Source organism: Xenopus tropicalis, chromosome 4 (genome assembly GCF_000004195.4).
Source record: "Xenopus tropicalis strain Nigerian chromosome 4, UCB_Xtro_10.0, whole genome shotgun sequence".
NCBI lineage: Eukaryota > Metazoa > Chordata > Amphibia > Anura > Pipidae > Xenopus > Xenopus tropicalis.
Window position 1 is genome coordinate 101467313 of NC_030680.2, and position 143754 is coordinate 101611066.

At 39.8% G+C, this 143754-nt stretch overlaps 3 protein-coding genes and 1 long non-coding RNA gene across 6 annotated transcripts; 2 read left to right on the forward strand and 2 right to left on the reverse strand.

Moving 5' to 3' along the window:
* Nucleotides 1-8311: 8311 nt before the first annotated feature.
* On the forward strand, nt 8312-32613 carry frrs1 (ferric-chelate reductase 1). 2 transcript variants are annotated; one of them, XM_002936961.5, is made up of 17 exons: nt 8312-8432; nt 10845-11037; nt 11371-11507; nt 12297-12391; nt 14407-14545; nt 17797-17979; nt 18542-18640; nt 19585-19732; nt 20285-20398; nt 20796-20911; nt 23695-23781; nt 24239-24336; nt 25521-25579; nt 27197-27340; nt 28051-28191; nt 29016-29074; nt 32037-32613. In XM_002936961.5, exons 1-17 carry the CDS (start codon nt 8418-8420, stop codon nt 32127-32129), a joined length of 1920 nt encoding a protein of 639 aa, XP_002937007.1. In that variant the 5' UTR covers nt 8312-8417; the 3' UTR covers nt 32130-32613. The 2 variants fall into 2 exon arrangements, with proteins under 2 accessions (XP_002937007.1, XP_004913757.1); XM_004913700.4 differs by lacking the exon at nt 28051-28191 and having other exon boundaries at nt 8313-8432.
* Nucleotides 32614-37419: 4806 nt separating this feature from the next.
* On the reverse strand, nt 37420-63939 carry palmd (palmdelphin). The gene is made up of 8 exons (XM_002936969.5): nt 63692-63939; nt 52870-52950; nt 50384-50514; nt 43780-43894; nt 42076-42100; nt 41870-41983; nt 39960-40994; nt 37420-39642 (listed from the first exon to the last, which is right to left on the reverse strand). Exons 1-8 carry the CDS (start codon nt 63734-63736, stop codon nt 39599-39601), a joined length of 1590 nt encoding a protein of 529 aa, XP_002937015.3. The 5' UTR covers nt 63737-63939; the 3' UTR covers nt 37420-39598.
* Nucleotides 63940-89922: 25983 nt separating this feature from the next.
* Nucleotides 89923-92101, reverse strand: LOC105947284. Its single transcript, XR_001170713.3, has 2 exons — nt 91786-92101; nt 89923-90992 (listed from the first exon to the last, which is right to left on the reverse strand). It is a non-coding gene; the product is annotated as an uncharacterized LOC105947284 (long non-coding RNA).
* Nucleotides 92102-100975: 8874 nt separating this feature from the next.
* On the forward strand, nt 100976-138518 carry slc44a3 (solute carrier family 44 member 3). 2 transcript variants are annotated; one of them, XM_018093614.2, is made up of 16 exons: nt 100976-101438; nt 101707-101810; nt 106997-107098; nt 108283-108425; nt 111372-111508; nt 112179-112272; nt 114095-114264; nt 116991-117080; nt 120452-120576; nt 122856-123042; nt 123524-123689; nt 124328-124484; nt 127096-127179; nt 135988-136125; nt 136200-136436; nt 137823-138518. In XM_018093614.2, exons 2-16 carry the CDS (start codon nt 101787-101789, stop codon nt 137925-137927), a joined length of 1959 nt encoding a protein of 652 aa, XP_017949103.1. In that variant the 5' UTR covers nt 100976-101438; nt 101707-101786; the 3' UTR covers nt 137928-138518. The 2 variants fall into 2 exon arrangements, with proteins under 2 accessions (XP_017949103.1, XP_017949102.1); XM_018093613.2 differs by having other exon boundaries at nt 100976-101810.
* The last annotated feature ends 5236 nt before the right edge of the window (nt 138519-143754 follow it).

Sequence of the window (143754 nt, forward strand, 5' to 3'; positions counted from 1 at the left end):
TAAGTAAAGACAACTGAATTTTAGTGTGTTCAATAAATGTTTATCCTGTTCAGCCCGCAACCTAAAGTATGTTTTGGATTTTGGCCCCCTGTGCAATTGAGTTTGACACCCCTGCTTTATTCCATGCATTTTAGAGTAAAATGATCACATTCAGGATGATCGTGTAAAGATAAGTTTGCTGTTATTATTCTTCATTGTTATATTATGAATTATTATGTGATTGTTCTGATGCAGTGTTAATATCCTGCTTGCAGTATTAGAATCCTGTTACACCTGGGTCAAATTTTCTTGGATTTCTTTCCACATTGTCTTTGAATCAGCTGCACAACAGGATGTTTGTCATTACATTTATATAATATTAGCATTGGCAAGTTAGAGAAACAGAAGCTTAAAATGTGTGCTTGCATTTAATTATATAAATTTAAAGACACAATAATTGTTCAAGAAGCAATCCTTGTGAAATGTTTTATAATAGAAGTATGCTGAAATTAAAATATTACATGTGTAATACAGGGAGCAATTAAAGGGAAACCTTAAGTAACTATAGCAGGTTATAGTTGCAATCAATTAATTTAGGCTGCTACCCCGCCGCTAGCTTATATACATATAGTGGGGTACTAGCAATAACACTAAAAGGATATGATGGCACCATGTAAAGACCACATTTATGGACCCCAGCTGTCTTATCATTTGTGGAAACCCTTTGTCCCTTCACCAAATATACAAAATCTAAATACTTTGTCTAAGTATTCTATTCCTGCATTTCCTATAAGCACTGTAAATGTCAGGTTAACAGATGGTGCAGTTAAATAGAAGATTTAGGGTTCACATTTTTATTGTATTACTATTATTGTTTTATGTACTTCTTGCAGAAATATTGTGTTCCGCAATGGGAGTCAATTGGCCACTAATGTTCTTGTAGATAGAAGAAATACAGGGCCCTAATACATAGCAAGTCTTTTCTGCGAGGAGGCTAAAAGATACAGCCCTTGGTCTCTTACAAATTGGACAATACTTTTAATCTTATAAGTTGGTCAGTCACTTATATTGGAGGTTCCCAAGAAATTCACTATTAAATAATTCACCATTCAAGCATCTCTGGTTGGGTTTGTGTGATTACACATATGCCCATAAGGTTTATGCATAATATGCATGCTGGGCTCAATCGTAAGGCAGTCACTGGACACTGGGGTACCTAGGTACATACATTGAGTTAAAGTGAGGTAGCTGTACCCTACAGATGGTGTAGCCTTTTAACTTTTTTTTGTTAAGGTTTCAGGAGAGATTGTTTCTTTTTTAAGTTTTGTTTCTATTTCTTTTCTGTGCTGTCTTGTTAATCCCCACATAATTAGATATAATAACATTTGGTGTGTTGCTATTAAAAAATCATGTGTCCACACATATGGAAAGGAATATAGAATAGAACAGTAATGCTCTTCCCTCTACTGGAAAAGAGTGGTATTGTGTTAGTACTATTTTTAAGCCTGGATTTCTGGCATTTCAGGTACCTCCAACTAAAACCACACCTAGCACATCTTAAATTCATCCACGCATGCCATCTAGCCAGTCACCAAAATGTCAGGCTGTTTGACTGCATATTAATAGTGATGAGCGAATCTGTCAGCCGGAAAATTGCTAAACTTTTAAAAGATCAGCAAAACAGTGAAAAAAAAATTGGCGAAACACGGAAAATGATGTGCATCAAAAAAAAATTGTCAAAAATTTTTGCACACATCAAAAAAATGACACACACAACATTATTTTGATGCACATGACTTTTTTTTTGTCGAGCACGAAATTTTTTTTGCCGTGTGCAACTTTTTTTTGTTGCACGGCTAAGTTTGCCAGAGAGAGAATTTTGTGCAAATCCATGCCTGGCGAAAAATGTTGCTTATCACTATATATAAAGCCAAATACATCCCATCATTTCCTACAAACCTGAGCAACACAATGAAAGAATCATGCATTAAAATTTTTTAATGATGTATAAATTATTAAAACAGATGTCTACTCACAAAGTTGATAAAAGTGCAAGCAGTAAAAATATCAAAAGAGGAGATGCTGACTGCTCCTGGCTGACCACCCCCCGTGTGTGCATGCGCAGGAGTCAAACGTGTCAAGCCTCTGTTTCAATTCACATAAGCGCAAAACACATAGGAGTTCTTGGGAAAATTGCGACTTCTCTTCTGGTTTGTCCTTCTATGCAAACTGAATCTTAGGCACCATCTTGGACATACGAAGTAGCTATCAGGACAAACAGTGAGCAACATATGCTCTTGAGCAGTGATCACCAACCAGTGGCTTGTAAGCAACATGTTACTCACCAACTGCTTTGATGTTGCTCCCAGTGGCCTCAAAGTAGGTGCCCATTCTTAATTTTGGAAGCAAGTTTTGGAGGTATGAAGACAACGTGTGCTGCCAAACAGAGCCTCCTATATTCTGCCAGTCCACATGAGACTACCAAATAACCAATCACAGCCCTTATTTGTCACCCCCTAGGAACTTTTTTCATGCCCCTAACTTTTTTTTATTTAAATGTTGCTCATGGGTAAAAAAGGTTGGAGATGCCTTCTCCTGAGTGGCCAGGGTAAAAGAAATGTATTTGTTTTATGTTTTAAAGAAGAAGGAAAGGTACAATCACTGGGGGTGCTGAGAGAGATCAATCCTCTTCCTTCTTCTGTCTTTGCTCCACTTGTGCTGTTAATAGTACATCTTGGGAAAGACTAATTTTAAAATGGCATCAGGTACCAAAGCTGTGTGTTGTGCCTGCATTTCACAGATTCCTGCTATTCAGCCAGTTGAGGTGACTGTATTTTAAACATAACCTAAACCTTATAGATACCTTTAATTTAGTCATTGCTAAAAGGTTTCTTTGTGTTCCTTACCTATTAATTTCAGCAAGCAGTGGTTAGATAATAACGTGTTCCAGGTAATGGTCAGTAAATGAAATTCCTGCTTGTGAAATTAACAACAATGGGACTCTGATAAAGTATTTGTCCATATCATTATAAACATAACATATATTAAAACAATTAATATAGTAAAAAATATGGCAACAACTCATCTAGATCAACCCTTTGCTCAAATAATTTAGTGTTTTGCTGATCAATGGGAGGGCAAAAAACACCAGACAGAGACCTCAGTTTGCCTCCAGTCTCAGTTGTTAGCACTTTCCACCCAAAACATCCATGTAAATAATGAAATAGGTTATATGTTTATGTTATTTATTATGTGGTGAGGTTCAGGTTTGGGTGATGCTAAATAAATGCTTATTTTCTGACAATTGTGTTTTAAAAAAAAAAAAAACCACAATGGAAAAAGAATTCCTGCTTGAGGTTAAAAAAAAGCTACTGAAGCAAATAATTAAAGCTTTTTTTCCCCACCACCCATACTAACATAATAAGTCAACCTCCCAGACTAGATTCTATATTTTGCTGTAGGTGTATATACAATATATAAATGAATAACAGTGTCTTTCTGACTTTTTTGGTTCCAATACTCCTTTAAGGTTCAAAATTTGTTCATCCCCTTCCCCTCCACTTAAATGGGTTGTATAACTTGGAGTTAACTTTAAGTATGATGTAGAGGGTAATATACTGAGAAAATGTGCAATTGGTCTGAATTTTTTATTATCATTATTATTATTTAACTTTTTGTTCCAGCAACTCTCCAGTTTGGAATTTCAGCACTTATCTGGTTGCTGGGGTTCAAATTACCTTAGTAAGCAGTCAGTGGTTTACATAAGAGACTGATATATTTATAGGAGAGGACTGGAATAGAATAAGCTATTTACAATTACAATTACAATAAACAATAATAATATAAAGTAAATTGCTGGTAGGAAACCATACACGGCACTTCATTTTCCGAAGTTGTACAAAGTTTCCTTGCAAAACCCTAAAAGAGGGTTCTTTGAGCGTAAACCTATGTTTAGTATGAAGCCAGTGTTCCATATCTCTATTTCCATGCCTTAAAGAGAAGCACTTATCAGCAAAAACATGTTAGGTTTTGTGGTATCAGGAAAACTGAGCTGTACAAACTGAGAGAACAGACAAATAGCTTTGGTGTTCAGTATCTAAAAGCTGATAACACATGTAGACTTGTTTTTATCAATGGGTAGATCAGTTATATCACCTTTTAAAACAATTCCTTGCTAATATTCATCATACAAAACACTACTACTACTACTAGATTATGTTGTGTGTTACCAAATGTGAAATTGCTGGTATATTAACTTAAGGTGACCATACATGGGTTATAGGGCCAATTGTTCAGTAGACCAAAGGCTAAATAAAATTCATACAATAATTTGGCAAATGTGCTACAGATATGATTCCTCAGACTACCTGCCCTATGCCCCCTGTGTGTGCCATACTCTGCCTGCCCTATGTTGCATGTGTGTTCCATGCTCTGCCTGCCCTATGCCCTCTGTGTGTGCCATACTCTGCCTGTCCTATGCAGGGCCGGGCCAAGGTATTTTGGCACCCTAGGCAAGGACTTCAATTAGCGCCCCCCCCATTACAATTTCCCACCTGATAATGGTATCAGTTTTTTAAATCTCTTTTTCTTGCATTTTAAAGTATTATATTTTATAATTTTTTTATAATAAATCACACAAAACAGTCACAGGCAGCACATCAGCCCAAAATTAAAACCTAATAATCACAGCACACATAACCCTAATCAGTTCCAGCACAGCAGAAACCACCCCCACCCCCCAGTCACAGCAAAGTTAAATGTATTGCCCCACAGAGAACCTTAGACCCTAGGCCCCCTCTCCAAACTATTTTGCCTCCTTTCCTCACCCAACCTCTTTATTCTCCCACTCTCTTTTATTTACATGCTAGCATCTATTCTTCCATCTATTTCTCCTCTTTGTTCCCATTCAGAAATAGGGAATGACCATGAAACAGGCCAAATAGTCAGGAGCAGGAGGGCCCACTGACACCTGGGCCCACCGGGAGTTTTCCTGGTATCCTGGCCAGTCCGACACTGGCTGCCATCATCATGCCACATAAAATAAGCCCCCCAATTGCTCCCATGTACCAGTGCCAGCAGCCATCATATTGCCACCCAACATATTGCCCCCATCTGTACCTGTGCCAGCAGCACCCAACATATTGCCCCCCATCTGTACCAGCAGCACCCAACATATTTCCCCCATCTGTACCTGTGCCAGCAGCACCCAACATATTGCCCCCCATCTGTACCTGTGCCAGCAGCCCAGCCACCCCTCATATTGCCCCCATCTATACCTGTGTCAGCAGCCCAGCCCCTCATATTGCCCCCATCTGTACCTGTGGCAGCAGCCCAGCCACCCCTCATATTGCCCCCAATCTGTACCTGTGGCAGCAGCCCAGCCACCCCTCATATTGCCCCCAATCTGTACTTGTGGCAGCAGCCCAGCCACCCCTCATATTGCCCCCATCTGTACCTGTGCCAGCAGCCCAGCCCCTCATATTGCCCCCATCTGTACCTGTGCCAGCAGCCCAGCCCCTCATATTGCCCCCATCTGTACCTGTGCCAGCAGCCCAGCCCCTCATATTGCCCCCATCTGTACCTGTGCCAGCAGCCCAGCCCCTCATATTGCCCCCATCTGTACTGTGCCAGCAGCCCAGCCCCTCATATTGCCCCCCATCTGTACCTGTGCCAGCAGCCCAGCCCCTCATATTGCCCCCCATCTGTACCTGTGCCAGCAGCCCAGCCCCTCATATTGCCCCCCATCTGTACCTGTGCCAGCAGCCCAGCCACCCCTCATATTGCCCCCCATCTGTACCTGTGCCAGCAGCCCAGTCACCCCTCATATTGCCCCCATCTGTACCTGTGCCAGCAGCCCAGCCCCTCATATTGCCCCCCATCTGTACCTGTGCCAGCAGCCCAGCCACCCCTCATATTGCCCCCATCTGTACTGTGCCAGCAGCCCAGCCCCTCATATTGCCCCCCATCTGTACCTGTGCCAGCAGCCCAGCCCCTCATATTGCCCCCATCTGTACCTGTGCCAGCAGCCCAGCCCCTCATATTGCCCCCATCTGTACCTGTGCCAGCATCCCAGCCCCTCATATTGCCCCCCATCTGTACCTGTGCCAGCAGCCCAGCCCCTCATATTGCCCCCCATCTGTACCTGTGCCAGCAGCCCAGCCCCTCATATTGCCCCCCATCTGTACCTGTGCCAGCAGCCCAGCCACCCCTCATATTGCCCCCCATCTGTACCTGTGCCAGCAGCCCAGCCACCCCTCATATTGCCCCCCATCTGTACCTGTGCCAGCATCCCAGCCCCTCATATTGCCCCCCATCTGTACCTGTGCCAGCAGCCCAGCCCCTCATATTGCCCCCCATCTGTACCTGTGCCAGCAGCCCAGCCACCCCTCATATTGCCCCCCATCTGTACCTGTGCCAGCAGCCCAGCCACCCCTCATATTGCCCCCCATCTGTACCTGTGCCAGCAGCAGCAGTGTCTCAGCGAAATCCAGTCCCAGGTCCCAGTCAGCCAAGGCCAGCAGTCCTGCTAACTCAGCCAGCCCAGGTCTCGACGGCACAAGCGAACGCCGCCGCACCCCAGCGCCTTCTGTTCTTCTGGCGCCTTGTGAATGACACGCATGCGTAGGGGGGCGTGCGCGCCACTTCCCAATACGCATGCGCAGGCGGCGCAGTGGTAAGCATAGGGAAGGGTGGGGTGGCGGTGCGCTCAGTTCCTGGGAGTCTGGGACAATTGAAGAAAAGCTAATCATGCCAGAGGGGGGTTTGGGTAGCGCCCAGCTACAACTACAAAAAAAAAAAAATTCATTTCCCCTTTAATGTGCGCGGACTGCGCCCCCAAGCGATTGCGCCCTAGGCAGGCGCCTACTCTGCCTACCCCTAGTTCCGGCCCTGGTCCTATGCTGCCTGTGTGTGCTATACTTTGCCTACCCTATGCTGCCTACGTGTGCCATACTCTGCCTGCCCTGCTGTACCCTGCCTGTGTGTGCTATACTCTGCTTGCCCTGTGTGTGCCAGGGGAGAAGAAGCCATATGGATTTAAGTGTATGGTTTAATTTGACAATTAATTTTTTTCACATATGAGTGGTGGGTGATATCCCTGCAGTGAGAACCAACCATTTGTCTTTTTTGTGTTTTACCACCATTAATGTGGATATGGTGCCACAGAAGTTGGACAGCACTTACAGTATTCTAAAAGGAGATGTCCACCAAAAAACAAATTTTTGCATAATGAAAGAAAATGTCATTCTAAGCAACATTCTAATATTACATTAATTAAATGACATTGTAACTGAAAGCACTGTGTATGTATCCTTTTCTGTTGTGACTGTTGAAACAGTGCAGCAGTAGTCAATTTTCCTCCTAGTCTGTTTAACAGCTACCTTCTGCTATATCATTTCAGTAGTCAAAACCAGCAGAGCAGAGAATATAACTGTCCAGACCAATTAACCAATGTATTGAAATATTAGATTGTAGGCAGAGGGAGGCAGACTGAGTTTTTACACCTGGACCAACTGTTTTATTGGGCGAGCTACCGTTTTTGAAGTTTAAGAAAGGGTTCTTCTTGTGATGAGCCCGGGGTTTATTCAGCCGGGCTCTGATTAATTCACAGTTACTGTGAATAAAAAACTTTATATAACAGAGCCACTCTTCGTGGTTGTTTGCGTACAGACCAATAAACTGCCATCAATAGCAATTACATTTGCAAATAACTTTTTTATGCATTCGGCATGCGTTTGAGATGCATGTTTGAGCGCAACTAAATGCATTCGCTGATTGATTCCATTGCGCTTTACTCCATTGCTTTTTTTTGTTATACACACCTGCTGCATTTCTAGTGCTTGACGTGCATTCAGAATTCAGTAAAATAGAGAGCATTGTATTTTGAACTGACAAAAACGCACTCAGCTGCATTTAAAAAAAATACATATAAATGCCATTTATGTGGTTTTTTTGCACTCAGCCAGCATATGAAAAAGCATTGCGAGCACAAGCCCTAAAACCACTGAAATTTTTTTAATGAAGGTATAATTTAAAGTTGATTAGAATAACATTTTCTTCCATTATGCAAAAACATAGCATTTGCTTGGGGTGAAGGCAATGTTGTGTTCTTATTTAACTATCAATATGATGCATTTCAACTTTGCCAGAATAACAGCTATCCCTAAACGCCTGGAAAAAAATAAAGCGTAATACCACCGTCTAAGGTAAAAAAAAAAAACAAAACACAGGCACGACGCCTCAGTTGCTACTCCACCGTAGCCAAACAGATCCCAACCTATGCCTGTGCTTGTTAGCCACGCCCTCGGTGCGTAGGACCAATCAGTGATGAGCTAATGACTTTGGCTCCAGTTCCCTGAGATTAGTTTGCCTACCAGCGGCGAGGTGTTGGGTAATGAGCTGAATAGGGCAAGGTAGAAATCGCTGTCTTTGAATTCTTCATGCAGGATAGTAAGGTATGTGCTGTGGATTATGGGTGACGAAGTGGGAACATGTGTTAACAGTACTGGGCTCTTGTATAACTTAAATGAACAAATGAATCGTCCCTAATGTTGCGTTCAGTGAGTAGCAGAACAGGCTTATACTGGTGAAACAGGCATGACAGCTTCCTGATAATGAAGGTGTGGGTGGGGTTGCTCGTTACCCAGGCATATGTCAGTGTCTTTGCTCCGAGGTCCGCACGAAGAATGAAAATGTCTGCTAGCTCATGCCTCACTGATTATGGGTCGGTGTGTGGTGCCGCCAGAACTTCTCTTTGCTGGCAGGGGTTATCTGCTGAATCTGCCATATGTACTGCTACAAAATAATGTGCGACTAAGTAGCACCGACACTCGCCTACACCTGTCAGACGGGTATGTGCGGTCTGCTGAGGAATAAAAGCTTTCTTGTCACAGGTGACCTTCACAGTAGCCTATCCGGGCCTGGGTGCAGCTGTAGTACTAAGCTATTGGCACCCATAGGTGCTGAGGTACACAACTGGCTGTGCCAGGTTTCTCTGTTGTAAAGAAAGGTGAAACTTCCATAAGCATAGAACTCCCACTGCCTGTGAGAAGTAAAATAGAATTAACCAAATGATTATACTTTCATACCTTACCTCTTACCTTCCAGTTTGTACCTGTATGTTACCCAACCACTTAGATTGTAAGCTCTACGGGGCAGGGACCTCCTTCCTACTGTGTCTCATACCACATGGCACTTATATATATACATATATATATATTTATTGTATTTATTTATTATATCACTTGTCCTCCCTGTGTGTAATTGTGTATATTGTAAGATTGTACAGCACTGCGTACGCTTGTGGCGCTTTATAAATGAAGTTATACATACATACAAGTGAGTTTTTCAATGTTCAAATAGCCCCCCTCCCCCCAAAGAGGCTTGTGTGAAAAGTCAAAATTGGTAACTCAGAATTTAAATGTGCTGTAAATGAAACCTGGAACAACACATTCAACACTCGGGTCTCACTGCTCGCCCAAAAGCCCATGTGTGGACTTTTCACAGTCTGGGGGAGGTAAAGGAGAGAGCAGTTTTGCATGAATCTGTCCTGAACAGAGAGAGGAGCGTTTCAAGTCACTGCGCTACCGATGTTGGACTGTACCGCTAGTGTTGGAGAGGGGGTGGGCCAGGAGAGAGCCCGGAGTTTAGCGTTATCTGTCAGGAACAGAGAACTGAGGTACCTATGCTGGCCGTTGGAGGTTCTATGTGAAGATGTCAGGGAACAGAGCTGCACTTGCTGGGGGGGTGTTTGTGTAAAAAAAAAAAACCCCACAATAGACAAACTGTCTGTTCAGCCTCACATAGGAAAAATAATCTATATTTTGTAAGATTTGCCTAAGAAAAACTTCAGATTTTTAGATTTTGTTAATCAGTGCAGAATTAAATGAAGTCAAGTTATTGCTATGGCTCTGAAAGCCCATATTGATTACTATTCGGTATGCTACAGGGTGGCTCAAGTGTAATATATAGGGGCATATTTATTATAGTGTGTAAGCCCATATGATGATGCCCATAGAAAGCAGTCAGAAAACAAAAGCAAAGATCTGATTGGTTGCTATGAGCAGTATCAACGGTGATATTGTCTTACACACTATAATAATTATGCCTCTAAGGCTTATGCCACGTGGGCTGAATCTTGGCTCTCAGAAAAATGCAGGCTGAGAATCAGCCTCTACGCTGGCATCAGCAAGTCAAGATTAAGCCTGGGGCCCGGTGCAGGCACACACGGTGGTTTTCGGCTCTAAAATGTGTGAATATGTACAGTGGCATAATGTTATGGTGCTGGCCCTCCTGTAACACCACAAAAATAATCTTTGGAGATGCTCAGCTTCCATTTATATTACAGTCTGTCTAAACTGAAGAAATAGGGGGAGTTGATAGCTATAGTTAAACTGAAGTCTGCTTAGCAGTATAAAGCTGTCAAAAACTCAAAAATTAACTATAGAAAATGTTGATATGTCCTTTAAAGAGCTCAGCATGATTAAGTCCTGATGGACTAATCTTTACTGAGAGGCTTGTAGGTAGGCACCTTCTGGTAAAGTTAAATTATGAGCCTAGACCCTATACCCAAATCTGGTGAGGATTTTTCCAAAGAAAGCTAAAAACAGCATGACCCTGTGGCTGTGCCTTTCATTTACTAGTGCCTGTAGTGTAGGGTAAATGCCTGTTGTGCTTTGGAATGCAGACCATAGCCTCTGTGTCAGCCACTGTGACAGTGATGGTGTATGTCTGCTTGAAGTTGAAGTGCAGTGTAGGTTTAGACTTTTGCTAAACACACTTTTTTAACCCTTAACCATTAATCTGTTTATAAATGTAGGGAAAGTTTAAACAGGAAAATAATAATTGTCCATGTTTTCTTTCTATAGATGATTCCTTTGGTTATTTTTCTCATTTTCCTTTGCACTTGTGCATTGACCCCAGTGACTGGGTATCCCAGTGGTAAAGTGACTTCTGCCTGCAGATCTATGCGCCCTGACCATGGTCATGCCCCACAAGCTGAGCCCATTCACAGTATTAATGTGGACAAAACCATTTTTAACCCAGGCGATCGCATCAAAGGTAAAAGGAGACATATAAACTGTTGGGTGGCTGTAAAAGAACACAATGTGTAGTTTGTCATGTACAGGCCTTTACTGATCTAAGTGGTCAGATCATTATGCTAAAGCCTGTGCAGTTCTTCTACTGTCACTGCTCCAAAACCTGTGCAGGAGTTAGATCATTTGTCAGCCCATTTTTCAGTTTGGCCATACAAAGAGAAGAGTACTTATTTGGGCTACTTTGTGGGGGTGGTGATGGGGTTGTTAAATGGCATTACAGTTAAAACATTTATACAGTAAAATGGACTAGAACTGCATGTTATTGATTGCGGTTTTTATCTAATTCATTTTTCAGTCACCTTGTCAGGATCTCGCTTCAATGGATTTTTGGTTCAAGCTCGTGATGTGGAGAACCTGGATGGCAGTGCTGTGGGGTCATTTGCTTTAATTGATGAGAGGGTTTCCCAGCTTTTGACTTGTGGTGGCATCCAGGTATCATGTTAAAACAGCTGTAATATTTGTATACATATGTGGAAAAGTTCTGCATAATTTTAAAGATATCAAAATCCCTGAAAAACACACAAGCAGTTGGCCATACACAAATTGATATTCCCAGTGCATTATTTTGTACAATTTGAATATCCACCATGGGCATGCATGGTATATTTGCAGATGAGAATATGAAGAGGAGCCACAGCTGTTAGTCCAAATGCAAAAGACATGTGGCTGACCCTTGTATGGCCCTTTATACCATACCTGTTGGATACCATGCACCTTTGTCCAGTGTATGGCTGCTTTAAGGCAGATGTCGGACTTGGCGTTTTCTCCTCCTGCCCTATACTGTGCATGTTCTGTTTGAAATCCATGCCTTGTGCACAGTGACTGGAGGATGCCCTTGAAATTAATTGTAACATGATTGGGCAGTAATGGTATTACTGAATAGCATAAGGACTGACTTGCCTAAAAAAGCAGAGATGACACTCATAATACTTCTCTGTGTCTGAGGTCTGGACAGACATTTGGCTGTCACCTCACATACCAGCAGGTTGTGGCCCAAAATGCTTGTGTATATTGTGAAGGCAAAATGTGTACAGAAACAGGCCTTTAAATAACACCTGTACAGATGGTTCGGAGTGGTGGGACACACCAGCAGTAAAGTAACAGTGTATGACACATGCTTCAGTGGCACAGGATCTATTTAATTGATAAAGAAAGTGAGATTCAGTGCATTGGTTGTGGAATTTTGCTATCACACAACTAAATGTTTTTTTTTCTTTCCAGAATTCAGCTGTCAGTCACACCAGCAAGGAGAGAAAGCTCCAAGTGGAGTTCTTTTGGATTGCTCCGGCCAACAGCCCAAAGCATGTTCAGTTTCTGTAAGTAATAATCATGCGCACTTACAACTGATGACTAGGTCAAAAATGTGTTGAAAAAAGCTGAAAGAACTTTTGTTCCCATGATCCTCTTGCTTTTTAATTTTTCCGTTGCACATGGTTGGTGCTTTGTTACAGCAGTGAGTAGGATATTCCTGTGATTGTGTGGGTCAAGAGAGAATAGTGAGAGTAAGGAGGGACTATAATTGAAGAGCATAGTTTAGGAAGAAACACCCTTGGATTGCCTATATTTTAAAGTAGCAGAAACACTTTGCTGGTATATGGAAAACCCAAGTATATGGTATTATTTTTGTCCTGTCTAAGGTATGATTTTATACTAGTTTGGAAAAATTTACCATTTCTTGTACATGTTTATGTTCCCCAGAGAATAAAATGATCTTGGCATGAATATTTAATCTTATGAGACTTAGAAAATGTGCCTAATGCAGGATTTCATTTCTACGTATTCCTGACAGAATGTACCTTTACACGTAGAAGATTGCTACAATGTATGGATAATTCAAGTTTTCCAAATCATCCAAGAATTATTATAAAATCCAAATGCAGCATGGCTAATTCGCAGGGAATGTAGATTTGTGCTGCAGTCAGTACTGGTTACTATAATTTGTTAAAAACATGTGTATATGATGTTTAAAACATTTTAATTTTTGTATGTGTATTTAAAATATATAATGTCTGGCCCTCCGAGTGACTTATGGCTCCCAGACTGTCCAAAGACTTCAAAGAATTCACTGCATGACATTGTCATTTTAATTTAATTAGGCCTTTGAACAGGCTATAGAAGAAATTATCAGCCCCCTACTAGTTATTAGTTGGACAGTACTGAGCTACAGTAGTGAGCTAGTAGTGTTCTTGAAGCAAAAAACAAAACTTTTACCAGTGCAGGGCAACAGTACACTATATTTTAATTACTTATATACACTATATATATATAATATATATATATATTACCTTTTCAGTCAAATACACATTTGTCATAGGTAAATCATTTATTTTGTGTTATTAAAACAACCCTGCTGACCCAAAAAACAATATCAAGGTAAACTAGACAGGGTCAGAAATATTCTATATTGTTAAACAGTCTTCAGAATAATGTATAACACAGAACTGTATTGCCACACACTGTGTATATTAAATAGCAGAGAAAGCCAACAGTGTTAAATTAGAGAACCGTCCTTGGTAATGTATAAGGATGAGAAAGAAAAACATCAGTATACCAACAGTCCAGGGCCCCTCCTGCCATGAGGCAAGTTGATAACCTTTTTGCAGGTGGCAGTGAGCGGTCAGTTAGCAGGGGCGGCAAAAAGCCCCCAGGTGAGAGGCAGAGGCACCCCTGCAATAGTCCCTTTGCCTTATATAGTATATTCAGTTGCTTTAGAGTACAGGTATATTATGACCTGGATGGGAAAAAAACCTTTACAGAGATATTGCATCCATATGCAGCAAAGCCCTCTTATCGTGTTCGCTCACTTTTCAAGCAGCAGGACAGAAGGCTGCTGGTACATGAGGAGATTAGTTGCGTATGATAAATATTCTTTACTGCAGCCGAATAATATCCTACAAATGCTTTTTCCCCTACAAAAAAGTAAATCGCCGATGGGAAAACATAAACGCAGATTCATTTTTTCAAGGTAGCTTCACAAGGAAACTTTATGCAACCAGAAAAATAAAGCACTGCGTATGTTTACTCATACTTGTTGTCTAAAAGGCTCATTAGCTTTTAAAGTAAATTGCCAGTGGGAAAACATACGCAGTGCTTTATTTTTTGGTCACCCGGACTTTCCTTGCGAGGCAACTTTGAAACCTGGATTGGCATGTATGTTTACTTTATTGTGGGTGAGAAAGCATTTGCATTTCATTACAATACTTTCCATTTCAATGCAATTTAAGTGTTTTTTAATGTGTATGAGGTTTACAGTGGCCTGTTGCCAGATACATTTGGTCCATACTTTACTCTCACTTTTTTGCTCAAAATAATTCTTGCTAATTGCATTTAGGGCTACAGTAGTCGAAAAATATAAAATCTATTGGGTGAAGATTGCCGGCCCTATTATATCACAGCCCAACACACCACCTATCCCATCTAAAAATCATAGTAGCATGATACCAGTGGTACCACCATCCCTTCATAAACGTGTAAGTATGAAATTTCTTGCCAAAAATTCTTTATTTCTTTTCCTACCAATGTTAAATGTTTTACTTGCTATCCTTTCCATATGATTAACTGTTACTGGCTTTGGACTCCTATATAGCATGCTGGATTAAAATCCATCCAGCTACGTGATGTTCCCATTCATCAATTATGAAGGTTTCAAACATGTATAAAATATTGATTTTTCACTCATAAGTGGGCATCTGAAATGGACATTAGAGATGGAGATACATAGGCAGTAGTAGAGGGTTAAAGCTATTTGTCCATACTTTTTTTTTTTTTTTTCCCCTCATCCCATGAGGTTCATACCCCCTTTTTAACATGAATTCACTAAACAGGGCTTGGACTTTTTGCTGACACTGTCTTGGTTCACAGATAAGCAGGAGCCCATTATGGCTATGACACATGGTGCTACTTGTAGCCAGCTGCTTGTCTCGGTCAGGGCCACCATCAGGGGGGAAGATAGGAGGCACAGTTGTGCCGATCCCCATGAAATCTTCTTCCATAAGGGGGCTCGGATGTGTTGCAAATGTTACGCAAATTGTCTAATCTACATATATATTTACTTATGCAATATACGTAATTTCCGCAAAAAATGCCTAGAAAACCACGTAACTTGCCTAGAAACTTAAGTTACTTCTGTATCTAGCAAAAGACAATGCAGAAAAGCCTTGCAGGGACAAACTCCACTGACAATCAATGAATTAAAAAACTTTAGGTAAATTCCACTGCCCCCAACGAACTGACTGACTTATATATTAACATAAGCTGTTTATATTGGCATATATTTACGGAATTATATCAGCGTCTTATACATAAACTTTCCAGCAGTGAAATGACTAGTTATTTGGCCCCACAGCAATATAATTGGGGCGTCTATGCTTATGAAATTTACGTAACTTATGCAAAAACTAAAAAAACTTAAGGGGACCTGTCATGTAAACCACACACAAATTTAATCAGTGAACAGCCTCTTTGAAATCTTTCAATACCTGCCACACTGGTTGTCCAGAGGTTAATAGTAAGGCTGCAGCGTCCCCTTTGCATCCCCTTTATCACTTAGATTTCCTTCTCCTCCTGATACCCACTTGGCCCCCTCCCTCGGGAATTTGCTTAGACTTCTGGCTTGTGGGCATGCTCAGTTGTTCTAAATTTAGATTACTAAACCCGCCCTCCAGTTTAGCAGCCAATGAAGAGATGGCATTGCTGGCTCCCATAGAAACTCTAGCGGTCTGCTTCAAATTTTTTTCTCCTAACCTCCTCTCCTTAGCTCAGCTCAAACAAAGCAGAACTTTTGTCAGAGACAGTTGTGCCTGTGTGAGCCTGCATTCTTGATAAAATGTATGCTGAATAAGGGTCTGTGTATGTGTATGCTGTTTGCAGATTTAAATGTATCTGATTATGTATCAGAGGAAAAATGGCCACCAGGTGAAAACTGCTATTTGCTTTAGGAAAATGTGATGGTGCTGGCAAACGGAGGGGATATATGCAGTACAAATAATGCCATTTGGGTGGGGGAGACGTGCCCAACTGATATACATTGTTGGCAAATGTAGGCTTTACATGTCCTTTAAGATATAATTGCAAATCTCTTTTCATCATGTTAGTTAAGCAAAATTAACTGCACTTAAACAACATAATTTATATAAACCTTGTTTCCCTTTCAAGTACACAGCAAGCAGACAGCTGGACATTTGTAAACACTGTTATTAAAACTAACTTTGCATCATCACAAGATATTGTTTATGCTCCACAATCTGGCACCTGATGCCCATGTACAGGATACATAAATGCAATGACATCTAGAAAGTGCTAAAGGAAAGTGAAAAGTAATTGCCCGCCTGATTGACAGCTCTAATTTTTAAATACATTTGTAACCGGTATGGATGTATTAATTAAAAAATATTTGGGTTTCATGTTTAATTTGCAATGGACTTTTTTTTTATACAGATTTTTATGTGTGGGTAACAGGTCCCCTTTAAGTTACTTTTAAAGAAATTTATGTAACTTACAAATAAACTCAACTGACCCCCCCCCCCCCCAATCAAAATACTGACATATTAGCATATTCCTTATTTTTACTATGTTTGTGAACTGCTACCGACTAGTTATTGGGCCCCACAGCAAGATCATTGGGCCCCTTAACTTACGCAGAGTACTTAATTTATACAAAAACATATGTAAATTTCATATAAAGCAATGACAGCACATAGCAGGGGCAAACAGGTGGGAAATGGGTTAACTTAGAGCAAACTCCACTGACCCCCAACAAACTGAATGACATTAATCAATGGAACTCATTATATGAACTGCTTATTATAGAGCAACATCAGCTGTTACATTTGGAGGACACACCACAATTAATAAAAAAAAAAAAAAAAAAAAAAGATTTATTTTTAAGAAATAGAGTGCAATGGAAATTATCTGTTTCCCCCAGGCAAATCGGGCAAACAGAATATAATCATACAGTAATATCGTTAATCCATGCACACCTTATAATAGACCAGTTAAAAGGCCATATCATATGTTTGCATCCATGTCATATGTTTGCATATGTTCTTAAATTTATGTGCAACAAACATTGGTATCGCAATTCAGTGTATATTATACATACCAACAAACAGCCAATGTTTGTTGTACATAAATTGATATATAAAGAGTTTCTTTTGCAAATATATCAGATGGCCTTTTGACTTGTCTGTTATAAGGTGTGCATGGATTAGCTATTTATATTACTTTGGATTTTGTACCCAGAAATTTGGCTCTTCTTGCTGCAGAGATAGCAGTTGCACTGTCAGCACTAGCGATACAGATCTCCCTCACGCAGAACACACAAAAGATAAGTGACAGGGTGAGGAGGGTATAGGGAAGGCCTCTTCAAGTGGTGTTTAATACCTGTGCAAGATGCCTGTCTCTGATAGGCTAGGCCTTATTTGGAGGTGCAACCCTTGTCACACAAATGCATGCAAATTTCTACACGCTAAAACCGCATACAACTTTACAGCATCTTGACTATGTTGCACTGGCACTGCTGTTGCAACTATTACATATAGGTGCAAGGATACCCAGCATAAACATGGCAGTACTGCATATATAAAGAATAATAATGAAAAAGGAAGTCTTTCACCTAGCCATATTTTGTTATTTGCATGGTACAGTTGTTTAAATTGGTACAAGGATGATGTTCTATGAGCTTTAACAGCCATGTGTTTTGACCTTCATTTTGTCTTTTTAGTTTAGCCCAGCAGGCTGTGGAAGCACCAAGTTCTGCATCAGAAATCCAGTCTCCTGTGACCCAGAGCATAATCCTAAGTGCTTCTTCCTGTCCTTCAGAAAAGATGGCCAGTCTGTACTGGTTGAGATGAGTGGACCAGGGCAAGGCTACATCTCTTTTGCCTTATCATATGATCATTGGATGGTGCGTCTGCTTTCCTTTCGTTATTCCTCTCTGAACAACTCCACACAGGCGGACAATATGTCTGTCAATGGAGCTACTGTACAGTAGGGGGGGTGCATGAAATGTATTTTTTAAGCAACTTTTCATTATACATTAAAACATTTCAGTGATTTTAAAGTTGTTTGTAAATAAAAGTGCATTTAAGAGCAGTATTTATGTATCCTTTTTGTTTTCTAGCTCTGGCTGTTCAAGCTATGTTACAACTATGTAGCAAAATTCAGTTTTTGCTTAGGCCTATTTGTTTAAGATTTAGTAAATGAGAGATATTATCAGATAAATCATTTTTATAGTACAGCCATGCTGTCTAAACTTTAACATCTTGGCCAAACTGTTCTAACTTATCTGACAAATAGAACATTGATTAGTTATACTATCTGATGGGCATTACGTCTATGGGTGCACTTCCAGAAAACCTTAAAAATAGTAATAAATGACTCCATAATTCAGTTGTTTTTTTTTTTTTTTTTGAGATTCAGGCACTACATGTTGGAAAGTGTTACAGATATTTAACTTTCTGTTTTAGGGGGATGATGATGCCTACTTGTGTGTCAAAGAAGACCAAGGAGTTCAAATAAATCCAGCTTACATCAGGGGGCGATCTCACCCTGAAGTGTCATCTCCGGTATCTTCATAATTCTTAATTACTACGGAAATTACTCAGGAAAACAAAATGTGTAAACCAAGGACATCTAAACTGCATCGCTCGAGCTGCTGTACAAATTTCAGCACTGCTATATAACGTTCAGCTAAAGGTTTAATTCAACAGCTGGAGAGGTATAGGTTGAACATAGGCCAAATTATACATACAGAAAATAACAGTAGCAAGTCAAGTGCACATTACCAAGGTCATTTGTAGCCAAAAGTCCACATATGCCATCCCACCGGCAATGTACATCTTCCCCGCTGGGATGGTATTTCGGGAGATTTGTTGCGAGCGACTACTCTCCCCGTCTGACACAGCCCTAATGCAATAATATCTCTTTTTAGCAATGGAGATCAAAAATGCACAGCATATTTTAGATGCTTAATTGAGAACTGCACAAGTTTCTCTCTAGTCTCATATTTGCAGACAGAAAGCAGAAAGAAGTGTTCAATCACCCTGTTTTTGTTATGGTAGTTATTATTGTAAACTTCCAGTGCCCAGCAAAGAATTGGTAGGGTGCGCCACCTACTGATGACAGCCAGTAGCACCAGGTGATTTGGGAACTTACATTGAGGTACCAATATTTGGCTCTCTTTTGGTATAACAACAAAGCAGTACTTATAAAAGAATGGCTTTAAGCAAAAATCCTTGCAGTACCCACAATCTGTAGTGTAGATTGGAAAATGCCCATTCAAATTTGGAAGCAGGGAGACCGTTGCATTAGTACATAAACTGCTGCGAACAATAATATTGCAGAATATCTCTTAAATTACTCCTGCCTACACTTTCCAAAGTTTTTTGTTGTGGTTTTTTCTAACTACCCACTTTTTTAAAGGTTATTATTGGGGAATTAATTCAATGGTATTAGCCTTTTCAGTCGGCTCAGTTAATTTTTTTTTTTTTTTTTTGCTTTTTGGAACCAGGATGTTCTAAGGGATGTGGCATGGCGGCTGGAAGATGGAGTCATTCAGTGCTCCTTTAAGAGAAACATCCAAATTCCCGCGTCCAAAGAGCGGTTTGACCTGGGTGGCAGTTACTACATCTTTCTTGCTGATGGTGATGCAAAGGATGGTAAGTTTTGTAAGGTTACCATAATCAATAGGAAGGAATGCCTATACAGCTCTGTAGATAAATTCAGTAAACAATTGATTCAGGTTGGCAACACCCAAATGATTTGCTACATGCTCTCCTGTTGAATTTGATGGTCAGAATTATCAGCTCATACAGGATATGGACCCCTCTAACAAATTAACTGCCCAATCAAACTCTGCTGTGAACATATCAGTATTGATCTACATGAGCAATAAAAGCTGACCAGGATCATTCTTGATTGGCCTGCACATCACTAAATATAACAATGCAATATGTCACATCTATATGTGTGAACAAATTACACAGTACAAAAAGCAGTAAAAAGAAAACCTTACACAGCCAGTATGGAAAAAGCATCTTACCCTATTTTATTCAGGCTTAACACCAGTGCATTGTTTACACACTCCCCTTTTTTTTAGTCAAAAAAGGATTCTGGTGTGAGAATTTATATTACAGTTGGTGTCCAAATATTTTTTTAAAATAATGTTATGGTATTTATGATTTGTATTATGATTTTATTTCTCCTCAAAGGTCTCCTTCTCCGACACCAGCGACAACCGCTTATGACAAACAGAATGTATAATATATCTGGCTTTCCTGAAGATGTGGGGGGCTCACGGTCCCCACTCATAATAAAATTTCACGGTATGGAAGAATTTTGTAATGGATGCTTTTTATTAGTATAGCCTGAACATACTTTCTTTAAGTCAAACCTATACATTATATCTACAGGATAGGCCAGGATTGATATAATCATTGCACTACATAGTTACTGGTATACTTTAGGTGTCAGCTATTACAAAACATTTTAAATATTTAATTTTGGATGTAAAATGCCACTCCTTCTTTGAACACCTACTGATTTGCATTCATCCAACCAATGTGTAAAAGGATCCCATGGCATCTGATATCTGCTGATATCTTGGCCAAGCTTAAGGTACTCAAGTGGATCTAAGTGTATGGTCACCTTAAGGCATTCTAGTAGCAACTTTTAGATCATTTGTTGAAAACTCACTTTAAAGACCTGCAATATTTTTAACAGGTGCTATGATGTTCGTTGCATGGATGACTACTGTGAGCATTGGGGTTATTATTGCCCGATTCTTCAAACCAGTGTGGCCTACTTCATCTTTGTTTGGTGAAAAAATTTGGTTCCAGGTATGGAAATACACTGAATACCCATTTATTTATTTATTTATTTTTAATTTGCAGTTTTATTTATTTTCTTAAAACAAACAACATAGATTAAAGAGTAGTCAATAGATAGTACATTGGAGTAATAACAGTTTTGGCAAATGGTTGTCCGAGAACAAGTAACCCTAGGTACAATTTGGCTTGTTGTATAGCTGGTCCATGGATACCACTGCAGTTCACCTTCGTAGCTTCTCTCTAGGAGCTTATTTGTAATAGATTCCATCGCCCTGATCCAATTTACCTTTGTGATTAATGTTTGCAATCCTGGAATGTTCGGTTGTTTCCAGTTTGCTGCTAATAGAGATCTTGCTGCTGTGAGAATATGTGTGGCTAGTTTGTGGGGTTATTTAGTAGGTAGGGCTCTCATTTTCATGTCTTATAGGAAGGTGTGTGGTGCTGCTTGTATTGTACAGCCTAGAACTTCAAGAGAAGTTCTGTGTTGCCACTTAGTCTGTTTATGCATGTGGGGTTATAGTACCATCCAAAGATTATTTTATATGTTTTTTCACTCAAGACTGCACATATAGATATAGATCTGGCCGTCTTGCATATATTTAGCCATGTCTTTTCAGTTATTGTGTGTCCCATTTTGTCATGTAGGGTTGGTGAGGCAGACATATAGAAGTGAGATCAGGTGTGTCGGGTATGAGCATTTGTGGCACATAATCTCAAAATAGGTAAGGGGGGGGGGGATTTGTTTGATTTCCAGTTCCATTTGAAGCAGTGTAGGTGCTTTTTCACGGTGAGGTTGGGGAATGCCCTTCCTAGTGATGTGGTAATGGCAGATTCTGTTAATGCCTTTAAGAGGGGCCTGGATGAGTTCTTGAACAAGCATAGTATCCAAGGCCATTGTGATACTAATATTTACAGTTACTATTAATGTTTGTATATATAGTTATGTATGTGTTGGTATAGATTGGTAAGATTGGTCTTTTTTCAACTCTATGTAACTAGTCTTGGATTCTACATAGTGTCTGATCTGTAAATATCGGAAAAGTTGTGTGGAGGGGATTTCATAGGTCCCCTTGCATTTTTGGAATGTTAAAGATTTTTAACACCAATGCACACCAATGAACTTTAAGCCATTGATAGAAGCAAATATGCTCACCATACATACATTTACATTAGATCAAAATATTATGTTACAGAATATGGTTCTGTATCTAGTGTTTGGGGTGCTTAGTTTCATTTTGGTTGTTATTGTGTCCCACAGATCCAAAGCTTGCTGTGATGTAGGTAGTAGTTTCCGTGGTGTATCTCTGGATGTTTTAGGTATCCAAAATAAGTGTGCTAGTTGTAGTGTAGTGTAAAGTGGTTCTCAGTATCTTTCCAAGGTTCCCTTGACAGGGTATGTATATGGACCATTACTTCTAGTATACTTGCTAGATAGTATCTGTATAAATGAGGTACTCCAAGTCCTCCCATTGACTTTGGTTAAGTCATGATTGCTGCTTTGATCCTTGTTTTTTTCCCCTTCCTATACTTACACTGATATAGCCTTTGGAGAGATGAGACTATTGTTTCTGTGTATTGTAAGTGTCCTGAATAAATATAAAAGACGTGGAAGTAGTGTCATTTTGATAGCAGCTATTCTACCGAACCAGCTTAAATGCTAAGTGTGCCTGAAAAGCAGGTCTTTTTTTAATTTGTCTATCAATTATGGGTAGTTTGCTAAAAATGCAGAGTAGTGCAGCAGGTTACCTGGCCGACATCTTACCAACTGAAGACTCTTCGGGTCTCACCGCTGTCACGGACCCAAAAGAGTCTTCAGTTGGTAAGAAGATGTTGGCCAGGTACGCTGCTGCACTACTCTGCAATTTTAGCTAGAGGTTAGTGATAGGGACAGAGTTTTAAAACTATGCGATAAGGGACAGGTGAGGGGGGTCTAGGCAATGATAGTTAAGGGTGCTTTTTGCGCCCGGGGGTATAGTTCTCCTTTAAAATTAAATATTGTGGCAAGGTATTGTTAGAGGGGCATAGTATGGATTTTTAAGTTAATATTTTTTAGTGTTACTTTAACTTTTCAACAAATGGTTCTCTTAGATGAATAGCATTGCTTAAAGGAATACTGTCATGGTCAAACATGTTTTTTTTTTTTTCCAAAAAGCATCAGGTAATAGAGCTTATCCAGCAGAATCCTTTAGTGAAATCTTTTTTTCAAAACACAAACAGATTTTTTAATATTTAATTTTGAAATTTCACATGGGCTTATCCATATTCATTTCCCAGGGTGCCACAGCCCAGCAGCCAATCAGCAGAACAATGGGAAGGTACAAGATAACAGCTCCCAGTAGATATCAGAATAGCACTCAATAGTAAAAGAAAAACAAGTCCAACTTGGGACTCCTCCAGTTACATGGGAGTAGGAGAAACAATAGGTTACCTGAAAATTACAGTTAAAAAAAATGCATTTGTCGATTAAGAATAAAACTTTAAAGGATAGATGGAATTATTTGCTATGTTAACAGTGTCATTTGAAATAAAAATCAGAACAGCATCCCATTAAGAGTATAGTACTGGTGGCTTACTTGTCCTTTACTCTCCTTTATACTTTAAGTTCTGTAGGAATGAGGGATTCTGCTTGTGGAGCCTCATGTATTGCAATATATTGCTTTTTAGTTTTTGTCAATCAGTAAATTAGAATTAAAATCTTCAGACACGGGTGTATTCTTGCTTTAAGATATATTTATTGTCAAAATAGATTATGCTTTATGTAACCCATGCCTTTTTATTCTACTTTTCAACAGATTCACCGCTGTCTTATGATTACTACAGTGATTCTAACAGCCATTGCTTTTGTATTGCCCTTTATATACAGAGGATACTTTAGTAAAGTAAGTAGTCACAGCTGAATAGACCTGCATAACAGTGATTTCATCAGATCAAAATGCTGTGTGTGATAATGGTCAGTTTTAAAAACACATGTAAGTAAGTTAGAGTAAGGCCCCAACAAGATGAATTGTCAGCCTGCATATAAGGACAAGCTAACAACTCGCCCGTACACTTGAAAAATCTTCTAATTGTGCCTGCACCTGAAAGCATTGAATCCACCCAGGTATCCGCACACTCAGCCGATATCCACCAACTAAAACAAACTTGGCATTTGCTGGCAGAGTGTGCCTGCACCCCGGTGGATTCAATGCTTCCAGGTGCAGGCACAATTAGAAGATTTTTCAAGGGTATGGGCACGTTGTTAGCCTGTGCTTACCCTTAAAGTGAGAGTATTTCTATTTGAGCTATGGCTGGATTTGCATATATTTGATTAACTAGACTTTCCTTTTTGTCTTTCAGCGAGCAGGTTATCATCCCCATCTGGGGGTTACTGTGATGATTTTGACTGTGCTCCAGCCTGTTTTGGCTGTTTTCAGACCTCCACCTCAAACACCCAGGTATGGAATCCAAATACTACATGTGTTGAACAGTGTGAGATAGTGTAGAAATAGTGTAGAAATAACAGTGTTAGCTCTTAAAGAATACTGAACAGGTCATGGCTATTATATGACCATGAGAAAACTACCAAGGAAACTCAGGGCTACTCAGAGCAGAAGCATTGCATATGTTTTCCCACTGCCAATTTAAACTATTAGTTACCCACGGTAGAGCAGATTTAACGCAGGCAACAAATTCCCACGTGTGCCATTAGCCTCAGGATTCAAGTAAATGCCAGCATTTTTTGTGGGATTCAGATATGGCTCAATTAAACAGAATTCAAACTCTTTGATGTTGCTCCCAGTGGCTTTAAAGCAGGCTTTCATTTTTGAATTTCTGACCTGGAGGCAAGTTTTGGAGGCATAAAGGCCATGTGTACTTCCAAACAGTCCACATTGGGCTACCAAATAGGGGGTGATGGTTCTGTTTGTGTGTCTTGAGAAAGGTCTCCAAGTGGCACTGGAGTATATACAAACTTTTTAGATCCATCACAGTTTTATTCACACACACACACACACACACACACACACACACACACTCCTTAATTATGTAATAGATTATGCTAATTTTTTGCTCCAATCTTGCTAAGATTGGAGCATGCAAGTTAGGATTTAGATCTTTTGCAGAGGTTTAGGTATTCTGCTAAAAAATGAATTTGCGCTTCTAGAGAAGTATATGAAGGCCAAGAAAATGCCCCCTATTGCAGTAGCCTAGATCTGCTTCTACACCAGTTATCTCAAAATCAGCATTGTTGTACTCAAAGAAAGTCTGCTTTGTTAATTGGTAGCAGTGGGGTAAAGCTGCATTCTGGGGGGTATTATTATTGTGTGAATTCATTTTCAAAATGGCACTACATGATTTGCATTGAACTTGTGTACAGTGGTTTTATACACAAAGGGTACATAAAAAGTAAATGTTATAATGAGGCCTTCCACAAAATGGAATTCATCTTCTGTTAACATGTAAGTTAAAATGTAAAAATTTATATTGTCTATTTCAACCCCCCATGCTGTCTATAACTCAAAATGGTGGAGAGTGTAACATACCTGGGTAATTTAATGGTCCTGTCTGAATTAGCATAAGCATTTTTTGACATGCTTGCTTTTTTTTTTCATAAATATTTGTTTCCATTCTTGCCATGTAGGAGAGGGATATTTAACTGGACTCATTGGGCTACTGGTACTGCTGCCAGGATTATAGCAGGTATGTTCTGTTTAAATTGAACACACAGTGTGTGTAGTACATACCTCTGTACTCTGAAATCAGTGTTTGTTTGCTCACTTCAACATGTAAGTGACCCAACTAAATGATAAATCCTGGTTAATATCTTTTCGATCATAATACGTGATATTCTTAGTTGTGGATACCCAACTGGAGTGCTTATTATGCTAGTTAAAATATTACTTTTACTCATATATACAGGCATATGATATATAATGCAAAATGCTTGGGACCAGGGGTTTTCTGGTTAAGAAATCTTTTTGGATCTCCATACCTTAAGTCTGCTAAAAGAAAACCATTTAAACATTAAATAAACCCAGAAGGATTGTTTTGTCACCAATTTGAATTTATTAAGCTTAGTTAGGACCAAGTGCAAAGGTAAGGTTTTATTATTATAGAGAAAAAGGAAAACATTTAAATTAGAATTATTTAATTGAAATAAAGTCTATGTTCCTGTAATTTAGAGCTTTCTGGATAAGTTTCTAGATAAGAGATCCCATACCTTTATTAAAAAAAGAGAAACAAAAATGAAACTTCATCACTTAAACACAATTAAAATGCAGAAGTATAAGTGTCATTGGGTACTTTCAAATTATTTAGGCATGCATGCATACACACCTAACTGCCATGCATTGCTATACCTTTTTAATAACATATAGATTGTAAGCTCTACGGGGCAGGGACCTCCTTCATCTTGTGTTCTGACTCTTATTGCAACTGTACCTTGTATTTATTTGTATTTATTGTTGTACTTTGTATTTATCCATTATATTTAACCCCCCTGTCTGTATTAATGAATCCTACTGTACAGCGCTGCGTACATAAGTAGCGCTTTATAAATAAAGATATACATACATACATACATACAAAAATAGGCATCTTACCAAACTGGTGAGAACGTTCACAAAATAACAAAAATGTAACAAAGGTATTTAGATTTCCTATTGGAGCTCAGGGCCTACAGATGCATATGGATCTGTGAACATTCATAGGTATATCAGAGCTATTTAGGCATGCATACGTTAACCCACTAATTTCTTGGAGAAGCTATCTAGTCCAAATCTTTATTTTGGTGTCTAGGTATACTTAAGCTTTTTATATGTTTTTCTGGCACGCTGTGTGTGTTGAAAACAAGGCATAGCAATTCATCTCAGTTAGGTGGCAAATTTTGACTAGCTAGCTTCCCATAGAATTTAGCAGGTTGATATATGCGTACTTTAGCAACTATTACATATGCTTGCCTAAACAGCACTAATATACCTATGAATGTTCCCATATCAGTATTCAACTTCTGGCTCATGAGCCAGAATTACAGACTTTACTCCTTAAAATAGCAGTTTTATATGGGATTATCCAACTGCACATTCTACTAGAAAAATATATTTTCCCTCAAATTCCTTAAAGAGAAATCTCTGGCCTGACTAATATACATAAAATTCAGTGTACAGTGTAAGTGCCATACATAATTATGAACTATGGTTCAATCAGTGCGATTGTTCAATCACTCCCCTGGTTGATCTCCTCTTTGGCCATATATTGTTGAACTGCATGTATTGAGAAGGTTCTCTCTTTTTTTGTAATCATAAACTTGCTTTGCAGTGACTGCAATGTTCATTGGAATGGATTTGCAAGCACTGGATCTTCCTGATCCATGGGACACCTACACCATGGTTGGCTTTGTACTGTGGCACGTTTTTGTAGATCTCCTGCTTGAGGCTCATGGTTTCTGTCTCTTAAAGAAAGGTTTGTGTTTTTATGGTGCCATACGTGCAAAAAGAAATGATGTGTGAGGATAAAAATGCAGTTAAGAAGAAGAAATGTATTTGATCAAGTTTAAGGTGTCTAGCTGGCCATACAGGTTAAGATTTTTAAAAGACCTTTTAGTTATCATAGGACCAAGATTATCCTAAAACAATCATTTAAAAGTATGATTTGTCCATCAATGAAAATGACCATTTTAAGCGATATTGTCTAGCTGAAGCTATGAAACCTACCTGCTTGGTCCTGCAAACAATAGGCAAATTTCATAACGACACAGATTTTCAAACCTGCCCGACTGATTTTCTGACCTATGGGAAAAATCGATAGATGTGCGATTGTTCTGTGCCCATTAATCTTACAATAATTTGACTAATTTGTCAGATTGCACAGAAATTGGTCATTGGGGAGAGTAAAATCTTAATGTGTATTGCTGCCTTCTGAGTGTGTGTTACCATACAATCTAGTTTGGATAGATGGGCCAGTGTTGCAGGTTGCTGATTGGCTATTTCTAATCAGATCTAATCTGCTCAGAAATTTCATTCGCCATCAGTGGGTGTGATTCCTGTAAATCTGAGCAGTTTTCATGTGAGCAGGACATTTTATACTTTTAGAGGTTTTACATACATCACAGTCCTAAATTGAACTTTTTATTCGAATATAAAGGACTGAAACCCCTTGCATTAATCTTGCAGAGTATATTTCAAAGCTGCCCTGTCACCTGCAAGCTCTACACCAGTATGGACTATTTATTGGTGGATCTAAACAGTCAGATCCTCAAAGTGCCAAGGTTGTTTTGGTTCCCTCTGTACTGGAGGGACATGCAGGACATTCAGGTATCGCTATGGCTATGACACGGTGAATTTGACACGATTGAAAACAGTGAACCACACACAATTTTATCATGTGCACTACGTAATAGAAATAAATATCACTAACACTGCAGTGGTGGTATCACTTCACGATGGGGTTTAGGGTTGGGAGATTAAAGAAGACTGTATCTGCGACCTGGCTCTTTGTTTTTAACTTTCTGCCTTTATATTTTGTTGTAAGCCATTTTGCTGCTATACGTAGCAATGAGATGTGTGTTGTATTTACAGCCTCCTGTAAACCTCCAACCCAGACACTTTGGCAAACCGCTCTAACTCCACCTTTTAGCCAGTTTGCAGTCCATTTGTTTTTTAGAGTTTCTGTTTTTAATGATTTTACAGTAATACAGTTCATCTTTTGCAGAGGGTAGAAAACCCCAGAATATTTCAGAAAATATGACTCTATCCTTTGCTAATTGGTTCCACAAAGGGGGGATCCTTACATTAGAATACCTCCCAACTTCAGCTAGAGTTGCTTTTTTTAGTAGCCCCAAAATGAGTGGGGAAAAGTCCAATGTTATAGAATGGGTATAATACTCATAACTACATATAATTATCCACTGACCCTCCTCTCTAGTACTTCTGAGATTTAGCACCACATTTTTCTACCCAAAATTGAGTGCAGTGATTTCTGCAGATTCCTTCCCAATGATTTCTATAAAAGCACTTTGGTGATTAAATAGTGTTTTGTCCAAATGTAGTCTGTCATACAATATAATTTACTATCTCGCATAACTGTCATTAACATGGTCTGTTTATTGTGTACAAATGTGTCTGGTTACTTGAAACAGCTAAAACAATGGAAGAGGATCAAGTAGGAATTTTGAACTCATCTCCTGATGAAGCAGAGGTAAGTCAGCCATCAGCATGCAGTCTCCATTTGTGCTTGGGTGCAGGATGGAATTGCTCAAATAATTTAACTTTGTAAATAATGATGTTTAAGCAGCCTTGATAAATGGCTTTTTTGCAAAAGTCGATGTGAAGTGTTGACTTTCAAGGCCCAAGCAAATAGATTGTCTTTGTCATGCTTTGTCTTGAAGGCTTATGGAGACAAGGTTGCTTACCAGTTTCAGGTAGGTTTGGCCTTTCAGGCAGGGAATGAAACAGGAATGTTAAACATTAAAAGCATATAAAAGTAAACCTGCCCGGAATTTGACTTCAGAGTTCTAAGGTTGCAGCTGTGACAAATGCCCAATGTTTGGTGATTGAGCATGTGACCTTGTGCATTCTATTCAGCTGTACCCCACCCAGTACAAAGGTGTGCTACACTGAGTTGTAGGCAGGAGTTCTCTTAGCAAAGTGGTTCCAATTAGAAACATTGCGACTCATTCAATTAAGTATGTAATTTGAGAGTAATATAGTTAATAATTGTACATTCTTAGGTGCTTACAATATTTAGCACATTAGTATTTTCTTCAACAATTGAATAAACTTGTGTGAACCTATCTAATTATGATTTAAAGTCAAATAAAAAAATGTTAATGGGAATTTTTTAAGTAGTAATGGGGCTCAGTAATACAGGTTTTGATATTTTTTCCTGAAAAAACTGACCAGTTCTAACTTAGGACGAGAAAAGCCAGATATACTGCAGGGAGCCAAAATGTTAGGAACCTTCAGTGACAAACTTAAGCCATGGCACCAATTTTCTTGTCCTTTCCAGAGCAGCTAATGCTGAATTACCCTAGCACATGTACAGTGGTGTGAAAAACTATTTGCCCCCTTTCTGATTTCTTATTCTTTTGCATGTTTGTCACACTTAAATGTTTCTGCTCATCAAAAACCGTTAACTATTAGTCAAAGATAACATAATTGAACACAAAATGCAGTTTTTAAATGAAGGTTCACGTTATTAAGGGAGAAAAAAAACTCCAAATCTACATGGCCCTATGTGAAAAAGTAATTGCCCCCTTGTTAAAAAATAACTTAACTGTGGTTTATCAATTTCAATTTTCAATTTCAATATCAATTTCTGTAGTCACCCCCAGGCCTGATTACTGCCACACCTGTTTCAATCAAGAAATCACTTAAATAGGAGCTACCTGACACAGAGAAGTAGACCAAAAGCACCTCAAAAGCTAGACATCATGCCAAGATCCAAAGAAATTCAGGAACAAATGAGAACAAAAGTAATTGAGATCTATCAGTCTGGTAAAGGTTATAAAGCCATTTCTAAAGCTTTGGGACTCCAGCAAACCACAGTGAGAGCCATTATCCACAAATGGCAAAAACATGGAACAGTGGTGAACCTTCCCAGGAGTGGCCGGCCGACCAAAATTACCCCAAGAGCGCAGAGACAACTCATCCGAGAGGCCACAAAAGACCCCAGGACAACATCTAAAGAACTGCAGGCCTCACTTGCCTCAATTAAGGTCAGTGTTCACGACTCCACCATAAGAAAGAGACTGGGCAAAAACGGCCTGCATGGCAGATTTCCAAGGCGCAAACCACTTTTAAGCAAAAAGAACATTATGGCTCGTCTCAATTTTGCTAAAAAACATCTCAATGATTGCCAAGACTTTTGGGAAAATACCTTGTGGACCGACGAGACAAAAGTTGAACTTTTTGGAAGGTGCGTGTCCCGTTACATCTGGCGTAAAAGTAACACAGCATTTCAGAAAAAGAACATCATACCAACAGTAAAATATGGTGGTGGTAGTGTGATGGTCTGGGGTTGTTTTGCTGCTTCAGGACCTGGAAGGCTTGCTGTGATAGATGGAACCATGAATTCTACTGTCTACCAAAAAATCCTGAAGGAGAATGTCCGGCCATCTGTTCGTCAACTCAAGCTGAAGCGATCTTGGGTGCTGCAGCAGGACAATGACCCAAAACACACCAGCAAATCCACCTCTGAATGGCTGAAGAAAAACAAAATGAAGACTTTGGAGTGGCCTAGTCAAAGTCCTGACCTGAATCCTATTGAGATGTTGTGGCATGACCTTAAAAAGGCGGTTCATGCTAGAAAACCCTCGAATAAAGCTGAATTACAACAATTCTGCAAAGATGAGTGGGCCAAAATTCCTCCAGAGCGCTGTAAAGGACTCGTTGCAAGTTATCGCAAACGCTTGATTGCAGTTATTGCTGCTAAGGGTGGCCCAACCAGTTATTAGGTTCAGGGGGCAATTACTTTTTCACACAGGGCCATGTAGGTTTGGATTTTTTTTCTCCCTAAATAATAAAAACCCTCATTTAAAAACTGCATTTTGTGTTTACTTGTGTTATCTTTGACTAATAGTTAAATGTGTTTGATGATCAGAAACATTTTGTGTGACAAACATGCAAAAGAATAAGAAATCAGGAAGGGGGCAAATAGTTTTTCACACCACTGTATAGTAGTGTAACAATGAAAATTCTATCCACTGTGCATACACAAGCCCAAGCCAGGGAGCCCTGAAAATAGAGTAAAATGGAGCCACGTCATGTTCATTTCCAAAAGGAGCACTGGCCAGGGGAACATAGTCATTTCATTCAGTGGGAGATTGCCAAACATTCAGGGCCACCAATGAACTGGACAAACTTAGATACATTTGAATATTTGTATGGCCATTATTTGGTGTAATTTACATCAAGCCTGGTGTTACAGAATGATTTATGGAAATGTAAACCCAAAAATAAGATTTGTAATTAGAAAAGAAAATGTAATCCTAAACAACTTTCCAATATGCATTCATTACACATTTCCAAAAGGTTTTAATGATGTATGTAAATTGTTATTGCAATTGAAAGCAGTATTTACATATCTTTTTCTCTACTTCTAAGTTTTATTGTACAATGTCAAACAATGGTGGGTTGATTGTTTATTGCTGTAATTTCAGGGCCACACCTTTAAGAAGATTGTTCTGACAGTGTATATATGTGGAAACCTTGCATTTCTCATAACCTTCCTAGCTGCAATCAACCAAATTTGAAATCCATGTAGGACTATGCCCTGTATTGCTGCCTTGGCCTGGCAAAGAGTCAGCCTTGAATCTCATTTTAGGTCATTCCTGCAAGGACTCCTTCTCCTGGTGGTAAAGACTGGTAACCAGTACCTTGAAATAACACCAGTGCGCCTCTGTAGGATTATTTATATCTCAAGGTGTGAAGTCTGATTGCTTAGGTAAAGGAATACCTAGTGTTAATTAATTATAGAGTCATTCTTGACTCTGTCCATTCTGCAGATGAATTTTTGACATTGCAGTGCCTTTTGGAGTCCACAGTTCAGAATACATTGGAGAACTTTATTTGTTATGCTGAGAATATAAACACTGGACCAATATATTTCTTATTAAGTAGGTGCCTGAATTATTTTTCTCATATCTTTATATAATTTATATATATAAATTGTGTATTGCGCTATTTAAACAGGACTTAAAATGTGACCTTTTATTAAAAGTTCTGCTTTGCAAAATATTCCTTTGTTTTGTATTTCTTATATGAAAACTGGCTGAATGTGATGCTTTAAACACAGTCCTTTATGTTCAGTCCATCAACTGCACAAAGAGTTTTCATTTGTTGTTTGGCTGAGAGAAATATTTAAACAATATAAAAAAACTCAGCCATTCTGTCTGACCTGGCAGGAACCTTGGCACTGATAAGCCAAGGTATATGGGCTTTTCTGAGCTTAACTGTGAGATGGGTGGGGGAGGTTTAACTGGATGGGGCAATGGAAAGCAATATTTAATAACCTTTGATAATTCCATATGGCAAGATAGACGCCTGATTGGTGGCAGTGTGTTTGTGGTGAACAAAAAAAAACATTTTTTTTTTTACCACAGAAGTCGTAATTAGAAAAAGACACAATAGTATCTAGGTCACCTATATAAAAGATTAGTGCAATTCCATGTGATAGCAATACATTGCAGTAGTTTTTTCTTGGATCAGCAATTTGAAATACATTTTGTGGGCCTCATAAAGTTACAATGACATTTCTTATGTTACTCCTTCAGTTATGTACATCCTGTAGGTCAGGACTTGTCTTAAGGTTGTTTACAGCCTATATTGTAGGGGTGATCTCTGCCATGACTGGTAGCTTGATTTACCGAATCGCTTTCCAGGACATGCTCCATTGTACTAAGTCAAGTTAGGACTAGATTGCATTCAGCTGCACTTACTGTTGCTCTATAAGATATTTAGTATTTTAGTATAAATGCTATGTTGATGTATTTATACTGCTGTTTCTCTTCCTGGAATTAAAAGACAAGACACCGCAACCATCATTAAAATTGCTGACCTGACAAAAAGGCACCCCTCAGTGATTTTCATTTTCCTTGTCCAGGCTCATTGTCTGGATTTTCAGGATCAAAAATTCATAGATTGTGATACACTGCAGCAGGATGTTAAAGGGCTATTATTTTTACATAGCCAAAACAAAGATTAGTAAAATACAGAAATGGATTGTACAGGCTTGAGTTGCATGAGAACTATAAATTACAGCAGAGAAAATGCAGAGTAGATGGGACTGTGTAAATACAATGTATGTCACTGTTAATCCAATAGGAATGCTATGGAAGGAATGGATAAAGCCAGTACCTTATTAGGTAGGCAGCTGTGCAAACTCTACATGTCATACAAGTTGTAGGTTAAACCACCACAAAAAACCACCGAGCATGCTGACGGTCCTTTTTCTCATTGTGCAACTTTGCTTGGAGAGCTTGTACTCTGTGAGTTCTGTTATGTGGCTTTCATAATGATAGGAGTTGTAACTCATCAACAGCAGGTTCCAGAGTTTTCCCCCTTCGATGCCCCCAACACAATGATTGCATATATCATATATAATAACATACTCAGGGAAAAAAACTTTGTATAGTTCATTGCCATTCGACTTATAGATGCTCTGCAATTCCCAGCATCCTTCCCTTCTCTGAGCAATAATTGCCTGCCATTCACAGACAAGAAATAGCATGAACACCCTCACTTTCCTGTGTCTTATTTGGGTGATTCTTATTTTATCTGGAAACATTACCAGGGTAAAGGATGTAAAGTTAATGGATTACAGTGTATAATACATTTTGGGGCCCATTTACTTACTCACGAACCAGCCGATTGCGTTTTTTTCATAATGATCGGTATTTGGCGATTTTTTTTCGGAAAATTATCGCGACTTTTTCGTTGCCATCCGAATGTTGCGCAAAATCTGGCGATTTTTTCGTAGCGTTAAAATTTGCGCGAAAAGTCGCACCTTTTTCGTAGCCATTCCGAAAGTTGCGCAAAATCTGGCGATTTTTTTCGTAGCGTTCGGATTCATTCAAGCTTCAGTATGGTGACTTTTCTTGGGCCACGTTGGAGCTGCAGGGTGCCATTGAGTCCTATGGGAGGCTTCCAAAATCATGCTAAGTCTGAAAGTTTCGGCCGCCGCTTACGAGCACTCAATACAAAAAAGTCGCGACAAGATACGAGCGAATCGTAATGGCTACGAAAAACTCGCGTTTTTTCACGAAAATCGTATTGGTAACGAAAAAGTTGCGACAATTTCCGTAAAAAGTCGTAAAGGCGCCGAAAAAAATCGCGAAAAAGACGCAAAATGTTCGTTTTCCAATCGGAATTTTTCCAATTCGAATTTGTGTCTTAGTAAATCAGCCCCCTTGTGTCAAAGTGGGTCTTTCAGAGCCCAAAAGAGTATCTGACACCCTGGGCCCTTTTGCAGCAAAAAGATAAAGATAGTGCCAAATAATTTAGGTTTTTATATAGTTGAAATAAAACTGGGCTGATGAGAACTGTTCTAAGCTGGAGCCCACTAGGGGAATCTCTGGTACTCTACAGGCCAAGCTGACGTACAATACAAACTTTGTAAGGCTTTTCTGGGTAAAAATATGATGCTTCATCTGAAGGTTATTGCTTGTTAAGTGTAGCAAACATTCCACCATTTTCCTAATGATTTGGCCACTGACTAAGGATAGCCTTTGGTGGGCTACCATATGGCAGATCCCCTTTTGCTAGTGTTTTGGGATGCTGCCCTTGATTCTGCTTATGTGCGCTGCAAAGTCAGCCAGCAAGCATACTAAGAAGGTTACCTGCCCAGGCAGATTGTTGCAGATGTGAAACATTACCAGGGAGTGAAAGGTACACCTTCAATTTTTGTCTTTCCTTGTCCTTTAGAATGAGAGGCCTACGTTACATTTTATTTTTTAACCAATTCAAATAAATATGAAAAGGAAAGTGGATGTGAACTCTACTTATTGATAGGGTAAACAATCCTTTTAAAGGGATCTGTCAAATTATTTTCTATTGTGTTTGTCAAGAAAAATAAACTTCACTTACAATTACACTATATAAATCATAAAAATTTCATATCCTTCAGTCTTGGAATTACACCATCACAGCAAGCAGGGAGGTGCCATTTTGTCGGCACTGTTATTAAGGCAAGCTTTAACACCTAAAAATCTTGATTATGTGCCAAAATGGAAGACCCGATGCCCATGCACTGGCTGCACAATTAGATGGTGAGGAGGGAGGGGGAAAGTGAATGATGAATAAAAAAGTGAAAGTAGTTGTCTGGCCTGACTCTATTCCTAAGGCATGGAGGCAGGGCAGGCAATATATGATTGACAGCTGGGATTTTGAAATGCCTTTATAATGATTATGGATGTGTTAATAAAAAAGCAATTTGGGTTTCATATTTAATTTGACTTTTATTATATACAACTTTTTATGTCTCTGTGACAGGTCCCCTTTAATTCTATGTGCTTGATGTTTTATTTTCATTATATGCTGCTAAGCGGCTTAGACTTTATTGTAGGAAAGATGTGCACGCTGTTAAGATCACTAATTTAGAAATGCTTTTAACATTTCCACTGCTTACTTTTATTTGGCAGTCTGGCGTTGGCAATATAATATTTTATATGTGCCAATGATAGATGGAAATTCTTGGATAATTATGATTAAGGCAGTTTGAAGGTCACCCCATCTTCCCAATCACTTGAATCGGATAGGGGACTTGTTTAATAGCAGCTACTTGCAGTTGCTGCCAGGGGCGCTTCTGCCATGAGGCGAGTTGAGAAACTCGCCTCAGGCGGCAGAAGCGCCCCAGTTACAAGGGGCGGCAAAAAGCCGCTCCTGGTAACTTTAAGAGCCGAATTTCCCGTTTAAAAACCGGAAATTCGGCTCTTCTAGTGCAGAGAGCGCAATTGCGATCAGACCGCCCCCGGACCCGCTCCTGCGCTGGAGAGGTAAGCGCTGGGGAGCGGGGGGGGCGGCATCCAGGAGCCGCCTCAGGCGGCAAGAGGGGCCCAAACGCCCCTGGTTGCTGCAGTACATTGCTTAATTCTATTTACCACTGGTCCTCCAGTTGTTCTCTAACCTAAACCCTATGGGGCACATTTACTAATCCATGAACGTCCAAAAAGCGTCTGAATGCATTTTTTTCGTAATGAGCGATATTTTGCGATTTTTTCGTAAATTGACGCGACTTTTTCGTAGCTGTTACGACTTTTTCGTAAATTGTCGCGACTTTTTCGTAGCGTTACGACTTGCGCGAATTGTCGCGACTTTTTCGTAGCCGTAGTGCCGAGTACGAAAGTTTCAGATTAATTCAAGCTTCAGTATCGTGACTTTCCTTGGGCCAGGTTGGAGCTGCAGAGTGCCATTGAGTCCTATGGGAGGCTTCCAAAATCATGCAAAGTCTAAAAGGTTTGCCCGCCGTTTACGAGCGCTCAATACGAAAAAGTCGCGACAATATACGAGCAAATCGTAATGGCATATGAAAAAGTCGCGACAATTTCGAGCAAGTCGTAACAGCTACGAAAAAGTCGCAAAATGTTCGTTTCCAATACGAATTTTTCCCATTCGGATTCGTGGATTAGTAAATGTGCCCCTATGTGTAGGGGATTCACAAAAGTGTCATTGAGTGCCCAGAGACTCGCCCATGTACATTAAACGTGGCTGCCCATACCAGAAGTTCCTCGTGGTGCAAGTGGCTAACCACTTGCAGAGGGCATTCAATTCATTGTTTCCCCCAACCAGAGTATGGGCTCTTTTAGCAAATTTATATATAATAGGCGTCCTTTAAGGCTGATGCCACACGTGGCGTAGGGCTGATATTTTCGGCAAGCGGAAAAAAAGGCGCCGAAAAAATCGCAAAAAATACGAAAAAGTCGCAAAATGTTCGTTTTCCAATCGGAATTTTTCCAATTCGGTCGGAATTCGTGTCTTAGTAAATCAGCCCCTAAGTGTGGGATTTGGGAAAATACTCGTTCTTGGAAATAAAAGAGGCATATTCTGTAAAATTTTGTGTTTTATATTTATTATCTGTGAATCATTTTACAGGCAAAAACAAATAAATAAAAGAAGAAAAGCAAGAAGACATGAAAGAAACACAATGAGACAACATAAGGCACAGAGAGCTACCGGTATAAGCACAAAGCATGCTGGGAATGGAGCTTTCTTACTAAATCCCACCATGAAGGTAGTTTCAAAACAAAGGGATAAATGTTTCTGCTAAAAGGATACTGATAGGTAATATACATTGCCTCCTATACAGTAAAAGGTTTTCCTTTTCTCTGCGTAGTCATTGGTGCAACTTTAAGCAGCATATTATAGGAAGATATGATTGTTTCCCAATTACATGGCAGTGCCATTATAGATAAATGTAAAATAGCATTCTACATGATGGTATGTGAGCCTCCCAGCTGCTGAACTGCAACTCTGCTAGAAGATTGTAGGAAGGGTAGATTAGCTGAAGCTGGATGGCTCCAGAACGGGCATCATTTATTTACAAATGTTTTCCTTCCAGTTTGTGTTTAATATTTTTCAGTGCAGACATCTCTATAGTTAAATTTCCCTCTTATGAGTCCTATAGATCCCTACTATTTCGGTATATTGTTCCTGCATCATGAGCAGAAACAGAAGCACAGCTTAAGGCATTTGTCATAAAGTATGTGCTATGCCACCAGTTATTAATTTTCTGATTTAAAAGTGTATTTCAGTAGAGAAGCATGCCTTCAGTTAACTAAATTAATACACATTCTCTGTGTGCACTGTGCACTATATTCTTCATACAATAATTAATTAATAGAAGGAGCACATTATAATTGTAAACCACATGTATTGAGCTCATTTAGAACAAAGCTGTACAGAGTCCCTTAAAACCCTGTGGCAGTAACAACGCAAGGGAAGAGCGCCACTTACAGGTAGCACAGGATAAAGTCACTGAGCACATCTAACATAGTTACCTGTATGAAGCAAATGCTGAAAGGACAATAACTGCTTACTTAGTTTTCGTTTGCTTCAAACAGAAAAATTATACACATAACAGCTATTTAAATATTTAATTTTAGAGAAAAAATGCCAGTTATATGGGTAAAGGCTAATATAAAATTATGCATTAAAATGAACAAAAACATACTGGGAAATTATTAATAGTCATCATCAGTTATAAAAGTGGCAGTAAAATTTGCACCTACAGTATTTGTGCAGAAATGAAAGCTAACATACAACAGAGATTGCTCCCTTTGGTTAAGGTAACCATTAGTCCGTATTTCAAGGGGACGGACCCTGTTTCAGATTTCCTATCCCTGTGGGAAATTGACCCTGGCAAGCGTCCCCTCCTTTTAAAGCTGTCCCCGCAGCAACAGAGCCATCCCCAGCCAAATGTTTCTATTAAACCACCACCACAACTTATATCTGTGTATTGATACCATGAAATAATCTTTGGAAATGTTGCTTGCATTATGGTTTTAGGTCTGGTAATATGTATAAAAAAATATTTTGAAGGTTTTCTAGGGAAATATAGTTATAGATTAAAATTTGTGGCTGTAATGTTGAGTAAGTGTATTGCAATGGAGGAGTGGCCAAAAAGAGGCCCGGATTTCACTTTGGAAATCTAGTAACTTTGCCTTTGAATCTTCAGTTTCCTCTAATATTGTAAAGAAGAGGTTTAACTAAGGCCAATCTCTATAGACAGTATTTGCTGTCATATTTAGGTTATATTTAGGGAGAATACCTATTTGCTCTCCAAGATACACCTTAACAGTCATCTTGAAGATCTTGATATTCTTGGGGCACATTGGGCCCTGCAAATCTTTCTCTAGAACATCCTTAGTCTGCTCTGGGCAGCATTGGAATTCAGTAGCATCTGTTGGGCTAAAGGTTTCCCTTGCCTATTTAGAATCTGGATAGCAGAGCTGTGGCCTTATAGTTGTTGTTGAACTATGAGAAGGGAGGCAGTTATAGTTAAAGTACTGGAGACTGCAAGGTAGCACTCAAGGTTTTGTGTGTACAGTGAGGCAGAGCTGACTGTGTTTTGTAATGGTATCATGTACATAGGCCACATTTACTTGCATAGCATGTCTGTCACCTAAACAAAAAGGAATATACAAAAGTACATGTAAAGACTTAGGAACAGTTCCTCACGATCTATCTTCAGCCATTTCCAACTACACTCTGTATACAAACACTTGTCTCATATCACTTTCTTTCCCAGCTTGGCCATACGAATTCTTAGTGCTGTGAAGAAATGAAAAAAATATTATAAAACCTAGGAATTCTGGTTTTCAACAGACTAATAATTCTATCTAACACATATACAACATACCTCAGTTATTTCCGGTAGCAAAATCAAAGATTTACATCTAGTTAGATATTTGAATCACCCCAAGATTAAAAACACAATAATGAAAACACTGATGTAAGGGCAACTAGCTACTGCTGAAAGCACCATCACGATCTTTTCTTTTTGCTTTATGTCTGCAGACTTATTGTATTTCGAAATATTAGATGCTACATTAGGGAACAGCAGTGGCGACTCTTTAACCTTTTCTTACCTGTGAGTGAGGGATCTTCTGTACCATCATCTGCCATATGTTTCGTTGGAATGGGAAAGCTATTTAAGCCTAAGCTAGCATCTTGTTCTTGTAAGGACATGGAGTTCTTATAGGGTAACTGGTTGTTTAAAGTTATGATTTGACTTGCTGGTTTCTTTATAGACTCTTGTGCTTTAGTGGATGTAATAACTTGGTTTTGGATCACAGGAGAAGCAGAGACATTATTCCTGGTCTTTTCTTCTCCCCTTTTATCATCTTCATCATCATCATCTATTACAACTAGTTCAGCACGGATAACCCCTTCATAATCTGAAATCGGTTTGACATCACTGTCATCTGCATGTTTATATCCCATAAAAATCATAGTAACTGGTTCAGAATCATCAGCATAGCAAGGAGTGGCATGAACAATGTTGTAGTGCATATCATCCTCCATACTTAGGGGTGAAAAATCAGTGTTGTGACCTCCTAGGCTGTTGGGGATCTCCTGATGGTGGTTCTGTGGGGTTAGTGGGTGTTCATTGTGCTCAGACATTGGTTGCTCTGCTTGTGTTTCCATACTTGGTTGGTTCTGAGACATGTTTGGCTCCTCAGGGAATGGTCCTTTAATCCGGGAGACTTCTCTAGATACTGTAGGATATGATAGTGTCTCCATGGTTACAATGCCATTTTGCGTAACACAGTTTTCAGAATGAGGTGAAGTGTGGCCATTCATTTTTGGTGAAATATAGCCTTTATGTGTGGAAGAGCCGTATTCATTAGAAAACACAGGTTCATGATATTCTGTAGGAGACTCGGAACGTTTTTCTGTTGCTTTCCTTAAGAGGTCCTCTACTTCAATTGGAGCAAGTGTGTCAACTCCATTCTGTATTCCTTTTCCCTCAGATTTCAACGCATATACCGACTTACGGCCATCATCATATACTTTCACACCGGCATCTTCAAACTCACTTGAGGGAACTGGTATAGTGGATAACACTGTGCTCTTTCCAGACTTCATGTCCTTTTCAACCTTTATTTCCATGGCAAACAATGCTATGAGGGAGAGAAAGAGAATGATGCTATACATATTAATACACACTTTTTATTTGCATGCTGGACATGGGTATACTTTATACTGTGGACAAAACTTGATCATAGAGCTAATGACTTTGATGTTAATGCCCCTCCAGATTCAACTATGTTTGCACTGTGACCTTTCAGTTCACAATATAAAATAGTATATATCCCCAGGGGTTTATTTGTCCTGTAAAGGAAAATGTTGTCCAACCTTTAAGGGCCATTACTCCCAGGTGCCTTGAAGCTATATAGAAAATGACAAGATTTTACACCCAGGAAAATTTAGGGGGTGCAAGGAATGGCACTAAATCACTATATATTTGGGACTACAGCTGATCAAAAGTACAAGCTCACCTGCTTATATGCACTATATGCAGTCACATTGCTGAGATCCCATAAAGCAGAATGGGTATGCATTGTTAGGGTACCTGGCCTGGGTATGGCATTTCAAGATTATTAAAACATTCTTATGGACCCTATCACCCCATCCAGCTTATAGTCCATGTGAATTTTATGCTATTTTTTTTTTTTTTTTATAATATTGTGTTTTCAAGACAAAAAGAAGTGAAATTCAGATGGGATCATGAGCTATAGTACACACAAATTGTATTAGGGATGCTCAGTGACAAGCCCCAGCTGTAAACTATGTCTAACTTTTGCCAGCTCTAAGAGTCATGTAGGGAGTCCCTGGTTTATATCATAATATATATATATATATATATATATATATATATATATATAGGTGTCTTTAGGAGTCCCAAATACACAACAGAGGTGTACACATCTGGGTGGAGTTGGTTGTTTTTTAAAGATTAGAGCCAAGCTTGTGTTCTCCAGCCATAGCACTGTACCTTTTCTGGGCTCTTCACCATCCTCTTGTGTTGCACTTTCCATTCGCCTTACAAAGGATGGTTTATAAGAGGCTGGGAGGTCAGGTATCCCAGCATAGATATCACGGACCGGTTCTGGAATAGGAACAGTAAGTCAATATAATAATGTATAAAACAATCCTAACTCTCATTAAAATTACAATTATAAAATATTAAATTGCACAAACCTTCATGAACTTCTGCTTTCACTGCCTGGTAAAACAAAAATGGCAAATGTTTAAGGAAGCAATGCCTTCTTAGTTCTACTGTCACTTTCCTAACCCTCTTACTCTTAGCAACCAATTGCTGATTGAAATCCCAGCAATTCAGAGATGGTGTAACTTAGTTCTAAAAATAGTAACTTGAGCCAAATCCCATTCACTTATATCTGAAAGACTTAAATATGCTTTACATGCTACAGTCTTCTACAGATCTAGAGCAAGGTGAGGTGCTCTTTATTGTAGGTAAGTTTTAGAGAGGCTCTTTGGCTAAAAACAATGGTATTCATCTGCTAACATCTGTTATATAGTACAAGATAAACAGACTAGAGTGCTTGGTGCTGCAGTATTATGGGGGCCCCACTATATACATAGACACATAGGGCCTGATTCACTAAAGGGCGATAAAAATTATCGCACGCTTTTTTGCGTTAAAAAACGCAAAATAATTTGCGCGCGTGCGAAAAATCGCCATTTTCGTATGGGTTATTTATCGCACTAGTTTTACCGCATGCGTTAATTTCTGCGCTGAAAAGAATACGATCGCATGATTCACTATAACTTTTGCGCGCTAAATATCGCATTCAGCTATGCGAAAATTAACACCTACTACAGGCAGGCGAAAAATTATACAAAAGTACAGTAAATGATTTTTTGCAATAAAATATGGACTTACAGTGTTATTTATTCAAGTATGTGTTTCCCCTAGAGTGACGCAGCCGCCAGTTTGCAGGGAAATGTTCATTTTTAATACAGTAATTTTCTGCAAGTATTGGCGTGTATGGCTAACATGGCATGCGTTCATTTGCGCGACTATTTATATTTGGCTACAAGTGATGAAATGCTTCGCCAGGCATGGATTCGCAGCAAATTTTTGGACGTGCGTTGAATTTTTTCGCGGCGGATTTTTTCATGCGTTTCGCAAAACAATCCGCCAATGGCAAAATGCATGAAAAAATTCGCCACGCAAAAATTCACCGCACATACAAAAATTGATACAAGCGTCAAAAAATAATAGTCACAGCAACAATTTTTTTGCCCGCACAACATTTTTGCCGTTTCGTGGATCTTTTGAAAGATTTGCTAATTTTTCACTAAAGATAACCAGAACACATTCGCTCATCACTAGTGGCTACTATTTATAAGCATCTACTATTTATATGATACCATTTATATGCTACCATTTATATGTGGCTAATATTTATATACACCATTTATATGCGGCGACAATTTTTATACACTCTTTCTAAGCTACCATTCATATGCGGCGACTATTCGCGGGCGTAATTTAGCGCATGTACCAGCAAATACCGCATTGAAATAGTCTTCGCGAGTTAAATAATGCATGCAATATCGCGAGTAAAAAAGCGCGAGTATGCTTATAGTGAATCGTGTGAAAAATCGCCAAAATTAAGACGCGGTAAAAATTTTAACGCACAATAAAAATAGCGCACGTTTTATCGCCCTTTAGTGAATCAGGCCCAAAGTATTTCTAAAATTCTTTTTTCCCTTTAATACTGCTGATATATCTCAAAAGCACTATTCAGTATTATTCACTGAGAATTCCTGTACACCAGTTAGCTGGATTGGCACTTGTATAGCTTATAAATGGTCCTGCAAAGCAAAGGGCTGAGGACCCTCACTGGGATGAAGATTTGCAATAAACAAAGGTACCTTTATGATATCCTCTGTAGTTCTTTCAACAGACCTCAGTCTCTGAAGCAGGCTCACTTCCTTAGTAGATATCTGAATTTCTTCTTTTTCCAGAACATCAACTTCTTGCTCAAGTCTGTAAACAGAAAATTCATTATGCCACTACTATGTCATCTGGGGCCCATGCACTTGTGCTGCTGGAAGGCACCTTTCATTTTAAAATTAATCAACTTTTTTTTTAAATAATCAAGAACTGTACAAAATGACAACAATTTTGACAGATCACTTTCAAAGAAATCAAAGCTTCCCGTAGTTATCACACCTTAAGGGGACGTTTCATACGTTGACATTTTTAATTCAGCAATACAGTCAGATGCAGTGACCATCACTCCAACCAACTCCCAAAAATGTAAATCTTCCAGCATACTTCCAGATAAGTAAATAATCATCCAGTATGAGTAAATATCTAAAATGGTTTGACTGCATATAATATACTGCATTTTAGTTATTTGTGCTAAGGAAAGTGTAGACTATTATGGGACTGAAAATCTTTGGAATGTCACCTCTCCTCTGGTTATTCGTCATGGAAATATAATCAATACATACCTGCAATAAAAAAGAATAGTACAACAGAAATAGTTCTGTAATGTATTATACCTGTTAATTACAACAATATACAGTATGTGAGCAGTGCTAATTCCAAGGTTATACACTTATCAGCCCTGGGACCAAACAGTCTGTATGATTGCTGACCTGACAAGATTCCTACTTTTACGCAGCAAAATACATTTATGACATCCTCTATGCACAGGTAAAGCACTGATCTCTCCATTACAGACCATGGCCAATCATATATTTGGATTGTTGCTGCAATTTTGTTCAGTAGCACAGCACCGCCCAATTTAATTTAATTAATAATACATACTTCCATGAGCACTTCAATTTTCATATGTTAATTTAATGCGAGGTAGTGTAGTGTTTACTAATTGTCGCCAGAATTGGTGAGGAGGAAGTTGTCCACCATGCACAGGAGGCATACTGCTGGATCCACTTTGGTGGGCAAGTCTAACACTGACAGGGTGTCTATCATTTCAGCCGATGTGGAAAAAAAAACACTCTAGGGCAGTGCTGTCCAACTTCTGTTGTACCGAGGGCCGGAATTTTTCCGACCTACGTGGTGGAGGGCCGATAATGGAAGCCAGTTTTGACCACTCCCCTTTTTGAAACCGCACCCACTTGAAACCACACCCATGTTATCATATGACCATACCCAAATTAATGGTTGTAGTACAGCAAAACCTGCCATACTCTGCCTGCCCTACCCTGCCTGTGTGTGCCATACTCTGCCTTCCCTACCCTGCCTGTGTGCCATACTTTCACTGTGTGTGCCATTCTTGGCTGGTTTGTGCCATACTTGGCCTGTGTGTGCCATACTCTGCCTGCCCTACCCTGCCTGTGTGTGCCATACTCTGCCTTCCCTACCCTGCCTGTGTGCCATACTTTCACTGTGTGTGCCATTCTTGGCTGGTTTGTGCCATACTTGGCCTGTGTGTGCCATACTCTGCCTGCCCTACCCTGCCTGTGTGTCATACTCTGCCTTCCCTACCCTGCCTGTGTGCCATACTTTCACTGTGTTTGCCATTCTTGGCTGGTTTGTGCCATACTTGGCCTGTGTGTGCCATACCCTGCCTGTGTGTGCCATACTCTGCCTGCCCTATGATGCCTGTGTGTATGGCACACACAGGCAGCCTAAAGTGACACAATGCTGGCACTGCTCCTACAGTCTGCACAATAACTATATATTAAAAAACTTTTTAATTGAAGTACCACCTCAGTATATGTTCTTTTTGTAGTGTGAAGGGATTATTTGTGGGTTTCTATTGCTCCTGAGGTGTGAACAGGGGAACAATGGGGGTGATTACAGCCTGAGCCTGAGGTGTGAACACTGCAGGGGGTGAACAATGCAGAGATTAACAGGTGTGAACAACACAGGGGATTACATATTTAAACAATACAGCCTGATTACAGCCTGAATCTGAGGTGAGAACCATGCAGGGGGGGCAGTTAATCTCATTTTTATTCATAATTTAAAGCTTACACAAGAGTAAGCCATCAAAGCAGCCAGACAGGTGGGGGGCCACACAGAGGGGGGTCGCGGGCCGCATGCGGCCCGCGGGCCGCCAGTTGGACAGCACTGCTCTAGGGGATTTACACCTTAGAGAGAAATCGTCCTGCACTCTACCAAATCTAATAAGCTTGAGAGGTGAAATGTACAGGTGATGCAGAAACTAGACAGGAGTTTCCTGGAGGTGGGTAGGTGAAGTGTTTCCTCTAGGTCTAGAGCAGCGATCCCCAACCAGTGGCTTGTGAGCAACATGTTGCTTAACAACCCCTTGGATGTTGCTCCCAGTGGCCTCAAAACTGGTGCTTATTTTTAAATTTTTGGCTTCTTGGCAAGTTGTGGTTGCATAAATAACCTTCTTTAGGATGCCAGTCCAAAATAGTCAATCACAGCACTTATTGGAACCCCAGGAACTTTTTGTTTTTGCTTGTGTTGCATTTAAATGCGGCTCATGGGTAAAAAAAAGATTGGGAACCCTGGTCGAGAGAGACCAAAGTTGGGGTAAGGGTTTGAAATTGAGCCTGAAAGGCATGTCTGAGCTGAAGGTATCTAACGAGGGGCAGGCACAGCAGGCAAGTTGTTTCTCTCTCAGCTCTTCGTGCATGGGGAATTGTGCACCTTGGACCAAGTCTGCAAATTTTTGACATCCAGTCAAGGTCAGAGAACAATCATTATCTCTATTTAAACTAACACTGCTCAATTAGCTGGGCGAGTTGTAAAGGTGAAGACACACTGTGCCACTAGTAGCAGCTGCTTGTCATGGCTACTAAAATAGACAATGCTGATCATTTACTGATAATTGTCTCTATGTGTGTTTTAGCAATTCTCAGTATTGTCTATGGCAGGGTATTTTCTGGCGTCTAGTAGCCGTGAAAAAGTAGCTGCTACTAGTTGCTCTGCGTGTCTTCGCCCTAAAGGTCCCCATACACCTTAAGATCCGCTCACTTGGCGATGTCAATTTTTTATCATTTTTACCAAGCTGATACTGTGAGGTGTGTAAAATACTACTGAAACAAAGAGAAGAATATAATGCACATCTGTCATTGGTATTCAACTGACTCCAAAATTCTGTGTCTATAATTCAGATGATCCAGACGTTCCAACTACAGAGGAGATACAGAGGAAATCCGAAAGCTTTGTAAAGCAATATATTCTAACTTTTCATGAGGCTGTGTGAAAGTATTTTGCTTGTGGGAAGGAGGATTATAATCTGCTGACAAGACCAGACATAGCACGACTATGTTCTTCATAAAGCCTCCTATCCATTTCATGAGACAACCACAATTATGTTGTAACAGTTGAGGCAACAATGTCGATTGCCTTTGGCTAATTCATTTATTAAATACAGCACAAATTATTATCTTCCATAATCACTAATAACAAAAGATGTCAGTTATCCTTGCCCATAACCATAACACACACTTTTTCTGTTCCGGCGTGTTTTAAATAACAAAGTACTAACCGGTTCTCTCTGGAAAAAGAACATCTCAAAGTCAACAAAGGATCTGTCCTTAATGTAAGGGAACAAACTGTGTAAGGAAAACAAAAATATGTGCTTCCTACTCCAGGTATGTGTATTCAGATCTAGTCCTCAAAAACCCCACTTTGTGTAGGTTTAATGAAAACTATACCCCCAGAATGAATACTTAACCAACAGATAGTTTATATCATATTAAGTGACCTATTAAAGAATCTTGCCAAACTTGAATATATACTGTATATATCAGTGAATATTGTCCTTTTACATCCTTTCCCTTGAGCCAACTGTAACAGGAAGAAGTGTGGGAGCAAAAGGCAGAACTCTGTCCATAAATTGGCCGATGTAGCCGAGCATGTATGTGTGCCTTGGCTTGTTTGTGTGCAACGTAAATCATATGATCCCAGTAGGCGGCCTTTAATTCTAAACATTTTTATTTAGGAGTACCCAATAGCACATACTGCTAATATAGTATATTTTAATAAAAAAAGGTTTATTCAAATGAAGCAGGGTTTTAGATATGAGCTGTTTTATGCAATATATTTCTTATAGAGACCTGCATGGTTCGGTGGTTTATTTTTTCTTTAAAAGCATTGTATCTGTTTGAGAGAAACTGTTACAAGGAGATACACATATGTAATTTTAACAGTTAAAGGAAAACTATACCCCAAACAATGTATGAATCATTAGTCCCTGATTTAAGTGGGCATTAACAATTCAAACATTTTGTCTAATCTCAGATTCTCAGAATAGTAAGGGAAAATACTAATGGAAAAGGAATAAGCCACAACTAATAATAATAACTCCAATGCCATGGTTAACATGGGTTTATCTTAGGAACCAATGAAGACATCTAAACTGTACATGTACCATGTGATTAACTGCTTTGCCCTTTGTAGCTGGTATAATAAAGCCCAAATGGATTGGCTCTGACTGACAGGGGTTGGTGCATTGCTCAGTCAGTGGAAAAATGAGGCTGTATGAAATGTAATAATAAAGGGCATAGCCAACCAAATGGAAAATAATTGAACTTTATCTTACAGTTATACAGATATTGTTATTGTTTCTAAAAACAAACAGACTTTTTCTTCACTCAACTTTAGTGTAATAAATCCCACATTCACTCAGCTTTAGTAGAATAATAAATGAACAAATCCCACAACAGAAATTCCAAATTCCTCTTGGTGCAGTAAGCAAAAGAGATTACTTTAATTCTCTAGCAGGCAGATTATCTGCATGGAAAACACATAATAAGGGTGACTTTTGCCAGTCACTGGTGCAAAAATAGTGGCGGACAGCTGTCAATTGCATTTTGGAAATGTCACTGGGCACTTAATTACAAGCAATAGAATAGAGACAAGCACACCAACATTTCAATGGGGAATTATATCCAGGGGTGTCTCAGGGCTCCGTGCCGTGAGTGTGGGGTTGCTAAGCCAATGCTGCGGTGTATTTTCACATTGAAGTGGGTCAAGGGGGGGGGCAGGGGCTGAATTTATAGTTCAGAGAGTACGCGATACATCCCAACTATCAAAATATCTCATTGGAAATTGTACTGTGCAAGCAATGTTTCTCCCACCTCGCTTCTTCAGGTGCAGACATTTTATATGAAGCCTGGCAGACAACCTGCAGTCCTCAGGTTAAGGTGCAACTTCCATAGCATTGATATAAAGCAATTGTTTGTACAGTGGCAATATTAAGTAAATGATCAAGTTCATTATTAAACAAATGTGACAAAAATATAAAATACCTATTACCAAACTAAAAGAATATAAATACCTATTCTCAGATTTTCTTAATGTACTGTACATATTACTAGCAAGTAAATTACTACTGGCCCAACCTTTGAAACAAATCCTTACCAACATTAAAGATGTTATTGACATAGTGAATAAAATGGAACATGTGAAAAGATGTTTCATAGCATTTCATATGAAACTCTACAAAGCATGGAAAATTTTAGATGATTTTCTGAGCTAGAAAGTCTTAAGAAAGACCAAATCCATTCTCTCTTAAATTACCTGTTTATCCCTTTTCTTTATCTTTGATTATCTTTAAATTAAACCCAAGGTAAGAGCTGAAGCAGAGTGCCACCCTGGGTTTGCTGTTATTATTTCCCTTTTCTCTGTAATAATAACTACAATATAATTAATCTTTATTGGAGGAAAAACAATCCTATTGGGCTTAATTAATGTTTAATTATTTTTTAGTAGATATAAGGCATTGAAATCTAATTTATGAAAGGACCATTTATCTGAAAAACCCCAGGGCTCAAGCATTCTGGATAAGAAATCCTATACTTGTACTAATGTATATTTGAATATTTATAACTAGCAGCAATGATCAGTGGGTTAGTAGCAGGATTCAAATAGGATTACCCCCCCCCCCCCAACAAGACCAACTGCTATATATTCATATACAGAGCTGTGGCTCAATGGAGGCACCTCAGTATAAGGCTGCTCACTCCTCACTGAGAAATAAAAATCTGTCTCTTTCCTGCAGGCCTGGACAAGTCTTCCTACCATCTAAGGTGTATTATTTTTCTAGCAACAGAACATGCCCACAAACAAAACAGAGCTAAGTAAATGTTTTATATGTATATCAAATAATGTGGTAATTAATGCTTTAATACACAGAAGCATATGAGTCACTGTTATAGAACTAAAAAAGGTTCACATTTGGCTCTGTGAGTGATTTTCCCAGCCTAGTTACGGTGAGATTGTTGTTTTATTGTTTAGGGCTTATTTATCATTTATTTAATACATATGAAACATTCAAGTACAGGAAAGCATGATTCAAACTTTGTACTTTTTTCTTATTAGAATCAAAAACAAAAAATCTGAATCATTTAAAAATGTTAGATCCAAACATTGATCAATGACCCCCTTAGTGTATATTTGTCACTGGGCTTCCCTATAAGCACTAATGCTATCTTAGTTATAAGCCTGTTTATTAGTACAATGGGAGGTTTGCTAGAATTCAGTGATGATATGGCAGTCTCTGATTATCCTTGAAGAGGATATTACCTGTCAATGCTGCACTCTAGGTGTTTAATTTGTTCCTGATCTTCACGATTCTGTCGTACCATGTCTTCTTGTTCCTCTGGTGATTGGGTACTTAATCCATCCAACAGCCATTTTTCCCGAAGAGCCTTTTTCTAAAGGATAGAAAGGTGTATTAATAATTAAAGAAGCATTACACGAAGAAGTAAAACTACTGATGGTAAGGAAATCCATTTCAATATGTATGTACTTTATCTATTATGGAGTTTTATTGTGGCCCATGAGCACAACTATACTTGTAGATTTCTGTTTTGTTTCTTTGTCTCTGTAACTTAGAACCCAAGGAGCGGTTCAGTCACCCTTGATAGAGTTTTGCTATTGCGGGCAACAAATCGCCCTGAAAATATTTTCCACTAGCAACAGTAATAAAAATGAAAAATTATTGGTGAACTTTGTATAAAGTACTTACGAAAAATGCTTTAGCTCCTAGTTGTTGCTCTGTGCTGCAACCAAATACAACTGCAAAAATCCAAAAATAGGAAAAAAAAAGCTCCAGCAGATTAACTGCAAAACATTTATTATGGGTAGTGGTAACACGACATGTTTCGGGTTAATACCCTTTATCAAGTGATAAAGGGTATTAACCCGAAACATGTCGTGTTACCACTACCCATAATAAATGTTTTGCAGTTAATCTGCTGGAGCTTTTTTTTCCTATTTTTGGATTTTTGTAGCAACAGTAATAGTTGCGGTGGAAAGCCCTTTGCATCACTGTTTTTTGCGAAGACTTCGGATTACTGAATCGATGAAAAGGGCTTCCCACCGAAGACTCCTTATTGTTGCCGGTGGAAAGCCTTTTCAGTGTGGTTTGACGCCTGCGATAGCAAGAGATCTATCGTGGGCGACTGAATCGCTCCACAGGTTCTTACTCTAAAGAGAAAAGATAGACCACATTGTTAACATAAGCTTACTCAGTTGGACTTCAGACACTATCTGAACTTTAAGATATCCAGATATAACTGTAAATGTATTTTCTTACACAAACATACCTGATTCCACAAAATGAAGGAAATCATGATAGTTACACCCAGCGATTTCCAAAGATCCTTCATGCTGATTGTGTAATTTAACCTTCATTCAAAGCCAAACAAAAGCAACAGGCTGTGCCAAGATGAACCAAGTCACTGCCAATACTGCATGGATATGGATATGCTGTATTAAAAGGGGCATAGATATGTGGAAGGAGGGGGTTTATTCCTCCTCTTTACAGAGCACTGGTAAAGCCCATCTAGAATATGCCATGCAGTATTGGTCTCCAGTGCACAAATCGGATATTATTGAGTTAGAGAGGGTCCAGAGAAGGGCAACTAAGCAGTAAAGGGTATTGAAAGTCTTAGTTATGTAGAAAAACTGGCCAAATTGGGGTTCTTTACACTGAAGAAGAGGCCCTTATGGGGGGGGGGGGTGATCATATAATAATCTCTCTAATGCTGTATTTACCAGTAGGTCCTTCCAGTATTTTCTACTGTGAGAGCTGTGAAGTTTTGGAATTCCCTCCCTGAATCAGTTGTACTGGCTGATACATTATATAGCTTCAAGAAATGGGTTGGATGGCTTTTTAGCATGTGTGGAAATACAGGGTTATAAAAGTTAGTTAATATGTTCATTTTACAAGTTGATCCAGGGACTGGTCCGATTGCCATCATGGAGTCAGGAAGGAATTTTTTCCCCTCTGCGGCAAATTAGAGAGGCTTCAGATTCGGTTTTTTTTGCCTTCCTCTGGATCAATTAGGCAGGTTATATATAGGCATAAAAGTTTGAACTTGATGGACGTGTGTGTTCTTTCAGCCTAACTTACTATGTTACTATAAGGATACTAACTATAGAAACTATAGGTCCAATCATTGGTTATATTCATATGAAGGACGTGGAATTAGCTCAACAGTGATCTTCAACTCAAATAAATCCAGTGTCTCAACCCGCATTCATTTAATTCCATAAATAAGCACCTACAGTATGTAGTAATCCTGATGGAGGCCATGAAGCAGTTCTTTGGGACCCCCTGGATCAGTTCTGGACTAGGATTCAAAATAAGCCCTGGTATCTCAGGTACACAGAAGGTACACAGAAGCTCAAACAAGCCCCACAGGGCCAATAAATAGTAACTGTTTATGACATCTTACAGTAGCCCTTCTGGCAGTTGCCAGAATCTACAGACTGCCAGTGTCTGTATACTGGGACTGTCCTGCTTAAATCTGGATCATAGGGTGTATACTATTGTACATCAGACCACTCTTGCTGCTGTACAAAATGTAGCCAATATGAGACATTTAGAAATGGAAAAACTGGAAATATTAGGCTACACCCCTGTTCTGAACAAATTACACAAGGAGCACCACCCCTCCAGTGCACACTAATCAAGTTGCTCAACCTACAATAAATTGGGATAATTTGGAACAAATTGTGTAGCCCAGGCTTTATGCCTTAGTCACTGGCAAGTGCTCAATTACCTTTAAATGATGTAGTTTCAATTTCTCTTCCTCAATTTTTATCCTCCTTTGTGCAATATCTTCTTGTACTTTTCTTTTATCCTGCAAAAAAGCAAATGGTGAGGCGCTGAGTCACTTGGGCATACATTCTGTCATTGTGTTCCTGTAAGACTGCAAAACAAATCTGTTTTTTTGTGTATGTAACATTAAACATAAAATTATCAGGAATACGCTCATAGTCTTAACCACTACATATCTATTAAGTCATTGGTTGCTGGAAAGTGAAGTAGTCAGCAAAAGCAGGAGTAATTAGCAGATGAGGCGGTATCAGTCATATACAGGAGTCTATGATTAAGAAACAAATTAAATATTTACAATTGTCAAATGCAATTATGAATTTCCCTGGAGCACTTTCCATAGATTTATGGCTTAAGAGTATATGGGTTCCCAGTACCAAGTGGCCCCATTCCAAAGACCAGGTTTTATGTCATGTTGCCCAAACAGTAAAACAATTGCAGCCTTTCAACGCCAAAGGTGTGGTGCCATCTGCACTTCTTTTCTGGGTGAGCAATATAACATATATATATTTCAACATTGATCATTAAGGTGGAAGTCACTATCTTCAGCACAGCAGAAATGAAGCCCAAAGGAGCAGGAAATTGGTGCATTATATTGTCCACAACGCATTGACTAAAGATGAAGGAATCTTTAACACTGGATATTAAGCAACTGGTAGTCAAGTTAATACTGGTAACAGCTGTTCTGAGCATTGCCAAGGCCAACAAGTCAGTTTTCCAGTGCCTCATCTATAAAGCAATATGATGTAAGTGGAGAATGTTGTTCCGTACCCTGCTACATGAGAACAGGACATAAAACCATGGCAACCACATTTCAAGTATGCGCATATGCACAGCTATATTGTGCCCTCGCTCAGTTCTGATTTGATTTCCTTTGTAGTTACAGTTCTATTATAAATAACCTAGATTTTTTTCTGATTTATTTAATCAAAAAGTCCTTGGATTCTTACATAATGCTTTACATGCTTAACTTGCTTCGTTACAGTTAATAATCAAGTATATTTCTCTGGGCTGTGTAACAGGCATTCATTGAATTTCATTAATAGCATTACTTTAGTGAAAGATATGAGGCAAGCACACCAACAAAATGAAGTATGGAGCATGATTGCATGCGTGCCAAAGTGCTGCCCTAGGCACTCACCCCCACCCCCTTCTGGTGCCTGTGCAGGAAAGTCTTTCCCTAGGCATGTGCCCTTGGGCTCCTATATAGAAAATACAGCCATAATTACGTAATGCAGAAAATACATAGGTTGGTACAACCTCCATTCCTCAGCTACAGTAAACAAAGCGATCATGTTTGCCAGCCCACCCCCCAAACAAGCTGCAGGCCCATCTTAGCTTAGTCTCAAGAAAATTGCAAAGGTGTCTCCTTTAGTAAATGAAATACAAGTATGGTGGTCACAGTTTTTTTTACACCCTAAAAGGTGTATCATTTGTTAATATTGCTGCAAAGAGATATGTCGTCAGTCACATCAGGGGAGCTTATAGTCTAAAGTCCCTGTCACACTTACTTACAAACAATACGGTCAGTTTTAGTTAACCTGCCAGTATGGTTTCTTCCCACACACCAAAAACAAAGTGACCAGAGAAAACCCTACCTATTTTAAAGGTGGCCATTCACGGTGTGATCCGCTCATTTTGCGAGGTAGCCAAATGAGCGGATCGTCTAGCAATATGCCCACCTACGGTGGACGATATTGGACTAATTCAATTGTTTGGCCTAGAGCCAAACGGTGTGTATATGGGCCATCGGACCGAGAACCATATCTATGAGCTGATGTGGTCCTCAATCAGATGGGAAAATCAAACCTGCCTGATTAAGATCTGACCAATTTTAGGCCAAATATCAGTCAGGTAGGCCTGCCAGGGGTGCCCATACACGGGCAGTCTGAAGGACCCGAATCGGCAGCTGAAATCTGCCTGTGTATTACCTTTAGTCTGCTTCCAGTAGCAGTAGAAGTGGGCTATTGAGTAAAAAACAGATATTGCGCTATTAAACTGAAGCTGTAATGGGATTGAGGGGTGCATTTGCCTGTGATCTACAAGCAGGTAACAGATTTGGTTAAGAGTAAATAAGGCTTTCAAGTCTCTAGGGGTGGGGGTACACCAGCAGCTGTGAGTGAGAGAGATGGACAAACAATGAAGCATATTCATGTTTTAGATTTTATTTAGGAAAAGGAATGTCATGGATTCCCAGTGAGTTAAGTATTTGTAGGAGTAGTAAACAGATCATAAACTGGAAGGCAACATATTTACACCTACTACATGAATTCCATCAGGATACGGCAACTGTGGTAGAGAGAGGCATACTGTATACTTCCCAGACAGCAGCTGTCTGAAGGCACAGACCATTTCTATATGCTTAACCTAACGCCTTATCTGCTTTCAAGGCAGCAGCTGCATGGAAGGCATTGGGGATAATTCACTGCATACCTACATGGCCTAGAAATTAGATATTATTTTACTAACATACATATGATGTATAATGTACTTTTACATTTTGTTAGGTTATCCTTAGCTCACTGCCTGGATTTAAAGAAAGGCCTAGATGAGCAGGGGAACGGCAAACTGCCCAATTTCTCTTCCCAGAAAATTGTACTTTTAACTTTTAGTATCAGAGGGTGCTGCTGGGGAGGGAGTTAAAATGCTAATTTATTTTAGAACTAATAGTAAAATGCTGGATTTGAAGCATTGTCAATGTACTAGTATGGTAGAGGGGGTATCAACCACAGTATATAAGGAAAATCAAATTATGTTTAAGAGATGAGGATGCATTCAGGAATAACAGACCACGTGAAATACAAGTCACCCATCCTAACCCTATGCTATGTAGCGTGTTATGTTTAGAAGAAAGCTACTAAGTATGGTAGAGATAGAGATGAATAGAAGAACAGAAAAGATATAAAAACAAAAAGCAGCAACTATATAATATGTTAGCTTTTATTGTTGTTTATGGGGTTGTTATAGAGATAACAACACCATAAACAACAATAAAAGCTAACACCATGTGTGTAGGTGGCTCTTTGTACAATATGTGAGGCAAAGTGCAATCACTAAGGTGCTTTGTGGACATTTTTTCCTTTAGCAAGTTACCTTGGCTTCATAACTCAGGCATTATATATCTTTATTTCTAAGGGACCTTCACGTTTAGGCCCAGTAAAACTGGAGTGTAATTTAAAATGAACAGATCTTTTAAACCTGGAAGAACCAATGTAGACCATAAAATGTCCTTGCCCGGACCAAAATTGATTTTAGGTTTACAGCACTACAAGGCAGACATGTTAGTTTCTATGTGACCATGCCAGTTAGTCAGCACAGACATAGAAAATTCCTATCCCAAATTACAGAATCTCTAACACACAACTAAAAACCCATTGGAAACATCCTATAAGCCTGCGAGGAAACATATTACGTGAGGCAGCAACAGAAAACAGCAGGACTGGTGGGTGTGATGTCCTTGGGATAACCAGCTAATTCCAGCATATGAATCATATGGTTGTTAGTGTGAGAAAGGACTGGAAATACGTTGTGTGAATGGTTGATGGAAAATGGATGGGATTATTTTACAGGTGCTGGGAATCTAATTCTTTCCATCTGGTACAAATGCTTTCCATGCTCTACAATTGCTATTCCTGGATTCACAAAATGCATATTCTGCTCTCCAGGGAAGTAAATACTCTAAAGCGGCACACATGGCCATATAACTGCACCAACATCTGCCCATGTGCAGGCACAGTCTGCTTGTATTGTAAAAGATTCCAGATTTGACATGCCTGTAAATCAGCTCAGCCAATGATTGCATTGACATGTGTAAGAAATGATCAATGAACCCTATAATATGGGCATTTGACCAAAGCCTAGTAGGGGCACTGTGGTGGCCCTCTGGGCATGCATAGTTTTTTACATGTAATCATTTCTATTGTTAGCTTACAGTGTTAACTTGCTGCCTCCTTACTCCAAATCTCTGATGGGGTGGCACAGGCAGAGGGCCAGGCCTGGGTTGAAGGGGGCCCATGAGGGCCCACCGGCCCAGTCCAACCTTGATCACAACTTTTGACAGTACAGAGCCATCTTGTGTTGCATTCCTTTAGTGCAACATGTTTACCTGCTAAACTGACAGCTTACTGATGTCACGATGACTAGTCACCCATATGACCCTCGTAGAAGAGGGACCTTTGCATTCCAGCTTAAGGTGGGCTGCATTACATTTTGTTTAGCCTATGATGTGAGGTTCTTCTGTTTTTACCCCCCAAAAAATATCCTTTGGATTATCATTTTTGATATCAATCCTGCAATAAAGATCAAGGAATCAAATCTCACCTGATAGCTCTTTTCCTGTGCGAGTAAGCTACTACTGAAAGGTTTTATGCAAATTCAGGTTTTCGATCTACAAAGTACAAGAGGGAGAATGATTCTCTTTACTTATCACAGATCAGCTGACAGCTAAACAGATTTTTCTTGATTGGCCAACCTAGTTCTCTGAAGTGTGGTGAATGTGTAATCTATCTCTTTCACAAACAGTGCTTGTATCATTTAGTTATGAGATGTTTAACATTATTTTGGACCCACTAGCCTTGGGCCAATGAAAATGTGCATTTTTATTGTTGGCATCCAAATAATGGATGTTTTATTGTTGGCATCTTTTAATAAATAACTAGGCATTTGTGGATCTAGTAGAAATTAGTTTATTTGTAGTTTCAAAAACTTCTAAAACCAGGCAAATCGCGAGTCTTTTTTGGCGATTTCCCGAAATCGCCCCGCCGCGTCTGCCATCCCGCCGGCGACTTACATGTTCGCCGGTGGGATGGCAGGGGGAAGGCAACTCGGGGAGATTAGTTGCCCACGAACAGGGAGTTTTGCCGCGGGCAACTAATCTCCCCGTGTGCCAGAGCCCTTAATAAGATCATTAGTTGGCACACAAACCTCTGGTGGATGTGGCACTCAACATTTTATTTAATCAAATCAGAAATGTGAAGTCGGAATAGTATTTCATGCCAGTGACCTGCACATCTGAGCCTCTGTAACCAATGACTGTACAACTTGACCAATCACAAATGATGTAAATATAAACCAGCACAGTGACATAATAGTAAAGGGACATGAGCACCCTATGCAGGGAGGATTCTAATTGGGCACCTGCATAGTGAATTAACCTGATGGGGCCTCAGCTTTAAATGATACTCAATTGACACAGAAACTGTCAGCTCTCCAGTTCTTTGATTTTTGTACAATAATCACATGATGTCAGTTTAATATCTGAAAGGCTTGAAGGGTATGGCCACCAAAAAATAAAAAGTTTTTAGAATAATGAAAAAAAAATTAATACTTGTAAGCAGTATTTAGCAACCCCTTTCTCTGGTTCTTATTATCTTATTATTGAAACAGTGGAAATGTCTATATAATCTATATGGGAAAGTTAATAAGAATTACTTTCTCTTATCTTCTCTGCAAACAGCAGTTTTATCAGTTGTAGATCACCTTTAAACAATAGCATTGCTGTATAAGTACATTGATACACATATGAAGAAGCTGCTGTGTTAACATAATATTTAACCTGTATCTCTCCACCTATTGATTAAGCACATCCGATAAAATGCTGCAGTGTCAGACTTGTTGGTGTCTGGAGCCCACCAGAGCTGACATCTCAGGGCACCACCACCCCAGTCGCTAACTCCTTCCCTTGTCAAACCTACCTCCAGCCCCGACGTGTCACATACCTTTAGCTTTCTCATCAGAGCGAGGAGCAGGCCTGGGTCCCCGGCTCACAAGTGAAGGGGGTCACTGGGTTTTTTCCCAGGCCTGGCAGTGCAGTCTGACCCTGGAATGCTGGGAATTGCAACTACAGCAATGGCTTTGGAGCCACAGGTTGAAAATCACTATTTAACATACACATTTTTCTTATTTCAGCCTGGGGAAAGGGTTCTCCTCAGCTCTCCCCACTTCCTTGTCAGCAGCCTGTTACTAGCCATGTCAATACATGGTGAACCAACCTACAGATAAGGATTTTACACGGTATCAAATGTCTTCCTATCTCTACAGCTATGGAAACATTCTCACACACACATTATTCACACACATTGAGCAAAACATGGAATAGGGAACATGCATTTCGGTATTTCTGTCCTTTTAATAATCATACTCTTTATATAATGAAGGACAGCATGTTCTTAGAAAAACTATTATTAACCTCCTACAGTGGGTGCGTGATTATCTCTAGGAGGCAAGTAAAGTAATGCTTTTTACATGCAGTGACAGAATAATGAACACTTGAATGCTGTTTCTTTTCTGTAATTTAAAAAGAGAACATGTAAGTGCAAAGGCCACTTTCAATATAACCAATTCAGACTAGAGCAGGGGGATAGGAGTCAACTTGCCCTCAAGGATTCTTGGCAGGAGGCCTCATCTAAATGTTCCCCTTATAGTGCTTTTGCATATTAAATTTTTCTGAAACTCTTGGGTCTGCAACATGTTACTCGCCACCCCCTTTCATGTTGCCCCAAGTGGCATCAAAATAGGTGCTTGTTTTTAAACATCTGGTTTGAAGGAAAGTTTTGGAAGTGCAGAGACACAGTTTTACTCCAAGCAGAGCTTCCTGCAGGCCGGCAGTCCACATTGGACTATGAAATCTGAGTGTGGCTCACAAGTGAAAGGCTGGGGATCCCTGATCTATATGAAACTTGCCTAACTGCTAGTTGATCCAGAGGAAGCCTCTTTAATTTGCCTCAGAGGGGGAAAAAATCCTTCCTGACTCCAAGATGCCAATCAGACCAGTCCCTGGATCTTGTACTAAGAGCTATTTTCAATAACCCTTGCTAAACAACCATCCAACTACTTCTTGAAACTATATAATGTATCAGCCAGTACAACTGGTTCAGGGAGAGAATTCCACAGCTTCACAGCTCTCACAGTAAAAAATCCTTTCCGAACATTTTGACAGAACCTCCTTTCTTCTAATCTGAATAGATGCTCTTGTGTCTGCTGAGACCTACTGGTAAATAAAGCATTAGATAGATTATTATATGATCCCATATATATACAGTATATATATATATATATATATATATTGATACATAGTAGTCATATCACCCCTTAAGCGCCTCTTCTCCAGCATAAACAACCCCGACTTGGCCAGTCTTTCTTAGCTGAGACCTTCCATACCCTTTATCAGCTTAGTTGCCCTTTTTGGACACCATATAATTTAATAATATCCGTTATGGGCACTGGTGACCAAAGCTGCATGGGGCCTTACCAGTGCTGTATAAAGTGGAAGAATGATTCCCTCATTCCATGAATCTATGTGCAGTTTCATTAAGGGTATAGGTGTCTTTACATCGCAGGTGCATTATCTTACATTTATCGACAGTGACTCATCTGCCACTTAGCCACCCAGATTGCCAGTTTGTCAAGATCCTGCTGCAAGAATGCCGCATCCTGGATAAAATTAATTGGGCTGCAGAGTTCTGTGTCATCTGCAAACATTGCTACATTCCTTATAGTAATAGTCATTAAGTTAAGAAAAAAAGCAGAACCCCAAGGGACCCCACTAATACCCCTATTCCAAGTAGAGAATATACTTTTGACAACCATCTTCTGTACACGATCCTGTAGGCAATATGTCTATGAAGATTTTCATTCATCCAGGTCATGGTATATCTAGTATAAATAAATTTAAAGCAACTGGACTTGTTAAGTAATCATTGAAGACGTTTCACTACTCATCCGAGCAGCTTCTTCAGTTCAACTGACTGGTATGGGAAGTCCTCAGCATATATACTCTTCCACTAATCCATACCAGTCAGTTGAACTGAAGAAGCTGCTCGGATGAGTAGTGAAACGTCTTCAATGATTACTTAACAAGTCCAGTTGCTTTAAAATTAAATTTATTTATACTAGATAGATCCTGTAGGCAGTTTTCCTAGTCTAGTTTTACTAGACCAACAGGCATTAGTTTAGAAATCATTATTCATTGCACTTAACCGAGCAAAATCTCAAATTGAAAGGAAAGTTGCATTTTACTTCCTGACTCGAGCACAAAAAAATAAACCAGCAGTCCCTTGAGAAGCTTCTGTACAAATACAACCCTCCCTTTCCCCAGCTGCAGTATGTCAGACTGTAAGCTTTTTTTACAGTGGCTTCTCAGTGAACTGCTGATTTGTTTTGATTGTGCTCTTACAAGCCAGGAAGTTGAATTTGACCTTAGTTTCAATTTAGGTCCAGTTCATATTATGCTAGGTTTAATGCAAGGAATGAAAAAAGCATTGATAAAATAGGCAAAATGTATGTTCAACACTGAATTCATGTTGGAAAAGGGTGGAATACTGCCCCTTTAATGTAAAGGTAAAGCCATTTCCCAGATGTGAATATCATCGCTTTGATCATATTCATACAAAAGTGGGTAATCATTATGCTGACTGTTTGTATATGCCATGGCTGGTATAAATAGTCAGTTTATCATGTTGTATCCATTTACTACCATGGCTTCATTATTTTTATTTGTGAAGGATCAAAAGGTGGCCATACACTGGCAGATTTAAGCTGCCAATTCAGTCCCTTTAGACTGATTCAACAGCTTTTCTGCCTGTGTATGGGGCCCTCTGACAGGCCTACCAGGCTGATATTTTGCCAGGGCAGATTTTATTTTCCCTTTAGATTGAGGACCGCATCAGCTTGTTGATGTGGTCCTTGCCCTAATGGCTTGTATCCCTGTTGTTGTGATCTGATAATTTTGACCTAGGGCCAAATGATTGTATCAGCCTGATATTGCCCACCTTGGGTGGGGAAAGATTTGCTCCTTTGGCACCCTTGCCAAATGAGTGGGCATAATGAGTGGAAACTCTAAGATCTCCAAAAGTGTTGCACTGTACCACTAGAAAGAGCAAACAAGTGATATCAGCGGTGGACAGGCTTTCATGCACGGCATAACCAGGCCAACTGCATACACCAATGCTGCCCTCCGGTAAAGAACAGTAGCAGTCAAAACACCTGCCTGTCACTGCTGATAATTCTACAGACTTGGAGAACTGTGGGACATGGAACAGTGACAGACATAGCTCGGCTAAGATTCGCTCAAGCCATTATATATTGAGTGGAGGTCTGCTGTCATATCTCCATCTCTCTGCTCATTCAGTAACATAAAAATGTTACAGGCGGGCAGGGGCATTTCACTGTTTTTCCAGGATGGCAGCAACTGTTAAAACAAGTTTTTGAACTGTTAAAATATAAATATGTGGGAAAAGGCATGTAGCACTGATCACCTTGTCTCCTGCATTTCCTTTTTTTACTCATTATGCCAGGGAAAAATTTTCTCCGTTGGTGGCATCTGAATACCAGCAAAAAATTCTGCTGCATAGAAACCATTGGAACTTTTAAAATGGCTGTCCCAAAAATCAATCTTTGTTTAATTCTAGATAACACTGTTTTTTTAAAAAAAAAAACAAAAAAACAAGCAAAATGAAAAACAGTACCCAAGTAAGATGAACAGCCAAACTGGGAAAACCTATTTAACCTGGTTATGTCACTACCTGTCTGCCAAGGAGATTACAGCCTTCTGACAAGCAAGTCAAGTCTGCAAATGAAACTTGCCAAAGGGATATAATCCAAGCCTGTTGTGAACAACACATAGCTTAAGTGATTAAGTTCTTTAAATACATTTTACATATATATATATATAGATGGAACCCTGGTTATTTCAAAGAAAAATAAATCTAGCGCTTCATGCCCCCAAGCCCATATTGTGTGTTTTGGATCCCTAAATCTGTGTCTTGGTGACAAAGCCGCTAATAGTTTTGCAGCAGGATTTAGCAGGACCCAGCAAGTGCAGAGTGGTTGCTGCTACAATGTGAGTCCTGTCCTGCCACATCCTACACATAAGAATGTGTGCCCTGCTGTTATTTGCCCAGTAGCATGGGCACAATGTTAAATTATTTGATAGAAAACAAAGCAGCCCCAATCACAGGCCTGTTATGTCACTAAGACACACTAATAACAACCACACACAGTGCTGCAAGGTAGAATAACATAATAAATGTCACATCCATAACTGAAGGCAGACTTAGGCACTTAAGCTGCTGCGGAAATACAACTCCCAGCATCTCCAGTATCTTATTATTCTCTACCTTTGCATGATGTACTGCACTTTAGAGTAAACATAATACTCTATATGTGCATATTATAGTACATAACACTATAACATATAATAGTATAACATAACTGACTCTACTAAATCCAACAAATTCAAATGTTAAATGCTTTTGTACTTCCAAAACACAATTATGTTGCTTATAAAACATCTCATAAGAGTAAAAGAATAACATACTTAGACTAGGGACCAGAAAGTACTATTTTCTTTTTACATTTGTTTTTTCTGTAAACAACACTTTGCTTGCATAGGTGAACTGAATCTCTGCACTTTGGCACCCGAGCAGAGAATGACCCTGTGCCCTTCAAACTGACACAGGGGACCTTATCTATATTATCTAATGTGTGGCTCACTCAGAACTACATGTCAGCTGGTGTATTCCTGGATTAAGCCCGGTGCTTGGGAAGCCTAATCACCTCTCTATAGACTGACAGCAATGTGCTGGACTCTACTGCATGTGCTCAGCTCCTATGAGCTCTTTATTCCCACATGTCAGCACCGCCTACAAACTCCTTGATCTCTTTCTAAAGCAAGTAACACCATCCACACAATAAAAATATATTCGCCTGTAGCCTTCAAATATCTGAAATGAATAATCCAATGAGAAGAAAAACACAGCAACACTTACAGTTATAGCCTGGAGTCTCTCCTTCAGCAGCTCAGCTTCTTCCATCTTACAGGGTTAGAGCAAAGCATTCAGGGTTAAACTAGAGATGGGAAAATGCTGTACAGAGGAGGGCAGGAATGTTGCTGCAGGTTCTGGGACAGATCCCAAACTAACGTAGAGAGGAGTGGAGAGTTTCTTAATGGGCTGAAGCAACTCTAATGGATCAGCCCAGGCAGGCACATGTACAGTAATGAGGGTGTGCTCTAGAGGCAGAAACTCAGAATGCTGGCATCTCACAAGCTTCTATATGTTAGCAGGCTGCCAGCACCGTGCTGTTAAGTACACAGGTATCACATTACCCAGTGCAGTCCCTCATAGCAACAGCCGGAAACCCTCAATGAACTATGCTCACTTTTATTAGCACAACACTGCTTGTTTCATGGAAACATAAGAGGAGTTGCAAAATAAATATTTTCATGTTGGAAAAAAAATTAAAGGAGTAAATAGAAATCAAAGAACCCCTATTATAGTGCTAGGTACCTCTGGTAAATATCTATTAGTCTTCTTGCTGAAAAAGAGGAAAATTGCTGAGTGCAGGAAAATTAAAGGAATCTGTAATAATCGTTATTTTTGTTGCCACCCCATTTTCCTGTTTGTGTTTAGCAGGGAAAGAAATGACTTTGTATAGAGTGTCAGCTCAGCAGTCTGACATGAGCGAAGCAGGTGTGACAGTCTGTGACTGAGTGATTGGTGTGGTGGGGTGAGGAGACATTGGAGGGGGATCATATTTACAAAATGAAACAGGGGCGACAATGGCTTTGTAATGTCTGTGGTTTGAGGTTACAGAGTTTGGTGCAAGAGACATCATAGGACAGAGAATAACTGACACCATCTTCAAAGCAGAGCATAGTGTTCATTCCAATACGTGGGCTGGATCACAAGGACCAAACTGATAATGATTTGGCCAGCACATTAATGTACATTTGATACTGTGCCAGGGTGACCTTAGAAATAGTGGGGGTAGGGTACTGAAGTCATGTCAAAAGGTGTTTATAAATTTCAACAGAATCTCACGGTCAGAATGAGACCTACTTTATATGTGGATGCATACATAGGCATATATGGGCCACTTGTCACCCCAGGCCTAGAAACAGTGTTGTTTTACTACTTTTTAACACTGCTTTATCTTGCCAGGCTCAATTACTGATTAGCTCCATTCTCAAATGTTGCCTGAACACCCATTTTTAGTGGTTTTTATCTAAGTGATTTCTGGACACAGAACAATAGCTCTGTCTATGACCTAAATCCTTAACTTTCCACCGGTGCCAAACATGTGATGCCAAACATTACAAGATGGGGCAGTTAGAAAAGCCATTTTTGCCTCTGCATGAGAGAGGCTAAAAACGCTGTATTGTCTTCATTAGTTTGTACCATTTTCCCTATTATCTGTGATTTCTTTCCTTATTATCTGTAACTTTTTCATTGAAAAGGTTATGCAAAATCTCACAAAGTCACACATGTTGTGTACATAGCAGGTGCCAAATAAATAACGTAACTCTGCCAGGGACATGTGATGCTATCCTTAAACAAGTCCGTTGGAGAGGAAGATGACGGATTATTAACAGGACTCTGTAACAGGATATGATTGGCAGGTGCTATAGGACACAGCAAATCATTCCCCTTTTCTGTCTGTTCGTGAATGTATCAAGGGGACCTGTTTATTTGGAAAGGTCATTGGGGTACATTTGTGCTAAAATGAAGGTGTAAAGGAGCTTGTATATGGTGTGCGACATATATGTACAACCATTTTGGAGAAGAATACAGAGAAATAACATAGAAATTATACTCATAAAATAACTGTGTACCAATAAACAGATGTTAGGCAGTGGAAATTAAATTGTGGTTGAACTAAAGTTGGTCTTTATCTAGTGATTAGAGGAGGAATTGAAACACATGAGAATCACTCCATGCAGTTAATGGCCCTGCAGGGGTAGTCTATAACACCCCGCAATCTTTTGGTGTAAATGGAAAAACTAGTGCTGTAAGCACACCTCTGAGTAGTTGGCCTTGCGACTTTTGATAATGATTGTTATCAAATGCTATTTTCATATATACCACTTTGTGGCACATTCTTACCCTTAATTTAAAGAAGGATATGAGTTTTAGAGAATATACCACTGTCTTAAGGAGCAGAATTATAAAGTTGTAATGGAGGTTTGTGCAGGTAAATTCCCTTACTCTTGTGTCCTTATATGAAACAATTTGGCTTTTGTCACTTGAAAATTGAAGCTCCATTGCCAGGGACTTTCTCTGTAATCCCACATTTGTCACGGACAACTCTGTGATTATTGTATAACTGTAGATCACGTCATGGTTTTCTTATATTAAGTACAGCATACCTTTACCAATATAAAATATTTCTTCCACTTATCCATATGCTTTAATTTTTTAATGCATATTTACAGTGTAACGTAATGTGTTACAGAGCAAGATTCATGGCACAGTCCCACAGGGTTCTGTAGAAGATATGTTAATCCTGTTATGAATTAGGTTTACGTAATCAGGAAAGAAAGGGACCAGCTGTCATTAAATCTGCCCTTAATACTGTCCTGCCAATGACAAAGCAGAAACTGAGATCACACATGGAGCACACACTCTCATGGCAGACTCCTAACAGCTGTTCTTGTGTCTGGACGGACCAGGAAAAAGACTAAACAATAGTGCACCACAGAATGGGCATATGTGCTAATATATAGTATATGTGCTAGATACAACACTTTTCTGCCTAGAAGAATAGCTCCTAATTAGCAATATTTGTAGCTTACATCTATATGTAAATAATTATACTGTGTTAAATGTACCCACTGATTGGTCCTGGGTTTATTGATCGTGACAATATATAATGACAATCTGTAGATCTGTTGACCTGTTGTGTAATTAGCTGATAAAGCTTTGCATAGGTTTATTATAGAAAGATAAAAGCAATAGACTAGTTTTTAACATCTTTTAATGTATTACATTTAAATTATATGCCACAGGTTTTGGTTTCAGCGCTTTTATTTTGCTGTTTTTCTTGAAAAAAGTCACTGACACTAAAAGAGTATGAAACACAAGAAAAAATAATGGCCACTGCGGGTGTAGATAGGAGAAGGCAGAGGGCTTTATTTACAGGGGTGTTTTAGCGATGCGGTTGGGCGATAACCTCTGACCATGTGGAGAAAGTCCCACTTGGGAAGATGTGACAGTGTAGTCTTTATTTTACACAGAAGATTTGGCTCTAAGAGATCTACAAGAATACTGAAGTGGGCTCTCCTGTAATAGACAACACAGTTTTGGTCCAATTATTGACTGGAATCTGGAAGCAAAATGTGGCGGGGTCACTAGATGCACCAAAAAAAAAACAAGTTCTGGGCCCACTGGGAGATAAGACTCAGCTGCTTTTGATGGTAGAGAGGAACAGGTCATTTACTTAGATCATTTAAGTCCACAATATACTTTCTTCCCCATTTCCCTATTTGTTTCCTAATTTTCTCGCTATCTTTTATTTTATTTCCTGTATCTCACATGGAATTAATACTCTATGTCCCCTCTCTAACTAAAAGTTAGAATGTAAAGAAAACTACAACAAAATCTAGCTGCTATCACACAGGTTACTTTTTATAAGAAAAACTGAGTGCAGCAGAAACAATACAAACACTGAAAACCAGTGCAGCAGTCTTCTGGGTATGGTAGTCTTCTGCCAGGGTCCAAACATATGATGAAGTAATATTGTTTCTAGGACTGCTGTATGTGTTTCAGAGAATTTTAAGCATGGAACAATGCATTTTTTTCTCAGCAGGGTACCCCTGGCCTCTTCCCTCTACCAGGCAGGGCAATAAATGGACCCTGGTAGAGCCCAATGACTTGGTCTCAAGGAGACAGTGGGCCTCCAACCATTTTGTTGCATGAAATTTCTGATGGTTTCCATGCCAAAACCAACAATAAAATACATCTGCTTTCCCTATAATATAATGGTATACCATAAAGCAAATGCAAGACTCACATGATTACCAGGTAATAATCTCCTGCTATATAACAGATAAAGAAGTAACAATAAAAAAAACCCTTTTTTTTTTTTTAAATGTAACTTTACAGCTGCAGGTAACACTTTGCCTTTAGATAAGTTACAACTTATGATAATGCCCATTTTAATAGATGTTTATCAGATGAAAGTTCAGTGCATGAAATGATAAGAAAATTCCAGAAAACTATAGTTTATTGTACACAGTTGAATATACAGCAGATTTATATTAACAGGGCTGTAAAGAATTCAGCTGATGTGCTGAGATAATGCTGCAACAGTTGTCTATTTCTCCAAGTGATCAAACATGCCTGATTTTTGCATTACATTTCATTTAAGAGGAGTCATTTTTGGAAGCTATATTGTTTTGTTTCCAGTGAGCAGCGCCGGCAGGGTACAAACCATGGCTGTATTTGGTGGTTTCTGACATAAAGGGGTTGTTCTCCTTTGAGTTAACTTTTAGTATGATGTAGAAACTAATATCCTGAGGCTATTTGCAATTGGTTTTCATTGTTTATTATTTGATGTGGAACGTTAAATCCTGAGACAATTTCATTATTCATTATTTTGTATTATTTTTTGATTATTTCTCTTTTTGTTCAGCAACTCTTTAGTTTGGAGTTTCAGCAGCTATTTGGTAGCTTGGTTCAAATTACCTTAGTAACCAGGAAGTGGTTTTAATGCAAACTATTACAAAAATTATAACAAAAATAAATAATACAGACCAGTTGCAAAGTTCCTTTGATCTGGCCATTCTATAACATACTAAAAGTAAACGTAATGTAACGTAATGTGAACCACCCCTTTAAGGCGTCCCAAATACAATCCCAATGCACTAGCTGGCATGGTGCATGGGCAGATAAAAAGTTCAATCCTGCCTTATTCCCAAACGGACTGAAATCAATTTTACATGGATATTTGGCATGATTACTGGACCACAATACATACAGTATACCAATGATTGTACAGAATCAGGATGAGGGATTCAAAACATTTATGTATTTTAAAAATTCAATGGATTGTTTGCTCTGCTTAAGTTTCTTACAGTATCTTTTCCACATTCAAAACTTAAAGGGGTCACTTATGAAGTATAATATTATTTGATTCATGCTTATAGTGTTGCTCATCTGATGTAATCATTTAAAAAATAGTGGTCCAACCAAAGAGAAATACTAGATTTTTTTTATTGCTAACATGATTGTTATTCCACCTGCCAGAAAAGTGTTGATATTTATTGACTGCAACATTTTCGCCAGGAATCTGACACAATCATGGCACCAGTGTCTTTAGAACATTTACATGAAGGGTAAGGTAACTGACTTTTACCCTGGAACAATGTTCACTTCTCTTCCTACAGAACAGAAAAACAGTGAGGAGTCATTGAAGAACACTCTTACAAAAGGAATTCCTCTTAAATTCCATCTCAGCACTTGTCTGGGGTGAGGTCATTGTTTCTGGACTGAGGTGGATTAGTACACAAAGCTGATAGCCCAAACCCATCCAGCCAGTTACATAAGCTGCTCCCTAGCACATATGAACATTTGTTGGCCGAGGGAGTGCTTCAAAATGGCCTCTTTCACACTTCCACATGATTACGCCAGTGTGATGCATGGTGTTTTACACTTGACGGGAAGGTATTTTCGGAAAACTTTGCTGCCTGAGGAAAAGGAGACTTCCGTCCCTGACCAAGTGCCTCTGACATCACCATAAGGGTTCCTAGAGAATTTATAATGTCCAGTACCACAAATGCCATTTAGTAGTGGCCTGATAGTATAGTGATGAAAGAGACATTTTCCAAAAGATCTGTTTTATATGTACAAATATAACTACAATGCAGCATATGGCCCCATAGTGATACATGGTACAGGGTTAAGAGTGTGTGCCATCTGTTCCAGCTAGAGAATATGGATATACAGTATTTCACAGATTGGTGTTTACCCTGACAATCTTTCAATTATATAAGGAGACTTTACTTTAGGGATGGCCAAGGTATACCCCCTAGAGCTACATCTCTGAGCACCCCCTAACCTTGGATGCTAGGCAAAGGAGTAACTACAGGGGGTGCCCTGTGGTGACAGCTTATTTATCTCCGTTTAAAGTACACGTGTCCTAGCCTCTTCCCTGTTATAGAATAATACATGTTTATAAACAAGTATAACACGAAGCATGAATTCAGGGAATGGATTAAGGTTTAGAAAACATCCAGCGTTTGCATGGTCTCTGTTCACCCCACCCCTGTTCATATCCTTTCATTCTTTGAGTACAAAAATAGGTAATGATTGCATCGGTTTCCTTTTCACTGAGCTATTGTTCTGGCTAACAAGTTACATTACTTCTAGTCGGAATACTTGTTTTTAAAGAGGCATTTAAACTATGCTAGCCATTTTAACACTTGTGTGTCCAGCTTAAAGCAGCTACAGATAATATTATTATATTCATGTACAGTATAACCCATTCATTCTTTGTTATGCACTCTGTAGAACTAGTACTATATTATTTAATCAGGTATTACTGGAATTAATATATTATTTATGGGTAGATACTTTGCCATCAAGATCATTTACCGAGAAGAACTAAAAATAATTATTAGTAAGAGGACTATTAATACAGCATGTTGTCATGTCAAACACTTTAATGCCAGAACTGCAGCCTTAGCAGCCTTTAAGGGGCCTGTAGCAAAAGGTGCCCCAAGTTTTCCTCACAATAACCAATTTAGACCAAGTGGGCACAAAGCGATCTTAGGCTGCTGGAGGGTCTGCAACACCAGAGGACACCAAAGATCAAAAACTTACATTACATACCTAGGCATAGACTAACTGAGGGACAACCCTGTCCATCTCTACTATAGAAGCATCAAAAAATGGATACCAATAAGCCAGTGTCTTCTAATTAGTTATCTCTATAGCAACCTTTACATTTAGACAGGTGGCTATAAGTTCTTGATGCAGCATATTATATTGTTTGATAAGAGATATTCAGCAAGTAAAAGGTTTGTGGCATGCAGCTGCAGACTAGCAGATTGTGGTCAGAGCAGATGCATAGCTTTTCATTTTGGAGATAATATGTTTCTTTGACTAAAATATTTTGAAGCTGAACAAGTATTTTCACTTTTTTAATCAAAGGAAAAGGGAATATTTTTTACCAGGTACCAATGTGCACTTCACTGCAAGCTACATTGGAAGATTGGAGATATCCAAATCAGAATTATGATGTATAATTATATGTGCATTTGATGGATAAATTGTTTTTTACGCAAAAATGAAGAATATCCTGTAAATGATATCCTTATAAACAGTGCTTAGTGATGTCATCAGTTATAACTGGTGCTCAGTAGTGATGTGCACACCTGACCCTAACCCGCCCGATCCCAACCTGAACCCTACCCCACCTGGCTCCCTCCCTCCATTTATAGACCCACACTCGACCCGCCCTGCAATGATGTCACAAAAGGGGTGGGGCTTTTCAGACACGTGCCTATAAATAGAGAAGCCGGAAGAGAGCTGCTGGCAGTGTAATATTGTGGGCAGGGAGGGCAATGGAAGAGCTTAGGCCAAACCCGTCCGCAACCCACATGTGATGTGCTGAGGTCGGCCTGATCCCACCCGACCCGCACATCACTAGTGCTCAGTGATTTCTGTCACATGAATCGCTGAAGCTTGTGTATTATAATAAATAATGCTCCCCCTGTTGTAATATATGAGCATATTAGAAGTCACCTAGGAGTTCCATGACCTCAGTCTTCTGCTTTGTGCTTTTAGATGGTCATGGAATTTTTAATATCCTTATTTTACAATAGGGGTTGCATTATGCACTTTATGATTATGTGCACTAACAAATAGCAATAACCGGGCTGCTCAGCTGGTTGGTGCCCAGTATTTGCATGGCAAGTCTTTTGGCAAGCCTTTTGTTCTTTGCACACACATAGATGTTATTTGAACCAGCTTCAAAATGCTCAGTATATAGTTGTTGATATTTCAACCTCTTTTCTAATGAGAATAAGGGTCTCTCTACTTTGTAATGAATTACAGTATCCCTTCCACTCATTCAGTCAGTCAGAAAAGATACGTATGTTTTTCTAGTTTCTTGTGTGTGTGTTTTTTAAATAGAACTAGTTACTGAACCATAGTTTCTGAGTAAATAAAATTAAATATATAAATCTGATGTTTAATAGTTATGACTAGTTACACCCAGCAGTGCCTACCAACAAATGTATTTTTTTAGTTGTAATATGGTGTGTAGGCAGCCATCTCAGTGCATTGTGCCTGATTCTGAGCTTTCAGAAAGAGTCAGCCAGGCCCAGATTTGTGGTGAGGCCTAGGGTGGCATGCCGCCTAGCCACAACTTAAGTGCGTCCTGACCCCAGTGCTCCATAGGTAAGCAAAAAGGATGCGCATGAGAGCGATCTTGGGGGGGTTGGAGAATAGGGCACCAATGGAAATGCTTTCACATGGCTTTGGCTTTCCAAAGTCGCACAAAGTTCCTCCCGAAGGCAACTGTCCCATGACAGTATTCCTTTAAGGTTCATTGCCTTATTGAGCTCATTTCTACTCTGGAATGCACCATTGATAGCTGTGTGGAATTTTTCAGTTGCTGTAGCCAATGGACTAAGAATAGACTTAGAGGCAGTCTTATTTGTTACCAAGAGTTCAAAAGCAAGGAAAATCTTCTTGGCATCAATTGTAAAGGTAGCCATACAGGAGTCAAATGGATTTGTCTCACCAAATCAGCCCATAAGCAAAAGATATTTTGCAATTGTTATATGATATATTCCCTTCTTTTCCTCTCACAACTGCTCATGTGAGTTTTAATTTCCCTCTTGCCTGGTTTAGTTGAAGAAATAACTTTAAAACGCCGTTTTCTGTTATACAAAAAGTATGTTCAGTGAAGGTCTTATTTAGTTAACTTATGTTTAATGAAGGGGTATACTGCCCCTTTAAAAAATGATACATTTCTTACCATGGAAATAAATTACTTGTAGACTGCAATCTCTTTCGTCTGGGAGCTGGGTTATGTCACAGCCTTGTCCCCTCCCTTCTTCTGCCACTGGTTAGCAGAATCTGCTACCTATTCGCTGTATGCCTATTGTTGTTCAATACCGTTGTGCACAACCATGTAAAATATGTAAGCACTCCATGCAAATGTAACAACAATAATAATATTTTAATGACAGCATACATTTAACTGCACCACAGCTCTAGTAGAACTACAATACCAGATGATAAAATGAATAGTTGCTGGACAGGCAAATGTTGCCTATCCTTGCTGTGATTTCCACTCTTTGCTCTCTGCCCTTTTATATGTCTACGTGGCTCTCCATGCAAGCAAATGAATAAAATTTACTTTGACTCTGTTAAAGGTTCCCTCCCCCACTTCTTTATTGTCTGGGAGTGTCCCGTCTCCAACAACATCCTTTAAAGCTGTTTTCAGGTTAGTGTTTTTGGAGACTGTGCCCAGGGCATTAGCTTCATTATGATATGGCATTGTCCATGTTATTTTTCAGGAAGCAGAAGGAACAATTTCTTCCTGTCCATCTCCTTCTGCTGCAAATTTACACAGAAAAAACATATTTAACAAGCAGAAACTGTTTGATCTAAGTCAATTTGTAATCTAAACAAATTCAGATATGCCTTAAATTCATTCTAAGAACAAGGTATTTTTAGGGTTTGTCTCTGGAACAGCCCAGGAGACTTTTCCAGGACACCATTTTCGGTATAAAGGTTTTTAACTGATGAAATAAATATACGTTTTTATTTTTAAGTTTTTATGTGCTCCGCTTCTCTATCAACTTTTGTCGGTATAAAGGTTTCCCTGAATTTCAGGACCAAGCATAGCTTGGACCGACAGTTTTAATCTAGCCCAATATATTTTTGCTACTTAGTGGTATTTTGGTACAAAAAAAGAATCCCTTTGGAAACCAAGCTGTTGCCTAAAGGTGGCCATCACAGGCAGATTTCAGCTGCCAATTCGGGTCCTTAAGACTGACTTGGCAGCTTATCTGACTGTGTATGGGGCCCTCTGACTGATATCTGGATTTTATCTGGCCAAAAATTGGGCAACCTCGCCAAATGAGCAAATCTTACCATGTAAGAGCCTTTTTATGGCTCAGAGCAAACTGGAACCACAGGAATTGTTAATAGCACTATATATAACATGTGTATGGGGGAGGAAAGAGCCTAAAGAGACAAAATATTGCCTCCCCATTCCTCCTGTAAGAAGCCATAATCGTAAGATGTGCCTAAGCCGTACACGTGTTCCCACCCCCTGAATATGCAGCTGTCAAAGTGTGTGTGGGCTGAAATTACATGCCATTCTCTCTCTCCATGGCACATTATAATACAAAACATTGTTGGCTATGTTTCAGCTTCCCACCTTCACCTACATGCTCACTTATTATTCATTATATTCTATTCAATCCAGGTGAAATCACAAACTAAATGTTGGCAATAATACAGATTTATACAGTTAGGTAATCTTTGCATGTTCCAATGATCTACCAGCTATAATAAAAGCAGTATCAGGGGAGTGGCAGTAAAACAGGTTGTATGGGCACAGGGGTGGGTTGTGGAATAGTGTTATCATGCATCACTGGCAGTATTTAAGGGGTAGCAAAAAGCAAAATATTCAGGCGTTCATGGAAGGGAGGACATGGTTTACAGGGAGAGCTGTGGAGTATTGGTTTAAGACTGAAAAGCTCGCCATACACTTAAAGATGTTCTTTCCCCAATGTCGGATTGACCCATCGTCCAAGTTTTCAGCTCAGATCAGGTCGTTGGAGAAAGGGTTGCAACAAGCCAATGCGCTTCTCACCCCGACGGGATTTTTAAACCTGCCCAATCGATTTTCGACCAGATATTGGTTGGCCAGGCCTATCTGAGGGACCAATACACTAATATAAGCTGCCAACTCTGTCTGCTGGTAGTTTTCTCAGCCGAGTTTTCTCAGCCCGTGCCACCTTAAGGGATGGAATGTGGTTCTAGCTTTTTTACCAAGGGGTTTTATAAACATTTAAAAGTTGTTTGAATAATTTTATTGGGAAATACCATCTTTTGGCTTCAGTACAAGAAGTAGTGGCGTCCTACTGAGAAGTAAATGCTGTAGCGCATGGTGCAGCCATTCTGCCCTCATGTAACAGATGTGCTTCATGCCTACTGAGCAGCCACTTTAAGCTCCGTTTCCGTTCAGTTATTTTTATATAGTACAGCAGTACAGAAATAAAGTTTTTTTTTCATTGCTTTCTCTTTTATTCTTAACTGTTTTTCTAACTGTTTTCTAATGTTAAAGTTTAAAGTTTATTTTTCACCTTTTCATGTCTCCCTGGAGCAACTTTGGTGGGGGGGGGGCACTGACTCTGTATACTTTTTTAATTTGATACCTTTTTATTAGATACCTTTTAATTAACGTTCCTAACGTCCACAGATGCTGCTGAGAAATGCACCAACTAATGCAGCAAATTGTAACAGTTTGGAATTTAGACCTTACTGGGCTGCTGCCTGGTACACCAGAGAGGAACATTAAACATTAAAAAATGTCGGTTTTTAGAAAAATACTCAACAATTACAAATAAAAAGCAGCTGAAGTAAAAGTCTTTATTTCCGGAGTACTATCTGAAAACAAGTGAAGTGAAAAAGTATTTGCAAGGTGAACAACCCCTTTAAGCTCTCCACAAAGAATACTATTGCAATGGCATAATTACCATGCTGCAGTGATTATTATTTTTCATACCCTATTACTTCCAGTATGTGTACAGTACAGTTTGTGCAATGTCTAATGGCATCGTCCCATTTTCAGCCTCCAGGTACTGGACTGCCTCCAGCCAAGCTTGGCAAGTCATGACCTGCAGATCTGTAACAGATAAAGCACAAAAGACCAACTATCTCATGGGTTGCCTGCAAACCTAATGAAAAAAATAGACAAACAAGCAAATAGTTCATTGCCTGCTCATATAGAATACGCCCTATTCCACAAAATGTAAATTATCTTTAGGAAACACAGTGTTTTAGCATTTTTGCCTGTAGCATTGGTAAATGATACTTGGTCAATGGTAATTTCTGTCGCTGTCTCTGCAGCTTACAGTTACCTCCTTGCATGTAGGATACACATGAAGCTGCATTTACATATATCCTACAGGGCTGCTTTAAGGTACCAGTGGGCCCAGGGCAATATATTTCCTATAGGACTACCCTCAAGTAGGGTGTCAGGCTTACCAGATCGCTCAGTAGTCTGGTCACTGGGCCTCACCAGCTAGGGTTAGGACAGCACGAAGTTTAGTGTCACACAAACAGCTCACACAACACAAAGCCTCCCAGGGTGAGGACAGGAGGAGTCGAGAGTGGAGAAAAGCCTGAGCGACTAACCAAGACGAGGTACCAAAGGAGAAGGCAAAGCGTCAAGGGCAGGCAGCGTAGGTTCAGATTCAGGGTCAGGCAGAGGTCAGGACGGGCGGCACAGATTCAAGGTCGACAGGCAGAAGTCAGCAGCAGAGAATCAACAGGAAATCACGGCTAGGCTTCAGGATAACCACGATAACCAGGCACCGATCGGTACGCTTTAAATAGCTTGTCTTTGGCGCCAATTCACCTGCATTTGACGCACTACTTAAAGACGCGCCACGTAATGATGCACCACGTAATGACGCACCCCGTAAAGACGCACTGCATAATGAAGCGCCGCGTAATGACGCATCATGACGTGCCGATTTCGCATCAGCATCACTCCATGCTCTGCATAAAAGAGATGATGCTTCTATAGTTATCTGCATTGGGCAACAGTACAAACTCTCAAAGCTTTTCTCTTACTTCAAGGGGAACTACTGTGAATATAAAAAATTAATATAAGCTTCATCATACTGAAATTTTATAAATATATTTAATTAAAGATTTTCTGAAATAAACAAGTTACTCTTCTCTATCGCCTATCAGCATCTGTTTCTCTTTGTTCTCTCTTCATGCAGGAGAGAGAAGTCAGATTTTGATTAAAAGTTAGGTCTAACACAGACTTTAGTGGGGGGGGGGGGGGGTGCACTTTATGCTTAGAAGATCACAGGAAAATCACCAGAAATCCTGTCTCTCTATATACAAGATTTGTGCCGGAATCAGTTATTTGAGTTAGCTATAATACATCTACTATGAAAGCAAGCCAAAAAGATATATTAGATACTAACCATCAATCAAAATCTGACTCCTGCATGAAGAGAGAATGACGAGAGACTGGTGCTGACAGGGTGACAGTGAAGAGTAACTTGATTATTTCAGGACTGGGTAGAATTTTTAATTGATTATATTTAAAAAGCTTCTTATTTTACTATAATGAAGCTTATATTAAATGAGAGTCATTTTGTGAACACTCATGCTGCCTGGGGGTAATTACAACCACAATTTTATTTGTTAAATATTAGTCACATATTCAAGACGTTACATGTCATGCAATGGTGTAGACATACTTTTCAAATTTTGGTTAATGTGTTTGTTACAAAAAAATAAGTTGAAAGTACCATATGCTTATTTTAATCATGTTAGATGCTGTCGACGATCAAATAAGAAATCATGTGATTTCTTAGTAAAGTTTGGACTTTAATTCTCAGCTGAAAATAGTTTAGCCCTTCTGCAATGCCTATGGCATTTTCAGCTGCAAATAGCTCAGTAGTGAAGTAATTCCCTCACTTCCTATTGGTGTATGTCTTATATATTCATATGCCACCTAGTTATAACATTTGGCACCTGTAAGATAAAATAGCAAGGTGTGTCACTTGTCACCTGACTGGCTGTTTCCATGTATACTCACAGCAAGAATGCATGCTGAGTTTTATTAAAACAAGATATTAACTGTACATGAAATAATTATTGCAATCTATTCTAAAAGAATCACCTTCCTAAACGCACTTGATAAATCTGATACCATATGACAAACTGGAGGCAGAAGCTTTATGTGGCCCTGCAAGGTATTTCTATGGGCCCTGAGCCTGCAAACTGGCTATATGGATTTATATGACAAAATCATCTTAATATAATCTTTCCTGTGAATATATGGTAATAATTGGCCCCATTTCTCTAAAAGAGGGATGGAACTACACTAGAACATAGTCTTTCTTTTCTCAGGAGGCCATATCTTCTACCATGTAATATAGTTTGCTAAAATGTTGCCACTCCTTGCACTTGTAATGTTTATGGGGTGTTGTGGCAACTATCAGCCACTGGCTTACATAATTTTTCATTATGCTGTAAGAAGTATCTGTGGATGGAAGTCATCATGCACTGGGAATGCAAGGAGCTTGGCCATACAGCTCCAAGAATGGGCTAAATAAGAATGCAGTCTGCAGGGTATCAAGTTTACAAGCACTGCAAAGTTTAAGGGGCAATATCGGAAAAAATGTTTTTCTTCAGTTCTTGACAATGCTCAATGTTAAGTTACTTCATGTGAATTTTTTTTAATGATTTATGTTCATTTTGAAAATGTCACAGCAGCCCTTTTAAGTTGCTCAAAGGGAATATATTTCATGTTCATTGTGGTCCTATTTAAGTCCTCATAAGGCTCTCATAGCATTTTCCAGGTTAGAGAGAAACAGAACACAAAGGCAAATAATCCAATGGTACCATAGATAGAGAGGTTAGTATTATTTGCTTGATATGTTAATGTCCATGTCTGGCTATGAATAATTGAAGGACTCAGGTGTCTGATTCTCTCCTTCTAATCTTCTTGCGTGAAAGATATACAGTAATAAAAATACCCCCACTATTTCCCGCCACAGTATGTTTACTAGGTCTTGCTTTGTTTGTTTTTGCACTTTGAAAAAGGCCTTTGTGTAAGCCGAAACATCAGCCTCCAAATAAAATTTTCTTTATCATCTCTAAGCCCTGTGATGTGCGGATCTCCATTACATTCAGTAATTAAAATATATACAAACCGGGATGAAATTCTACATGAAAATATAACATTAAGTGAATTCACTTTACTACTCAATAACAATAATTCTAATACAAGTCTAGAACTGACCCACAGTAGATTATTTACCAATGGTAAATGGCAGATTTGGTATTGGTAGGGTCAGGCAATGACTAATCTACTGCGCCTGTTCATATGTTATAGTCTGTATATGAGACTATGGGGGCGATTCACTAAAGGTCGATAAAACAAGCGCTATTTATAGAATGTGTTAAAATTTTATCACTTCTTATTTTTTGCGACTTAAAGCTCGATTCACTAAAAGGACATGTGTCATAATTAAGAAGCAATATTCTTTGCGTTATTTAACTCGCGTTGAGCGTTTTTGTTGTGTTAAATCCCACCGCTGCGCTGCATTGCGTTATTTCCCACTGCACGCGTTATATTTCGCCTCGGGCTATATTAGTGCACGGTTTTACGCACCATTACTTTCGGAAAACTACTGTTCTGAAAATTTCCCTGAAAAGTGGAGGATGCATGACTCTAGGGTCAACACGTACTTGAAAAAATCCCTCTGCAAACTCCATGTTGTGTTGCCAAAAGCTCAGGAACCGCAATTTTCTTAAGGTACTGCCTGCCCCAATTAGGTGTTAATATTCGTTAGTAATTTCTACCTGTTTGTTTGCTATGGGTTACGGGTCCTGGTCAAATGTAGTGCCTTTGTTACATATGGGGGAAAACAGCCTTAAATTGAAATCCAGCCTTCTAACTACGTAAACATGTGTTACATAAATCCTCATGGGCCTTAAGGTGAGGGGAGGTGGGAAGCAACAGTTGTTTATATATTAAATGATTTCTTTCTGGGTTATTGTGCAGCTGCAACAGATTTCACCTGCTCTGACTGGCTGATTCCAAAACTTAGGGGCTTTATTAAGGGGCTTATTTATTATGCTGTGTAAAACAAAGTTCCAAAATGTGAAAAAAATGTGTAAATAAATTTGCACTTTTTTTTACGCAGGAAAGCCTGGCAAATTTTGTGGCTGTTTTTTTCACAGAATAATAAATAGGTCTCTATGTGAAAATTGTGTAATGCAGTAGAATAAAACATTAGGATGAGGAAGCACACTGATAAAGTACAGGTATGGGACCTGTTATCCAAAATGCTCGGGACCTGGGGTTTTCTGGATCTTTCCGTAATTTGAATCTCCACAATTTACGTCTGCTAAAAATCATCTAAATACTGAATAAACCCAATAGGTTTGTTTTTCCTCCAATAAGAATTAATTATATCTTAGTTGGGATCAAGTATAAGGTGTTGTTTTATTAGAACTGAGAAAAAGGAAATAATTTTTAAAAATTTGAATTATTTGCTTATAATAGAGTCTATGGGAGATGGGCTTTATGTAATTCGGAACTTTCTGGATAACTGGTTTCCAGATAAGGGATCCCATACCTGTATTTATATATCACAAACGATAAGACAAAAAATATAGAATAATACACTGGGGAATAAATAATAAGCATCCAATACAATATAGCAGATTTTTTTTATACTAGAGATGGTTGCCCTTTAAGTTTTGAGAGCTCAGTAGTGACTCAGTTGTGTAATTTCTGGTCATGCAGCTGGAGGAGGAAGTCAATGCGTGGAATATTGCAAATATGTCAGTAGGCTGAAAGAGCAGGAAGGGTCAACAACTTTCTATGTCTCCTGGGAATGTGCACCCTCCCACAGTTCCACAACTTAATTCTCCTTTCAAATATTATGTTCTATTAAGTGAGCAAATATGTGCTCTGCTATTTCTGCTACTTTGTCAGTATGACAGAACAGTACTGGGAGAACTTCTTGTTCTGCAATAATTGTTTGCTCTACAGTGACATAGCACACAGTTTTACATCTGATAGTATCTGTTTATAATCCACAAATGAAATATTAGGCAAAGTGCATGACGCAAAAATGTATAAACATTTCTGCAAGCTATACGAATTTTCCATGCTAAAGGCTATATTTGAATTTGTCCATGGACTGTTGTTTATTTTCAATGAATTTATGGTCACACAATGTAGGAATTCTATGAGCTACATTGCATGGTATATACAACTGATTTAAAGGAGGCTGCAAGACTTAATTTTTTAAATTTTTTTTTTAAATCTTTCTTTATTAATTTTTTTCAAAAAAAGAAAAAAACAAAGGGATAGGAAGGGAAGGGCAAAGGAGAAGCACAAATATCATATTCTCTTATCCAGAAATCATGGCATACATCATCAGGGCATACATCAAGACATTTCTCATTTCTCACATCAGCTCTTTACTTTACATTTCACTTAAATCTTTCACTAACAATAACCACCTATCTCATATAAATGGTTAGACTTAATTTTAATGTCATTTTAATTTATAAAATATGTTGTAGGCTTGTGAGTTACAGGCTGGTATTATTTCCAGAGGCTAAGGGGCTGATTTACTAAAATTTGATTTTTCTGGCCTTGAAAGTCGTATAAACTTGAAATGGCATAAATTCTAATTAAACTTGATCATTGCTGTATTTATTAAATGTTACAACAATGCTTTAATCGTTTGTACAAAAATTTCAAGTTGACTTTTCGAAACTCCCACATTATTTGAGTATTGAAAAACTTTTTTTTTTTAAGTGAATGTTTGTTTCCATGAATCCTCTTTATTTTTTCCCAAACAAGAATTGCTCCAACAGCCATTTTAAGAACATTGGCGTTCATTGTTTAAGTTCCACTTAAAACTGGGTGAAATAGAAAACAATCATGGAATTAACTTCCCCTTGAAAATGTGCAAAGTAAAAAACAATGATGACACAATAAACATTCACATTTTTAACCATTTTCAAGTTAAACGCGAACATTTCTAGTATTTGAAGCTTTTTATAGGACTCAATGGTACTTGACAGATCAAACCAGTCAAATTTTTTTTTCTGAGAAAAAAGTAACCTTAATGTTAACAAATCTCGAATTATTTAAGTTATTTATTATTATAGAAAAATAGAAAAATATTATTATAGAAAAATACAAATTTTACAGGCAAAATTTCCATAAGACTCAAATTTTTTGAGAAACAATATCGGAAAAATCGAGTACTGGAAAAAAACCATTTGTAAATCTCAAAAATAGTAAAAAATTCTCAAAATTGCTTAGTAAATGTGCCCCTTAGTGTGAAATCTATCAGTTCAGTTACCCCACCATGTGCCTCTGTCACTAGCAACTCAGAAAAGTGTAAATCACTGTCCATCACTGGCTTTAGTAAGAATATTTTAGAGTTTCTGATTGACTGCAGTAACAATTACAGAGAACCCATATTGTGAGATTTGCCACGCCTTACATGCTGCCCCCGGTCACTTCAGATGCTGTTCCCAGATGCTCTCCCCTTGACTACTGTCCAGTCCACATTTTATACACCTTTCCAGCCACTGCCCCCACATACCAACTGATCAGATGATGATGATAAAAACCACACCTTGCTTTGAGAAGAGAGGGTACTACTGTACCCGGCCCAAGACAATGCTTGACATGCAGAGGCAACTCCACTGACCACCAATGAATTAAAATCTTAAGGTAAAATCTACTGCTCCAAATGAACTGACTGACTTATAAGCACATTGATTATTCCTTTTAACTATTTATATAAACTGCTTATTATAGAGTAATGACAGGTGTTTATATTGGGATCTGTTTACTAAATTATATGAGTGTATCCTACATAATTTTTTTAGCAGTAAAATGACTGGTTATTGGGCCACACAGCAGCATCATTGGGCCCCTGACCCTTATGCAATTTATGTAACTTGCAAAGATTTACATTACTTCCAAAGATCTTACAGAACTTAGGTATAAACTCTACTGACCCTAATTAAAAGACTCACTTATAAGCACATTAATTATTTTTTCTGATGGCAGCCCTACATAACAATTACAGACCCCTATAAGAGGCAGGATTTATGTATGAGTGACGATTACAGAGAAGCCCTTAAAGAAGTTGGATGTGTACCGTGTATACTCGAGTATAAGCCGATCCGAATATAAGCCGAGGTACCTCATTTTACCTAAGAAAACTGGAAAAACTTATTGACTTGAGTATAAGCCTAGGGTGGGAAATGCAGCACCTAATAAATACCAATAAAATAATATTAATTGAGGCATCAGTGGGGTATATGTTTTTCAATATTTATTTAAAAAACCACAGTAAACTAGCTGGAAGCGGAGAAGAAGATCAACAAAAACAATATGAGTACTACCCCATGCTCATTGCACATTGGCAAACTGGCAGCAGGGGAAATAAGTATTGCTTAGAGGGAGTCTAGGCCAGGGCACTGGAGGGTCTGGTTGCAGGTGGCCTAATTTGCACACAAAGGAGAGAGGGTGCTAGTCTAGAGGGACCCATGGCACCCGACTCGAGTATAAGCCGAGGGTGACTTTTTCAGCACATTTTGGGTGCTGAAAAACTAGGCTTATACTCGAGTATATACAGTATATGGACTGTATACATCTCTCTAGAGTGGCTGCTCCACACCTACCCACTTGCTGGTCACGACAGAAACAGCTTAATTGACTACACTGGTGAGATGGCCCTACCCAACTGACATTTGTTCTTTGGACATATGGATGAAGCAGACTTGCTTGTTGATGCATATGGTGCACACCATGCATTCATCACGCCATTTATTACAACAGGGGTCTGTTTTATGTGTACATGACCTAAACATGATATGTGACAAAAACTTTACAGTCAAATTTTTGTGCTTTACTTTATACATATGACACAAAAGTGTTAATAGTAATTATGGACAAATACCATTGAAGGTTTAGGAAGGTATAGCCTCCCCATGTATCTATGTAAAAAATACAAGTTTATAGCAATAAGCTCTCCTTTGGAAAGTTATCTACTGGTAGCCGTGCAAATAAAAAATGTCACCATCCAAGCTAGTTAGTAAGGAAAGTTACTTAAGAAATACCTAAAAAAAATTCTCACAAAACAAATCAAGGGGAAATCTGTGACCTCTGCAGATTTATAAGCATGGCTAAACTCCAATTCCTACTCCACCAGCACCCAAAGAAAGAAAGAAAGAAAGAAAGAAAGATTTAGCAAGTAAATGCTGAGCTACAGTCTGCTCCAGAATATTTCCTATTATTCCTATTCATACTTTATGGCTGTAGAAGAAATGGCTGTCAGCATGCTAATCCATTTATACAGCTACACAGGCTAATACACAGGCTAAAACAAGTCTAACTAAAAGGGATACAAAGTACCCTGACAATTGGGCAGATGGATTATTACTGTACATATCACTTACATGATAAAATACAAAGCAGGGAGCCAAGTTCCCAAGTGTTGCACATGCTTGCTGGGCACCTTGGAAAACATTGTATCCTATGCAGTAAATATATATCCTAAAAGGGGTCCAAAGGGAAAAAAATCACATTTTGTGTTTGATAATAAACAAAGACAAGAACAAATTTCTTTTTAAATCATATAGTACATGTTTACTGGCAAGTCTTTTCATTCAATGCCTAAAGCTAATGACAGATGGAGAAACATTGACTGGCAACTTTTATCTGGGTCTGGAGGGAAACTGGGGGATCACACTGGCCCATAGATGCTCTCTTTGACTGACTGCACCGCACAAGCCATCTGTGAGAATTTACAAAAGAATGACTGGATCAGATCAATATTCCCCCACAACCTGGATGACCAAATACAGTAGGGCATAAAAAGGCCTTATTTACCTACTTAATCCTTTCATGCATAAGTAGCTTAGTTTACCTTTCCTTCACAAAATGTACTATTTTCAAACAGAACCCACCAAAAAAATGACTTTTTTCTCTGCCTAATGGTCCCCAGTAGCAGTGCAGTAATCCACATTGCTGATATTGGAAATGATTAAGATGCTGAGGCCCCCAAGCTAGTAGATCTGTGCCAAACTTGGCTACCTGTGTGCTGGGCCAAATTGGGTTGCTCCAGTCATTGGGCCTCCGGGCCTACATATGACACTTTGTTCTCCATCTTTTAAGTTGACACTGCATTACCCCATTATGTGACTTGCCAGCTCTATGATTTATGCTACAAGGACCTTTAAAACTGGGACTATGACTAGACCATGATTAGGCACTGTACCAAGCTCTAATTTTTGACTTATGCTTCTATAACTTCCATTTTTATTGTATGGCATGATAGTGATCTCCTAGTTTATAAATCTGCATTTCAACCAGTGCCAGATTAAGGAACTCATGGCCTTCAATTGACCTTTTCTCTGTTATACTTTTTAATTTTTGATTACACTGCCAGAGAATATGCCTTGTGTGCCATAGCCTTAACTCCTTGTAGTCTATCAAAATTGCCTTTGAGGCAAGGATGGATAGAAATTGTAGTTCAACAAAAGAGGCTAAAGTTCAGACAGCCCTGTTTAATTGTTAGAATTATTTATATTAAGTTAGGTAACAGCTTTTTTGTATTGTCCCAGGGTTGACTATTTTCTTATTCCAGCCTTGTAAAGTGCCTTTGTACTAACAAAGCATAATGATTATCAGTTTGGCATCAAAGATACTACATGTCATTTTCTACTCCCATAGAATCCAAACACTCTACTTTTTTAATCTTTATCATAGCATGTCAGTAAAACTAAATACACTAATCAAAGGTTGTGGCCAGTTACTGATAGGAGCAAGGAATGCCAGACATTCCATACATTGGATATATATGGAAATCATTGACTGCTGATCTTACAGCTAGGCTGCCCTTGCACACATGACCTCCCACTTCATAAACCAGATACAAGCCACATATAGACTTAATTCATTCTAACGAGAGCATGTCTATAGTAAGATAATTCTACAGTGTGTTGCCTTACCAGATTATTTCTGCCAGTATAACAGAAATGCTTTTATTCACAGTGAATCCTACAGCAATGCTAATGGTTACTGTAGGACCTCCTAAAATATATGTTTGGACAGTACAGAATCTAATTAAAAAAGCAGCCAATTGAACATGAGTATGGCAGAAGTATATAATAAAATATAATTTAATACAGACTTGGGATCATGGAATGAAATGTCCTGAGATTGGAGCAATTCAATAAATTGTATTTTTTTCTGGTAAAAGAATGCTCCCAATTTCAGCAACACTGGAAGACCAGGCTCAGTGAATTTATGTGTTATATTTTGCCCTGGAACTGTGGTGGTCCCACATGGGATAAGTGATGGTGCAAGCTTGCCACACAAGAGCATAACAATATTATACTACTCTGATCATTTGTCCCTTTGGATGAATTATTGGGTAGCATGGCATTTGAGGGGCAGGCAGGGTACTGAGACACTTACCATGCAGAGCTAGAGAGCTAGCAGAGTAGTGCTACATATATTTTATTATTTTTATTTATTAATTCAAACAAATTTGGTGGTTGTGATATCCATTACAAGCAAGTGCAAAGTTACTAAAAGCTTGCCCTAAAGCCTCAAGTACATGTATTTAGTAAAGGATAACAAGTGCCCTAAGACGTGGAACTGCTTGGGCACATGGTGCCACATCAACTGGTCCTGTCTAAGTATATGCAACAACTGGACCCACATTTTTGTATTTATATCTAAAATCATAGTGCTTCCAATAGAACCTAAAATATGGCGTTGTTTGGTCTAGTTAGTAGGACTATAAATCCTCAAGACAGCAGAACTTTGCTTTCTACTGGGAAAAAAATAATTTATTAAATTTTCCTAATCCACCTATGTTCAAAGTCTGGAAAGATTTGGTAAATAAGGCATTGCCATATTATAAGGCTGCCATGACAAAATTATTAGTTTCAGTATTGCTTCTGTGGGTTATTAACCCAGACACCAATAGTTATTTAATTATCTAAAGAAGAAATAGACTAATCAAGGCTCCAAATATCACAGGTCAGACTTTACACATCAACTTAACTCTTCTTTTTCTACTGCTTCTTCCACCCCTTCTTATCTCTCTGTCTTTTAAATTTCTTAAAAGTTCTGTTGTGTTGCTCATTTTTGATCAATAAATATATTTAACAAAAAAGTTACCCTACGTTTCCATTAAGGTTTTTTATACCAGCTCTGCTTTAGCCTTGAGTTTGGTAACACTGTTTGCTAATGAGTTTGCTTAAAGTCAACAGAAGGGTGGGCTAGTCAAAAAGCAAAAGGTGACTGCTACAAACAGGCAGGCATTTATGGTATGAAAGCCATATATATCCTGCTATTCCTATGTAAAGACTGAAATGCTACAGTCCGTGGCTGCAAATGACAATTCTTTTCCCAAACCCGATCATGTAAAATGCATTTTGTAAATGTTTAACTAGTTTTAGAGGAAGTATTGCTAAAACAATTCAGAGTCAAGGACTTTAGGTCATTACAATACACAAAGTCTTGTTTTTTTATTTGCACAGTCCACTATGTAAACACTATTCAAATTTCCAGGCACTGGTATCCAGTATCCAAGATAGTTTATCAAAGGGATAGTTTATCAAAGTTGTCCACAGTTCCCCAAAAGTAAAAAGCCCCAGCTATCTATTTACTTGTATAGGATTTGTAAGGGCATATTTAAGAAAAGCTGACACCCTAGATATAATAAATTGCCCTGAAATTCCTATAGAAGTGAATAAAGAACTAGGGGCATTTAACTTCACCCTTACCTTTGGGCAAGTCTAATTTATTATAGGTCCATATTAAAATGTGCACCTGTATCATTGAAAACACTTTGCTGGGATATTTATGGTAAAAGCACTCTGTATCTTACACACGCCCTTATCTGCTCTGCGGATTATGAACTCACTCAGCTGACATTTTTATTGAATGTGAAAAGAGCTATAATTATCTAGTGGAATATTTCATTCTTATAATCCCATAGGTCGTCTATGTTCTATATGGATATCCTTCTGGGGCAGCCAATTATCATCCTCCCCTAAAGAGGCACAACTGTACAGCCAAATCACTGTTTACTGCTGTAATAGTCATAACACATATTTCACAACCTGCTTTAATTGCCACATAATTGGGTGGCTTCACCAAAACATTCACCAAACATTCCAAGGAGACAATTAATTGTGTTTTGTCTTTAAATCTTAAGAAAAGAGAATGAAAACAATTATCTATTTATCTCTTAATAGTTCTACAAGGCAAATACAAATGGATAATAATATTTTAAAGGAAGGTCATGCCTTTACTAAATGCCCTGCCTATCTTTGTTCCTAAAGTTCACACATATTGAGAAGTTTACATTTAGACACTTAAAATTCTGTGCTATTGCAAGATTAGACCACTTGACCTTCTTCAGTGCTTTTGGCCCACCCTGTTTCAGAGGCAGCAAAGGGCTCTGCTTCGTGAAAAAGGTCATCTGTCCTACTATTCTTCTTCATCTCCAAGCAGGTTCTGACACAATCAAGCTCCAGAAATGCAACAACTGGTTTATGCGTGATTTTTTAGTTTGTATCATGTTTAGGTGGACACACATCAAAACAGATCAGCGCTGCACATACCAGAAATTATACAGTTTAATCATAAACTAATCAATCTGTATGAATTCTGGTAAGTGTGCAGTGCTGATCTGCCAAAATGGAGCACAATTTTCTCTATACAGCAGGCCATGAGCCAACCCATAACAACACAGCCCAGCACTTCCACCAAAGTTAACTGTTTAGCTTGCAGGTTTGATTGATGTAATCTGACCAGTGATGCATGTGTAGCCAAATTGCCCTACTATTTGCAGCTCTGCTACACATGCCTTGTATCCCTCCGTGGTTCTGCCTCTGTTGTTCCAGCCCTACAATTATGATAATCTATATATTCCTTTGATGTTTTAAAGGGGTATTATTCTGCCCAGCTATGTATTTAGAAAGTAATACCTGTTTCAATAATGGAACTACTAATTCTAAAAGATACTCTGTTAATGCTTGGTAACTCAAAACAAGAACACAATGTTTTCCTGATAATTAGAGCCCTGGGGGCACTTTATATATATTTATATATATATATATACACAGTATATATATATAGATTAGGTTTCCTCAGAGCAGTCATAGTAAATACTAATCATTAATAAACACAAATATGTTCATAAGTAAGGCTCAATGTGAAGAATAAATTATACTAGTATGTTGTATTGAACATCTAAACCCTATTGCCCCTCTAACTCTTTGAGCTCACCAGATCTCTGCTGTGTAACTGAGTATATAGTTTCTCACTGAAATCTGCTCAATGTGCTGGCACCCAGGCCCATGCAATGGCTTTGGGTACAGGCACATTAGTAAGATTTTTAGAACCTAGGGGCAGAGGCCTTAGCTAATTAATATGTTTTTTGTATTGTGTTGCAAAAATGTGCATCAAGAACACTTTCTGTGCATGTTGTAAATATAAGTGTGAACCGTGGGGGCATTATAATCATTATGTAAGGTGTAAAAGTTATTCCCCTGTCAATATTATTTTCTATTTATATATACATATATTCAGTATGCACTTAATGGTACATTGACTTCTGTGAACAATAACTCCAGATCCTTAATACAGTGAGGGGTAGAAGAAGTATCACCCAAAATACATTAAATAAAGTGAGAGACTTTGGGTAGTAGCACTATATATACATTAAACACAGTGAGAAGCGGTGAGAACTATAGCCCCAAATACATTAAATACAATGAGAGACCCCCTTACCTTTCCAAATTCATTCAGAAATCATTTGCATTGCTAAACCTGCTCACAGGTTTAGTGCTAGATATGAGAATAGCACCCTAGAAGGGAAAACTCTGTATTATGCAACTTGGGTCATAAGAGAAACAATAGGTTATCTGAAAGCAGTTCTAATGTGTAGTGCTGGCTCCTTCTGAAAGCTCAGAATCAGGCACAATGCACTGAGATGGCTGCCCACACACTAATATTACAGCTAAAAAATATATTTGTTGTTCCAAGAATAACATTTTAAATGGCAGAGTGAATTATTTTCAATGTAAACAGTATAATTTAATAAATAAATGTACACTGTAATAATCTTGACAGAATCCCCTTAGGACAACATATATACCCATACCCAGGTCTGAGAAATTTTTTGTTAAGAGGATCATGCACACTGGGGAGGAACATGGATTGGCTTCCCATGTGCATGCATCTGCATTTGAGGAAGAACTACAGAGGCACAGGTGGCAGTGGGTGCAGTGCCAATGGGAGGGAGCAGGTGGGCTGTGCCCTTGAACTGTAACAAACGAAGAAGTTAATATGCTAGCCTAATTTGCTAGTCTGAGTTTAGTTCCCCGTTAAAGAAATTTATTTTTTGTTTCTTTTATAAAAAGACAATCCTGACTGAGTTTATTCAACAGACTTTTATCTTAAATTTTCCCTGATTGCAAGTCAAATCAGCTCTTGGATGTTTACATGCTTTTACAAGAATTACTGGGTTTATACTATCCTCCATTACATACATCATATTATGCCACTTTGGAATCGATCTGTAGAGCAGCACAAGTAAGGTGCATGAACAATAAACTGCTATCGCCATCTAGTGGCAAAAAAAGAAATATGCACCACCAAAAAAAGAAAATGGTGAATTTAGAAGCTTACATTTGGAAATCGGGAAACAGACAGGACATTTATCTGAAGAATATACTGTAATAAAGTAATTAAAGGAAAAATGTATTCTTTGTGCAAAAACCATTTACCATGCCAGAAAGAGAAAGCCATAATACATGTTCCAATGCTCTTGTTCATTGTGCGATAATGGAGAATATCACATTTTTAAATGCGTATTTTTATTCTTCTGTTTCACTTTTATTACATTTATACCTTTGAATACAATGGATTAGTATTTAAGTGGTGATAAATCGGTAACCAAACACCATGAAATCTTTAATAACTTCACCATTTCCATTCACCATGTGCACCAGGACCATGATTCAGAGTAATTATCCCTAAAGAGTGCAAGGAGTACAGCTTCTACAAATTGCAGGATAGGGAGTAGGACCTAGTGTGATAGCTAGGTCTTGCCAAAATAAAAATTGCATTACTTATGGCTAGTTTTCTAGACAGCTTTTACAGATGGCAGCCAGATAGACAGGCAACAACAGACAGTAGGACTTGACAGGCCCCACCAGAAAAAAAGATTGCCCACAGTGCAACAATAGCAGCAGCAACACAGATGTCAGCCACAGAAGGAATAGGCAAAACATCTGCGAGGAGAAGTCAAGGCTACTCTGTGATATTAGCAATGGGCACTTGGATATTCCCAATTATCCAGAACTCATTCATCTTAAGGAATGTCAGCATATTCAAGCTTTGGATGGGGGCTAGGACACTGCTGATTTTGAAGTCACCTCTGGCTGGTTTGTGGCAGCTTGAAAGGAGATGGTTCTGTTGGAGCAGTAGTTTCCACTGGTTCTGTTTGAAAAACAAAATAAGAATCAGTAACAAATATATCATTATAAATACTCACTAAGTAGAATGGCATTTAAAGGAGAGGGAAAGGTAAAAGTCACTGGGGGGTGCCAAATTGTAATCGCTTACCTTTTATAGTGGGCTGGGGCTCCTGTTAGGAGGAAAAAGACAGCGATCCTCTTCTTCCTGTCTTTTATTTTCGTGACCCGGCGCATGTGCAGTAGAGTGAAAAGGCTAGCTTTTTTGTTAAAGTTCAGATTTTCACTTTACTGCACATGCGCAAGTGGCACGAGGACAAAAGAAGAGGATCACTCTCTCGCAGCTACCCCGGGCTGACGCAGTTTTCTAACAGGTGCACCAGCATAGAGTAAAAGGTAAGTGATTACAATCACTGGTGTGCTTAACATATGGCACCCCCCAGTGATTTTTAACTTTACTTCTTCCTTAAGGAAAATTCCTTATTCACTGCGGATGCCAACATGTTAGGGAGTTATTTCCCCAGGCTAGTGCTCCATAAATAAAATGCACTGGGTATGGAAAAAAGTGTTGCAATTCCCCATCTTCATTTGCCTTCCCAGGCATCCCTGGTGCAAGCTTAGATTCGCTCATGTGCAGCACAGTAACATGGCAGGGAGGTGTACACTGTTTTGGTGCTGGTGGTACTGTTTTTCCTCAGGGTTGGTTCATATCATTCTTAAAAGGAGCACTGGCCCAGGGAAAAACACAGTGATTGAATTTATTGGGGGGGGGGGCTAACATATTGGTGAAAAATATAAATTTTTAATGGAGATTGTACCTTTCTCTGTAGATATTTCCTTTCTTCTTGGATGTTATTCAGGAGATAATAGTAGAAGTCCCAGCACCGTCCAAAGTGAAAAATGTAAAAAGCCTTTATTGGAAATTCATGGCTTGGATCTCCGACAACAAGCAACATTTCAGGCCTTAACACAGTCCTTCTTCAAGCTGCTGAGTTACGGATAACTACTTAACTTTTATACGCTCTCGTAGTTCGCCATCTACAGGTATACTACAGAATAACACATTTCCACAATATAAAAAAAATAAAAAGCATATACAATATTACTTATCAGCAAATTGCCTTAGTTACAATGTTTTGTCAAACAGTATCTGTAAGAATAAAAAGAATAAAGAATAAAAACAAAAGTACCAAATATTAAAAACAGGTTATTGGATTTTGGAGTGTAGGTCATATTCCCGATTAAGACCATGAGGTTCCAGAATCTGTAGCCGGCGAAGCCACATTGCTTCCTTACTAAGCAATGCTTTTGCCTGATCACCACCCCGTCGAAGTTTAGGCACACTATCCACTACTTGGAATTTAAGCTACTAAACCACATGACCCTTTCCGGCAAAATACCACAAAAGAGGACATACACATGTAATAATCCTTGATCTTAATGGGTCTGCCCTTGCATGGGTGATAAACCTTTTAAACAATTCTAACAGCAATTGCAGGACCGACATGGGAATGTCCCACTTTTTCTTGCAAAAAGCTCTGTTCACCTACCGACCCCCCTAAATCTGGCTTCACCAATAGCATTCCAATGGTTTTACTATTTTTATATGACATAAGGGGAAAGTCCTGAAAACCATCTTTCAATAGTCCCCAATGTTTACAAATAATTTGTGTCACCTCTTGGCTGATGGTACTATATTTGGAAATGAAGGGGATACGTTTCAAACCAACCCCAGGCTGATGAGGAAGGTCACCACCCTCAACACTTAACCGTTGTTGCTTAAGGAGAGTTGCTGGATATCCTCTCTGCAAAAACTTTGCCTCCATCTCGTCCAGTCGTGTTGTCGATACCCTCTTATTTGAAACAGTCCTCTTCACCCAAACAAATTGGGATTTAGGAAGTGACCTCCTTGTCTGCATGGGGTGGAATGAATCATAATGCAATAATGTGTTCCTATCAGTGGGTTTAACAAAAAGATCCTTGACCAATTCCTCCTCTCTTTTAATCACCATAGTGAACATGCCAAGCAAAGCACTGGTGGACATGCCAGAGTGAAAGACAGCTAGCACACAAGCAATAGCAATAAGCTAGCGCTGTGCTTGCAATACATGACTCTCAAGAGAACTTAAAACCTGCAATCTGCTGGGCTGGCTACCACTGTATGAGGGGGCACTGCTGGGCTGGCTACCAATGTATTAGGGGGCACTGCTGGGATTGCTACCAATGTATTAGGGGGGCACTGCTTGGCTGGCTACCAATGTATTAGGGGCACTGCTGGGCTGGCTATCAATGTATGAGGGGGGGACCGCTGGGCTGGCTACCAATGTATTGGGGCAATGCTGGGCTGGCTATCAATGTATTAGGGGGCACCGCTGGGCTGGCAAACAATGTATTAGGGGGGCACTGCTAGGCTGGCTACCAATGTATTAAGGGGGCACAGCTGAGCTGGCTACCAATGTATTAGGGGGGCACTGCTGGGCTGGCTACCAATGTATTAGGGGCACTGCTGGGCTGGCTACCAGTGTATTGGGGGGACTGCTGGGCTGGCTACCAATGTATCAGGGGGCACTGCTGGGCTGGCTACCAATGTATATGGGGGCACTGCTGGGCTGGCTACCAATGTATTAGGTTACACTGCTTGGCTGGCCACCAATGTATTAGGGGGGACTGCTGGGCTGGCTACCAATGTATTAGGGAGGACTGCTGGGCTGGCTACCAATGTATTAGGGGGTACTGCTGGGCTGGCTACCAATGTATTAGGGGGGCACTGCTGGCTACCAATGTCTCATGTCTGTGTGTCCTTTGTACTGATGGGAGGGGGCATTGGAGGAGTGGCCCTGGGGGAAGGAAAAAATGTTGTTGTAAAGGGCCATGTGATTTCTGATGGCAGCCCTGCAAACAGGTTGCAGCATTTCCCTGTATTTGGCACCATCCATCCTCCCAACCTCTGATGGGTATGCTGGTTGTAGCTAAGCAACTAGGGATGCCAAAATATAAGCAACATTAATAACTGCCTGAAGACTATATTGTAGAAAAACTGGCACACACTCCTTGATCCACTATAAAACTTGACTTTATTGTAGAGGTCTAAAACAATGATGTCAAGGACTTCAGTTACTTTAGAAGGAAGATTTGGAGGATTGGAGTTTGGTTGGATTGAAGGTGTCTTTGCTTAAATAGAAGGCAGAATTTGAATTGGGCCTTTGCCAGCCAGGTGTATGGCACTGCTTATTGCTTAGTAAGATCAGTAAGTGAAATTTTTTTTTTATGTTTAAAGTTGGTATCTTAATGGATGGGTTCATGCACAGCTGTGGGAGGCAGATTGTTAAAATACTGCCTAAACATAATATGCTGGCACTTCATAATAAAAATAATAACATTAATTTTGCTATATACAGGTTGCTGTGTACATGGATCTGGAAACCTGTAATCCAGAGAGCTCTGAATTAAATGAAGGCCATCTCCCTAGATTCCACTTTAATCAAATAATTACACTTTTTAGAAAAATGATTTTCTCTGTAGTAATAAAAGAGTATATTGGTTTATTTTATGTTTAATTGATTTTTAGTAGACTAAAATTATGGTGATCCACATTATGGAAAGGCCTCTTATCCAGAAAACACCAGGTCCCAAACATTCTGTGTTACAGGTCCCTTGCCTGGACCTGTATAAAATGGTCTGTCCCGCCTCCCAGAGATTTGATGAGGGAATCGCAGAGGCCTCACTGTTGATGAAAAACCTACCAAAGACTTGATTTGTATTTATTTCTGTAGATTTACACAGATAATTGTCTCATTCGCAGCTTCTTTCCTCACTTGTGCTCAGAAAGGATTGGTTGCTTGATATCTCTACACCTGTTTTTTTTTTTATCTGTAGAGCTGATCCATGCTCACTGCTCACCAAATGAATCATGATAATTTTGTTCCACTAATGACTTTTTTTTTGTATACTTCTCATAACATTACATATGTTTTTCTTTTTTCTTTTTGGCATAGGCCTGCATAATGAAAAATGTGCAAATAGGATAACTATGTTCCAACATGATTTACAATGTAAATAAGCCTTACACTGCATGTGACATACATCCACCCTTCCAAAAAAGGTATAAAATGTAAATAAAGAGGGAATAGGGGTCCCAAAAATGTGTTGCTGGCATGAAATTCAAAATGAGCATATATTTTTCAAAAAACAATAACATTTCTCAGTTTTAACATTTGATAAGTTGCCTATTTAATATCTGCAATTGAATATAGGCTTTAAAAGATTTGCAAATCATCCTATTCTCTTTTTATTTAAATTTTACACAGTATCCCAACTTTTTTTTGTTAACTAGATTGTGTTATGTAGAAACTCTATGTCAGAAATCCTGAGACTCTTGCAGTATCTAAAATACTTCTCCCATGATCCTTCATAAGATTTGAGACATGTGACCCTCCAGGTACTGCAAGAAACAATATCAGTAAAGGGAAGGTTACATGTAAATAAATATGTGACTTTAGTGTCAACAGCCACAAGGAGAGGTTATGCCTGTACCCATCCCTTCCTAACAGTACCCACCCACTTACTACCCATGAGGTTGTTGTTGAAGAAGTATAGAAGCTTGTATTGCACATTCCAGACAGCATTGTGTTCTTGCTTAGTATTAGGTTTGTCATTCTGCCAATAAATGAAAATAGCAAGAGTTATTCAAGTAAAATAACAAGAGCGAGTTAACCGTCACAAATAAAGAATGTTTGACAGGATCAGTGAAGGCAAAAGCATATCCTACTGACAATCTGCTGTGGCTGGTACCATAATAGAAATAACATAAATAGCAATTACATAATTGTACCAGCACAAGTGCTTTCCAAAACTGCTTTTTAAAATGTCATGCTAGCTTGTGTGCTCATGCAAAGCTAAGTAATTGGGAATTATTCATAGGATACAGAACTCACTATCCCTTACTGAGTAGCAACTGAGTAGTATGTATGCACAAAGACATGCTTGGCTAGCTGTTGAAAAACGGATACATTTTTCCAAAGTCATTCTGTTTTGGCCCTACCCCACAATTATCAGAAGTAACATGCCTAAGCTGGCTTCTATTACACGCTAGGCTGCCTGCGCAGGGAGGGAGCTCCCGAGGTGGGCAGCCATGTTGTGGCACAGACATGTGCTTAAAGGAACAGTAGCACCAAAAAATAAAAGAACTTTAAAGTAATAAAAATATAATGCACTGTTGCCCTGCACTGGTAAAACTGGTGTGTTTGCTACAGTAACACTACTATAATTTATATAATAAGCTGCTGTGTAGTCACGGGGGCAGCCATTCAAGCTGGAAAAAAGGAGAAAAGGCACAGGTTACATAGCAGATAACGGATAAGTTCTGTAGCATACAATAGTGTTTTATCTGTTATCTGCTATGTGCCTGTGCCTTTTCTCCTTTGAATGGCTGCCCCCATACTACACAGCAACTTATTTATATAAATTATAGTAGACTTTCTGAAGTAAACACACAACTTTTACCAGTTCAGGGTAGCAGCACATTATATTTTAGTTACTTTTATACACTTTCATTTTTTGGTGTTACTGTTCCTTTAAGGAGTGCCACAACGTGGCCATTATGTGTGTGATATAGGCGGGCGAGTCGCATCCATCACTCCTATGTCACAAGCATGCACATAATGAGTGATTGGAGAGCCCCACTAATTATGCGTTTGTGCGCAAAGGAACATGCGCCTGCAGGGGGCTGTTCCCCCAACCCTACCTCTGGTGGGGGAAGCAATTTCATTGACAGGTGCACTTTAATTTAGGAGTACTAAGGCTAATTACTTTTTTAACTCTTTAGTGCTACACATTTTACTTAAAAAAGCTTCCTCAGGCGCTTAACATAAAAACATTTTTTAACACTGCGTATTGCCTGAATTTAACCACCTTCTTCTAATGGGTGCATTTCTTAAAGGTGAAGCCACCACAACTCCCACATTTATGTGTGATAAACACAATTAACTGTTTACGAATGGTGCCAACTTGATGTTGTCATTCAGCCTTGAAGCATAATGTATTTAACTCATAAATAAATCTGTGCTCCCTTCCAAGCAAACAATTATTGACATAACCCCCCTATGCTCCTGTTTGCCTATTCTCCATATTACAGTAAATACACTGTACTTTTCTTAACTATACCCCCATGTTTTTTAACAAAATGTTGGTATATATATATGTATAAATATATATGTATTGAACTTTTTTGAGTTTGAGATTGCCCCCAAATAATTAGGGGTTTGCTTGAGGCAGAAGATTCAATGATAATTTATTAAATGTGGTCAATTGTACTCCAGCAAAGTAAAGCAGAATTTATGACTACTGTAAGTGTCACAAACATGCCACTCTCCGATGCATGTGACATTGGGACAAGGAGACAAGGGATTACACCCCCAAACACACCACTGCCCCAAAAAATTATTCGCTGCCACCATCTATCATTAACAGGCGATAGAAACCTAATCTGAATATCTCTACAACAGGTACTATTTCCTAATAAACAAACGTATCACACACTCTCTCTCACTGTAGTTAAGGTTAGATTCCACTAATTCAAAAAGCACTCTAGCAGCCAAAGGGTTAAATTACAGTCAAACACACTCTAATGCTAGCAGCCAACTAGTTATTTAGAATTTACACAGACAACTTTCCCTTAACACACAGACAAGAGGTTCATACATTAGGCCCAAGCATTCATACAAGCACGTGAGTTTCAGAGCCAAAGGACATAACTTATTACATTTTACATTTAATATTACAAAAGCAAACAGTGCATATAAAAAGATATTACAAAAAGAGACATACACATAACATTACAAACAGTAAATAAAATAAAAGGGAATAAAACACAGTAATTCCTTTGTGTCCTCCTGAGGCAAGAGTTTGTAAACCTGGGCACACCCCCCCAACAGAATTGGGACCTCAGGTATGAGCTGTAGTAAGAGGGTCTTTTGACCTTTTATCCCCTGCTGGGACACTTCCTCATTACCGTATGCATGAGGAGGGAGTGTCCTTTGTGACCCCCTGTAGAGGGCTGCAATTCTCAGGCCAGTTTCTTGTCATATAATATTGGCACTTGCCAGTATCCAATATTATTATGAAAATATGGGCTTGCTTTAGTCCATATGTGGGTGATCAGAATGATATCAAACATGAGGGGTGCCTCACGGTCCAGTCCCACAAAACTATCCCTCCAAACTGGTGGGTATAGGCTGTCCCTCTTTGGTATCATTAGAAAGCATGTGACCTCCTCATAACCAATATGTGATTTATGAGGATGTGAACCCTAAAGCAAAGGAGAGATATGGATACCTTTTTATAATCCATATTTTCCTCATAGCTGCACCCCCTGCAGTTCAAAGAAGCCAATTACCCCAGTTTCCCCACCCAGATGGTCTGGCTCCGAATTGTCTTCTAACCAAGATAAGTGTATCACCTTCCCACAGTCCCTTGTTGCATATTTAATTAATTAAGGGTCTCTTGTGGACCCAAAGCCAAATGTTGCCAGGTTTAACTCTGGACATGCCAGAAAAATACTGTTCTGGCATAACAGTAAGCAGTGTACTTTTTCTCTCAGGCTGCCACTTACTGTGTATTCTAAGGGCTGTGACAGACGGGGAGATTAGTCACTGCGCAACAAATCTCCCATGTCGCGGGTGACTAATCTCCCCGAAGTGCCATCCCACCGGCGAGAATGTAATTTGCCGGTGGGATGGCATATGCGGCTCTGAAATCACCAAAGTTTCCTCTCAAGGCAACTTCGACAATTTCGGCAACTCACTGTGTATGCCGTCCCACCGAGAATTTACATTCTCACCGGTGGGATGGCATTTTGGGGAGATTAGTCGCCTGCGACAAGGGAGACTTGTCGCGTATCGACTGATCTCCCCGTTTGTCACAGCCTTAATAAAGGTTTAGGAGGTTGAGTTATATGGGAGGCACTTTTGGTCTCTTTGCCCTGGACTAACTAGTCTACAGAATAGGGTTCTAAGGTGTGAAAAATAGATCCTCATGATATATAATAGGGACAGATCTTGGCTTCCTAATTCATTTTAGGCAAAGAATAATCAAGTCCAAACACATGTATAAACGCTGTTTGTAACCTGAACATGCAAATTCTCTCTTTTTCACTTTTTTGTGTATTTGACAGAAAGAAAACCCCTAAGTTCTATAGAAGTGAACAGAAAGGTGGAGTTCTCAAATGTTGTGATGAATACTTAATTCCCAATACTTACATCAGCTTGCTGCTTTCAGTTATTATGCTGAGAATACATTTAACAACCTTTGGCATGAGTAAAACATTTATCCAGAGACAGGGTCAGATTATGCGTTTGCAAATCAAGATAACTGGAAATATCCCCCTTTGAGTATTTTGTAAGAAAACATCTATGACAAAAAAATCATACTAGAACAACTATAAGATCTAGAGAAGTTAATTGCACTACATCAGTAGAACAACTCATACATGGTGGTTATTAGTCTCTAGAATGATAGAAGTACAGCAGTATGTATGTATGTATGTATATCTTTATTTATAAAGCGCTACTTATGTACGCAGCACTGTACAGTAGAATACATTAATGCAAACAGGGGGTTATTAAGATAATAATGTAGGGACTAATAGGGTTAAGTGCCCTATGGCTTCATATCCCTACTTTTGATATCTGTACTGTTACAGTTATTAAGCTACTCCTAATAGGTTTAGCCCAGGTTGACCACTCCCCTTGGGGACTATACAGTGTCTTGCAAGGAGGAGTGTCTTCCTTTTTTGACTGCATGCTGTGTACTAGGCAGAGCTCCAATTGAGCCTGGACCGGACATAGGCCCAGAAGCCATTTTTACCCTAGGGGACCTCATACCCTAGTGATAAGTCGGGGACAGGGCCTGTGAATGAGAATAAGCCAGCCCAGTCAGTCCTATGTAATAGCACCCTCTAGGAGTGGTGAGTTCAGATAGTTTAATTAGCAAGGGCAGTTAATAGCCCCATCCAGGAGTTGTAAAAGGGTTTAGCCTACCCCGGCTCTGTTGTCGTTCTTTAGGGACCGGTTTTTAGACGCCAGGTACCACGTTAGGCGCTCGCCCCTGGACCACAGTCGGCCGGAACACTCCCTACTGAAAGGTCTTCATCTCAGGTATCAGCTAATCCCCTGTGCATCCTCCAAGTGGGATATTCTGTTCCTAAAGTGTCACATCTGCTGTAATCCATTGTGACCAATTCCTATACTGCTGTGGCTGTGAGTATATACCCTGTTGCACTATTCTGTATGTGCCTTGTCCAATAATTCTGCATCTAGTTCATCTGCAAGAGCTCCTGGCGTCCTATTACTTTGATCTATTGCACAAAACCAGTGTGAGTTGTAGTTCAGCAACAATCCTATAGCCCCTGACATAGCTCCCACTTAGCAGAGGCCCATCCTGGGAAAAGGGGTTGCATGTAACACATGCTCTAATGTCCAACTAGCCTGGTATAATACCCCTATTAAGCCAAACAAGTGTTACATAACAATAAATACAAGATACAGTTGCAATGTTAAGAGACAAAGACACAAGAGGATGGAGGTCTCTGCCCCATAGAGCTTACACTCTGTATGGGCAGTGCGAGAATGTTAGCAGAGCAGGGCCAGTGTATATTACTGGAGTATTTTGGCTGAGCTGTGACACTACCTCCCTGAGTGTATATTTAGCAACAGCTCAGTGTGTTTGAGTGCCAGGAGGTCGCGCCTGTGAGGCGGGTATGTGAGGGTGCCGCCCTGCCTACCGTGGGGTGGGGGAGCCGGGTATGTGCGCCTGTGAGGGTGCCGCCCTGCCTACCGTGGGGTGGGGGAGCTGGGTATGTGAGGGTGCCGCCCTGCCTACTGTGGGGTGGGGGAGCCGGGTATGTGAGGGTGCCGCCCTGCCTACTGTGGGGTGGGGGAGCCGGGTATGTGAGGGTGCCGCCCTGCCTACCGTGGGGTGGGGGAGCCGGGTATGTGCGCCTGTGAGGGTGCCGCCCTGCCTACTGTGGGGTGGGGGAGCCGGGTATGTATGTGCTTTGCTTGAATGCATATTCGAGGCAGGAACTATTCACCTGGCGGGACGACGTTACAGTGTTTATGATTACGCCAGGACTTGATGATTTTTCCCTAGGAGCACACCTCCTTCACTCCTGGTAGTAGCTACAAGAATATCAAACAGGACACTGGGAAGGGCAGAGTTTACTTTGTGGTATTGCAGCAGCCTTTATGTACGTCTCTGTACCTGTGTACAGTGAATGGGTTAAGGAGAAATGCCCGCCTCCTCCTCTAACTTCAGTAACTGCAAAGTTGTAAGGGACGGGGGAGGAGCCGAGAGGAAAGGAGGAAAAGATAACAGTTCGCTGATTAATGAGCGCTGCTTGCCTGCTTGATGGAAGCTGTTCTGTGTTGCTGCGCTTCTGACTGAAGACTTTGTGACCAATGAGGAACTGGGAAAGGTGACAGACATTAGGGGGAAAGTCTACAGTTTGTAAATACAGACACAGTGGGCAGTGATTTGGTGGGCACTGGGCCAATGCACTTTTTAATAAAGCGGCCTTGAATACTGCCCGGGAGAGTCATAATCTAAGCCCCAGAGCTTTGGTACCTATGTCTGGCTGTGCAGGTTTAGGTGCAGTCGGAGAAACTTGCGGCGATACCGGAACTCACAAACGCACTCCCGTCACTTTGCCATTGGACTTGAGCTATTCATTAACTGCTCCCTAGGTGCCGTGTTGTATACGACCATGTTGTACCTGTGTCTGGAGGTCGGTGAGGGAATCGCGGAGGCCTGACAAGCCCTCAGGATGCGCTGCTGTGGGGAGTATCAGGTAATGTGTAGCGCCTGGCAGTCACAAGTCTGTGCCCTATGGTAGCGTTCTACTGTCAGGTAGTACAGTTTGTGCTTAACTGGAGAGTCAGTCTCTGTACCCAGGGGCGAAACAAGCTGAGCTGAGCTGTAAGCTTTTGCACCACCGTGTGGCATGCCAGCATTTGGCTGCTCCGGCGCAGCGTGGGAAAAGCTGTAAATGGCTCCCTAGTCACATGCAAACTTGTCAAAGCTGAGTGACATCCGTTTGACTAGAGAGCTTTACACCTTACCGAGGTGAGTGCCCAGAATGACATGGTTGTGCCTCTCTCAAACGTAATTGGGTGCTTAGCTTTATGTACTGGGCTGAAAGACACCTTACTGAGCCGAGGGGCATCCCTGTGACTTGAGAGCCTTGCCCCTTACTGAGCCGAGGGGCATCCCTGTGACTAGAGAGCCTTGCCCCTTACTGAGCCGAGGGGCATCCCTGTGACTAGAGAGCCTTGCCCCTTACTGAGCCGAGGGGCATCCCTGTGACTAGAGAGCCTTGCCCCTTACTGAGCCGAGGGGCATCCCTGTGACTAGAGAGCCTTGCCCCTTACTGAGCCGAGGGGCATCCCTGTGACTAGAGAGCCTTGCCCCTTACTGAGCCGAGGGGCATCCCTGTGACTAGAGAGCCTTGCCCCTTACTGAGCCGAGGGGCATCCCTGTGACTAGAGAGCCTTGCCCCTTACTGAGCCGAGGGACATCCCTGTGACTAGAGAGCCTTGCCCCTTACTGAGCCGAGGGGCATCCCTGTGACTAGAGAGCCTTGCCCCTTACTGAGCCGAGGGACATCCCTGTGACTAGAGAGCCTTGCCCCTTACTGAGCCGAGGGGCATCCCTGTGACTAGAGAGCCTTGCCCCTTACTGAGCCGAGGGGCATCCCTGTGACTAGAGAGCCTTGCCCCTTACTGAGCCGAGGGACATCCCTGTGACTAGAGAGCCTTGCCCCTTACTGAGCCGAGGGGCATCCCTGTGACTAGAGAGCCTTGCCCCTTACTGAGCCGAGGGGCATCCCTGTGACTAGAGAGCCTTGCCCCTTACTGAGCCGAGGGGCATCCCTGTGACTAGAGAGCCTTGCCCCTTACTGAGCCGAGGGCACAGACTGACAAGGTTGTGCCACTCCCAAATTTTATTGGGTGCTTAGCTTGGCCCCCTGCATAATAAAGGCACAAACTCATTTCCATGGACAGCTACACTGAATGAGTTTAAACATATATATTGCGATCAAAGTATATCAGCATTTCATTTGTCCCAGGAAATTTTGATTGGCTAATGGCTGAAATCCACCATTGTGTAGTGACAGGCAGATACCATTTCTGTCAGTCACAAGTCATCATGTGCAATACTAGGGCTCATTTATGTCCACAAGTTTAGGGAGCGTTTGGTGCAATTTAAAGTACAATCAAAATTGTTTTTATCCCACAATGCATTTTTTTTTCCAAAGAATTTTATCATCATTGTGGAGGCAAAGGGGCCTTGAATCTGATGCAATTGCACTGTGCCTGGTGTAAATCAGGTGCAGTTGCATGAAATATTTTTAAGTAATTTCTGGTGTGCAAATGACTTGGGTGCCCTATTATTTGCTGTAACTACACTGCAGCAATCGCCACAGGGTGCAAGGGTTACTCTGGAGTAACCACCAAGTTAGGAGGTGGTAGTAGCTCCAGAGTTCCCATTCATCAAAAGGTGCAGCAGCACCTGATTCAGAACAGAAGCCAGACTGAGCAGCGCCAATCTCGACTATACAGAATTGCAAAGAGCACATATTGATGCAGGTACCTTTAATAAAAGTGGGTTTATGCACAAATCATTACAGGTAAAAGAGCAAGCAGATCATTATTTCTCTATTGCACTTTTTGAGGTGTTGGGAAGTCATTAGTCCTTTGAGTGGGAAGGAGGCCCCCATGTTTGTTTGCAGGAGAGCAACCTGAACCCTAGACACACCATTGGCACAAATTACTACTTTTTGGATCCGCTTTGCTAAATTCTAAATTTAGAAACAATTTTAATACTTTTGGAATCAGCTCTGACTTAGACTGTAGATAATGCTAGAAACACTCACAACAAAGAAAGCCTGGGTATGGGTGCCCAAATCTAGGTGTCCTATAGATGTATAACTCCATTAGTATTGGGTAGCTGACAAAGCTGGGATATGTCTGCATACGCTGGATATCCATGGGAACATAGGCAATAAGTAAACAGTAATTATCCCTTGTGATTGTTGCTGTCCATTTCTTTACAATAAAGACAAAAACGGATACAAAAATTTACTATGGAAATATTACACTAAACACTATTTAAATTAGGGATTCACCGAATCCAGGATTCGGTTCAGTATTCAGTCTTTTTGCGGCAGGGTTCGGATTCGGCCAAATTGAATCCGAATCGGGTCCTAGCCGAATCGAATTTGAAAGGGCTAATGTTGCCGCATAAACACGGAAGTGTAACATTTTTTTTTACTTTTAACCCTTCCAAATCCTTATCTGTAGTCGGCCGAATCCCTTAACTTGGATTCGGGGGTTCAGTGCAGCCCTAATTTAAATGGTTAAATTATTTTAGCAGGTTTTTGTCTTTTGAATAATTCCTTCAGTATCCAGCGCGGTCTTTAACCTCTACAGAGGTTAATAGCATGTATTTTCTAAATGTATACAGATGCTTTTCTTACAAGCTCTTTTTACTCAGTTGGAAACTGATTTCATTTAAGGAAAATAACTGTTTGGCTTATATAGGAATACTACATTAACACTGAACTCCCAAAAATAAATGTATTGTTCTATTAAACAGGCATACCTAATTGCACAGATTGAAAAAAACCATAATAGTAAATTAAAAAACCATAATAAAAAAACCATAAAAAAAACCATAATAATACCAGTTTCCCACAAATTGTAACTATTCATTAAAGAAAAAAAAATAGTATTTTCTACTATATTTCGGCCATTGTGCTTAATTCAAAATGGAATTTAGCAAAAAAAAAAAAAAAAATGGCTGCATTTGCATCGATTTTAGAAATGTCTTCCATATTAAATCATCACCATAGTCCAGGTATAAACCAATTAACTATAATTAAGCTACAATGGAATTACTTTATCCCATATTTTAGGTTTCTTATCTTTAAGCGAATAGCTGTTTTTGAAGCAGCCGTATAGGGTAAATTGCAGTAGAAAGAGTTGCCATATTATAAAAGGCATGTAGCCCTCTGCTGCAGATGACTAATGAGAGGAATTCATTTTTAGTCTCTTGCCAGTGAAATGCTGATGTTTAGGAGATAACCTATTTTGGTGTAGCTGAGCAAGAGGCTTACATAAGTTGTAAACTATTGCTCAGTACATGGCAGAGGTTTATTTAGGCGGCAAAAGGGAAAAATAGCAGCACCATCAATGGCCTTGCAATGCAAACACACAGTGAATTAGAAAAGAGGTAGAAGAAAAGGGGGAAATATATAGTTCTATACAAAAGTCAAGCTAAAGAGTTCATAGGGGACTCTTGGAATAAAGTCATAGGGGAACTGGAATAAAGGCAGTTCTGAAAGGTTCAGAATATGAGTGCAGCAAGGAATTTGCAAATGTGAACAAGTCATAAATATACAGAGAAATCACAAAGACCAGCTACAAGATTCTTCATGTGTACTATGAATTAACATCAGAATTAGACCTTGTACAGACAGACATTTCACTCTGCGTTACACTGCAGGGGAATTTAGAGGGAAATGCAGCCCTTTCTTCCCTATCATGCTGTACTCACACAGGCACTTACCAGCAAGGATGGAACCAGCACAGACCAGTCATCATCTTGGCTCAAATATATAGTTTTTGGCAAGCAATCAATTTGTTAATCTGCTCTGGACAGACTGCCAAGTGTCCTCTGTTAAAGAAACATTCTAACATATTGTTTAATATGGAATGAATTGTTACTGCTCTAAAACCATTTAAGCTGTCTGGATTTAGAGCCCGTGTTGTTTTACGTTTGAATGCAATCTATGTAGAAGGCAATTTGTGTGCAAGTTATTTTGGTTGCCTCAGTGTGAGAGTGAATTGCATAATTCAACTTATGACAGGGGGTCTGTGTTTGTAATTTTGTCAGATCAAGTGCATTCCATTTTACTTAACTGTCACTTTATTTAGCCTTTGAGTGCTCCCCAAACCCACTGTAAATTTTCGGATAGATGCAGTTTTCCCCTTTGCATTGCTCCCTTTTTTCGTACATAAACCATTATATGTAGGGCATACTGTAGCAGGAGACAGCTATAACTTTTAAATAGATATGCCAGAACTTCCATTTTTATATATATATATATTTTTAGTTTGTTATTTCCACTTCTTTCTATAACTAAAAATATAAATCATAAAATGTATTTTAAAACTGCTTTTAATTGTTATCTCTGCTTTGCTTTTGAGTACAGAAGTTTACATTTTTTCTTCTAAATATAGCTAGAATCTCTAAAGTTTAAGATTTAAAGGCCAGCTTAAGCCTTCAAGTCACTAGACATGTAAACTTGTACTTTATTGTATATTTTTCAAATCACTGTTGAATTAAACAGTAGACTCCAGTAGTCAAGTAATTAAAAGCAATAATTTTATTGTAAGAAAGGTAAGTTACTTGGGGGTGCCCAAATATTAGGCACCCCAAGTGACTTAAATTGCTTACCTTTTACCTCGGGCTAGTGCCCCTTATAGTGCCCCCTTATATATACAGCACCAGCCCGGGGTAGCAGCGAGCGCTTCCTTCTTCCTGCTTCTCACGCTTGTGCATGCGCAGTTGAGTAAAAAGAAAGAACTTTAACAAGAAAGTCAGCTTTTCACTCTACTGTTCATGCACCGGCCCAGGGATTTCACCGGCAGAAGGAAGAGGAAGAAGGAAGCGATCCCTGCAGGTACCCCGGGCTGGTGCTGTTTTCTCCTATCAGGGGCACCAGCCCGGGGTACAAGGTAAGCGATTAAAGTCACTGTGGAGTGCCTAATATTTGGGCACCCCCAAGTAACTTACCTTTTCCTTCTCCTTTAAGCTTCATTTGAGCTCAGTTTATAAGGAAACATAGGTTATCTTAGCACTAGACTAAGAAACTTTAGGAGTCTTCTGAAATCAACTAAAATATGCATTTTAGAAAACAATACAATAGTAAATGTTTTATGAAAAGATAAAAATGCAAAATCCTTCTTTCAGGTGTCTGAGGTTTCCAGACAAAGACAGTGGAGACCTTTAATTTATCGAAAGTGTACAGATATCCCATGGTTGGTTTTATTTTTTGTTTTCTGGTCTGGTTTGGTGAGTATTCTATTCATAGTTCACAAGCTATGCTTAAGTTCTTGTATCTGTTGTACCAAACTTCTTGTATGTGTTGTACCAGACTGTCTTATTATTATCTTTTAACTGAATATGAATGTTGTGTGCACAGAAAATGACATTGCTAGCCAGTGAACGACTGACTTTCATGGTGGATTGTGAAGTAGCTCACATTTCACTTCATGATGTGAAATATCCAAGTAATATTTTTAAATATTTAACATAGTTGTGTAAAATTTAACAATGCTTTGTCTTCCCTTATCCTTATAACATGTAGGCAACTTTTGCTTGTGATAATTTAATTTCAGAGAAAATTGTGATTTTTGAAGGAAGCACTATGATTTCTTGGGAACAATGTATCTGTGTAAAGACAGTGAATTTTGTTTATATGTTGCACAATCCCTGGGTAACATTGCTTAGATGGCCGACCTTTTCATTGGACACCTTGGCCTATTTAGCATTTTATTTAGCAACTCTTCTGGTTGGGATTTTAACAGTTCTATGGTTGCTATGGTTCAAATTACCCTAGGAACTACTGTACAGCGCTGCGTACATAAGTAGCGCTTTATAAATAAAGATATACATACATACAGGAACCAGGCAGTGGTTTAAATGCTAAACTCAAATATGAATAGGAGTGGGTATGAATAGAAGGAAAAGTAATAAAAGCAACAATAACAATGAAATTGTAGCCTCACTGACCAATAGTTTTTTGGTTGTGGGGTTTAGTGATTGGAAGGTGTCAGAAGAGGAAAGCAAATAAATCAGAAACGATAAAAATAAAAACTGAAGACGAACTGAAAAGTTGCCAATAGCAACCAATCAGATCTTTTCTTTTGTTTTAAACCTATAGGTAACTGTTCAACTCTAATTGCTGATTAGTTGCTATGGGCAACATCACCATTGATGTTTGTCTCTAATGTTAATAAATACACCCCTTTTGTACAACTGATGTTTTTGGGGGAGTAATCCATAGTGGGAAAAAAAATCATTGCTTGCCATTGGTACAAATAAGCAGTTATCAGTAACCAATCAATTGTTTCTTCCCCTTTCATGTGAGCAGTAGAGCGAACACACCACACTTTCATAAGTTATTTACTGCTTGAGCCCCTCCATTTAGTAGTCACACTTTGGCTGCTTTACAGAATTGAGTTCTGTTTTTACAGGTGTTCATAGCAGGATATGCCCTGGTAGCTGGAGCTGCAGAGAGACTTGTGTTTGGCTATGATAGTTATGGAAACGTCTGTGGGAGAAGAAACTCTCCCATTCCAAATGCACCTTTTTCAGGACAAGACATGACATACCGGAAGTAAGTGCATTTGTCAAAAAATCTTTAAAAAAATTTTTTGATATGCATTTTTTCTCTCCTCCCATATTTACACATTATCAGCACCATGTTAGATCATTTTTTTTTTCTGATACTGGACAATTAACTTTTGTTTTGTTCCTGGCATACAATCCTGTTTTAGAATAACTAGAGTGATAAAATGTGTTCTTCAGTGTTAGAGGGCCAGTAAGATAAAAATTGAACTCACTATGCAAGAACGTAAAGGATCTAAGGAGTAAATGCCTGCCAGTACATAATTTAAAGAGGATAAGGACCATGCAACCAACAAAACTCAGTAGAAGTAGTTGAACTACAATTGTACTCACACCTAAGCCCACCAGATTGGAAATTTCATTAGGGGGTGCCTAACATTTTGGCACCCCCATGTGACTTTCCATCTCCTTTCCATCTCCTTTAATAGGGAAAATAAGGTGGTAAAATACTGCTACAGCAGTACAATCCCCCAGCCAGACTTGGAAGCACACGTAATAATGGGCAAACATACCAGCTGTGTCTGCACAGAGGCCTCAGGCTCACAAATAAAAAAAGATATAAAAACAGCAATACCAAAGTGCCCTAGAGGAACCCATACACTTTACTAGATGGCATTGGCAGGATGAAAACTCCAGTCAGAACCCCAGAAAAAGGATGCTTCATAGGTGCAGACTCATTCTGAGAAAGGAAAGAGGTGCCATACTGCTACAGCAATGCAACCCCAACCAGTGGAAGTACCTTGTGTAATAAAGAGCACAAATACACACTGTCTGCACAGAGACACAGATAACAAACAGCAATTGCAAAGAGCCACAGAAGAGTACATGTGCCTTACCAGGTAGCAGTGGCTAGTCAACAGGACAGGACAGAAACTCCAGCAAGAGCACTGATAGCTTTTAGCTGAGGGATTTAATTTACTAATTAGCATGCAGACTCACCAGCATTTTGGACACACATGGATACTGAGGAATCACCTACTCACCGGATTCAGGTTTTGTTATCACTAGCCCCAATCCATACCTATGGCACTTTTGTCTGTTACCAGTTGATAAACACACCTGTATTTCTTTCCAATAAGTACCAGTTTAAATTTTGTAAATAGTTAGGCATATGACAGATGGGGCTATTTTAGCACAGGGCTAGGACCATGGGTATGCCCGCCCCTGCATTAATGTCTAACATTAGGTAAATTCTTCTCTATTACCTGGGAATCATCCCTCTGAGATTAAATGGCCCCCTGCATTGTTCACACCTCAGATTCAGACTGCAAACAACTGTATTGTTAACAGCTGTAAATCCCTGCATTGTTCACACCTGTAATCTCCTGCATTGTTCGACTCAGACTGTAAACACCCACGTTCCACTCTTCACACCTGAGATCCTCAGATCACCTGGCATTGTATCACTGTATGTGCTGCAGTCAGGGCCGGAACTAGGGGTAGGCAGAAGAGGCAGCTGCCTAGGGCGCAACGATTAGGGGGTGCCAGGCAGGAGCCTCTGCTGCCTACCCCTAGTCCTCCTTCTTTGCCATTGCCCCAGCCGCTTGTCTTTAGTGGCGGGGGCAATAACCCCTCGCATCGCGCACCCCCCCCGCGCTCGAGTGCTCATGCGTGCCAAAGCACGGGGTGGGTGCCCGGCCGGCTTGGCCCACCCCTGACTGCAGTACAAACTGTTCATGATCAGTTACTTACATAGACACAATAGGTTTCCCTCTCTACTGCCTTCTGTATACTCTGTCTGCCATATGCTGCCTGTGCGTGCCATACTCTGCCTGCCCTATGCTCCCTGTGGGTACCATACTCTGCCTGCCCTATGCTGCCTGTGCGTGCCATACTCTGCCTGCCCTATGCTCCCTGTGGGTACCATACTCTGCCTGCCCTATGCTGCCTGTGTGTGCCATACTCTGTCTGCCATACTCTGCCTGCCCTATGCTGCCTGTGTGTGCCATACTCTGCCTGCTCTATCTTGCCTGTATGTGCCATACTCTGCCTGCCCTATGCTGCCTGTGTGTGACATACTCTGCCTGCCCTACCCTGCATGTGTGTGCCATATTGTGCCTACACTATGCTGCCTGTGTGAGCCATACTCTGCGCGCCCTACCCTGCCTGTGTGTGCCATACTCTGCCGGCCCTATGTTGCCTGTGCGTGCCATTCTCTGCCAGCCCTATGCTGCCTGTGTGTGCCATACTCTGCCTGCCCTGTGCTCCCTGTGGGTGCCATACTCTGCCTGTCCTATGCTGCCTGTGTGTGCCATAATCTGGGCATGGTCTTTAAAGGAGAAAGAAAGGCTAAGTCACTTGGGGGTGCTAAAATGTTAGGCACCCCCAAGTGACTTTAATTGCTTACCTCGTACCCCAGGCTGGTGCCCCTGTTAGGAGAAAACAGCACCAGCCCGGGGTACCTGTAGCGATGCGCTTCCTCCTTCCGGCTTCGTTTTGGCACCCCCAAGTGACTTTGCCTTTCCTTCTCCTTTAAAGCTCTTGTGATAACATGGTTGTGGATTGAGGTGGGTATGATATAAAAAAGGGGAGTGGTCAAAACAGGCTTGCATTATCGGCCCTCCACCATATAGCCCAGTAAAATTCTGGCCATTTTTACCACAGAAGTTCAACAGCACTGGGCTATGTTATAGGTCCTTGTCAAGGAGGGGCAATACTGCCCATCTGTACTGACATGGAAGTTACAGAGAAGGAATCCAAAAAACAGGAACAGGGTGGCCACAAAACACTTGCAAAGAAACATATAGATTTAGAGCCAATATGTTACAGGTATGTATAGGGTATAAATAGAGTACCATATACATAAAGTATACAGTTAACTGGCCCACTGAAGGATCTTCAGAATAGAAGTATTCTCAGAATAAAGTATTTTAATTATTTCATTGGTCCGTTGTCTAGTAAATATGAATATTAAAAAGATTATTATTTTTGACAGACATGTTTTCTTTTTGGATTCTTGCAATTTGGAGATCAGAAACTTAAAAATCAATTCAGTTGCTCTGTGCGTGTCAGATTGTCCTCAGGAACAGCTAAATACTTTACATGAAGTGCAATTCTTTGCTAAAAACAATGGTAAGTTGAATGCAGTTTTCTTGAATTGTACAAAACTGTTAAATATGCATGCCAAGGCAATAGGCTGCAGCTCCACTTCTCTTGGAACTATTTTCACAGGTTCCTGATGCCAAACTAGTTTGCAGTTAAGATGCTATCTAGGTATATGTCTGTGCAATAACACTTTATGCCTGGTGCCACATGGGGTTGATTCTTGGCCTGCAGAAAAAAACAGATTGAGAATTAGCCCCTCTGTGGCATCAGTCTCCTACCTTGCCAGCTCCTGGAACCATTGTGTGGACCTGGGTGCAGGCAAACAAGGAGGATATAGGCTCTGAAATCTGAACTCTTGCATTTCTTTGCCGCGTCTGCCTGCTCCCAGTCCAGGTGCAGGCAAGGTAGGAGACTGATGCCACAGAGGGGCTGATTCTCAGCCTGCATTTTTCTGCAGGCCACAAATCAGCTCTGTGTAGCATCAGTTTAGGTTTACTTATTTGTATAAACTATAGTAGAGCTACTTAAAGCAACAATGACACATTCCTTGTTACACTGGACAGGATTGGGGCTGTTCCATCAGAGCTATAACCTATAGCTATCAATCGGAATTTTACAATGCCAAATAGATTGTGACTTTTTGAAAAAAAAAACTTTTTAGACCATGCTCAGTGGGATGTTATATTTTATTACGCAGGTTCTTATCTATGTGTTTATAAATTGAACTACACTGAATATACAACACACACAAAGGCTTTGGAGTGGTGTCCTGTACTCCCAGTCCCTTCAAGGTAAGGATTAACAAAATATGGAATTTGTTTAGTAGTTATGTATGAATGTTATGTAGTTATGGGATATTTGCATGTGTGGTGTAGTTTAAGATTAAGAACAGCAAGCTGAATCCTTACATGCAAAAATGGGGGCTTATTGAAATTACTAATATTATAGGTTAATAGCTTTAGCAGTGGCCGTATCAAATCAGCTAGAATTTGATATGGCAGAATTCTGTCCCTGCCTACCCAATGTAGAAGAGACGCTCAGTGCCTCGCTGTCCCTTGTACTTCTTAGAGTTTGTCAAAAACTTGAAAGTCCCACTCCGGTTCTTATAATGGTTACATTCTCACAATGCATAAATGTATTAATCAATAAATATAGTGTAACCATCTCGGAAAAAAAAAATTCTGTTCTCATCCTGCCTGTCAGATATGTTCAGAGATGCGCAGCGATCCACTGTCCTTCCTCTTAAAGGAGAAGGAAAAGTAAAAACTAAGTAAGCATTATCTGAAAGGTCAATAAGCCATAAGCACTTACAGAACTGCTTCTCTTCTCCTCCGTGAAAAGAAACACCACATTTCCTTCCTTTTATTCTGTATATATGATCTTCTGTATCAGACTTCCTGCACTCAGAAAAAAAAATTTTCAGGACACACACGAGTTTGCTCCTCTCTCTTCCCCTCCATTCTCCTCTTTCCCCCTCCCATCTCATCTCTCTTCCTCTCCCCTCTCTGCTGTATATTCTGAGTTTAGAGCTGCTCCAGAAGCAGTGTGCGGGCAGAGAAGAGAAGTCAGACCAAGCTAAAATGGCAGCTGCTATCTTAAACAAACAGAGTGTCTATGGCTGTTTACTCAGGTATGGTAAAGCATTCTGCAGAATAAATATAGGGTTCTAGCTTGCACTATTGTGACTAATCTATTAAATAAGTAAAATGCCAAAATGCCTTTCCTTCTCCTTTAGGTTGATGTCACACAGAGCGGTTCAGTTGCCCGCAATAGATCTCAGCTATTGCACATGACTAACCCTTCGAAAATGCCTTTCCACTGGCAACAATAGGAGTCACTGGTGGAAAGGCCATTGCTTTGCAATTCTGAAGTTGTGCAAAGTTTCCTCCGGCAGGCAACCTTGAGTGACTTCAGAAAACCAAAACAGTGCTAAGGGCTTTCCACTGGCGTCTGCTATTGTCTCCAGTGGAGAGGCATTTTAGAGCAGTTAGTCACCCACGATAGCTGGTGGGCAACTGAACTGCTCTGTGGAACATCAGCCTTAAAAAGAATCCCTAGAGGGAAAGGGCACAGGGCTTAACTACTCCCATTCATGTTAATTGCTTCCTGATAGAGAATAGTAAGCATCTTTTACGAATGTGAGCACAAGTGCAGAGCTCTTATTTGGATGCAAAATTCAGTGCACAGTGATTCTATTTATAAAAGTACTAATGCCAATACATGCTTCTTTGCAACTTGAATCAAGCGCCAGTGCACCCCTTCAGCCTACACGTGCAATTGTGCACGGTGACAAAAGGGAACCCTAAAATAACTGTAAACCTGGTACTGCTAATAATTCCAGGGTTCTTTTAGCAAGTTGCATTAATAACAGCAATTGAATTAACTGTTAATACCGCTACTAGTGGCTAAAAGTGACACCATTCCATCACCAGTGCAGGGTAAAATGCGTGCCTTCAAAGTTGTGTGCTGTTTAAAAAAACAGATGCTAAATTCTGGTGCATTGCCATCAAGTTGCAGTATGTCTGCGGTTATGGTGGAATTAAGGGAGAAAATGCAAATATTCTAAATGCATTCTAAAATATAAATGTGTATTTACTTTTTATGTTTTCATAGCAAGTCATTTCCGCTGTTCAATCGCTGTGTTCCTCAGAACCCTGATTGTTACTCCCGTTTTGCATCTGTTCTTATAAATGTTGTCAATGAGGTTGACTTTTTTCATCGTATTCTCAGTGGAATTATGGCTGGTAAAGACAATGTAATTGGACTGAGCATTCTTGCAGTAGGTAAGGCAATGAAAATAATGTTTAGTAAGACTCGTATAACATCATTACACCATTCACTTAAACAGCATTTTTTTTTAAAGGTGAGACACCTATCACCCAAAAACTAGTTCACCCACTTGAGGTGCAGGCTAATACAAAATAAATGCCCTCTGTGAGCACTACAACTAGGCTTCCCCTGGCGTGCTCATTATGCGCATAGGTGTGATGTCAAACACGTGCATAATTAACGAAAGTTGTGGCACACAGTAGGCCTAGGCTTCGCGGGGGCATTTTTGTTGAAAAAACAATTGTTTACCTCTACCAGAGAGCAGGCTCTATAAGCCCGCACCTCTGGTGGGGGAAATAATTTAGTGGATGATATGTGCCCTTTAAAGAATTCTTTCCTGCCTGACAGATCAAAGAAAAGGGAAAATTATCATCAAAAATAATGTTTGTATTTCTTACTTAAAACAATATAGTGGTCACCATGTATAGGGAAGTATAGTGAAACGATCTACTTTTCTCTCACAAAGCAGCTGTTATGTCTTTATAGCAATGTGTTCAGGCCATAGTGGACTGAGATCCTATATTATCTGTAAACCAATGTTTGCTTTGCTGTAGGATTTTTAGTGTAAAGGTGGCCACACAAGGTGTCGATTTTCAATCTTTCATGCGACCATCAGTGGAAAGCCCTTTGCATTCGGTTTATTTTCCGAAGTTGACTGAAGAAGGAAACTTTGCATGATTTTGGATTACCGAAGCGATGCGGAGGGCTTTCCACCAGCAACAGGACATTAATTAACAGCATTAATGAGTGTAGAGATTGAGATTGGAAAATTTAGAAAACCAAAATTGCAAGAGTCCTTAAGGCAAAGACTGATATTGGTACAGAAACTGGGTCCCTGAAGATAGGAGCAGGCTAGACAGATTTGGGGTGTAGAGGGTGAAGAACCAGGAAAAGGAAGGAGTGACACGAGCAGGGATGGATACGAAAGAGAATCAGGGACAGGCAGGAATGAGGCAGAGCGGGCAAAGGATCTGGGACAGGCAAGAGCAGGGCGGAGTGGATAAAGAGAACCAGGCAAGAACAGGACTGACCAGGAACAAACAGGAGCTAAAGCAAGGGAACAAGAGCCAGTGATGTGCCACAGTGCTAAGGTAATCAGCGCAATGCTCAGGCACAGAATGTAAGAAGGGCTGGCTTATACAGGGCAGAGTCAGCCCTGATTGGCTGACCCCACCCAAACAATAAGGTTGCTGGGGTGAAATAACCCAGCCAAGGAAGCAGGTGAAAGGAAGAATGAATAGAAGAGGAGTGCTTGCTAGCTGTTGTCCTGGCCCAGTGGGGCCTGTGTTATTTAAAATTAATCTAACTGCTTCGCTCACATCCAGTAATAGTTTATATGGCATGTCCAGTGGGAGTGTTGTGTAGGCATCAATTTTGTTCTGACCACTTATATTCTATAGAGATATGTCTCACCTACTCTGGCATCTAACTCTAGTGATCCAAACACACTTCTGTTTTTTATAGACTTTTTTCTATGGCTTTTCTGCTCCATTAAGTTTTTTTAATTGTTATATTAAGCTTTGCTACAGTTTGCAGTATAATTAAAACTTTCTTTTTTTGGCCTACCTTTTCTATTGCTTTAGCTCTACTGAAATGATAGGCCAGACAAGATAGTTGTACAGGTAGGGGACATGATATCCAGAATGTTTGAGACCTGGGGTTTTCCAGATAAGGGATATTGCTAGAATTTGGACCTCTATACCTTAAGTCTACTGAAAAATCATTTAAACATTGAATTAACCCAGTAAGATTGGCTTTTGTCAGCCAGCTGCGTGAATTTGGTTACCATAGGGTAACATTTTCCCAGTGGTGATATATGACCCCCAAAGTTTTCATCTATGAATGTGTTTAGAGCAACTGCTGGAAATCGGTCTGGTGGATTGTGCACAAGGGTATGTATGTGAACATAAGTAAATGTATAAACATAAAATATTTCCCTTGTACACTATCCCATGTTCTTATGGATGCATTCTTATGCATAATATGCGCATGCAGAGACTGGTGTCTAGGGAATGCTATACCAGTATGGAGACAGAAATCAATGTGCTACTTGAGCATGGAGAGGTATTTGCTGTAGAAGAATGAACATACTGCACAAAAAAGCTCTTGCTTTTATTCTCAAAGCCCTGTTACTGTAAACTAAGAAAAAATCAGTCTGCAGTAATGTGGGATGCTCAGCCTAACATTTTTGCTGTCTACCAACAACAAATCTCCAGCTTATATCCATGTACTCTGGATATCAGTTGGTTTGGGAATTGGGCAAGCTGGAAAATCCTATCTGCCATTTCTGTCAGTGTATGGTGCATTGGCAGGTGGGGAAGATGCAGCTCTAGTTCATAGCTTCCTGTTCCGATTGTCCAGTCTATCTACTCAAACAATCATAACAATAGAAGTTATTATGAAATATGATCCTTCATACAGTATCCAGCTTTTTAGCTTGTTGCCCATTTTGTTGCATACCTACGAGGATTGGCCCATGTATAGCCAGCCAGAATGTATGCTTTAAAAGTTTTGCTACTGCATCTAGTATGGTAAAGGTAAAAAGCTGCTACATCAAACTAAAATAGTTGGCAGTCTTTAAATGTCAATGCATTAAATATGGTTACGCTGAAATCCTTGTTAATACATACTCTTGAGACTTTAAAAATAAAATATGTTGTCTTTTTGCTTCTTTCAACAGGTTTGTCGGTAATAATGGTCTTAACATTTCTATTCATCAGCACACTTCTGGTTCACATTTTCCTAACCCTTCTTATCTTCGGTTTGCTGTGTAAGTATGTGAATGTTGAGTTGGATGTTGAGAAAAAAACAGAAACACGATGAACCCGATTTTGTTGTGACAAGTTTATTTACTCAAAACAGATGCTGTGAATAGTTGGCAATGAACAGGGGCCAAAAAGTCTTATGCATGGGTTTTTTAAAAAAAAAACATGCAGATATATAACTATAAGACATTATATAAAGTGTGTTGATGCAGAGATCAGCTAGGGAGAAAGGAAAAACAAACATCAGTAGGGTACAAAAAAAGGTTGTTATTGCATTAATGTGATAAAAACTAAAATTGGTAGACAAGAGGGATTAAAACTAAGGATAATGTAGCCATTCTATCAGTCCTGTTGTAAAGGAAGGTGAAATCTTCAAAAGCAAATACATAGGGAGGGTGGATAAATCTGATGAAATAGAAAGCACAGGGATCCAGGGACTGGTCCGATTGCCATCTTGGAGTCAGGAATGATTTTTTCCCCCTTCAGAGGCAAATTAGAGAGGCTTCAGAAGGATGTTTTGCTTTCCTCTGGATCAACTAGTAGTTAGTAATATATGGTCATTAAGGTTGAACTTGATGGGCGTGTGTCTTTTTTCAACCTAAATTACTATGCACTATGAATCTGTCTCCACTCATTCTAGAAAGTGTAAAGCCATAGATGTTCTTTGGTCCCCAGAGCTAACATAAACAATGCCATAACAACAATCAGTGTAGCATTTTCTCAGCCTGCACAATACTGCACCAGATACTAAAAACACACAGGACTCATGGAGGGCTTCTATTTCCTCTGTGAGATGCAACTCCTGCTTTAATTCAGAAAGATTTCTTAAAAAAATATTCCACTACATACCCGAGCTATTGGGACAAATATCCCACTGGCGATTCACATTCTTGCCGGTGGGAAGGCATTTCAGGGAGATTAGTAGTAGTGAAGATGTATCATGGGCAACTAATCTCCCCAAGTGCCTGTGCCCTTAAAGTTAGGGATGCACCAAAGCCACTATTTTAGGATCCGGCTGAACCCTGAATCCTTTGTGAAAGATTCGGCTGAATGCTGAACTGAATCCTAATTTGCATATGCACATATGCAAATGTAAAATGAAATCCACACATGTGAAAAATGTTCAGCTTCCTTGTTTATATCCTTCTGAAAAAGACCAAATCCCGAACCGAATTCTGGATTTGGTGCGTTCCTACTTAAAGCTATATATATATATATATATATATATATACAAAAACAAAAGAGGAGCACACCCTCTAAATAAAGCAAATGCCCTTGGTGCTGGTCAAACAATTTCTACTGTTGAGTTTGATATATATATATATATATATATATATAGACAGACAGAGTACCGCACACAAAGGGACTTTGTAGAGAAAACAAAAATATTTATTGAAAAAAATCCGACGTTTCGAGCACCAAACTGTGCTCTTCCTCAGGGACAAACCTGGTTTGTCCCTGAGGAAGAGCACAGTTTGGTGCTCGAAACGTCGGATTTTTTTCAATAAATATTTTTGTTTTCTCTACAAAGTCCCTTTGTGTGCGGTACTCTGTCTGTCTATATATATATATATATATATCAAACTCAACAGTAGAAAGCACTCACAGCTACAGCATCAATCAGGTCAGTGATTTATTTCAGCATACCATCTACGCGTTTCGATCACCACAGGATCGTCATCAGGATGCATCCTGATGACGATCCTGTGGTGATCGAAACGCGTAGATGGTATGCTGAAATAAATCACTGACCTGATTGATGCTGTAGCTGTGAGTGCTTTCTACTGTTGAGTTTGATGTATTATTTTTGTCAGCACCCAGCCTGTGCCCGATACTGGTGAGTGCCGATTCTTTGCAAGAGGACCGAAACGTTGGTTTTTAAACAATGAGTTTTCAATAAAAAATTTTTTTGAATTTTAAGGGTGTGCCGGCCATGGATTATTTCATGCTAAATACTCAGATTTTGGCTGTGCACCCCACAGAATACTAAAAGCCTTGGAGTGCAGACACCATCAGGACTGATATATATATATATATATATATATAGCAAAAAAAGGGAAAGTTGTGCTCAACCACTAAATTTTAAACCATTAGGCGGGGGTGCAATGAGGTTGTGACCACGAAATACATAGAAACAACAACAAGAGATCCTCTGCACTCACCCATTATCAATATATAGAACATTAAGACATTCGGTGCATTTAAGCTACTAAGAAATGCCCTTCCCTTTAAGCAAAACAGGGATTGTTTGTCCATATATTGCAATATACTTCAAGCTGGCCAACTGCGTCAAAGTCATCCCTTTTGACCAGTTCCTACACTGACTTATGCTTAAAGGGAAGGGCATTTCTTAGTAGCTTAAATGCACCGAATGTCTTAATGTTCTATATATTGATAATGGGTGAGTGCAGAGGATCTCTTGTTGTTGTTTCTATATATATATATATATATATATATAGAGAATGCAGTACAGGCCAGCACTCACAGGACTTTTAAAATGGAACATCAAAAGAATAAAGAGGTTTTACAAAAATTCTTGAAGCATGGTTCTTTATTTATCCGACGTTTCAGTTCCAACCTGGAACTTTCATCAGGGAAAAACCTTTTTCCCTGATGAAAGTTCCAGGTTGGAACTGAAACGTCGGATAAATAAAGAACCATGCTTCAAGAATTTTTGTAAAACCTCTTTATTCTTTTGATGTTCCATTTTAAAAGTCCTGTGAGTGCTGGCCTGTACTGCATTCTCTGTATTTCCTTTTCGCATTAGCACCCAGGCATTCAATCCCTGTATGTGGAGTGCTACCTTGGCTGGGATTGTATATATATATATATATATATATATATACAAAGAAGAGTGGAGCACATGCTATACGGGTTCAAACGCCCTGGGTGCTGGCTAAAAAATCCAACGTTTCGAGTTCTGACTGTACTCTTCCTCAGGGACAAACCCTGGTTTGTCCCTGAGGAAGAGTACAGTCAGTACTCGAAACGTTGGATTTTTTTTAATACATTTTTTCACTTTATTGCTAAGTCCCTGTGTGTGCGGCTCTCTGTCCATATATATATATGTTGGATTACTGCCCGACTTTTGAAATGACAAGCAAGGGTCAATATTATTTCAAATACAAATTATGTTTTACTTGAAGTACTATTTGTCATGTCATTTATTGACACAACAATATTATATTAATAATCTACAAGTGAGCACAGTAAAACAGACAATATAACTAATTTTAGCATTGTATGTATTTAATGTTGATAAATAAGTATATTTAATGCTAGACATAGAAGCATTGTCAAGCAGTGCGGTTTTCGCAATAAAAGAGGTTGCTGGCAATAAAATTGGATGGAATAACATGTTTGTCTGTTGTTTTAGTTGTCTCGGGAGTGCTGTGGTGGCTGTATTACGATCATGTTAATGATCCAAGTTATGAATTGGAAACTGAAAAGGAAAATGCTAAATTTTTACTTGGATTTGCTATCATTGCAACATTAGTGACTGTAAGTATTGAATGTTTGTATTGTTTTGTTACTGTAATTCCAAATGCATGTACTCGCATACTAGTTTTAGTGTTTTACCTAAGGAAAATTGGCACATGCAGCTATTCTGGTTGTTTAATCTCCTGAGCATTCAGAAATTATGTTGGCAAGCATTAAAACTTTGCTCCCCATTTACTTCAATAGTTATTTCCAGAACCTTCATGGGACTTTGAGAATACTTTTTCAATGCTAGAGTTTCACTATGTGTATGTCTAAAGTGGCATAACTAGTAATCCATGGGTCCCATTAGAATAGTCTTTATTTTTATTGGGCAATGCCCCATAATAATCATTTTAAAATAGGGGATCAGTTGTCCTTCTACTGGTCCATGTACACTGCTCAAAAAAAAATAAAGGGAACACTTAAACAACACAATTTAACTCCAAGTCAATCACACGTCTGTGAAATCAAACTGTCCACTTAGGTAGTAACATTGATTGACAATCAATTTCACATGCTGTTGTGCAAATGGAATAGACAACAGGTGGAAATTATAGGGAATTAGCAAGGCATCCCCAATAAAGGAGTGGTTCTGCAGGTGGTGACCACTTGACCACTTCTCAGTTCCTATGCTTTCTGGCTGATGTTTTGGTCACTTTTGAATGCTGGCAGTGCTTTCACTCTAGTGGTAGCATGAGACGGAGTCTACAACCCACACAAATGGCTCAGGTAGTGCAGCTCATCCAGGATGGCACATCAATGCGAGCTGTGGCAAGAAAGTTTGCTGTGTCTGTCAGTGTAGTGTCCAGAGCATGGAGGTGCTACCAGGAGACAGGCCAGTAAATCAGGAGACGTGGAGGAGGCTGTAGGAGGGCAACAACCCAGCAGCAGGACCACTACCTCCGCCTTTGTGCAAGGAGGAGCAGGAGGAGCACTTCCAGAGCCCTGCAAAATGACCTCCAGCGGGCCACAAATGTGCATGTGTCTGCTCAAACGATCAGAAACAGACTCCATGAGGGTGGTATTAGGGCCCGACGTCCACAGGTGGGGGTTGTGCTTACAGCCCAACACCGTGCAGGATGTTTGGCATTTGCCAGAGAACACAAAGATTTGCAAATTCGCCACTGGAGCCCAGTGCTCTTCAAAGATGAAAGCAGGTTTACACTGAGCACATGTGACAGACGTGACAGAGACGCCGTGGGGAATGTTCTGCTGCCTGCAACATCCTCCAGCATGACTGTTTTGGCAGTGGGTCAGTAATGGTGTTGTGTGGCATTTCTTTGGGGGGCCGCACAGCCCTCCATGTGTTAGCCAGAGGTAGTCTGACTGCCATTAGGTTCCAAGATGCTGGTGCGGTTTGCCCTGGGTTCTTCCTAATGGCTGGAGTGTGTCAGCAGTTCCTGCAAGATGAAGGCATTGATGCTATGGACTGGCCCGCCCATTCCCCAGACCTGAATCCAATTGAGCACTTCTGGGACATCATGTCTCACTCCATCCACCAACGCCACGTTGCACCACATACTGTCCAGGTTTAGTCCAGGTCTGGGAGGAGATCCCTCAGGAGACCATCAGGAGCATGCCAGGCGTTGTAGGGAGTTCATACAGGCACGTGGAGGCCACACACTACTGAGCCTCATTTTGACTTGTTTTAAGGACATTACATTAAAGTTGGATCAGCCGTAGTGTTTTTTCCACTTTAATTTTGAGTGTGACTCCAAATCCAGACCTCCATTGGTTGATTTCCATTGATCATTTTTGTGTGATTTTGTTGTCAGCACTTGCAACTATGTAAAGAACTAAGTATTTAATAAGAATATTTCATTCATTCAGATCTAGGATGTCTTATTTTTGTGTTCCCTTTATTTTTTTGAGCAGTGTATATTAATGGCCTCCAGTTGTCACTGGAACTGTTGTCCTTATTGTCAAGCCATCTTTAGTCTTGTTGAGTGTTTGTATGGGCACATTCTTCCAAATGATAAGACGATTCCTAAATGCATTAAAAAGGCAAAATGTCAGGGCCAGACTTATTTAGAAGGGTGAGTTGAAGAAAGAAATTCTTGGGTTCACTTAAAGTCTGTTATATGTGTGTGCATGAGCAGGGTGCAGCAAAAGTAAGATGAAAATGACAACAATGATGTAAAGGTGATACCTTCATTGTTCATTGTTTAACTACAATTTTAACCATGTCCTTTTTCAAACAGTTTGTCTGCATTGCAACTAAGTACATTGATGTTACTAGTTAATTAATTAATACATTGCATGGTACCACCAGGTTTTTTAAACAGTGTTCTGTTTTACAGATTGTCCTGTTGACATTCATTTTTGTACTGAGGAAAAGTATCCAGATGACCATTCAACTCTTTCTAGTTACCAGCAAGTTTATCCGATGTATGCCTTTGTTGGTTCTGCAACCAGTTTGGACATTTGTCATTCTCATATTCTACTGGGTGCTTTGGGTTGCTGTGCTCCTTAGTTTAGGCACATCAGGTATGTTCCAAAATGTTTTTATTGATTATTATCTTTTGTTATGTGCTAATGTTCATTCTACATAGTGTAGGTTACTATAGTTTATAAATCAGATGTTTCTCTTTCTTGAATTACCACAATCAACCCTTCAGCAATTGTCATATAGACAGCAAAGAAATCAGTGCTGCATGATAAAACCGGTACATATCAGTCACTTTAATTCCCCTGATTTATACCTGTCCATTTATACCTAGCTTTGTTTTTTTTGGCCAGGTTCATTTATAGCTTTTTCTCTGATGTGACTACAATACTACTAATAATGCTTGTTCTGGTTGATATTAAGTCATTGGTGATGTGTGTTATGAGTAGGAATTTTTGGGTATATTAGAACAGCAAAGCATCAAAATGAATCTTAATGCATTTATTGCTTTAGATCATAGTTTTTGGGGGCTTTTTTGCATAAAATTGTTCCTAAATCATTTCTGATTTTCTTAAACTTTAGGTAATGCACAGGTTTCCCCAGAGGGACAAGTAGAATATAAACCACTTGCTGGGATCCGCTACATGTGGTGGTATCATTTAATTGGATTTATTTGGACTAGCGAATTCTTCCTTGCATGTCAACAAATGATAATATCAGGAGCAACAGTTTCTTGGTATTTACATCGGTGCGTAGAAACGAGTCTTGTTATCACTTGGTGAAAGTTAATATATATATTGGTGACTTATATATCCTTGGTGAGGGCATCAGCTATAATTGGTTCTCAGTGATGTAATTTGTGGCACATGATTCAGACACTTGTGTATTATAATAAATAAACAATCAGGATATTAGACCTGTATAAAAGCACTTGGCTTTCGGCCTTGATGATTTTTAATATCCTAATATTTTACAACAGGAGGTATATTATTCACTATATAATATATAATAATTATTTTGTCTTTATCTATATCTAAGATATGGGCCTGTGTGCAGGGTGGCTTACTAAAGACACCAAGAACTGATTGCACTGCCATATTCTAACTAACTTAAGGATAAATGTTAAAACAGTATTATCATGCAACTCATTAGGTGCAGGTCAGTTGAGTGCATAGGCACAGCACACAAAAGGGGCCCTAGAAGTAGCACCTCCTCAAGGCAGACAGTACCTCCCTTATTTCTGTGCACCATGTACTTTGCACCTAATGTGCAGTTGATAAGGGCAAGCTGAACTGCTGATTTGGCACTTGCCACAATTTGCAGGGATAGAGTTTTGATGTGAAAAATTTTAAAATATTCAATTTGCATGACCTTGTTGTTTTTCAGAGATAAGAATAAAATTCGCCACCCAATATTGTCTTCATTGTCACTTGTTTTTTGGTATCATCTTGGAACAGCAATTATTGGATCCTTCCTAATAACACTAATGAGAATCCCAAGAATGGTTTTATGCTACACTTTCCAGCTGCTAAGGGACAAGCCAGTAAGTTTATCATTCATAGAAATCCACATGCAGCTGAGTATAAGAAAAAATCAGATTAAAATTTGCAGAGTTGGCCTGCCTTTTGGTAGTTTTGTACCAGTTACAAATCATTGTATATGGAGCGAAGCAACTGGACAGAATAAACAATGGGTGATGTCTGAGGACTTTCCCTTGTTTGTCCCCAGCACAATCAGGCTGATCTGTATGCTTTTATGCTTAAGATTTACTTTGGGTTATTGAAAAAACAAAACAAAACAAAAAAAAAAACAGATATCCAATTGTGCTTGTTTGGCCACAGGACCATGGGTACTTTAATGTATATTTCTAGCTTTAGGTCTAGAGCCTTTATATTTATATGTTAAGGTTGCTATCGTTTCTGTAGGTGACTAGTTTGATATGTTGTACTTTAAATGGGATGCCCACCTTTATGCAAAGTCCTAGCAAAATAACAATTTTCCTAATAGAACATACTAAAAGATAAGATAATATCATTGAAAGTACGCACTTATTCTTTTGACTTGACTGTCTGGACTGAAGCAGGGGTTTGCCAAACACCTCTCCAACTACTCAGATCCAGAGATTGGCATAGGGGAGAATGGTTAAGTACCAGATTTACACTTCTGCGCATGAATCCATATTTCCATCCATAGGATTAACACATATGAATGTGGATAATGGGCATGTGCAGTAGAACTTGAATCCACTGCCCTGTGGGTTTTTTTAGCACCACTGATAATCTCTGCAAGTGCTGTAGAGGGTAAACATAAACTTTAGTTTTTAACTTAAAAACAACCAAATTTTGGTAAAGCATACTCTGGAAAATATTTAATCTTTGCAAAGTCTTACCATTTTGATTGTTGCAAAAAACTGGACATTCCCTTTACAGAACAAGCAACACATAAATACATGTTCTTGTTTATATATAGTTTCTTAAAGTATGGCGAACAATTCTGTTATTTTACAGAGGAATAAATACAAAACGTGAATATCTGATAAATCTATTTTAACATACTGAAACCTAACATTAGTTTCTTAATGTGACATTGTTGTAAGTTAAAAAAAATCACAAGAAACAAAATTCTGTTTGCAAAAGTATGCAGTCTCCACATTCTGAACATATATTTTTAGAGCCAGCTTTTGCAGCAATAACACGTCTTTTGGGGAAAAATTGTACCACTTTTTCACATTGTTTGGGGTTGATGGTGCCACTTTTCTTGGTTGTATTAAGATCAGAAATTATTGCAAGTCACCTGGTAGTAAGGCATTACTACCATAAAGCTATTCAATGAAAATAACAGTATAATAATAATAGCAATAAACATTATAATAGCATGTAATATAGAATAAATAAGGTCATGGCTAAGGACCCACGGAGTGGTTCAGTCACCCACCATAGATCTCTGCAAAGTTGCCAGCAGGAGGAAAATTTGCCTGACTTCGGAATACCAAAGAGATGCGAAGGGCTTTCCACTGGTGACTCCTGTTGTTGCCAGTGGCAAGCCATTTCGGAGCGGTTAGTCTCCCGTGATATCAGAGATCTATTGCGGGCGACTGATCCACTCCGTGGGTCCTTAGCCTTAAGCTGGCCATACACGTGGCGATCTCACGATGTTTCGTACGACCGTCGACCGCACGAAACATCGTCAGATCCGCCACACACCATTCAGGGCTGAATCGGCAGGTAAGGAGGTAGAAACAATAGGATTTCTACCTCCTTCTGCCGATTCAGCTCTGAAGGGAGAATTTTGGTCAGGCGCCTTCTATGGCGCCCGATCAAAATTTTCTAACCTGGCCGATCGGCGAGTCGACCGATATCAGCAGCTTCCTGCGATATCGGTCGGCTCGCTGACATGCCATACACGCACCGATTATCGTACGAAACGAGGTTTCGTACGATAATATCGGTGCGTGTATGGCCACCTTAAGCCTAAGTTGGATACAGATTTACCAATATCCCATTGTTTTGACACATTGCAAATGCTTAGAGATAAGACCGCTGCTGCCTCCTTGTCCTTGATGAGATGGACATTGTTTCACATACTTTTTCATCATTATTTATTTCTGCAAATACCGGACACTAAGGGGGTTATATAGTTACAGGGTCATGGTTCAAGTAGGGGTTAGTAATCCACAGGGACCAGATGTTTGCTTTCAATATTCTAACAGTTGTAGACCAGTAACTGGTTGCCATTGGTTCTAAAGGTGTCAGCCTTTCTTACAACATCTCGATATGTATTAGACTGCTGTGTTATTCTCAGCATGACATTGGGACAGTGTCAGTGATTTGTTTTTGTATATAAATTGAATTTGCTGTTGTATATGTCTGATCGTAAATGTCACTATTAATGTGATTTCCTGTTTGGCAGTGTAACTGAGGTTATTGCTCTGCAGATTCTTGCAGCTGGCAAACCATTTGGTTTAATTCCAAAGCAGCATATTTTCTCTTGTGGGAAAAGACATTCTGTTCATCAATCTTTGTGTATTAGCAGATCTACATCAGAGGAAAGTGTGTGATTAAAATGGTCTGTCAGTACTGGTAGTATGTGTTTTATATTTGTATTCAAAAAATCCTGCACAAAATATGGATGATAATTGTGTTTTTTATTTACAGGACAATGTGTGTTCCAGATGCACTCTGAAGTGCTGTGCCTGCTCTTCCTTCTGCTTTGAGAAGTTCTTAAAAAGCTTAGATCAGGTATATAAGCAACACTTTATGGTGATATATAACTGTTTTTCCTAATTTTTTTTATTGGTGAAGAAACTTGTTGACTAGCTGTTTACAGCTTTTCTTAGATTCAGACCACTGGGCCTATGGGGCAAAATATGGTATATGTGTAGGTATATGTAAAGTGATTAGTGGGCCATCAGAAGACCTTATACTATACTATACCTTACTATTAAAATATAATAGTAAGGGAATGGACATGTTATATGATTAAAGCATGATTTAGAGAACAACAAGAGATAGTTGGTGAGTTTTTGCTTCCATTTTTCTTTTTGAAGCCAGCTAAATATAGCTACTGACTGATATGTAGCAAACAAAGTGCAAATTTACTCAGTGTTAGTAACTTATAAAAGGAATTCTGGGAATGAATTCCAGACTCTTAAAAAAAAATCCCATTTACATGGGTTTATCCTAGCTTAGGTAGAGTCACCATGTGGTTCTACAAACAAATAAATAGGGTTGAGGAGACTGCCTCATACAGACAAAAGCAAACAAAAGGAATTCTGGTAGCCTATACGATAAACCCATGTAAATGGGATTTTTTTTTTAAGAGTCTGGAATTCATTCCCAGAATTCCTTTTGTTTGCTTTTGTCTGTATGAGGCAGTCTCCTCAACCCTATTTATTTGTTAGTAGAACCACATGGTGACTCTACCTAAGCTGATCAGAAAACCCTGCACTACACTGATGAGCCCCAAGAAGGGCGAAACCGGACTGTAGTTGGGAATCTGATCAGCTATTGTCCTGGCTTCAGCTTCAAACCCAGTGGGTGAGCTGTAGCCTATAGGATAAACCCATGTAAATGGGATTTTTTTTTAAGAGTCTGGAATTCATTCCCAGAATTCCTTTTGTTTGCTTTTGTCTGTATGAGGCAGTCTCCTCAACCCTATTTATTTGTTAGTAACTTATACAAACGCAAGAATGGTGGCTTGTGTATCCAACTACATTTGGGAGTTGAATGACGTAGTTCATTTTTCATTTGAGCATCATATGGTAGGTCAATATCATTCCTTTTATTTCTGGATCCTAGTGGAGGTCAAATCACAATGAGCTGATGGTGGCACATGTGCCATGTGTATTGCCTATGAAATGTGTTTATGAACATGTCTACACAGATTCCCATGCCATTGGTCCCACACATAGGCAATCACAGTTTTGAAAAAAATGCCCAACTTTAGCATTTCTGTTTGTGTCTTGTCAGCTTAAAGCAGAAGGGAAAGGTAAAAACTAAGTAAGATTTATCAGAAAGGTCTATGTAAATACAGCCATAAGCACTCAAAGAAAAGCTGCACTGACTTCTCTATCAAAAGAAACACATTTCTTGTCTCTTTTTTTAAACTTGTGCTAAACTGACTTCCTCTCTCAGAAAAATCCTTCATTCCTGGGGCCAGAGTCTGCGCAGTTCTCTCCTCTCTACCTTCTCCTGCTCCCCCTCCCATAAAAACTAATAAAACTCACTCCCCCCACCCCTAGGAATGTGTAATCTGAGCTAACATCAGCTAGGAAGCTATGAAGACCAAGCTAAAATGGCAGCTGCAATATTGTGAATATTGCTGGCCATCCCTTTTTTTCTAAATATATCAACTGAAAATTTGATTTAAAAAATTCTTCCACACCCAAGAGAAAAGAATACACAATTAAAAGGGTACTGTTAATCTCCATGGCAAACCATGTGTTGTGCTGTGAATGTCAGCCTGCAACATTCAGATATACAGTGTCACTTGGTGCTGACTCTGCACGTTGTTAATAGTGATCCCTTTGCAGCTATCTGTTTTTTCTTTGAGGCTACAAGAGGGTTAAGGTTTGTGGGCTGACACTTCATGGCAAGCGGCTGCTCCCGAAGGCAAATCCTCATTCCCAGAAAAGGCATCATTTTAGCCATTGGTTGTTTTGCAAGTGTGCATTGCTATGGTTACCACTTTCTTCTGAGTCATATTGTTACTGTGGATCCTTAAACTAAGGGGCAAATTCAGCTGTTGTACAAAGCAGTGATTATTGTCAGCTCACAGGCTGTGTCCAAAAACCATAAAAAACTCCATTAGGAACAATTTGGCTGATTGCCTCTGGAACCCAAGCACATCCTTACAGCCTGACACATATTATTTCCTGCCAGAAGGCCTTTATAAACCTCTGGAATGATTTTCTTATTTCCTCCCACTTTGATAAATAGACACTATGATATCAGAAGTTTATCAATAAGTCAGATTTTTAGTGCTTTGATATTGTTGCTTCAGGGCAGTACTTTGGGGGAGTAGTCAGCATTTCACAGTAGATCATGTGTAGGGGAATGAGGAATAAAAAGGTGATGGATCTGATAACTGTGGGAGAAAGGCCAGTACTAAGCAAATTTTCAACTGGTCTTCATTTTTTATTTTTTTTGTAGTTTTTTAATTAATTGCCTTTCTGACTCTTTCCAGCATAATATTGCTCTGTATGACTACAATTGTATTGGTATTGTTACTTTTTTATTACTTTCTATTCATGCCTCTCCTATTCATATTCCAGTCTCTTATTCAAACCCCTGCCTGGTTGCTAGGGTTATTGGGACACTATCAACAAGATACACTGTAGCTGCTGACATTGTAAATTGGGGTGCTGCTGAACAAAATGTGAAATAATTTAAAAACCACAAATAAAAAATAAAGACCAATTGCAAATTGTCTCAGAATATCACAACTAAACTGGTAAAGGGGATGGAAGATTTAAACTATGAGGTTAGACTGTCAAGGTTGGGGTTGTTTTCTCTGGGAAAAAAGGCGCTTGTGAGGGGACATGATTACTCTGTACAAGTACATTAGAGGGGATTATAGACAGATAGAGGCACCCCTTTAGATTAGAGGAACGGAACTTTCTTTTGAAGCAGCATAGGTGGTTTTTCACGGTGAGGGCAGTGGGGTTGTGGAATGCCCTTCCTAGAGATGTTCTTGAACAAGCATAGTATCCAAGGCTATTGTGATACTAAAATCTACAGTTAGTATTGATGTTGGTATAAATACTTTATATATGTGAGTGTGTAGATATGTCAGTATAAGTTTATGCATGGACAGAGGGTGAATTTTTGTTTGGGGAGGCTAAAGATGGGCCATACACAAACTGACCTAAAGCTAATGTGAGACTTAGTGGACTTGCTGCTGGCATAAAAATGAACCTCCCAACTACCTCTTGTGGTTCCACTGACTTCCAGGGAATCTGTGCAAATGGGTAGATTGGAATGCTTTTTTCACCTAAAATGCTTAGGATGTAAAACTATTCATACATGAACTTCTGTTAGGGGAGATTCAGTGAGTACTGATGGCAGATATTCTGAGCATAGCTGGCAACATTTCAGGGACTGTACACTGTTAAAATAGTAATTAAATTACGCAATTACACCACTTTTATAATGCTGTTTAATATTTAAAGGGGACTTGTCACCTAGACACCAGCTAGTGTTACGTTAGAGCATGGGGTACATGGGCCTTCGCTTTGTGGAAGGATTATTATGGAGGTGTCTATGAAGATTCTCATTCATCCAGGTCATGATATACAGTATCTAGTAGAATTAAGTCTAAAACAACTGGACTTTTCTGAGTTTTTCTTGAAAACGTTTCACCACTCATCCGAGTGGCTTCTTCAGTTCAAATGACTGGTAGGGAATTCCCCGGTATTTAAACTCTTGATGGTAGTAGAGTCACAGACATCCAATCACAATGGTTCCATTGAACTTGTTCAGTTAGGTGTTAGCTGAAACTGACAGGTGTAAGAAGGTATGATCCAATCACAATGGTACCAAGATTCTCATTGATGAAGGTGTTAATCCTTCAAAGTACATGACTGGAAGTGTGAACTGTTGTGAAACTGCCGGGGTAAGGATGTCAACGCGCCATTGTATGTTGGTGACAAGCGGTGTCTCAGGCCCCCTCCTCTGTTCAGGGATGGTTTTTCCAGGTTGGCATAAATGGCCTCTTTCACACCTCTTTCAAACCATCTGTCCTCTCGGTCCAAAATATGCACGTTACTGTCCTCAAAAGAGTGACCTTTTTCTTTGAGGTGTAGATAGACTGCTGAGTCTTGTCCTGAGGAGTTTGCCCGCCTATGTTGGGCCATTCTCTTACAGAGAGGTTGTTTTGTCTCCCCAATGTATAAGTCAGAGCACTCTTCACTACACTGGACAGCATAGACCACATTACTCTTCATGTGCTTGGGTGTTGGGTCTTTCGGGTGCACCAGCTTCTGTCTCAGGGTGTTGCTGGGTTTGAAAAACACAGGAATGCGATGTTTGTTGAAAATTCTCCTAAGTTTTTCTGATGTTCCAGCAACATATGGAATTACTATGTTGTTTCGCCTGCTGTGTTCCTCCCTTCTGTTTGTAGGTCTGGTCTTTCTGTTGGTCTTTAATTTGGTTTTGATGAAGGCCCAGTCTGGGTACCCACAAGTTTTCAGAGCTCCTTTTAGATGTTTATATTCTTTCTCCTTGGCCTCTGCATTGGATGCCACAGTTTCAGCCCGATGATGTAGAGTCCTAATTACACCCAGTTTATGTTCCAAAGGGTGGTGGGAATCAAACAGCAAGTACTGGTCTGTGTGGGTGGGTTTCCTGTATACTTCAATATCCAGGTCCCTCCCCTCTTTGATAACTATAGCACAGTCCAAAAAAGCCAGTTTGCTGTCTTTCACATCTTCCCTTGTGAATGTGATGTTTTTGTCCACCGAGTTTATGTGTTTGGTGAAGGCTGGAACCTCGCGTGCTTTAATTTTGACCCAGGTGTCATCCACATATCTGAACCAATGACTTGGTGTTGTTCCCTTGAAGGTGTCCAGGGCTTTCTTTTCCACTTCTTCCATGTAAAGGTTCGCTACAATTGGAGACACAGGCGAACCCATGGCACAGCCATGTTTTTGTCTATAGAAAACTTCCTTGTGCTTGAAGTACGTGGTATTGAGACATAGGTCCAGTAAGGAACAAACTTGTTCTGGGGTCAGCTTTGTTCTGCTGCTGAGGGTGGTGTCTTGTTTCAGCCGTTTCCTCACTGTATCAATTGCCTCGGCAGTGGGTATGCATGTGAACAGAGATGTTACTTTCATAGGACACCATTGTATCATCGATCTCCAGCTTTAACTTCACTTTTTTGACAAAGTCCATGGAGTTCTGAATGTGGTGTACTGTGTTTCCAACTAAGGGGGCTAAGATGTTGGCCACGTATTTAGCAATGTTATAAGTCACACAGTTAATGCTGCTGACAATTGGCCTCAAAGGGGCTCCTTCTTTGTGTATTTTTGGGAGTCCATATAGGCATGGAGTGGCTTCGCCTGGGTAAAGGCGACGGTACAAAGCTGGACTGATGACCTTTTCCTTCTCAAGGTGCTGCAAGCAGTCTATAACCTTCTTCTTGTAGTTGCTTGTTGGATCTCTCTTGAGTTGCTCATATGTGTCTGAATCGTTGAGCAGTGTGGACACTTTGGCATGGTAGTCTGATGTATTCAGTACCACTGTACACCTTCCTTTATCTGCTGGCAGGATGGTGACACTTGAGTCCTTGGCAAGTGATGTCAGAGCCCTCCTCTCTTGCAGACTTAGATTGGAAGGGGGAGCTTTAGCATTAGCTAGGGCTGCTGATACTTTTAACCGGATGTTTTCAGCCTCATCCACTGGTATCTTATTGTTGTGGATGGATGATTCTGTGGCTGTGATGAAGTCTACCACTGGTACATACCGTGGGGCCACTGCAAAGTTCAGTCCCTTGGCTAAGACATCCTTCTCTGGTTCTGTGAGTTCCCTGTCTGATAAATTCTTTACCCACAGATCCTTGATGTTCTGGCATGTCTTGTTTTCATCTTCCTTCCTCCCTGTTGATTTGTCTGTTCGCTGGGTGTTGTTGGTACGTGATAATAAACTGGTGAATTTGTTTATTTGCCTCTCCTTGCCCTTGGCATGTTGTGCAAGTTGCGCCCGCTCTGTGAATTCAACCACTCTTTGCAACGTCAGCACCGGTAGTTTTGCTGTCAGTCTCTGTTTTGCATTATCAAATTTATGAACCAGGACCTCAATTGAGAAGTTAGTCTGCCTCACCCGTTCATTTAACAGTTGTTTCTGGGCTTTCTGAAGGATCACCTTGGCCCTGTGACCTTTAACCGAAGAACCCAGACGTAGGCTGCATGGTGTGATTCCCTGATATCGGCATCGTAGGTTAAAACGAAGATGGTTTCTGTAATCCGCAAGTTTTCTGGCCGTCCTCTCATATTCCCGTACCAATTTTAGGGTATTCTCCCCAAATTGAGTAGCAATATGTCTATGAAGATTCTCATTCATCCAGGTCATGATATACAGTATCTAGTAGAATTAAGTCTAAAACAACTGGACTTTTCTGAGTTTTTCTTGAAAACGTTTCACCACTCATCCGAGTGGCTTCTTCAGTTCAAATGACTGGTAGGGAATTCCCCGGTATTTAAACTCTTGATGGTAGTAGAGTCACAGACATCCAATCACAATGGTTCCATTGAACTTGTTCAGTTAGGTGTTAGCTGAAACTGACAGGTGTAAGAAGGTATGATCCAATCACAATGGTACCAAGATTCTCATTGATGAAGGTGTTAATCCTTCAAAGTACATAAACTCGGTGGACAAAAACATCACATTCACAAGGGAAGATGTGAAAGACAGCAAACTGGCTTTTTTGGACTGTGCTATAGTTATCAAAGAGGGGAGGGACCTGGATATTGAAGTATACAGGAAACCCACCCACACAGACCAGTACTTGCTGTTTGATTCCCACCACCCTTTGGAACATAAACTGGGTGTAATTAGGACTCTACATCATCGGGCTGAAACTGTGGCATCCAATGCAGAGGCCAAGGAGAAAGAATATAAACATCTAAAAGGAGCTCTGAAAACTTGTGGGTACCCAGACTGGGCCTTCATCAAAACCAAATTAAAGACCAACAGAAAGACCAGACCTACAAACAGAAGGGAGGAACACAGCAGGCGAAACAACATAGTAATTCCATATGTTGCTGGAACATCAGAAAAACTTAGGAGAATTTTCAACAAACATCGCATTCCTGTGTTTTTCAAACCCAGCAACACCCTGAGACAGAAGCTGGTGCACCCGAAAGACCCAACACCCAAGCACATGAAGAGTAATGTGGTCTATGCTGTCCAGTGTAGTGAAGAGTGCTCTGACTTATACATTGGGGAGACAAAACAACCTCTCTGTAAGAGAATGGCCCAACATAGGCGGGCAAACTCCTCAGGACAAGACTCAGCAGTCTATCTACACCTCAAAGAAAAAGGTCACTCTTTTGAGGACAGTAACGTGCATATTTTGGACCGAGAGGACAGATGGTTTGAAAGAGGTGTGAAAGAGGCCATTTATGCCAACCTGGAAAAACCATCCCTGAACAGAGGAGGGGGCCTGAGACACCGCTTGTCACCAACATACAATGGCGCGTTGACATCCTTACCCCGGCAGTTTCACAACAGTTCACACTTCCAGTCATGTACTTTGAAGGATTAACACCTTCATCAATGAGAATCTTGGTACCATTGTGATTGGATCATACCTTCTTACACCTGTCAGTTTCAGCTAACACCTAACTGAACAAGTTCAATGGAACCATTGTGATTGGATGTCTGTGACTCTACTACCATCAAGAGTTTAAATACCGGGGAATTCCCTACCAGTCATTTGAACTGAAGAAGCCACTCGGATGAGTGGTGAAACGTTTTCAAGAAAAACTCAGAAAAGTCCAGTTGTTTTAGACTTAATTCTACTAGATATTATTATGGAGGGTGTTGTTGGACTATACCTCCCACTGCCAGGGCCGGATTTCTACTTGGGGAGCCCCAAGGCCGCCCCCATTCAGCGCCCCCCCACCGCAAAAACGCGAATGCGCAAGCGCCTAACTTAGAACTCCCATACGGAGCAGTGGGGAGGTGTCCCCATTGCTCGGTATGGGAGCAAAATGTTAAAATTTGCTTGCGGCGGGGCGGCATGCCGCCCCTGTGTATGTGCCGCCCTAGGCCCAGGCCTTTGTGGCCTCGCCACAAATCCGGGCCTGCCCACTACCTCTTCTGTCACCTACCACTAGTTCTAGGCCCTTTCCCCCCATTGCAATACCCCATGCCAGTGCCCCCCCCCCCCCGCCGCCGTGAGTGTGGGGATGACCAGGTTGCCTAGGGCGTCCAGCACATTAAAGAATGGGAATGAATGAAAAGGAAAGGTTTGCTAAACTATTGGAGCATAAATGAAAACTTCAGCCGCGTTGTGACATCTAGGGATGAGTGAAAAACGTTGGCATGGACGAATTTGCAGCAAATTTTAACCGTGGTGATGTTTTTCGCAATTTGACAAATATTCTATTAGGGAGTAGAATGCAGGAGATCCCATCTTGTTCTTGCACTGCCTGTCATTTCTGTCTGCAAAGCCTACACCAAGCAGCAGATCACTACTACCTGGCACAGGTATTGAGGGCAGCAATGACAGCAACACATGAGTGATCTCTTGCTCCACACAAGCATTGCCATCCAGGGGAAGCAGGCGACTCAAGCAGATTCCATCTCCTCCTTGCCCTTGCGGTCAAAGAAGGGGGAAATAAATTGTCATCTATCTGGCCTAAGTTTTAAAAATCGCCAGAGATTTGCTCATTACTAATAAAGTACTTGGTACTGTAAAATATCTAGAACACTTTAGATATATTCCATCAATTGCTGCCTGTTTCGTTGTCTCTCGCAGTAAACATTGGCTATTTACTGTTATTCAGCTATTCACATTACTAATTACTGGATTTTCTCCATATATAGAATGCCTATACAGCGTCAATAATAAATGGAACGCCATTCTGTACTTCAGCAAATGACGCCTACGGCATCCTGGCAAAAAATCCTCCCCATGTTTCATCACTGAACTGCTCCGGTGTTTTCCTGATCTTGTTAGGCAAGGTAAGGATCTGCTCTGGGGCAGGGTGGGAATGATTCCTATAAAACAATGTTGATACTAAGCTTTTTTTTTGCAGGTATTTGTTGTTTGCTTTACAGTATTTGGAGGACTAATGGCATTTAATTATCATCGCGAGCTTCATGTTTGGGCTATCCCTTTGCTGTTGGTTGCTTTCTTCGCGTATTTGGTTTCTCATTGCTTTTTGTCTCTTTTTGAAACTGTTATACACAGTTTGTTCCTCTGTTATGCTGTGGACATTGAGACAAACGATGGATCATTAGAAAAGCCCTATTTTATGGAACAGGACCTAAAGGTATGTAAGCATGTTCTATCACATGGTATGCACCCATATGCAGGTTAATGGCGTCCACCTCTGGGTACCTGTACTATCCTTATATGTCTCTCCAATAGACCTAGCCCCAGTCTGTGTGCCCAGCTATACATCATGGTTGCTTTGTGCGGTTATTTGCAGACACCTAAGTGACAGTACAGTGACCCAAAAGTGGAGGTTTTAATTTGCAGCCTCATTTCATCATCTACAGTATGCGGACAGTAACTAGCAGGCCAATATTCATACTCAGCCCCTCCATATAGAGGCCTCCTGATGGACAGACCAACCAATATCTGTCTGAAAATCAGGAGGATATCTATTGGGCAGCTTTGAACTATCCACTGGGCAAGGAACACAACATTTTGATGCGGTCCTCAAACAACACGCCTCCATAGGTTCCCAATTTGACCTGATTATTGACCTCCCAGCCAATTTGGCCCCATGTATGTGTAGACAAATTGGACAGATATGCACGCATTTGCAGACTCCGCCATTTACATGGATCTTGAAGTATATGGCCAGTATAACTGCAAGTATCAGTATCAATGTAGGAATTATTGGTCAGTGCTGTTTAACATCTTGCATGCATTGGGCCACATGGACACGGGTGGCATTGTGATAAAAGAATCTTGTGCTTAAAGGAGAAGGAAAGGTAAAAACTAAGTAAGCTTTATCAGAAAGGTCTATGTAAATACAGCCATAAGCACTCACAGAAATGCTGCACTGAGTTCCCTGTCAAAAGATTAGTTGTGTGTGTTTTCCTCTGCTCCCCCCCTCCCTCAAGAATGCTAAGAACTCACTCCGCCCCTTAGGAATGTGGATCTGGGCCAATCAGGAGGAAGCTGACTCATAGTCTAACTAACTGAGCATGTTCACTTGGTCTGGGTGTCTGTGCAGGAGTGAGACATTATGGGAACTTTCTTTCTTTCTTCTTCCTGTTTGGCTTCTGATCAGGTGAAATATGGGGAGACTTAAAGGCACTATTGAGAGAACTGAAGGTATGCCTGCAGCTTGAGATTAACTCTTTATTAGCCTTTCTTTCTCCTTTAATAGCAGTCTATGGAGCTCTGTGCCATGCTGGTGGCCATTGGAATGACAGTTGGATATCATTGGCCTACACCATTTATTTCCAAGATATGTATAATCAGTCATTGATTCATTAATTCAGTGCCATATAAAATACATATGTTCTGTTTTGGTTTTTTTAACTTTTTTAATTGGCAACTGCACAGTGTAATGGATACTGTGAGGACTGACCGTAACTATTCACTGGTAGCCGTATGCTCTTCCACTTGCCATATTCTGCATCCTTTCTCATACCTCAAACTGCTTAAATGGAAATGTTCAGTACCTATTGTGTCTTTGCAGGCATTAATTCATCAAACCAACACAGAAGCAGACAAACTAAAGAACAGGCCACACCAAAACGGGGATGATGGGATAGAACTACAGGCGTTATCAAGAGCAGACTAACTTGCTTTGTTGTTTTACTGAAAACTTGTGAATAGTTTTATATATAACTCTGCCGTCCTACAAATGAAGAGGATTTGCTAAAACGCACTGACAATAGAATGATTAGCAAAAATCTTCTTCAAAACAAGACATTTGCAAGGCCACATGCAGCGCAACTGGGATAAATGCAGCTTAAAGCTGCCTCAGACAAACCTGACATTGCCCAGATATTTCTGCAGTGAGGACTATGGGCTTGTGATTGAGTATTGTTACTTCTGTCGAACATGAACGCTTCATTGTTTCTGCTCTTACCACTATGAGTATAGTAATGGTATTATCATTCATAGGGCTTTCACAACAAAATAAAGTTCTTGATAAACCCCACATTTGTGTGACATACTATGGCCTCAGGTTTGTACTTCCTGAGGACATTGTGTGTGACCAAAACATTGGTTATTTTGTGTAGATGTAAGGAAAAAAAAACAAAGACGCGTCTATGAAGTTGGGCATTTAGGGCTAAGTGGACACTCGCTAACAGCGAGCTAATATTGGTTAGTGCTTTTATTAGAACATTTACACGCCAATTTTGTGTTATTAAAAATACATATTTTATATAGTTCTTGGATGTCATAACCCACACAACCAATTTAACCCTTTCTCAAACACAGCAACAGGAATATTTCAAGCTATTTCTGTGTATATACAGTGGAGGAAATAATTATTTGACCCCTCACTGATTTTGTAAGTTTGTCCAATGACAAAGAAATGAAAAGTCTCAGAACAGTATCATTTCAATGGTAGGTTTATTTTAACAGTGGCAGATAGCACATCAAAAGGAAAATCGAAAAAATAACTTTAAATAAAAGATAGCAACTGATTTGCATTTCATTGAGTGAAATAAGTTTTTGAACCCCTACCAACCATTAAGAGTTCTGGCTCCCACAGAGTGGTTAGACACTTCTACTCAATTAGTCAACCTCATTAAGGACACCTGTCTTAACTAGTCACCTGTATAAAAGACACCTGTCCACAGAATCAATCATTCAAGCAGACTCCAAACTCTCCAACATGGGAAAGACCAAAGAGCTGTCCAAGGATGTCAGAGACAAAATTGTAGACCTGCACAAGGCTGGAATGGGCTACAAAACCATTAGCAAGAAGCTGGGAGAGAAGGTGACAACTGTTGGTGCGATTGTTCGAAAATGGAAGGAGCACAAAATGACCATCAATCGACCTCGCTCTGGGGCTCCACGCAAGATCTCACCTCGTGGGGTGTCAATGATTCTGAGAAAGGTGAAAAAGCATCCTAGAACTACATGGGAGGAGTTAGTTAATGACCTCAAATTAGCAGGGACCACAGTCACCAAGAAAACCATTGGAAACACATTACACCGCAATGGATTAAAATCCTGCAGGGCTCGTAAGGTCCCCCTGCTCAAGAAGGCACATGTGCAGGCCCGTCTGAAGTTTGCCAATGAACACCTGAATGATTCTGTGAGTGACTGGGAGAAGGTGCTGTGGTCTGATGAGACCAAAATAGAGCTCTTTGGCATTAACTCAACTCGCTGTGTTTGGAGGAAGAAAAATGCTGCCTATGACCCCCAAAACACCGTCCCCACCGTCAAGCATGGGGGTGGAAACATTTTGCTTTGGGGGTGTTTTTCTGCTAAGGGCACAGGACAACTTATTCGCATTAACGGGAAAATGGACGGAGCCATGTATCGTGAAATCCTGAACGACAACCTCCTTCCCTCTGCCAGGAAACTGAAAATGGGTCGTGGATGGGTGTTCCAGCACGACAATGACCCAAAACATACAGCAAAGGCAACAAAGGAGTGGCTCAAGAAGAAGCACATTAAGGTCATGGAGTGGCCTAGTCAGTCTCCGGACCTTAATCCAATAGAAAACCTATGGAGGGAGCTCAAGCTCAGAGTTGCACAGAGACAGCCTCGAAACCTTAGGGATTTAGAGATGATCTGCAAAGAGGAGTGGACCAACATTCCTCCTAAAATGTGCGCAAACTTGGTCATCAATTACAAGAAACGTTTGACCTCTGTGCTTGCAAACAAGGGTTTTTCCACTAAGTATTAAGTCTTTTTTTGTTAGAGGGTTCAAAAACTTATTTCACTCAATGAAATGCAAATCAGTTGCTAGCTTTTATTTAAAGTTATTTTTTCGATTTTCCTTTTGATGTGCTATCTGCCACTGTTAAAATAAACCTACCATTGAAATGATACTGTTCTGAGACTTTTCATTTCTTTGTCATTGGACAAACTTACAAAATCAGTGAGGGGTCAAATAATTATTTCCTCCACTGTATATGTAAATGTATATGTTTTCCAGGACCCCTTCCTTGGCAGAATTCACAATCATCCATATTGGAGGCAAAACAATCCTATTGGGTTTATTTAAAGGACATGTAACCCACCCCCTCACAAATATGTAACCAGTGAACAGCCTCTTTAAATACCTGCCATTCCTGTTGTTTAAAGGTTAATAGTGTGGCTTGGTGTGTATTGGAGAATCATTACCTTCTGTCGCCCATCAGTGCAGTTCTTGCCTTTCTTCAGTCAGTAGCATATTCTGTGCACTCTCTCTAATCATGGGTTAATGCAAACTGAGTGAGTAGGGAAGATCTTTGTGGACATTCTCCAATAGCAGAGTCATTGGGGCCAGGTCAGGTGGCAGCTCACATCAAACTGCTACTGCCGCACGGAAGCAGTGCAAGCAAGGCACCAGCAGGGGGCACTAGTGACTGAATATTGCTAGCAGTGTAATGCATTGCTAAATCAAGCTTTAAATGAATTATGCCATTTCTTCCTTAAAGGGGTGGTTCACCTTCATTTTAACTTTCATTATGTTATACAATGGCCTATTCGTAGCAACTTTTCAGTTGGTCTTAATTTTTCATAGTTTTTTTTTTCATAGATTTTTTGCTTTCCTCTTCTGACTCTTTCCAGCTTTCAAATGGGGGTTCCAGACCCCAGCAGCCAAAACTATTGCCCTATGAGGCTACAATTTTATTGTTATTATTACTTTTTAGTACTTATATTTCTGTTTAGGCCCTCCTCTAATCATATTCCTTTCTCTCTTTGAAAGCACTGCCTGGTTGTTAGGTAAAGTTGAATCCTAGCAACCAGATAGTTGCTGAAATTCCAAACTGGAGAGCTGCTGGACAAAAAGCTAATTCATTCAAAAACCATAAAAAATGAAAACCAGTTGCAAACTGTCTCTACATCATACTAAAAGATCATTCAAAGGTGAATAGCCCTGTTAAAGTGGACCTGTCACCCAGACATAAAAATCTGTATAATAAAAGCCCCTTTCAAATTAAACATGTAACCCAAAGTCATTTTTTTATTAACACATCCAAACCCATTATATAAGCATTTAAAAGTCCCAGCTGTCAATCATATATTGCCTGACCCGCCTCTATGCCTTAGGCATACGGGCAGACAGTTACTTTCACTTTCAATTCAGAACTTCTTAGCTGTCACTGCACTCCTCTTATTCCCCCTCCCTCCTCACCATGTAATTGTGTAACCAGTGCATGGATATGTGTATCAGGTCCCCCCATACTGGCACAGAAACCAGATTTTGGCAGGATGCACAGCTTGCCTTAATAACAGTGTCCACAAAATGGAGCCTGCCTGTTTTCTGCAATGGTGAATTCCAGTGCTGAAGGAAATAAGTTTAAAAAAATTTATATAGTGTAATTGAAGTTTATTTTGCTTGACAAACACAATAGAAAACAATTTGTAATTATTTCTTAGGGTGACAGGTCCCCGTTAAGGATAGCAGTCCAGGGCAATACCATTTTCCCAGTTTATACAGTATATGGTTAACCAGGATTCAGCAGGCCATCCATGGACACAAATGTAAAGGGGTAATATACTGTTTTTCAACATTGTGATAAGAGCTTGTCCTGTAAAACTCTTCTATCTTGTACAGAGGCCGTCTCAGCAGACTGCAGATTTGTTTTTACCAACTTACAAGAACCAGAAAGTGTGTATGATGCATTTTCAGCCTTTGCCCTGCTTATTACAAGAAATAACCAAAAAAAGGACTTTTTCTGTTGTGATAAGACATAGAAGATAATGTTCTTTGTCCTTTTCATATTTTGTTCTAAGCAAGGTGAGACTCTAGCAGAGCAAAGTGCCCAAGCATGGTCTGTCCGTGTGTAGAGCTGGCCACCCGGAAGCAGGTTTAGGCTGCCTATTTGCTCCCTTTAGACAGAATTGGCAGCTTGTCAGACATACATTTGTCCGGAAATCCCCTCAGGACGAGATCCACATTGGCTTCTGTCCCTATGGCCTGCCATCTCTTGGGCCTAAGGATATTGGCCAGCACAAGGTGACCATATCAGGCAGAAATCTGCTTGTTTGGCAGTCTTAATATGTATGGCCACCTTAACTGATTGTGATGGTTACCAAGTACTTGTCCATATTTGAACCAAAATATTCACATTTTAGGGAGTGAATAAAATCATATTATAAAGATATGTTCAGTGTGCTTGCCTCTATATCCGGCCACAGGAATGCTGGGGTGTCTGGGAGGGATCTGCGAAGCATGCTATTTGCTTATTAGACCTGATGTAGGAATGCTAAAATCTTAGGCACAGAGTACAATGCAGATCCCCTTTCACTAACACACAAGTTATACTAACAGTCCAGAAAAAGAATTACATTTAGGGGCAGATTTAATATCCATCAAGGTTCAGGTTTATGGTAATGGTAAAACACAAGAGATCTAAATCTCACTTATTTTCTTGCACTGATTCTTTATTTAAAAGTTAAAAGCAACTAATGCAATAAGATCTGAGTGAGACAAATGTTTTTTTTACTTGATGGATAAGAAATGGATAATCAATGCACCCTTTAAGGGCCATGGAAACAAAACATGCAGCATTCGTTTATATTACTCTGCTGTTACAATTCAGCTTTAGTTATTTATCATGTCACATTAAGTTAGAAATAATTTTAAAAAAAGTCTATGGGATATGGCCTTCCCGTGAATTATGAACTTTCTGCATAATGGGTTTGCAGATAACGGATCCCATACCTGTATTAGTTTACAAGTCTGTTGTGCCTGAGTAAGAGCGCACTGCTAGGCAGGGGCCACAGAGCAGGACAGGAGGTGCATTGTAGCAAAGCAGTGAATTTAAGAATGTGAATCAAAAATATAATAACTGACAAGAGGGGGGAAAAAAACCCCCCAAATATTCCTCTAGCAACTGATTGCACTTGTGCCAACGATATAACGGTCTGGCACCATCCTCTTATCTGCCACGATTTTAACAGTTACATTTTACACTGCCATACAGGGATTTTGTAAATAAAATGTGCAAACCCCTAATAATCTCTTGTTCCTCACCCTCTGTTTTTCTCTTTTGTCCCTTCTACATTCTTCTTTTCTCACGCATTCCTGAACTCACTTGTCCTTTAGTTCCTTCTCCCATATTCTTCCCAAATCTCTGTATTGCTCCTCTTATACTTCTCTCTCCTCATTCCATTCTCATTTGTGCTCTCCTTTCTCCAGTTTTATATAACCTAGTTTCCCCTTCTGCAGCCTTCACTTTCTCTATTCTTAGGCTGATGCCACACGAGGTGTAGGGCTGAAATTTTCGGCAAGCGGAAAAACGCTTGGCGAAAATTCAACCCTAAGCCTGCTACTTGTGCCTGCACTCGAATGAATGGAATACGCTTGGGTGCAGGCACATGTAGCCGATATACGCATGAAAATGTGAGACTTTGCATTATCTCGCGTTTTCATGCGTATATCGGCTACATGTGCCTGCACCCTAGCGTATCCCATTCATTCGGGTGCAGGCACAAGTAGCAGGCGTAGG

Bases quoted from the DNA above. Each gene is read 5' to 3' on its own strand.
- frrs1 (XM_002936961.5), top strand. The intron at 17,980-18,541 runs GTGCGTCTGCTT...TTTCTGTTTTAG, and splicing joins TATCATATGATCATTGGATG to GGGGATGATGATGCCTACTT. The intron at 29,075-32,036 runs GTAAGTCAGCCA...CTGTAATTTCAG, and splicing joins CATCTCCTGATGAAGCAGAG to GGCCACACCTTTAAGAAGAT.
- palmd (XM_002936969.5), bottom strand. From the start codon at position 63,736: ATGGAAGAAGCTGAGCTGCTGAAGGAGAGACTCCAGGCTATAACT. The intron at 43,895-50,383 runs GTAATATCCTCT...TTCTGTTTACAG, and splicing joins CTAGAGTGCAGCATTGACAG to ACTTGAGCAAGAAGTTGATG. The intron at 42,101-43,779 runs GTACCTTTGTTT...TTGTTTTACCAG, and splicing joins CTACAGAGGATATCATAAAG to GCAGTGAAAGCAGAAGTTCA.
- slc44a3 (XM_018093613.2), top strand. From the start codon at position 101,787: ATGCGCTGCTGTGGGGAGTATCAG. The intron at 111,509-112,178 runs GTAAGTTGAATG...TTTATTACGCAG, and splicing joins ATTCTTTGCTAAAAACAATG to GTTCTTATCTATGTGTTTAT. The intron at 117,081-120,451 runs GTAAGTATGTGA...CTGTTGTTTTAG, and splicing joins TCTTATCTTCGGTTTGCTGT to TTGTCTCGGGAGTGCTGTGG.